This window comes from Micropterus salmoides, unplaced genomic scaffold, assembly GCF_014851395.1.
Source record: "Micropterus salmoides isolate LMB-PRFRI ecotype aquatic unplaced genomic scaffold, ASM1485139v1 Ms_hic_scaffold_9, whole genome shotgun sequence".
Taxonomy (NCBI): domain Eukaryota; kingdom Metazoa; phylum Chordata; class Actinopteri; order Centrarchiformes; family Centrarchidae; genus Micropterus; species Micropterus salmoides.
Window position 1 is genome coordinate 27257351 of NW_024044681.1, and position 139291 is coordinate 27396641.

Here is a 139291-nt window from a genome sequence, read left to right on the forward strand (position 1 = left end):
AGTTAAATATCTATAATTTATCTGCAGAAACTCAAAGCGTGCACTAACATATCTCTCAGAGACATATCATTTCTCAGTGTTGAATAATAAATGTTAAAGCACAACATTGTACTCTGCTGTCTGTGTTGTATATGTATTCTATACAGATTGAAAGTAAAGAAGTACATTTACTCAAGTACAATATTTAAGTTAATTTAAGGTACTTTACTTGAGTATTTCCATGTTCTTCATCTTTATACATTGACTGCACTGTATTTTGCACTGTACTCCTCTTTACTGATTTGACAGTTATAGTTACGTTGCAGATACAAAACATATGAAGAACTCTATAGCTTTAGCTATAGCTATAACTATAGCTTTAACTTCCCAAAAAAGTCGATCAAATGAGCTCCACATTGAACATCTACAACAGTAAAAGACTACTCAAACATTAATGTATTAGTAAAGTATTACAACCCAAAAAATAAATCACACACAAGGGAGATTGTCTGCATTACAAGTACTTCAACTTTTGATACTTAAATACATTTTTCTGATAATACTTACGAACTTTTAGCTAAGTAGCATTTTTGAATGCAGGACTGTTACTTATAATCGATTTTCACATTGTGGTAGAAGTGTAGTGGGAGTAGTGGGTGGACTTCTTTATGTGTAAAATGTGACTGGGATACAGTTATTTAACACTAACATCCTGATAAAAATAAAAACAGCAATACATAGTAATTATCACTTATATGTTGAACACAGCACAATCGAAATCACCGTTTGCATAATAATTTATTCACGTATTTTTTCACATACTATATATTATTATTGCTGCAGTTTTGGAGCCTTTCGGGTATTCACTTTCAACATTCCCATAGTGGGATTCTATGTTCATATCTCTTTATATTTTTCATCTTCATGCATGCTAGTATTACATTTCACAGAGCAGGATGCAAATAAATAAAACAGTCTCTTTTTAAGTTACATGTCATAATCTATCCATTCTATTAATGCTTCAGTAACATGCCTTTTTCACAGTCCATAGGGGAGAAAACACTTTCCGGAAAATATAGTCTCCATTAGAGGGTGAAGGCTTAACAAAGAGCACATTAATAATACATATTATTAAAGCTGGCAATCTATGATTAATCTTCAGCACCACCCAAACCAATGTTACCCTGTCCAAGTGAAGCTCATCTATACCGCATAGGGAAAAGGCTAAGTGTATTACATTTCATCTATGTACAGTAACTTTGGAATATGGCACCAGATCTGCTTGTGAAAGCTTGAGGTTACACCTTAAAATATTTCTGACTACAATACTTTTTCCTGTTTATTTAAAAAAAAAATCTTTATATAACTAGATTCAGCCCCTTAGACAGCGATCACACTTTAGAAGCCCAAGTGGAAACACTAGCACATGTTCCTTGACAGTTTTCAGTGGCTTCTGAGAGTAAACAGCATGCCTTGTAGGCATTGGGAGCATTGTGGTGCGTAGCACAGTGTTGGAAAGTAAATCTAACTCTAATGTTCTATGCACCATGTGTCTCACTTTGAACAAAAGCAATGTCAGTCTGTAGTCTGACTGGCACCTAATGCAACAAAAAAACATAAAGAACAGTGACAATTTTTAGGAAAATGCCTGGACAACAAGTACTGTGTTCCAGTTTATGCTGATAATTTTAGTACATGTTTCTTACAAAAGGTACGTGTTTGTCCACTGAGTGACTTTATTCAAAGATTATGGACAATGAGAAATAACATTATCTTTCTCTCAGTAGCTCAGATTAGCTTAGCATTAAATTTTCTGACTGAAGTCTGAGATTGGCTTTTTTTCCCCATACACATGCGTATGCATGCACACGCTTAAGCTCTTGCATATGCGCATAATTAGAAAATAAGGGGATTATTTCTGACTTACAGCAAAGGCAAATAATGAAGAACTTCAGATAATTCAACCTCAGACTATCTTTACAGTATTTTAATATTAGTAATTGCTCAGTTTCGTCTGTTGGGTTCTTTGAAGGCACCTAGTGTCACCTAGGCAGAGCAGAACTCTCCATCATGTAAGTTTTAGGTGTAAGCATTGTTACAGCAACAAAGCTGCCTTGATAGGAAGGTGATTCTTGTCTCTTGAAGTGTCAAAGATTCTACTTTGTGAATTGATGCTTCATCGTGACTACACAGAGTTTTTCTGTGCTCCTGAATAATAATGCAGTGGTGAGTTTTGTGCCCTAGTGATCGGGGGTCCTGGGCCAGGGAAAAGCTCTTCTCCAAAATCTAAGAGGTCCTCAAGCCCCGGGGCAGAGAAGCCTCTGTCAGACGTAAGCTGACTCACTAGACTGGGTCCTGCCCAGGTTTGGGGTCTGGGACAGGTGTGAAACATCCTTCTTGCGTACTTCACAGATGGACTTCCTTCGGGCCTGCACCCCTTGCATGGCCGTCTTTATCTTCCTCCAGCCGAGGTGGTTGAGCTCAGCCAGGTTGAGCAGCACACATATGCCACTTACTGCAAACATAAAGACCAGAAACACGGTCTTTTCTGTGGGACGTGACACGTAACACTCCACCTCCTTCACACATGGGTAGCGATCACACTCAAACATCCCTGGCACATTAAAGCCGTACAGAAAGTACTGGCCAGCCAAGAATCCGATCTCCAGCGCGTTGCGGAACACCACCTGGATGACATAGAAACGGGAGATGCCTTCCTGTCGTCGCACTTTGGAACTCTTGTGTGTTTGAGGGAATCCCCGGGGTCCGTTAGGGATCTCCTTGACCTCCAGGCAGTCATGATCCTCCTTACTGCTGTCAGGGTGCACCAGGATGCCGTTGATGTTGCGCGAGTGAAGCTTGCGAGCATGATGGTCATGATGGCGACTGTGGTGACCGTGACCATGGTGGTCCATGTAAGGATGCAGGAGAGAGTAGCTTCGGTCACGTGCTTTAGCAGACTGGTGAACAGAATATGTGATGAAGCACAGGCTGGGCGTGCACACCAAGATGATCTGAAAGACCCAGTAGCGGATGTGCGAGATGGGGAAGGCCTTGTCATAACAAGCCTGGTTGCAGCCGGGCTGCATGGTGTTACAAATGAACATGATTTGCTCATCTTCATATACCTTCTCCCCCACTATGCCTACTATCAGGATACGGAAAATCACCACCACTGTCAGCAGGATCCTGCAGAGAGACAGAAGGAGAAGGAAAGGGCAGGAATGGGAGGGGGTGAAAGGGAGACAGACAAAGCCAGTTAATGAGGATCAAATGCACAGAGTTTCAGGAAACATCTGAGTATGATTCTAACTGTTTAGAAGTCTTGGTTCAACATAATTTAACTGGTGATTGGATGCTGATTTATGTGTTCACCTGTACCCTAAAATCATTTCAGAGCAATAGAAAGAAAACAGTTTTCAAGCAAGATCCCTTGTCAGACCTAACTATGTGCCTGTGTGTGTGTGTTTGTGTGCACACACATGGGTATGTGCTTGCACATGTCATAACTCAGCTGCTGTGACAAACAACACCGTTGGATGGTGGAGTTGCGCTCTAGATAGCATGAACACATGAGCTCACTAATCATAAGAGACTAAAACAGATGATTTCACATCTTCACTGCTGAGCTGAAACGGAACAGCGCGCATATCAGTGTGTGTGACTGTACTTAAATGCTTAAACAATGCTATCCAATGATATAAGTGTGGTAAAATATATAAGATAATAAGATAATGTTAATATTAATTCCTGCTTTTCATTGTATTCCATCATAAATGTTGCTTCATTAAACTGCTGTACAAATAACCTCAGCGTTAGGTACCATATTACGGGTCAGCCAGCTTCCCAGTTGAGGTGAATTTTTAGGGGGGTGTCTGTTTAAAGAGCTCAGATATCCTCAAATCTGGTAAAATGAAAGAAGCTCCTGTTGCAAGGTTCATGTGAGTGCTGATTATTAGCAACTTAGTGCTGAACCACACAGGTGACATGTTTAAAAACTGCGGGGACCTCACATAGAGCATCATTAGTGCACAGCTGCAGTTAGAGAGAGCGATCTAGAGAGCGGTGTGGCTGCTTTTCAAGGTTTCTGTGAGACTGGATTGCTGTACTGTTATCATCTGGTGTCGATCCAGCATGGGCACTGCGGAGGAGGACTGGGGCTTTAAGGCTGCACTGTCAGCCCTTTTTAATGAGCGAGGAAAGTCTGCACATCATGGGGCTCCCTGGTGCCACAATGCAGTGGATGTGCATGCTCCCTGCGTGGAGGAGCCAATTACTTAAAACACACTTGTTTCCAGGCACAAGGGGGCCACCCAGGGCAACTAAAGAGACAGAGATAGATGGGAGCTGGCCCCAGGTGTGTTGGAACAACTGGAGTAAATGGCAGTATGACAATAGCGTGTAAGGTTATATGATTTCTGATTATTTTCAATATGCACATGAAAAGATGTTCTTTGTTCAATAGTGTGTCTTTTAATGAGGACTCAAAATGCCCACACACGCCTTCCATGGCAAGTCACCATAGCAACCAGCAAATCAGCGAAAGGTGAAGATCTGGACACGATCACAGGGAGAGAAGAAGGGTGTCGACACCGAGATATGGAGGAAAATATATCTTACAATTGTGGGAAACAATGTGAAAAAGTTGTGTGTCCTTGAATGAAAAAAGAAATGTCTTTGATCAAGGAGACAGCTCGTGAGAGCAGAGTGGAAGACAGGTGAAGGTAAGTGGTACAGCGTAAAATAGATTTCAAATAGAACAGAGTGCCGCTGCAGGACTGTTCCTGCTCCACCTGCGAGTGCATGCCTGTGTGTTTTTTTTTATTGTGAGAAAGACACGAGGACACAGAGACAAAGAGGGAGAGTCAGCCATGTGTATGACTTGTGCAAAATGGCAAACATGTCGGGCTGTCAGTGCTCGGAGCAGCTGTAGGCGCATACGCTACACTGACTTTCAGTATGTTCAGAAATACAGAGCAAAGCCTCTCCCCACCTCTGGTCTTCCAGAAGCCCCCCCCCCCCCCCCCCCCAAAAAAAAAAAAACTGTTGAGGCAGTTGGCCGCCCACCTTGAGTCTAAGTTCTGCTCGAGGTTTTTTTTTTTTCTTGCTCATGGTGGGAATTGTAAATAATATTACAAAGTACAGTCTTGACTCTAATCTGAAAAGTGCAATGAGATAACTTCTGTATAATGAAATTTAATTAATAAATGCAGCTCATGTATGTATTGTGTACATTTACGTGAAGACATTCAGTCACTTTCTTTAGTGTGTGCCGGATGTATCTGCCTGGTGGTTTGACAGCAGTGGATTCGACCGAAGGGCTGATATTGATGATTCTTTGCACCACAAGGAGTCATCGGACGCACACTACTCACTGAGACAGAAATCTGTGGTCGACACTGCTCATGTATATGCAAATAGTTGTTTAAATAACATAAATATGAAACTATCTCATGTTCGGTGTCTGCAGCTCTGGGTGCTGATTTAAAACAATGTAACAGGAGAGAAAACGTCTTACATCTGCATTTACTTTCTGTTTCTATTCAAGGTCTGCTTCTTCTCATGCAAGTGATAATTACTACATTGTAACAGCAATAACTAAATGTCACTAAGTCTGCTTCTATCCACATTTCTGAAAAATGGCACAAGCTCACAGACTGGACAGCTCGTATATGTCCACAGTAACTTTCCTAGTAAAATTTCTCTCAAATGTCTTTTTTATATTTCACACCTAACAGATGGCTTGTCTTTTATTAATTAATGGTGTATGGAATCTCTGCAGAATAATTATGCATAAAACACCTCTGCATAATCAGTTTCTTTACGTCTTAATGGCAGGCTGCACAGTCAGGAGTCCAGGTTCATGTATGTATATTTCTGTCAGTTTTTGATGATTTCTTAAATTGTGGTGATATGCTTTTGGATTGCAGACTTGTCTTGTTTAGTTTCTGTGTGTTGTGCATCTTTGTGTTTTTCTCCGTGTTCTAATGAGCAACTGTTAGATTGCTCTTTAGTGTTTGTTAAACAATTTTCTATATTCCATAAATAAAACCAATCAGTCAACAGCTGACTGGGGACTGAGGATTTTTTGATATACACTACAAAGGATAAACGTATGTCCCTGTATGCGACATACAGTATCTTACAGTTTTCTCAGTGCAGCTTTGTTGCTTTATACCTTAACAGTAAGAATTTTCAAACAAAACTTTTCCTAAGTACCGTACTGCAGATATTCAGTCATTCGGTCTATACTTGTTTGTCAGGCAGTTTTATGTCATTAAAGAATTCGAAGACATTGCAAGTATTGAGTGTTGTGCTGTGTGTGGGTGTGTGTGTGTGTGTGTGTGTGTTTGTGTGTGTTTGTGTCTGCATGTGTGTGTGTACTCTACTGCTGGATAACAGGATAATCAGCACGCGGCAGATTGCTGCATTAGCAGAATGCAGCGGACGAAGGTTATCTGCAAACATCAGTGTTTTAAGCCCTGCAGAGTAAAGAGCCAATACTGTACGTTAGAGCAGATTGGGACAGGACAGCCCGGAGGCCTGAACCTGCAGAATATTCAATAACCCCCATGAATGATGAAAAAGATTTTAGAATTTTTAGTAACTCAAACCCGGGGGCAGAATATCAAAATAGGGCCGCTTGCTGAGTGGATTCAAAAAGAAAACATCCAGGCACTACACTGCATTGTCTGCCACACGGTTCCTTTAACCAAAAGTTCCTTACATGGCCAGTAAATTGTCTCCCACATCAGTCACCACTCATCACATTATTTAGCTACCCACCTCCAGGAGGACCTTCCCTTAGTTAAGACTGATCATAACATTTTTGGAGACTTTCAAAATCCGTAACACTGTACTGGCAATTAGTAAGATTTGAAAGAAATTTAATCTGTCTGTATCCCTCACATGTGAAAGTTCTTCTCCAGTTTTCACTTTCTTGTGCTGCATCACTGAAGGCTGGTATTTATATTAAGTGCACTAGGCCAACAAATCTCATAGACATTCTGACATTGATGGGAGGGACAATGCGAGGAGGAAGTAAAGATAAGGACATGACCCGTCACTGCTGTGAAACTATACAAACTCGTGTAGGCAGCTGATTGACCTGTGAGATTGTGTGTACAGTATAATGGTAGCTGCTCTTCAGCTGGTGTGTCGGCTGGACATGCAGGCTCTGTCTTTCCCAGAGGCTTTCACACACACACACACACACACACACACACACACACACATTCAGTCATACAGCAGCTGCTACCGCCAGCCTCCAGGGACAAGAATTGCCTCCAGCGCAAAAGCAGATGGATTGGGAAACACACACACACACGTACACTTTACTCTCACACATTGTGAATATCAATGACCCTTTACTGTATAAATAAAGTCAAGAGTGACAGACATATAGAGGTGTATACCTGTAAATGTAGGTGCACAGACAGTCTTCTGAAGGACTGGTTAATTTCACTAAAGAAAATATTCTTCCCGCCTGTACGCTCGCAATAATAAGCCCCACTGATTGCTGACAGCACATAATGAATAAAGACCTCACCAGGCGTAGAAATTAGGCAGCTTAATTATCATAGTGCAGACATTTCTTTCCTCCCACCCCTCATCACCTTCTCTCAAACTGTTTTAATAGTTTCAGGTCTTGCCCACGTATCAGGCAGGCGTGGATGACCGCCTGAGGCGCTGATAAGAGTCGGTGTGACGATTACATTAATAAAAGCTAAACTTGTGTGCCTTCAGCTGCAGCGGTTCATTTCCTTCTGGCCTGCTCTGAAAATACATAGATTTTTTTTATTGGAGTGTAAAACTTAAAGGATTTATAAATAGACCTTTCTGATGTATGACATCAAAAATCATAAATGGTATTTATTTCTGGAAATTTCCATTGTGCCACAACACAGTCCACATGTGCAGAAATTTAATTATCTCACTTGCTGATTCACAAACTCTGAAGTAATGGCTCCCAGCTGTTTTTCAGGAAAAAAGGACGGAACAAAGAAAGATATTTGGGGTGCACTCTACAGGTAACTGCCTCACTTCATGAGGCTGAGATGGGCTTTAACACGATTTGGGTTATATTAATACTGTAAGATTAAAATATCAGAAATAGCTTATGCTAAAATCTTCTTTTACTTTTTTTTCTAAGGCAAAACACAACTTTTCTATTAACTCATTGCACAGTCTAACCATGCATGGCGATGATGCAGTGTATACCAGATGCAGCATTCCTCCATCCCATTTGTCTTTATGCCATCTGAAATTACCCTTTCATCTAAAAATGATCCCTTCATCTCAAGTCTAGCTAAGGGAGGCAAACATTATGCAGAAGTATTTCTCTCTAAAATACCTTGAAAGTTAAAATCCATCAAATGAATGGATCAGCATTTTCCTAACCAGCACATTTTGCTGATTGCATCAATATGCGATTTTCAGAATATTCCATAAATCACATTGCGGCTATTTGGAGCACTGACAGGTTCTACATGATCAACACAAATATAAAAATAAAAGCAGAGGATGGTTTTAATTCAGCGTTAAATACAAAGTATCCAACAAAATGTACATGTTCAGAAAGATTCTTCATAGACACAATGTGCCATATAATTATCTGTTAAATCTGAAATTATCACCTTTGGATGAAAAACAAATCTTCAGGTTTGAACAAATATGTTTCCCCGCATGCAGCCCTTAAAAAAAAGTGCCAGGTGGACGTATTACTCCTCAGTCATAATGGTCACTGACTTGGCTGACTAGGCATTGCAAATAGCTTGTGTATAACAGAGTCAAAGACGAAAGACTCGAAGATGTAGAAAGAAATCTGACCTGATGTGAACATAAAAAGTTTATCTTTGCTTTTGTCCTGAATGACTCTTCTCACAAAATCATCAAAATGCGTTGTGTTTCCAACATGCCAACTGTCAATTAAGATACTTTTTAAATTATTCTGAAACTACTGAATAAGCAGTGATTAAAGAAAGATGTCACTTTCTGTCTCTGGTCTCTGGCAGGTTGTGTTCGGATACATATAAAAATCTGAAAATATAGGTGATTTCACACTATCTGTTTTATTAAATTAGATTATTTCTACTGAAAATAAGAAAAAAGTAATTAATGTAAACAATTAATGAAGTACACCTTTGCTACAGAATCCATGGCAACCATAATGTCACATTTCAGTGTTTTCATTTCACAACTGAAAAGTACCATTTACCAGCAGTTCAGTTGCACAATTTTTCAGACAATATTAATGCTCTGAAGAATGTTTATCTTCACTTTTACATAATGACATTTTAACTAAACGTAGTATACTGGTGGAAGCACACCTTACTGTTAAAAAGTGTCCGTAAAGGTCACTTAATTCAAAAGTTTCTGTGCAAAATGTCTGTGCTGTTATAGTGGAGACCCTACTTGAGGTCAGTAAAAAGAACCTTTCTGTATACAAAAACAGAAAGGTCTTCTCTGTGGGTTCGTCACTACAAGGTAACTCCTTTAATGTTGATTTCTGCACATGGGTGTCATTCACACTGGGGACGCTGGGCACATGTCCCCACCACTTTTTGAAATAGCTGATTTTGTCCTCATCACTTTTTAAAAGTATAATTTGTTAAAAATGTTCTGAAAAATAGCTTGCAACGATAAATGTTAACTAACAAATGAAAATGCTATGAGAATTTGCACAATAAGAAAACAATGCAATTAAAACATAGAATAAACAAATGTGCATTGTCCAAAAAAGTAACTTAAGCTAAAAAGAAAACAAGCTAGAGATTTCTGCATTATATTCCATTATATATTTAGATTTTGAATTGTCTTCTCCCACCTGGATTGTTTTCCCCTTTAAATAAATAAATGCATTTCCATAAATTGCTGCACAAAAAGTCTCCAGAATATAGGGAATTATGTGATTAATGCTCAAAATTTTCTGATCCCCAATCATATATTCCAGCACTGAATATTTCTTCAAAATAATGTTAAAATTTCTTCTCGTCTTGCTCTCGTGACCACAATATCTTCACGTGTCGTGAGTTAAGTGTAATGTCACACCCCCAATCTGAGCCATTATCTCCCCACCGTTTTTCAACACAAAGTGACGCCGTTGTTTCTGCAGCTTTAAAACGTATTATTTTTACTACATGACCTACAGTTGCTGTCATCAGGTTTAAGGTGTGTTGTTGCTGTCATAACATCCAGGGATTCATCCTGATTTTTTTCTTCTTCTCTTCAGCAACTTACATTGATACACCCTATGTACTAGCTTACTGTAGTCATGTACTATCATTATCAAGATAACTCAATGTAAGTTGTCAGGGAAAATAGTCAAATAGATGTGTTGAATCATTTCTTTATGTAACATGGCCACGGAGAGTTACTCTCCCAAACTCAGCATTTCCTCTCCTTAAGTACAGAACAAGTACAAAGCAAACAACAGCCAGCATGGTAGATGAAGGATAAACAAATGGTATAAGTATAAGCATACACTCAAAAACTCTTCCTGAGCTAAGAAAGGAAATGCAAATGTATGTGGCATCAGATGTTTCTCTGTCTTTTGATTGATCTATGTTAAAAGACCTACACGCCAGCAGACGTTTATTGTAAATCAGACAACCTTTTGCTTAGGAATAAAAACCCTGTGACCAATACTAATTTCTCACAAGTTAATTACAGTGAAATCCTAAAAATCAGCAACTGTATTTCTCACAAAGTCAAAATGCACTCTGAACATTAACAAATGCTATGGCATTTTACAATATGTTTTCATATCCACTTTTATTTAGTCTTAATTAAATAAAAGTCTATATTAGTCAGTGCATTTGAATCTCCGATACAGGGATTGGTGTTCATTGGACTAGATTAATTATTTTTCCAGTGCAACAAACCCAAGGATAATCAAAATCTTTGACTATATTATATCTTAACCACTTAATAAGTCCAAATGCAGACTGGTTAAAGATAAGATAAGTGAACCTAATTAAGGAATTCAAACGCGTGTGAAAATCCCTGAAATAAAGAACATTTAGGCTGTGTATAAGGAAACATTACCCACCCAGTGAAGCTCATACACACATTATCAATGTGCTGCTAAAATGAATAATAGCCTGCACTGCATTAAAGCTGAGCTCAGCTTTACTGGCAGAATCCCCTGTCGAACAGTATAATCAATAGCATTCAACATCAGGGATTGCTGCACAAATAAATTAATGACAGAAAAATTGTTTAATTTGAAAGACAGTCCCAGTCCTCACCACAGGATGATGGATTACCCACCCTGTCAAACACTGAAATATTGCTTCCATTGTTTTGCTTTGCAATACAATCTTTCCAGACAGTATAGATTTCATCCAGGAAGCTGATTATTAATGATACATGAAAAACACTCTGCTTCACTATTAGACAGGATCATGCCCTCAATTAAATCAGAACATTCCTACGTCTCAAATTATTTTGGGAAAAGTAGGATGCCCCTCTCAAAGTAAGGTATCTCCTTCTGCTGGATATCTTGACCTATTTAGGCGTGAAGAGTGGAGAGAGAACACAAATATGTGCACCAAACTTTAGGGCAAAGAGGCAGATGTCTGTATTTTGCTTTTAGAGACTTCAAACAAGGATGTAGATATTTTTGGTTTCATCAAACCTTTCAAAACTGTCCATTCAGGGGTTTTTTTACCATTTAAACAGAGCTACAGAGCAACAAGTTATTTTATGCACCACTTTGTCCTTTACATTAAAAGGCTGGTCTCCCCATACATTTTTAATGAATGACTTGACATAAGATGCAACTTGCAACAAGGGATTATTATTAAGATTTCATGAAGTATCTATAATGTTGAAGCGGGTAGTGATAGATGTTAAATAATAAATAGTTTATCTCTCTTACACAGGAAAAACCTAATGGATATAGAAATTGAATTGTAGCGTACATAGATTAAACATGAACAAAGGGCTTTTCTGCATTGGTGTGTTTGGATAGATGGTCAACACTGATAGTAATTTCTCTCAGGATGGCATCGTCCCATCTTTTACAAGTGCTACAATATCCAGATGAATGTGAAATTAAGAACACAAAGGTGTATTTTTAGAAATCCTCATCAATGCAGAGGACGCATATTGAGTTTATGTGTGTGTGCAGACTGTTTCCTCAGCAGCAGGGTCAGTCAACAGCTCCAGAGGAAGGAGCTCCGACACAGATTCTCAGCGCTGAACCTCTGCAGAGGGAAAACTTCTCTTCCTTCCTCTGTCTCTTACTTCCCCCTCTTCTGTACCCTTTTTGCTCTGCCTCTATGGCTCACATCCTCTCCTCTCAATCTTTCCACCCGGCAACCTTTATTATTTTATCTTCCTTAGATCACTCTAGTCCTCCATTATCTGTGCCTCTTTTTTTCGCTCTACTTGTCTTTGGCACTGACCTCACTACAGCATTGCAGTATAAGGAAAGATTCATCAACACACTTCCTTTCTTTCTTTATACCTGCAAGGTGTATAACTCAAACCCTGGGGCTTCATCCTCTCATGGTAGAACACATCTTTTTTTTACAAGACACACAGACACACACACCTGTGGTCTGCAAAACATCTGAGCACCACATGTGAGAGAAAAAAAAGTAGTATGTCATTTTTAATATACCGTAAATATACATTTTATTGCCCTTAAGTAGACGTATGCATCACAGAGTGGTGTTTAAATGTGACAGATTGTTATATACAGTATTTAGGGCAGGCAGGGAAGTTAAAATGAAAATGTACGTAATTTTATCTAAAGAAAATAAACGTGACAGCTCACATGGGAAAACCGACTGTCTATCTGGTCTGGCCTAGCAAATACACATACATGGGATGGCCCTCGATGCAAGACAAATACACTCCACAGTCAATTGTTTACAGTGTTGTGTGGACAAATTTCTGTTTTTGGCAGATCTGCAAAGTATACAAGCAGTTGTCTGTCCCGCTGAATTAAACATGTCTTATTTGCATAGGAATATATAATATCAAGGTGTTTAAATGTTGGTTTGATAAGCAAGAATAATAATAGGGATGAAAGAAATGTAAATTAAAAACTAATGTACCATTTTTTATTGTAGAAACAAGAGGTGGCTGTTTGTAAGCAATTTTATAGTAAAGTGCTACGCCAGACATAAGAAAAAATCTCTGTCTGACGGTTTGATTTTAGTTGCAAGCCTGTTGACATTCTTACACATTACAGAATATATACAGTATATATTTATATATATATTAATACATATATGTGTGTTAATTAATTATGTGTACAACATTTTGGGACATCTGCAAACATTATCAAGGCTGCTGGTGTTATATATTACACAAATACACCAGTGTATCATCAGCATATTAATGTAAACTTTCAAAATTTCCTTTGGTGACAAAAATCATGTATGTAGAAGTCTATAGAAAGTATGGCAATTTGTAGCTGCTGTGTAGCAATATGTTTCCCTGAATGTCATTCAACACACAGTCTCTGCAAAGAAATATTTGAAGAAAAATTTGCAAGCCCAAAAACCTTTTTACAGTTACATTTTTATAAAATGCACTAAGTACATCTATAGTCCTGGTTGTGTCATCACCTGTTAGCAAGTCACCTCTGCCCATCAAGATCAAAATTTCAGTGGATTTCCTTAATTAATACACTGAGTGAGATACACTGAGGCCATGCTGAACTGTCATTTAATGCTGAAAGCCTCAGAATTGTTATGACTGTCAAACAGTATATTTGGTTTGGGTGAGAGAATGGGGTTAATGCAGCCTTGACAATGGTTTATTTTACTATGTAATCATGATTACAGTCATTGGTTATCCATGCACACACTTCACATTGCCCAGTTAGAAGTCAGGCATATGGAAATCACAATACACAACATTAATATTTGAATGGGTCATAATATGCAAGCCACCTGTGGTTAGTCAGAGGCACAGAAGCAACACTCAATTGTCTGTCTCTTTCAAAGACCATAATTAAGCTAACCTATGCCACTGCGTAGAGTTGGTCTGTTTCTATTTTTAACACTATTATGTATGCCTAGGCTAATTATCTATACTATGCCAGGGCATAGGTTAGCTTAAAACCTACAATTAAGAAACAGCTTAATTGTAGCTGGATTAGACAGTCTAGACACCCAACAATGCTATCTGACAGTGTCTCATGGTGGTACTACATCGCTCACGTTGCAAGAGAGAGGGTTGATACTGAAACAGATGACTGACATGCAACCGTGTTCCAAAGTTTTGATGCAGGGGAGACTTCAGCCATGGGGAGACATCACTGTTCTGTTCTTTGGAACTGCATCCTTTGAACTGCAAGCGCTCACATGCAAACTCTTTTAAAGAAACTACACACAGGCTGAACATCCTACATTTGATGCCATCTAGCGGTTGCTGCATGCTCCGGCCACACCCTGTGAAGTGCAGGACTTCACAATGCACAACAGTGCAACGCTATATTACAGTTGGTTGTGTTCACAAGTGCAACAGACTACACCTGACCACACCCAACTGTGGGTGTTGGGTGTGGTCAGTGGTGCAACAGACTTGAACCTTTCAACCCGTAGAGGTCAGTGCAACAATTTTGACTCCATATGTTATGTGGAGTTGCTCATTAACAATCTAGGAGGCATCTTTACAGCACAAAACTGTGCCAGTGGTGAACAATTCTCCAACTTGCTGGTACATTCAAAAACATCATTCTGATAATTTAAGTGTCATTAAGTTTCTGACCATGCAGACACATGCTTTGGATTAGGAATCAAGTCGTTATCTTTAGTAGTTTTTGTGTCATTTCTAAGATTGCCTAAGAATGTCTAATGTCTAAAATGCCTGTCTACAACTTGAAAAGCCAAGATCCAGACCACCACTTAATAATAAACTGCTACATCCTAACCCAAAGTCTCTCTGTCCACCAAACTGCATAAGAATTCTACAGTACATTTTTTTAAATTTCCTGCAAACAAGCTAGCTAACAGGGACAACATTAAATTCGGCTTGAGAGGGTTAAAAAGGAATTTCAGGGATCTACAACCTAAATACTCACAAAATCCTTAACAAGGTGATTCCAAAGACAATGTTTCTTGGCTGGCATAGCATAGACAAGCACAGTAGAAGGCGGGAACCTCATTGAAAAGCAGCTAATGTTACAGCTAATGCCCTAGGGTCAACTAGACAGCCTTGTAGGACAAACACAGTCTGAGGGAAGTCAAAACACATAGGGATCATTTACAGAGCATTTCACTGTATTCGGCACAGTAGCACATAGCTGATGTCCTGTGAGATCACACAAACTACTCACTGTACGAGGGAATTTCTTTACTAGTTCATATTATCATTTAACTGTCAAATGGTATGTCATTTTGGAAGTGTTTACACAGCGGGTAGTTAATCTAGTAGATTCTATCACATAAAGAACAAAAACTGGTGCACATAGGACTATTCTAAATTGAGTCAGAGAAAGCACTGCTCATTGTACTAAATGTATTTTAGGTATTCATCAAAGACTTTTCAATGTTCAACCAATGAAGTGCATGATCAACAAATAACTCAAATTAGAGGAAGAGGAAGCCATTACATCATCAGAGTATTCGTTATGACTTTTGAAAGAGGTAGCAGACAAATTGAGAGTTGCTTCTGTGCCTCTGAAAAACTGTAGGTGGCTTACAATTATTGAATCATCCAAAGATTCATTTTCAGCATTCTTTGCACCCTATGCTCACAGGGCATTACTGATTCAACTGCCAGGACTAGATTTTAAAGCTGCATTAAGTAATTTTTGACCACTAGGGGGCGGAAAGACTCCAGAACAAGTTCACAACAGTTAGCAATTAGCTTATGAAGTTGTTATGGCTAACATGTTAGCAAACAGTTGCCTACTTACATATCCAGCAGAAACAGAGCAACACGGACATCCCTTTGGTCTCCTTTTTCTGGCCACCTGTTGAATGTAATTCCAATATTCACTGGCATTTAGCCCTTCTTTGGTCGTCCCGCTCAAGAGAAAAATCTCTTTTTGGTTTACTAAATGTTGAAGTTTCTTCACCAGTTACTTCGGCTGTTTGCCATTTTGCACTGGGCAGTTAGCATACAATTAGCTTGTTTTAGCTTCTGTGTCGGTAGCAGCTGCCCACGGTGATACACAAGCCAACATTGTTTTCGTTCTGTCACTCCGGAAACCAACACAATGAGCTGAAAATGGCTGAAAGCTGTGTAGAGCTTCAAAGTGAGATGTTGATTCTCAGTGGTACTGGCAATACTACCAATCCCATAAGTAGGAGGGAGTCATATGATTAAATGGTACAACATATTGCTTAATGCATCTTTAAATCAAGTCAACATGCTCTACTATATGCAGGTTCTCCATTGTTTCAGATCCCTGATCAAAAGAAGTTTTGGTATAATGCGGCTCACATCATCTCTGTCGCTGATGCAGTTACAATGTGGCTGATTTTTAAGGATAAAGCTACAATGCACCGTCTAGTCAGTGAGATAAGACCCAATTTTCTCTCCTTTAACTTGCACACAGAGCAAGACACATATACCCACACACACTCACAAAATCACAAAAGAGTTAGGCCATACCCTTGTTGCAGACAACCTGAGGTCTGGGTTAATGAGCACAGCAGTGCAGTCAAATTCTTATGCTTTGCGACTTTGTTTTTGCTCAAAGGCAATTTTAGATTCATAGATTTCTACATCCAGATTTCATAGGCTAAACCACTTTGATTCTTCACTTTTCCAAATGAGCATCCCAGCGTGACATTTGGATTGTGTTTAATAGGTGGAAAATTCCACTTTTGCATTTAATTAATCACACAGAGATGATGTGGAGCCCATTTTTCACGTAGATTTTACAGCATGTCTCCATGGCATGTCTCCACTGCTAATCAAACTAAAAGCTCATCTGTTCAACCCTCCACCACGAACCATTCTCACGCAAAATATAATAAATTATCTAATCAGACTTTCACTCTGATGCAAATACGCTTTTGCAGATAATAACAAAGTGAATGAACTTGTTATTCTTTCATATTCTGTCTCAAGTTCACACAGAGTTCAGAGCCATTTACTCCCCCTTTGATTCTACCTTCCACACCTGCTCGCTCACCATCCTTTCATCTTCTGCACCTCTGCTTTCCTCTCACTCCCACTCCCCTTTCCTCCTATGGTCTGTGGCCAACAGCATCAAACATAATCTATCAATAGCTGGGCTGTTAGGTAGTATCAACACAGGAATCTCTCTGAATTAACCATAATGCCCAGTAAAACCTCCTATTGATTATGTGCAATTAGTTTATCCCTTAACGAATGACGACTGTGGAGGATAAGGGTGAGGAGAGCAGGGAGGAGGGCCGGACGGGGGAGGCAGTGATGACTGTGGGGGACTGTAGAACAGAGAAGAGCACTGGGACAAGCCTGAGGAGGGGGTTTCTGTAGGGATGCCATCAGCTGATACATACAGAATAACATACTGTCTACTGAACATGAAAACACCCAGCTCATCAGTATAAACAAAACCACAGATGCGAAACCAGAAAATAAAACCTTTACTCACAAAATCGATTGGTGTCTTACCTTCCAATCATGGTAGAGTGCTGCTGGACAGCCGCCTCCAGCAGCCTCTCCAAAATGGTCCATTCCCCCATGGTGATGGAAAAGTGGCAGAGCTGTCAGAAGAAACTGGACTGGGGTGGGGGCTCCTTCTTCTTCTTCTTCTTCTTCCTCTTCTTCTTCTTCTTCTTCTTCCCAGGACCAGCCTGCGCTCTTGTGGAACGCTTGTGCGCTCAGGTGAACACCCAACCCCCGTCCCGCACCAGCTCCCTTTTGACCTCTACTCGTTGACCTGGCCGCTCGGCAGTGCGTCTTTGACTGTGTGTATGAGAGTGAGTGTCTTCTCCTGGGCCCGTCCCGTTGTGCTTCTCCTCCTCTGGTGGAGGAGAGGTGCTGAGCTGATTGCCTCCCCCTCCTCTCTCGCTCAGCCTCTTCCCTTCTCCCCCTCCCTTGCACGGTGATGCTTGTCCTCCCCCTGCCGCACCACTCTGTTCTGCGCTACAGCATACCTTATGCTATAGCTCACTGCATGACAGCCATGATCACCCACTCTTTTCCATTTGCCTCTCTCCGTCCTCTTGCTCTTTTCTCCTCTTCCTCCTCTGTCCCTGCCTTCGTCCTCCACCCTACCCCCAGGGCATTCCTTGTACTTTACCTGCACTGCCTGCCATCAGTGCTGCTCTGTGCTCGTCCTTGCATTGTATAGGATATTTGCCTTTGCTGCACCCTTGCTACTCTAACCTAAACACACACTGCATACAGCTGATCCTCCACGGCTCACCTCAGCAAACAGCACTGTAAACACACACACACACTCGATGACAGCTCCGAATCCCACTCTCCCACTTCCTACTGAGGACTGCAGATCCACACCAGCACACAAAGCTGCTGCCTGCTGAATGTCATTTTATGACTGGAGGAATGGTCGCTCCCACAGCTCCGAGCGCTACAAGGACCCATAAAAACCTGCACACACACACACACACACACACACTCAGAGCTGCACACGCAAATACGCTGCCACCCAGCCCTTCAGTAATAAATCAGCTGCCTTGCTGCATCCAGGGAGGCTCAACCAAGGCAATGCGCTGCAGACCTGCTGTCCTGTGTTGTCCCCCTGGCTAATTTCAGCACAGTCCAATGCCCAGAGTCATGTCTGCCGCAGAGAGCGGGGATGAAAATCTGTCCTGTGAAGCCTATTTCTGGGTTCCATCATCTTGCATCCCTCTCTCCCCCTCCTCCCGCTCTCCTTCAGCCTCCACTCTCTTCCTCCTTCCCCTCCTTTGCTCACGCTTGTGTGCAGATCTCAGTCTTGCCAACTACCTCTATCTCAGTGTTCGGTCCCCATCTCCTCTTTGTGCTCTCCCTCTCCGTCTCTGTGTCTCTTTCTCGCTCATGGAATCGCTCTATCTCAGTCACACTCTGCGAGCATGCAACACCCCCCCCCGCCCATCCTCCTTCTCCTCTCATAGATCTGCCCTCTCTCCTCCCTCTCCCTCCTTCCCTCCCTCCGTACTCTGATAAATGTGCTTGGATTGCTACCCTGATACACTGCTTCACTTATGCTTGCAAGAATGCCTCCCACCGCACTGCTGTGTCTGTTCCTGCCTGATGTTGCACAGAAAAGAGGGATTCGAGATCTAACCGTGCCTTTTGCCCTGTCTTCACTGCAATCCTTTGTTTGAGTCGGGAAGCTCTGCTGTGTTTCCCATACTCCTCAAATGCTCTCTTCTTTTCTTTTCACACACTCTGTCACATCATCCAGCCCGTTTTTCCACGAGGAGGATTAAAGGAGAATTGTAGCTCTGCTCCACCCAATCCCCCCATCTACCTCCTCCTTTTCTTACTATCTTAACAATCTAACAACACACCTATTTCACCCTGACCCAACCTTCATGTCCTTTCTGCATTTCCTCTCATCTTTTCTTTCTGTTCCTCATTTGGTCCATTTCCCCACCCTCCCCCATTATAGACCCCATGATCTCTCTCCCTCTCCGGAGAGATGAGCACCGTATTGTACTTTGCTTTGACATTGAAAGCTGTATTCATTAGATTTATATTAAGGTGGTGTGGAAATGGGATGGTCTCCCTCCATTACACACAGTGATAAAGACTGGTGTATGTCGTGTAATTAATGCACTCACACACCTGTACAGTAGACAAATACATGCGTGTATCTTCGTCTAAGAGGCAAGAAAAGAAAGGATACATAACATAAGAGCTAAGAAAGAACAACAAGTTGTTTTTTTCCCCCAAGATGTGAGTCATAGCAACGTTTTCCCATTTAGAAGACTGAGTCAAGTTTTGCAGAAGTAAATGATGCAGTGGCATGACACGAGACCAAACCAGAATGAAGTCATGGCTTGAGGTGACAAGTCCAATTCATTTGTGTTGTGCTTCTCTTTAATTACGCTTCTTTGATTTTGGATGACATGCTTTTTGTTGCAGAATAAGGTGCATGCCTTCAGGGAGCTTTGGAAAATGTTATACCACTTTAACATCCTCAGATCCTGTGCCGATGTATTTCTGAAAACAAATAGCAGTGATGTGAGCTCATTTACAATCACAGCCCTTACATAACAACCTCTACAGTGCATAAGTAATCGATCTATCTTGTTGTGTACTATGTGGATACACACATGCAGCCCTTTGTGCGTGTGTGTGAGAGAGAGAAAGACTGAGTGGAGGGAGACAGAGAGCGAAAGAGGATTTTGCCAGCTCAGCATCTTTAGCGGGGTCTTTTCCTTACCAAGGACATATGGTGTAGGAGTGCTGTTGAGGAGAGCAAGGAGGGGAGGTGGACGGTGGAGTGTGATGGCTCTAGTTTGGCGAGGCTTGGGTCGCACACAGAGCAGCTGAAGATCTGGCATCAGCCGGTCGGCGCTCCGAGAGGAGAGTTCAGAGCTGGATGGCTGCAAGAGAGAGGCGCAGGTGTGTCTTCAGTGACCTAGAACAGCCAGTTCAAGCATGCATAACACACATACTGTACTCACACACTTGTAATGCATCATCAGACATACTTACATCAATAATTACACAATGCAATTCATATTAGTGCAATAGTTTGGGTCCCACTGTAATGTATAGGGAAAAGCCAAACGCTCTTTCACAGCTCATGCGTGATCTCATAAGGACGCCTATGCAAACATACCCTATATATGTCACTTTGTACTGCACATATCTGATAGGGATAATCAGTATTTAAGCCCATATAACGTTAATAAGAATTATATAAGAGTGAAATTATCTTCACGAGGGGCACTTGCAAGACCCCAGCTTTATTCCTACTACAATTCACAAACATATTATTGTGGATTATTTCTGTCTTGAGTTGAAGAAACATCAATAGTGAAACAAACATAGGAGACAAATATACAAAATATTGTGCAAGTATGCAAAATATTAGGAAAGCCATAGGCCCTGTAATCTCACACAATCCATATGTCTCCTTTCTGACATCTTAAAAACTATATTTTGAGGCAGATTTATCAGGTGAAACAAACAGACAATCAAACCGCTTGATCAGATTAGCATGTCAAGAAGACAGCAAGTGTTTTTGATGTGTTTTGATTTATTTTTTTCTGCTTGAATCTGAAGATGTTTTGAAACATTTGTTGATGTGTTGCAATAGAATAAGACATTTGAAACTCTTTGGGTTGTAGGTGATTGCTATTAAATGTCTTAATGGTTGATGTTACTGATGTTTATGTTCCAGTCTTCATTTTATAGAACATGTTTCAAGGTTGATTGATTTTTCTGAGACACAGTTTAGATGAATACGATTAACTGTGTTCACAAAGACAATTATGCCAGTTGGCTTGATGTTGAAAGGTTGTCAGCAAAGCCTTGCATTGATATAGTGGATGTAAGACTGTACATTTGCACATTGCAGTGATGTCTCTGAACAAAAAGAGATGTGTTTCGACACCAACAAGGTGACTTAATATTGTCATGTAAAAACTTAAGCATTTCTGTCTAATATTATACAGGGGTTATAGTATTACACAAACATAAACACATGGCATGGTATTGCTGAATCAGAATTCCTCTGAATCTTTGATAAGAGGAAGATAGAAAGATAAGCTAAAAGCTCAAGCCTCTGGTCCTCTCAATTTAGGCTGAGATGTTTAGCCCCTTATGTCATGTCTATGTTCCTTTGTATGTTGTGTGTGTATGTTTATATGTTGGTATTGTGTCGTCTGTGTGCTTTATGTATACTTGTATGCTTTTGTTTTTACTTTTATGCGGAATGGAGTTGTCTCTGTACTTTCCCTCTAGTCTCTGTAAAACTAGTTCTTTGCCTTTTCTTCCTATCCTGGGACATGTTCCCATGTCTTAGGCACATTGTGTATTTGCAAAAGGATGATGGTAAAGTTGTGTTTTGTATGGTTTTCATGAATTAAATATAGAAAAAAAAATGTATCGCAAAAAGTATTACACATTATTAGTAGTACGCTATAGGGAATACAAGCTTCCAGTAGCGGTGAGGTGAGAACTCCACCTTGAGGACATACAATGATTCAACAAGCTTCGATCACAGGCTTCTTCTTTTGGTTTTGCCTGTAGCTTTCTGTTTGTACACTAAACGTCCGGCTGATGAAATTAAGGTGCTATATCATTCAACCCGTGTTTATTCATGTTATAGTCTGCAGTGCGTTGCTGTAATACAGGGCTACATGTTTTGTTTTTTTTAATCATGATGTGTTAATTCTCCAACAGTAGAGGGCAGCATAACAGTATGGCCAAACAACGTCAACTTCTTGGATGAAGAAGAAGAGTAGCCCAGAGAGGCTAGCTGGTCCAGACATGTCAGAGAACTGACAGTAATGCTAACTTGGCCGCAGTAGTTAGCGAGTTATCAAAAAGTCTCTGGAAGCTTAAAGGAGTGAATAAAGGGCACCACACCTCACCAAGTGGCCTGCGTAGAGGGTTGACAAACCGGTAAAACATTACGGATCCTGGACCTTTGATACCTGACAACAGCTTGGTAGCTAGCATTAGCTGGCTAGCTGTGGAGCTCCCGAAAAGTAACGTCAGGGTTTGTTTGAGACAGTCATGTCGGCGGCCGGAGACTTCGGGAACCCTTTAAGGAAATTTAAATTGGTCTTTCTCGGGGAACAGAGTGGTGAGTGAAGTCTGACGTTAAAAATTGGTGCGTTGTAGGATCTGAATTGTGTCTCTGGGGGAGATGATAACAGTAGTTTGATCGGGTGACTAACGTTGGCCAGTTAGCTAGCTAACAGTAGCTGCGTAACGTTAAACTTAGCCAAGTGGTTGCATTGCGACACCGTACCGTGTTACTCACTGCTTGTCCACGCTGGCAATTGTGTAAGTGCAATTCATTTTCTCCCTGTTAACAATCGTGTATCTGTTTTCATAGGTAAATCTGTGGGGGCGTTCATTATAGAGTCTGAAAGAGTCACGTTACAGTTTCCACACCTGTGTGTGTTTAGCATGCCAACACAAAGCGCACAGTGTGAGCTGAATTTTGGGCTTTGTATAAAATGTAAATGCACATATCCAACGTTTTCTCTCCCAATGCCGAGTCCTCAAATTTAGGTATTGGTTGGTACTAAGTGAGTACTAATATGATACTAATACTTTTTAAAACAGAGTTTAAAATTGGTGGACGCCACTGCAACAAACTCATTGGATTATTTTTATGCATGCCTGCCGAGAATTCCCTGCACCCCGCGGGAAATAACACTTATTTATGCTGAGTAAAAGAGGTGGATGCAAATCTCGGCAGGTAGCCTACATCATCTGTTTTGCCGAACTTCAGACATTTATTTGTGCACATTGATGAAAAGCAGTCATCACCACATCTTTTTGCTGAATCTCAAGTAATGCTACTTCTAAGTGTATTAAAATATTAACGACTCTAAACCTTCATAAAATATATGGGCCTACATCGAATCAATTATCACCATTGATGAACCCCATAAAGGATATTATACTGTTTAAAAGCAGTATTTGGAGGTGCATGCAATTCTCGGCAGTAATGCAAAATTCGACATAACACCTGGTACTGCTGTGGTCCTAAAAGCATTTAGCTGCCTGCTATGACTCAGTGAATGGATATACTATATAACTGTTGCACAATCTGCTTAATGAGCTCAGTATCAGCACAGATGCTGATCTGATTGGTGCATTGGTAGTTTTGGAAAAAGGATATGGTAGTGTAGAAAAGGTGCCAATTTCTCCTTTGCCAGTAATTATTTTGTGCAGGCATTGTGCCCTGTAATTTGACTCTCCACTCCCATCAAGATAAGACAGACAGACTTTGTGTTTGTCACACAGTCTGTGATCAGTTGTGGGTCCTTGTAAAATTGTTACCAGCAGCTTTGATGCACAGTGTAAATGATCACGTAACTGAGTCTAACTAAAACGGAGAATCAAAATGAATACGCTCTCCGTCCACAGAAGCGTTTCCGCTGCGTTTTGGAGTTGATCTCCCTCTACATTAAAACGACTGAAACGCACAGCTAGGACCCATTCAGGTGCACTGGGCATGCGCGTTCCAGTGTAAACACGAAGCAGATGGTCTATTCCATAGTTACAGAAGATCTGGCGAAAGAATAAATAAATACAGACTAAGCATCAGACCAGTTTTTTTTTTTTTGTTGTTGTTGCATGGATCAATAACGAGCTGGGACTGTTACTGAATGTAACACGGGAGTGTGGCGGCAGAAAACAGACTGGGAGTTGTTGCAAAGTAAACGGCGACATGCACAGTACAAGTGTAGGCAGATGAGTGTTATTGTACGGTACACAATATTTAAAACAAAATATATGATGTCAAAAACCCGGTCAGCAGCATTGTGTTTCTGCTTTGCAAGACCCAATCAGAGAGCTGAGTGTAAGCGGCTGCGTCATCGTTTCTAAAGTCCAGTTCAGTTTTGGCCCGTCTTCACTAAAACGCCCTCGGCAGCGTTTCCAAACTTCTCCGTTTTAGGTCTTCCTTTTCATCGTTGTAGTCTGGACGGGAGGTGCAAACGTAGCAAAAAATCTCCGTTTTAATCCGAAGACGCAGTAGTGTGGATGGGGCCTTAGGAGCACTGTCTGGGTCTTTGAAGCAGCCTACAAGTGGCTCTCTCTGTAGTGATGTGCTAAAAGTTCTGTTTTACAAGTTAACATCAGCAAAGTTGAATGATATGAGTCATTTTACAGTTTCTGTTTTCAGTAAATGTGGAAGAGTGTGGTAAATCAAAAGTTTTTTAGCGTAGATATGGAGCACCAGAAATCCTCAAAGTTGGTCAGTTATTAGAAGGGAAATAAATGGGGAGCCTGGTTCCCAGCCTTACTTGTCTCTCAACATTCCTCAACCTTCCAACTTCACCTCAAATACTTGTGCACCACACCCTTTAATGGACAATAACTTTCAGAGGGGTGCAGGAGTTGCATGACTTCAGTCCATTATAAGGGTTCGTCATCTGTGGCTCATGTTCTGTACAGCACTTTGATGCTGGCACTTAATTTTGCTTCCTATATGTTTTCTTATCTTCTTACTCCATATATCTTTCTATGCTTTTATGTTATATGCTAATATTTCTTATTGCCAGCAAAGTTACACATCAGGCAGACCTATATAAGAGTAAATGATGGTAGAAGAGAAGGTCACACAGGCTACTTTGGATTTGAATAAATTTACACATTGCTTTATGATGTGACGCAATGGCAGTTGTGCGGCTATTATCGGTCAGGGGTTGTATTTAGCTTACAATATTGTTTATGTTTGAAACTGAAATGAGAACGTATTAGTTGATTAACTGGTTAGTCAATCAACAGAAAATTAATTAGTTGTTTATCACTGCAGCAGCCACTGTTTCCAGTCTTTCAAATGTCAGAATGCTGCTTTTAATGTTTTATATCATTATAAACTGAGTAGTTTTGGGTTTTGGTCTGATAAATAAAGCAACGTGAAGACGTCCCCTTGGGTTCTGATGAATTGTAAAGGGCATTTTTAACTATTTTCCAACATTTTATAGATTAACTTATAGATCAGTCAGGGGAAAAAATATATAGAAAAGAATCAGTAGATTATCAATTATTAAAATAATCGTTACTCGCAGCTCTGCTTGTGATAGACATTGTCATTTTGAATAAGAACTGATTAACGTACAAACTGAAATGAATCAGTACTTTATTGTTTGTTTGTTTTTCAGTGGGAAAGACTTCGCTGATCACCAGGTTCATGTATGACAGCTTCGACAACACTTACCAAGTGAGACAAACCCTACGTCATTTAATCACCTTTAATAATTAATGTTCATATTATTCTAAAATCAAATGAATAAAGAATATGGTTATGCATATTTAACTGCTTATTACCCATTTTCAGGCCACAATAGGAATAGATTTCCTGTCGAAAACCATGTATCTTGAAGACAGAACAGTAAGTTTTATTCTTTGTTTGGTTTTTATTTTCAGTCCTTGATTGTTGGTTGTCTTTGTCCAGCTTGGGGTAATTCTCTTAGTGACTGTAAGGATTTGGTGCAAATAATATCAAGGGGCACTCAGATACTGACTGCTGACATAACTTTTTCTTTTTCTTAAAGAATTAAGTTGTTCTCTCTAACAAGCGCACACAGCATTTGCGCTGCCTTTCAAGTGTGTGCGCTAGATGCCGTGCCCCCTGGACCGTCCTTCCTTCCTTTCTTTGTTTGTTTCCCCCCTCAAAACAAGTTTTCTTCCTCTCTCTCCTACCCCTCCATTTATTATCTTCATTCCTGTTTTGAAATTAAACACCTTACTTGATCAAGGGAGGAAGGTTGATGACAAGTGAAGGGTGATTATTTATTTCTCCAGGCCCAGAAGGCTTGCTCTCTCTGTTGGTCATTCACTGCCTGCATGCACTACGCTCTCTCTGTCTTTTCTCATTCGTCTGAATTTATTTAGTTTTCTTTCAATTTTTTGTCGCCATAACTTACCTCATTTCTGACCTTGGTTTTATCTTGTTTTATTTATTTTTTTATCTCTTCTGGGATTTGTTTTTCCCTCCTCCTTTTCTTTTTTTTTTTTTATTCCTCCTCCCGTCCCCTTCCCTTGTCTGTCCTGCAGATCAGGTTGCAGTTGTGGGATACAGCAGGGCAAGAGCGGTTTCGTAGCCTTATCCCGAGTTACATCAGAGACTCTGCTGCTGCCGTTGTAGTGTATGACATTACAAGTAGGTGGATTACCTGGGCACACAGATGTTCTTATAAAACACTGTCTGTTATTTAAATTCGGGATGCACCGAAATGAAAATTCTTGACCGACGCTGAAACTGAATATAATGAAGAAATTTGTCGAAAACCGAACACTGAACAAGTACATTCACATTTTCCATTTATTTTGCCTTTTTTTTTACCATTGCATAAATTAAATAGTCAAAATGTGCTGCTTTTTACTCAGTTTTCCCCACAGGATTTGGAGAGATTGTGGTGGGGGGGTCCAAGGCCCAAGAGGGTCCAGTAAAGTATCACATGTGTCCATTTACTTTTAACGTGCACATGTAATATGTTTTATACTTTCTGTGAATATAATTCAATTATTCTTATTTCCATGCTGTATAGACACCTTGTTTTGAAAACCGGACGTTGTCACATGCATATCCTCACGCTAAATTCATCAAGTCCAACCCAGTTTGATAAATAATGTTGTATGTTGTTCTCGTATCGTGTAACATGAAGACTTTATAGCCTCTCTTCAGGTGGGACTCTCATACATAATACGTCTTTGTAAAGAGAGAAAATGACAAGATAAAGTCGCTAACCTGCCTGTCAGCTCGCTCTGGGCCGTTACAGTGGATTTACCATAAAGGCCTGAATACATGTGTGCTCCAAATTTAGGTGCGGCTAGCTTAATCGCCTTCTCAGAAACAAGTGACAGAAACACTCAAAGTGGGTCAGACCGTTTGGTGCCTTTTCTAAGAAGTCAGTCATAGATGGTGTGGATGTGCTAGGAGACAATTTTGCAGAACAGCGTATGCGAACAGCGATTTTTGTCTTTCTCGGACACTTAAAATTAGGGCTGCACGATATTGGAAAAAACTAACATTGCAGTATTTTTCTTTTCTGCAATATATATCGCAATATGACATAAAAACAGGAAGTTTCACCAGATTACATCAGTTGCTCTATTTGTAAATAATTGAGCATCCTAAAGGAATTGATCAACTGATCGAGAATAATATTGGGATTGCTAGTTCACTGTGCATGCAGAGCCTGCTCGTCACTCACTAGTTACAAACTGTGTATCCAAGAACTATTAAATCGGAGTAAATGATGTTACATCTGACAAACTTGAAATGAGAACTGTCCAAGTTTTCCTTTTGTATCAAGCAGCAAAAAAGTTGAGGTGGTTGAGTTGATATTGCACTGTTCTACGATGTGACTGTTGCGTAAGAGCACATTGTGATGATGATGCTCCGGCAACATATTGTGAGGCCCTACTTAAAATGCTTCCACTCTGCCGACATGTCAACATAGTTGTTCGGTAAGGATTTATTCCGTCTTTCGACGCATTAGGCCGAACACCGCAAGTGCTTTGTTTGCTATTTTCGGCCTATTAATTTTGGTGGCTGAACATTTGGTGCATCCCTAATTTAAATTTGAATACAGCAAATACTATTTATTGCATAATTTCTTTTTCATTTTAAAAATCTGTTATTTCCATATGTAAACATCAGACTTGGTCAGGATGTGTACAAATTGTAGTTCTGCCTCCTTACTGTCGTCCTGTCACAAACCTGTCCGTTTTCACAGCCGAGGCTTTTCATGTCCTGAATACTGATGCTCTGCTCCCTGTTTCTCTCTTGACTCTCTTTCAGACGTCAACTCTTTCCAGCAAACCACAAAATGGATTGACGATGTGAGAACAGAGAGAGGAAGTGATGTCATTATCATGTTGGTGGGAAATAAGACAGACCTTGCGGACAAAAGGTAATCTGTTCCTCCCTCTTCCTGTGTGGGTGGGCTCCCTCCATTAGGAGCATACTAATGAAGTCATTGATTGATTGCTGCTGGCCTGTCAATACGGAGTTCCGCTGCCCGTTCTGGGGCGGCATTTGATCAGAGCAGTTTACACTGCCCTTTGTATATGTCTAAGCTGTGATTGACTTTGACCCTCTTTGTTTCAGCCTGTCTTATTTGAAGATATTGATTATTTAATTTTTAACAGATCTAGCTAATAAATTGATAGTTGTCAACTGTGATGTTTGATAATATTTAATCTGTCAATGTGTACTTTATCCACCTGCTTAATGAAGTAAGTTGTGCATTGTCTTTGGCTGTACATCTCTTAACCCCCCGCCCCGTTGTCTACCGCAGGCAAGTATCTATTGAGGAGGGCGAGCGGAAAGCCAAAGAACTAAATGTAATGTTTATTGAGACTAGTGCGAAAGCAGGCTACAACGTAAAGCAGGTAAGACTGTGTGTGAGTCGTGCTCTGTAGCCCTGCTGTGGATGCTGCCGCCTGGGCTCCACCAAAGGTCTCCTGCCAAAATCAGAGTTTAGAGGTGTGGGGGAGTTGGATTTTAAGATCTTAAAGAGTCATTCTTGATTCATTTAGACCTTCTAAAATAGGCAACTTGTACATTTACCAGCTTTAAACCAGCCATTGTTAATTTTCTGTCCAAATTTAAAGCCTTCTGTCCCTGTTGTGGAGCTCAGCTAACACAATGAGCAGTGTGAAGGTCTACTAGACGTCTATCTGGTCTCGAGCAAAGGTGGCAGTAGCAGCAGGAAGGGGCACGGCTTGTTTATCCACTCCAACATAATCACAGTCTGTATTTTTCCTCCCTTGTCTTCTTGTCCGTGTATGTGGCGATGTGTGTTGCGCGTGGTGGCTCATCACAGACAGATAACCACAGAAGAGGGAGAACAGAGAGCGAAAGAGATGAATGTTCTGTTTATTGAAACAAGTGCAAAGACAGGCTACAATGTCAAACAGGTAGAGCGTGTGCACCTTTTGTGTGTGTGTCCATAGTGCTCATGCTCTCTTGTGACTGGCTTCTACTTCACACACGCATGCGTGCATAAAGGTGTGCTTTTAAACACTGGCTTCCTCTGGTCGAAAGTGAGGAGTGTGGATTTGTTTTTCAAGCTCTGTCCCACCTGCTAGAAGTAATGATTTGTATTGGCCATCCCTTGATCAAACAACACTAGAGGTGGGTCAGGGTTTGCAAACCAGTACTCTCCACTCCATTAACTAGCACAGTGACGGTGTTTTTGTTGCTAAATCTGCATGTGTACCAAGTCTACTTCTGTGTGATGCTGTTTAGTGGGGGGGTTGGGCATGTTGAGCTTCATAAATTCAACACTGTCCCTTTTTTAAAATTCATTTGAATCAATCAATAGCTTAAAATCACCATTTTATCAATGTAAATCTCAGTAAGGCAAAGTTACACCCTCCTTCCAAGCCACCTCTGCAGTGCAGAAATACGGTCTTGCAGCTCACACATGCTGCTCAAGTTTCGAATCAAATTAGGAAAAGCTCTGGTGGGTGTCTTCCTCTGTGCGAGCTTCAAGTGAACCTTATGTTAAATCATGTTAAGGGACTATACACGGCACGCCATCTTGATTTCATCTTGTGTGTCATACATATATATTTCCTTGTCTGACAGAATGCATCTGGTTCTCTTTCCCTGCAGCTTTTCCGTCGCGTGGCAGCCGCCCTGCCTGGCATGGATACCACACAGGACAAGAGTAGAGAGGACAGTATCCTTTTGTATACATGTCAGTGTTTGTGCCTGACATGACTCTTCTCTTATTGCGTGTCATATGGATATTCTACACCAGGACGAAAATGTAGTTGAGCACTGTGACAGCTAGCTATTTAACCCATGTGTCTCTATAGATTTGTTATACCAGTGATGGCTCATAATGTGCTCCAATTTACTGACTATTTTACTGCGTATAATCTTAAAGAAATACTCTTATTCGTGACTACTGATTTGGATTGAAATAATGGTTACAATCATGGTTAAAACATTTCAAAACATCCATAGAAACTTCTCAAACAGCTCCTGCTACATAAGCCACTTCTCACTGTTGGTTCAATTGTTCAGTTTGTACATGTATTTAATACTGTGAAGAGTTTTGTACTAATGAGACTATCCCTTTAAAATATGATGTTTCTCAACAGAATTTCTTTTGAAATGCAGTTTGGAGGATTTGACATATAACTGAGCTCTCACAATGGCTGTTTGGTTTATATAAAACTGGATTAAATTTGGAAACCCCTGTCACGTCCTGCAGTAGAAAAAAAAAAAGTGAAACAATTTTCTACACATGTACAGCAACGTTATCTCTGATAACTTAAGTTGACGAGTTTGTTAAGTTCAAACAACCTCTCATGTTCATTTCAGACTTGAATTTTTCCCGTTCTGTGACTTTCCTTAACTCCTAAACTCTTCAGTGATTGACATAAAGCTGGAGAAGCCACCAGAGCAACCCGTCAATGACGGAGGCTGTTCCTGCTAATGCCAGCCTATTTCACTGCTAAATATTTCTCTTACTGGGTTTTTCCGTATCTGTATCTCACTGCACCTGTCTCTGTTCCCCAGCCTGAAAGAGAACACTAAATCCGTTATCCTCGCCATTGTGGAACCCCTACTCTGTCATCTGGATGCTCTGAAAGTAATATTTGCACTCTTAACACACATACGTTGAAATGGTATTTACAGCTGTTTTTGTGATTTCAAACAGACAAAGATGGCAGCAGGACACTAATAAGTCATATTGCTGTAGTTTGTGTCTAAAAGATGAGTTTTTGAACCAAATTGAATGAAAGAAAATGTGTGTTTACAAGACAAAATCAAGGTATGTGTATAGGAGTGACAATATTCTTTAAAAAATGTTAAACATTGCTTTAAGTTTCATAAGAACAATGTGGATGTTTTATGCATTCGTCAGTTAACATGACGTGTGTTGTTGCAATTGACTGGCAAGGATTCATTCATGAGTTGTGTAAACAACAAACTGTTCTTTTTTACAACTGATTGGAAATAATGTATGGAAACGGTTTGCAAAGTTGCAAATCAGCGGGGACATCTCAATGTCGACACGTTTGCCGTTGGAACCGTGAACCTAGTTTAAACTGAGTGTGCGCTTTGTGGTGCCTCTACCAGCAGAGTCAGCTCTCCCAACATGTACCAGCGTGATATGACGAGCCGACACACAGTCACACACACCAGAGCGTCTCAGACTAACACACGACACATACTACAAGAGCAACACTACTGCTGCACACTTCCACCCACCCACATTACCGTCCTTCCTCTCTTCCCACACTTGTTCCTTGAGACGCGTTATTTTTACCTTGGATTCCATTTTCTATTACCTTTTTATTTAGATCTATCTTTAATTTTTTTTTTTTTTTTCCTGAAGACTACAGCAGTCATAGATTAAAACTTATTTCTTTGATGATAGTCTTTGAGGAGGATTTTCTCATATTAAGAGTCATAATCATAAAACCCACCATAAACCAGATATGGAGACATATGCCTTTTGGCGTTTAATTATAGAGGGCTTCCTTGACTTTTGGGTTTATCTAGTTAAGTTTGGTATGATGTTTTATAAACACGCAATACTTTGTTTTCTTTTGCTTGTTTTTATTTTTTGGCATTGATTTTTTGTTAGTGATTATTCTACATGTGTATTTAATCCACAATGACTTCTTGTAATATTTATTTCTATTGGATTCATCTTTTTTTTATGGCTGTTAATATCTTCACTTTTTGGTATGAGTCCTCGCTAATAAAATATGCATCCATCTGGACCACCTTTAACAGAATCAGTAGAGTGTCTGCTGTTCACTCTGTCACCTTTTTAAATGGCAATTTGATCAAACTGATAAAACCATGCAATGTTTGTGTGTGCTTATTGAGGAGAGTCTGACTTGTATAGCATAGTAGTCCTTAACGTTTCTGTCTGGAATGGTTTTAAATGAAAGAATAAAAATACACTTGTCACTGCTTCTGGAAGTCATCAATGTCTCATTGACAGCTGTAAGAGTTGAATTCAGTTATCTGCATGCTATTTTTCATAATTCCGTTTAACAGAACAACACTACCAGCAACTATTATCTACACATTAACTAACATTAATCAGCCTAGTAATCTGTCCTGCTGGTGCTGTATGATAGACCTGGACTAATAGGCTTATTTCACTGCAGATATTTACACCAGGCATACCTGCATAGTGTCCAGCTATTATTTATGCTTAAATGGAGTCTGGAGTGGCACATGTGACTATGGGAAGTTGTTTTATTGGGAGTGATAGTAGGGCATTCATAGCCACCTGTGTGCACTTGTAGCAAGGCGGGACTGAAGTGGGCAACTGTCCCAGGTCCAGATTTGCTGCATGTCACATTAACATGTTATGTAATGTTATTAGTTGCCCTTTTTAATAGGAATTATTATCAACATTAAGGTACAATACATTATAAGTTGGGTTCTGCATGATTATCAAAATTGTCAAAAATATTTGTTATTTTTCTGGTTTGTATTTAGCTTAGAGGGTGCATAATCTTAAACAAAATGGAATTGTGCATGCTCAAATGACATGGAAGTAGCCTAAAAAATGCGCAGAGGGCAGGAGGTGTGTGTGTGTGGACCCCACAGCAGGTATCATAAATGCGGCAATGACCATTGGTAGTCACTCAAAAAGGAAAATGCACACGTACAGCAATCAAAAAAACGTTATTTGAATAGCACCTTTCGTAAAGGTTAGTGCAATCCAGAGGTCATTGCAGGTGTGCGGGTCCCGTCCATGCTGGATCCGTGCACGATTGGTTCAGCTATTTTTGCAAGTCCCGCGAGAGTCCACAAAGCAGCTGTTACCCTGGAGACCAAGCTAAACAAGCGCTGCTCTGTGTTTCACAAAGCTTTGTTACTTAAAAAAGACTTTACAGGCAGATACACTGCAGCTTTCTTTGATTTTTATTTTATTTTAATCACTTAACTATAAATTCATAATGGGTAGCGATTACTACGAGACCCTGGAAATAAACAGAAATGCAACAGACGCAGATATAAAAAAGGCGTAAGCTAAACTACCATTAACTGACACTCACACACGTTTTATATCTGGCATAATGTGATTATTGTTATTTTCCCTCTTTTATCTAGATATCGACGTCTTGCATTGAAGTTTCACCCGAGCAGCAACAGAGAAACTGGCAGTACGGAGAGATTCAGTCAGCTGGGTGAAGCCTACGATGTTCTGAGCGACCGTAAGTTGCAACAACAGGGAGGCTGACATTTGTTTTACCTTGAAAGCTGGATTAGTATTAGGCTACTACAGCCAATCATTAGGCTACTATAGGCCCATGTTATAATAATGGGATCAGTCCTCACAGGGGCGCATGATACTCAACAAGGTTACATACAACTAAAGTAGAAGAGACACAGTCGAAATAATACCAATCATCAAATTAAATACATGTGGGAATAATCATACAGTTCTTATATTTTATTTTCAGCTTGTTTATCTCTAATGGCAAAAACGGACTTTTCTGCTCTTATATGTCTGTAGATGAACTCATTTTTAAGCATTAGGCTACTAAACGTTATATTTAAGAAGGCTATGACATGTTTGTACTACTGACAATTGAGAGGAAACTATTACTAAATAATGGCAATTAACAAGTGATAAACACTATCTGACCAAAATCTTGATAATAAAAGCACATTAAACACATTTTATTTAAAATCATCATCTGCTTGTATTCATAAAATGATCCACCTTTTACCAAAATACCCGTATTTGACCCTTTTCAGTATTATCAGTAACATACATGGAGACTGGCAGTGTGTATCTGTAACAATATATCTATGTTCTTTGTGACAGCTCGAAAAAAGGCAACCTATGACAAGTTTGGCCAGGAGGGTCTGAAATGTGGTATCCCAGCTGAGCTTGGCAGCAGTGGGGCTTGGTCATCAAAATATGTGTACCATGGGAATCCGGACAAAACATTCAGACAGTTTTTTGGAGGCAACAACCCGTTTGCAGGTGAGAAAAACAGACCAAACAGCAATTGTGCTTATTCAAATTTCATACTAATTGGGCTACATTAACTATATATTTTTTTTTTGCTAGACTTCTATACAAATGATATACCACTTCAGTTAGGTGGCCTGCAGCCAGGAGTGGTGAAGACACAAGATCCTCACATAGAGAGAGACCTTAATTTGTCCCTGGATGATCTCTTCCACGGATGCACAAAAAAGATTAAGATATCTCGCAGGGTAAAAGCAACCGACTTTTCTCATCCCACAGCTTTGGAGCGCTTTAATCATTCAATTATCCATAAGATTAGACTGAGAAGTCCTCATGGACACTCGTGTCTCCTAGATCTAGATCTAACAAAACAATCACAACAAGGTCCAAACAGACACACTGAATGAAATATATTTTTTCATTTTTACATTCATGTCTTATGCAACAGGTTATGAATGAGGACGGATACACATCCAGTATCAAAGACAAGATCCTGACTGTAGACGTGAAGCCTGGGTGGAAAGAAGGCACAAAAATAACTTTCCCAAAAGAGGGAGATCAGGTAAGAGAATAATGGTCACTAATAACTCACCCTGTCTGATGTCTGTGTAACGACTGGAGAGTGAACTCATCAGTTGGTACAATTTTTATCCCTTTAACCCCAAAGATCAAAGTTATCCATCCATCGTCAACCGCTTATCCTGTGTACAGGGTCGCAGGGTGCTGGAGCCTATCCCAGCTGACATTGGGCGAAAGGCGGGGTACACTCTGGACAGTTCGCCAGTCCATCGCAGGGCCACACATAGACAGACAACCACTCACACTCACATTCACACCTAAGGGCAATTTTAGAGACACCAGTTAACCTAGCCTGCATGTCTTTGGATGGTGGGAGGAAGCCAGAGCACCCGGAGAGAACCCATGCGGACAGGGGAAGAACATGCAAACTCCACACAGAAAGGCCGGGAAACCAGGGCCTTCTTGCTGTGAGGCGACAGTGCTAACCACCGCACCACTGCGCCGCCCAGATCAAAGTTGATGACTTTATTTAGTTTGAACAATGACTACAGGTCCTTAACCCAGTGCCACTGAAAATGAAAATTCTCAGTCATCCTGGTCAAAGTTATGACAACATACAACAAGTGCCCAAGTTCAAGAGAATGAGCATAAACACTTAAAGCGTGTGAATATCCAAATTGGACCTTTGTGAAAACAACTGCAAGTTCCAGGAAGAACAGGAACAAAATGGATGAAAAGGAAAAGAAGACTAAATGAAACAACATCGTGATTTCATACATGTCCAAAGTATCAGAGAAACTCAGGAGGATCTTTAACAAACAACACATCCCTGTGTTAATCCAAGAACACAAGACAGATACTGGTCCACAAGAAAAGCAATCTAGTGTATGCTGTCCAAAGCAGGGAGGAATGGACATACCTGTAAATTGGGGAAACTAAACAACTACACAAACGCATGGCTCAACACAGAAGGACTCCTCAGGTCTAGTTTCAGCAGTTTACCTACATCTGAAGGACAATGGACACTCTTTCAACGACAACAATGTACATATTTTGGACGGGGAGGACAGATGGTTCGTAAGAGGCGTGAAAGAGGCTGTTTACACCAGAATAGAAAGAACATCACAACAGAGCAGGAGGGCTATGGCACTACCTATTCCCCACCTACAATGCTGTCCTTTTCATCTCTTCCCAGGAGACTCACGTTTGGTCTCATGTGACAGTGCCAACGTCGTTCAGACTTGGCCTCACGTGACTCCACCGATAGAGGAGAGGCAAAACGTATTCAGGTTTCTTCAAACACATCCAGTTGCCCTTGGTTTTAACCTTCTTTGGATGAAAATTGTAAAGGGGATTTGATCTGATGTTGTTGTATTTGTTCTTCTACTGACCAAATACTGCATCAGAAAGATATGATTCATAATGGTTTCCCCAGATTGGTGAAGGTTAGGATAAATTGTTTAAATTGAGATTAGGATGAGTTATTTTGGTTCAAAACAAGGTATGACTTTGGTCATAGTCTCCACTGTTCCCTCATTTCATTGCCAATGTGAGTGTTATGGTGGTCTGAGTTTTAGCTTGTGGAACTGCTCTTAGTGTGCTATAAGTTTTAGAGGGAAGTATGTACGATTTTGTATGAGAAGCACAAAATATATAATGTGTTATTGTCTTCATTATTGTCTTTACATAATGATTCTACAAGTGATATTGTAAATTATGTGTTATGTTGGTATGTTTTTGATGTGATATTTATGAAATTGGAAGCTTGCTCAAGCTGTTCACCTTAGAATGCAGCACTTGACAGTTTTGATAGAGATTATTGAACGTAGTGGTTTAATATGGACGGGTTGTGAAGAATATTTTTGGGAAAGTGCATTTAATCATTCAATTGTGAATTGTTATACTTTCCACTGGATCTGCTGCATGGCCACCAGCAGGTGGCATCAACAGATCTCTTTCAAGGTGGTCACACATGCTTATAAATAAAACACAGTAACACGGGACATAATCGTTCATCATCACCTTTACCTCTTTGTTTGATGTGATTTGGTCAGTTTTGGTCAAAAACAAAGTATATGCACAAAAGTTATTACTTTAACAAGCTTTGCATAGTTAGTTAACAATGTATTACTTTTAGGGAAAGAACCTGACTACACGGTACTCACCCTGCTGTATTTTATCTTTAGGGACCAAGCAGCATCCCTGCAGATATTGTGTTCATAGTGCAACAGAAGAGTCATCCTCTGTTCATAAGGCAACATAATGACCTGATTTACAAGGCCCAAGTCTCTCTGGAGATGGTGAGTCATGTTTAAAGAACCAGAATAATAGGTTTTCTTTTTGTTAAAGTAGAATAAACACTTAACCTTTCCAACAGGCCTTGACCGGGTTCTCTGTGGATGTGGAGACACTAGATGGCAGGCTACTCACTATTCCCATCAATGACATTGTGCAGTAAGTGTTGCCCTATACTGGGGCCAAAGTGGAATACTAAATAACATTCATGTATAATACTGTATTTTGTATATATTATAAAGCATTAAGACCCTAACAGGGAGAGACTATCACATAAAATCAAGTACTTTATAATAACTTTACACTGAAACAGGCTAATTTCTAAAGTGATATGTTTTGGGTTTCACCTGAATCAACTACCATTTTACTGTCTCTGATTTGTTTGTCATGACACATCAGCCCTGCGTACAAAAAAGTGGTGACTGGAGAGGGAATGCCGCTGTCCCAGGATCCTTCCCAGAGAGGAAACCTCATCATTACCTTTGACATCAAGTTTCCCGAGACGCTTTCCGCTGAGAGGAAGCAACTGATCAAACAAGCTCTGGCCTTTAAATATTGATCACATTTTAATACATGTCTTGCTATCCTATGACTAATGATTACTGCGGTTACATTTCTGTCATGAGAGAGAGCGGTACCAACACAATTTGTATATCTTTACTTCGAGTTGAAATATCCACAAGGGGGACAGAAGGTAAAAAAACACTGTGTTACAGCATCAGCCTTCTGACAGACAACAATGGTTAAGGTGTAGTTGTGTAGTTGTGATTTGCTGTCATCATGGCCCGTTTCAGCTGCTCATATGTTACAAACATCACCACATTCCAGGAGCCCAGGCGTAAGAAAGATGGCATGAACCTCAAGAGAAAAAACATAAAAAACATGTTTGATTGCAATTCAGTCATGTACAGCCATTCACATTACTCTCCTCCCCCGGGTCTATAAATGTTTGATTTGTATCGTTATCAATCCATTCAAAATTGCCTGTGCAGTCAATGCTTACCCCTTATAAAAGGCAAGGGGGCCCTCTTTGGTCATCATGGCAGAGGCACAATTGAGGACACTGCTGTATTTGCCAAGAGCAGCGTTCATATATCTTGTCTTGACCACATCAACTGGAGAGGCAATCACTGTTGTGCATAACCCGGCACCAAAGGCTGATACAAAGTGGCAGGGCAGATTATCTGTGGAGTTAAAGCTGAAAGTTACTGATCCAAAGGAGAAAAACACCTACATTGTGCCTCTGAATGTCATGTAACATTGCAGCCATGTTTTTACCTGTCAGGGGAGTGGACTTCACAAGTGTATCCTTGATGAAATCATATGTCACCAGTTCTGTGCAGTTAACAATTGCATTTCGCGCAATGTTCGGAGCTGTACCTGCATGACAGAGTAAAGTAAAAGTAAAAAAAAAAAAAACAATCATAAGAAATCAAAGGGTATTTTTTGCTACTAAATAATCCTCTCAAGCTACCTTTCCACAGACCACGAATGCCTTCTTCCTTAGCAATGGACTTGTAAGCATCAACGGTGCTACAGTATCGTCTGGCATGCCCATGACACCTGATCTGTGCCTGGAAGCGGACTTTCACCACATCTGTAGGCTGAGCAAACGCAACCGCCATGGCACCAGTGGTACTTCCTGCAAGCAGCCGACTGCCAATACCAACATCTGACCCAGAGAGGAGGAAGATGTCAGGCCTGATTGGTGCAGGACTCCCTGAACTAGATAAATAATTATAATGCATTCATAGATACTCACGATCAGAGCCTTTAGTGTAGAACTGTTTTACAGAGTCATACAGACCAATGCGGACAGAGGCAAAGCTCATCTGTCTCTGTAGTCCTGCCACCAGTCCATTGTAAAGGCTCCTGGGCCCCTCTGTACGCACCATGGTGGTGATGGTGCCAAACACTCCACGATACTTCACTGCAGGCTCTCTCCCTGTAGTTGCTGAAGCTCTGGCCTCTCCTTGGATCTGTCCAGGACAAAAGGCAAAGATAGGTGAAGATAAGAAAGCATGGGGGACTTCAGGTTCTTCTGGTTTATATGCACTTAGTAACGTATAAAATAATGGACACTATATATTCTTTAAGTTTATCAATAACTATACTTTACATACAGTGGGTGCCCATGCAATGTCATAATATGATGTGATGATGGGAGGTTAACTTTAATATTTACATAGCACATGTTTACCTGCAGCCGCACTTTGGCTGTGTCCAGGGGAAAGGTGAGCAGGTCAGCGATACAGGCTGCAGTTCCTGCTCCTATAAACTTCACAGCTGCTGATGGAGGCACGTCTGCGGGTCCAAATCCAACCATTTTCCAGAATTATTTTGATCAATGTAAGTATTGATGGGTGCCTAGTTAATGTGGACAGGACACAAAGCTCCTCGAAAATCTGAAAAAGATAGACCCCAAAACACATTCCATCTAAAAATTCATGTATTTTATGTAGAATTGCTTCCAGCTGATGGGTGGCTCATTTAACATCCCCATTGAGCAACAGAGACGTAGTAAAGTCGAGGCTTTAGTGATGCTAAATAGATGGCAGCTGTTCAGTGCATTATTTGCACACAAAGACAGGGCTCACAACAGCTAAAATGCCCTGCAAATTCAAATAACACATTTCTCATCACTTTTTTAAGTCTGAAAGATGATTAATTCTTACCTTTAATGGTGCAGTTTAGGACAGAAAGATCAGATATCAAGATTCTCTAAAGGTATCCCTCTGGCTGAATTTTGTCCCAGCTATAAATTGATTTCCTTGTTTTTCCATAGAAGACTTTTCAGAAGTGATGAGCCTTAAAATCATACTCCAAATCCTGGAAAAACAGAGATATGGTCAAAAACAAAAGCAGTGGAACAGTGTTTACAATAATATAAATATACCAAGGGTTCATTGTACCGTGATTTGATTTTCTGAGTTAAAATGCCTGGTAAAAAGCCTCTCCAGGTAACAATACCCTAATGAATCAGTGAATGGTCAGGATGCAGTAGTGTGGGAAAGAGAGCCACCTCCTTAAATACTGCCATGACATTGCATCATGGGATGTGTTGCTGGTGGGGCCCCACCCCCACTACATCCATACGGGCTGCCTGCTGGTTAAATGGAAAGACTAGAAACCTGTTTATGTCACAAACAGCCTGTATGTGTCTAATTTGTGTAAACACACTTTTTGGAACATGTTTTCTCTCTTGTCTTCTTCACTTCATGATCAAGCTTCCTCTCAAGTGTGTCTTCAGACCAACAACCACATCACAACTAACACTTAAACCCACAGTTGTGATTGATTAGACTGGCTCAATAGATTGAGACTGAAAATAAAAATGTTGCATTGCAATCTGCTAAAACCCGTTATCTGTTAGAAAGTCTGTACATAACGTTATAGTGCAGAGAGCACAGACTTCAGGAGTAAATGCTGAGTCATGCTGAGAATACAAGAACACATAGTACATTGCCCACCAAATTAGATCCGTATGTTCAGCCCCTTTACAATGTGAAGAAACTCAGCATTGTGTTTAGTTAATAAAGTGGTTTTATTGTAGTATTGTAGTTAAAGGATGGTGAAGTGGTAGAACAGGTAGACTAGATGGATTTTATTGTCCCCAAAGAAGCCATGGGGTATCAAGGGTGTATAATTTAGTGACATATTCCTACCAACATCCAGCGACTACTGAATTGTCCCTAGAAATTATTTTGATCAAAACAAGTAAATATAAAGACTGTTGTCCATCAGCGTCTAGTCAATGTATTCGATATACAAACTGTTAGCAGGTCTTGTTCTCTCCAATTTGTTTTTGTATTTTCACAGATTATGTCGTCCCCTGCTTTCAGGACCCCATTTAGTAAAATGTTCAGGTGAGTGAATGTTTGTGAGTCGATTCTTTCGCTTGTGAACACCAACACAGACAACACAGATTGAGTCTGGTAACTTCCATAGATATGTTCTGAACATACCTACCATGATCATTAAATTATACGATGTGAAGTAAAACCTGTTTAATTACATACAGAATACTGCCCCACTGAAATCCCAAGATGCTCCACTTTCTGTAAACAGCTTCCGTTTTATCAAGCAACTAAATTATTGCTCCCCTTCAGTCAGATTATGATCCCTTTTTCCTATTTAATAATACTATTTAAACTGTATTGCAGAGTTGGTTGGTGTAACCCAACTAACAAAGGTGCAGCAAATTTCATAATAGATAAAGAATATAAATAAACAATCATTTATTGATTTTGGCATTGTCACTGTGCACAACATTTTGATGACTTATTGACCAGCAATAAATCATCCTATTTACAATAAGCAGCACATTGATTTAACCTATAAACCCCTGACAACATGCACAAACACTTGTAAACAATCCACAATACAGAAAGCAACATAGAAATGGTCAGTGTTTAGGTCTGTGTTGCCAGACTCCATTGCGTTTGTGGAAAACCTATCCTAAATAACAAATAAAATTAGGTCATAACATTATTCACAGCATCTCACCGTTCATTCTTGTAAACATGAAAATCTATCTTCAAAGACACATATCAAGGTTCTAGTATATTTGTCAACAAGAGATAAAAACATGAATAAGCATTTTAGTGACAGAGGCCATTAAAATGCATAAAATGTTTCTTTATATTTGAATGCTTAAATCATTCTGGTATTGCAACAAATCCCTCAGAGTCACGGTTCATTTAAGAAGTCCAAGAGCTACAGTTCGCTGACATGAGTCTTTATGATGTGAGCTCTTACAATGCATGTTGGTAATGCGTCCGACCATTTGAGCTCTCTTCTTATACAGCCCAGGTCCTTTTCCAACTATCAGTCACTGTGAGGATTAGGCAGTTTTGCGTGTGCAGTCCTGTCTGAAGAAACAGCCTGACAAGCGATGAGCTCAAAATGGCGACTCCCAGTACTGTTGTGCCCTGGTCATGCCTCTTTTAATTTGTTCATATGTCACAAACATCACGATGTTCCAGGATCCCAGACGCAGGAAAGAAGGCATGAATCTAAAGGAGACGACGAAGAAAATAAAAATAAACAAGTGTCCCAAACATGTTACGTTATTGCTGTTTGGTTCACTCTTATGTAAGTGTGTTTACCCTTTATAGAAGGCTGTGGGTCCTTCTTGTCTCAGCATGGTGAGAGTACAGTTGATAGCGCTGCTGTACTGGCCAGTCCCTGAATTCATGAACCTTGTTTTGACAACATCCACAGGAGAAGCCACTACTGTTGTGCAGAAGCCTGCACCAAAGGCAGCAGTGAAGTGGCACGGCAGGTTGTCTGTAGGAGAACAGAAGCAAAGTCACACACTTCCATAATATTTGATATTTTGTATTTAGAATTTGCATGTAGAAGAAGTCACTTAGTCACTAGTTATTTGCTTTTTTTACCACCTCACCTGTCATTAGGTTATACTTAAGGATGAGTTCTTTGATCATGTCATAGGTCACCAGCTCTGCACAGTTTACAATAGCATTACGGGTGATGTTGGGCATACAACCTAGACAAAAGGACAGGATGGTTACTTCAAAGCCAGGGGTTTATCATGAAAAGATATATATACATTTTTTTAAAAACAGGAGCAAAAATGACAAGCACCTTTCCAAAGCCCCCGCATTCCCTCATCTCGGGCAATCGTCTTGTAGGCGTCCAGGGTGCTGTTATATCTCCTCCCACCATCAGCCAGTCGTACCTGGGCTTGGAAACGCACCTTCACCACATCTGTTGGTTGTGCAAAAGCCACAGCCATGGCTCCTGTGGTACAGCCTGCCATGAGCCGAGTAACAATCCCAGCACCTGTGCAGCATGTGCACATTAGTCACAATTGGACAGAAGCAACCGTGTTCGTAAAACAAGATGCTGAATTTGTGAAACTCACTCTCTGTGCCTCGAGTGTAGAATTGCTTCATGGAGTCATAAAGACCGATTCGGACAGAGGCGAAGCTCATCTGCCTCTGGAGTCCTGCTACTAGTCCATTGTAAAGACTCCTAGGCCCCTCTGTGCGCACCATAGTGGTGATGGTGCCAAACACTCCCCGATACTTTATGGCTCTGGCCTCTTCATGTTTCAGAGACTCTCCCTGAATCTGAGCAACAGGATGACATACAAGGATTGTAAGCAGCAGCTTAAGAAAAGTTTTGAAAAGAGATATTTAGAACAGAAGAGATCGCTCTTAAACATTGTCTCTAACCTGTAGTCTGACTTTGGCTGTATCCAATGGAAAGGTGAGCAGGTCAGCAATGCAGGCTGCGGTTCCTGCTCCAAAGAACTTTACTGCCGCAGAGGGCACCAAGTCGTTGGGTTTCATGCCGACCATTTCTACGCCTGAGTTAATGACAGAAATGGAAAAAACTGTTCTCAGTGCTATCTGCCCAGGACCTCTGTTTATCACACCACAAACAAGCCCATAAAAATCATTACTCAGCTCAGCTCAGCAGACACACAGAATATAACTGTTCACATTTTGATGACATTTAATAATTTTCATTTGCTCTGATTATACTAGTAATACTGAGTGTACTAACATTTGAAGTGTTCATGCTAAACATTGTTTATATACCTGTAAGCGAGGGTAAAAAAAATAAAGCTTCAAGTTTTCTCAGGAAGTACACTGGTCTGAAGTGGAAGTGGTTCTGTTGTGGAAAAGCCTTGGGCCATAAACTCTGTCTGAAGGGAGCCAGCCAGCATACCACCTCTCACTGAGAAAACAAGCAAACCATTTACTTGAGATCCAAGGAGAATTTGTATTATTGGTTTCATGCATTTAATTAATAGTTTTATCATTATGATAACAGTGATATATTGTGCTTTAGCTCAGATCATGCAATGTTGTCTTCATGTGAAAGTTTACCTAAATTGTTTTCCAGGAAAGTTATAGTCCAGCACAGAAGAAATAATGTACAATCCTTTAGGCAGTAAGTCCCTTTAGCATCCTCCTCTCACACTGTGTGCTTTCTACTGAAGAAGCTCCTGAATTTATAGGCACCTTTAGCATGTGACAGTGATGCAGCAAGTTGTACACACCTGCTATTTGTATCTCATGTTTACCAGAGTCCCTGAGACACAGTTGGACATTCGAGTACTTGTTGATCTGCTCCTAACAGTGTTATTATGGTAGCCTGGTGCGGACTCTATGAGCATTTGTAGTGATACTGAATATTTTCATGTTTTTTCACAGCTAATTTCACAGTGAAACGTACTTCTGAAATATAATAGACTATATAGTAGACTATATTTATTTCTAGTTTTAAATCCAGAGCTAGGCGTTTACTTAAAATTTCAACTTTAACACGTGGGAATACCAGCTCATATTACTACACTGACATCGAGGAGCATTCCTCATGTTTCTATTGGTTGCTATATGTAGCCAATCAGACAGAGAGGCCTGTCTCAATTCCATAAATGTTTTCATGGGGCATTTGCATGTCTAGCCAGAGTTCTATGGTGGATAACATTTACACTGCATACTTATCCATCATCCCTCCTCCCTGCAAGTAATAAAGTTGAAAAATGTTCCAGGCAAAGGAACGGCCATGCTTCTCAGCCAATCCATACAATGAACGAGGAGGGGTGGATGCACATAGCATGTGTATGCAATTTGCATGCACCCAAAGAAAGGACTGGATGCTGGATGGAAAGTGTTAGAGAGGGGAGACACTTTGTTGGTAGAGTGTTGGAGTCCTGTGCCCGCGTGCCTTTACACATGTGACTTTCAATATAAGCTCCAGGCTATGGCCCCTGCAAGCTTATGTCAAGTCATGGTTTACTATGCAAAACTGTCGCTACATATCTAATGTTTCGCCTGATATCTAGTGTAAGAAGCTCAGCAGTCTCTACTTTAATAATGTATAGATATTATTCAGTACAGTTAAAAATCATGTTTCCCCTTAAGTCAAAGTAAACCCCTTGGGCTGTTTTTGTAAACAAAGCTGAAGAAAGGCCCTGCCTCTGCAAATGACCTTTGACACATTTTCCACTATTTACATTATTTCCAACTATTAAAGGGACCATAAACGTCGAAGGTGACTGAGGACCTCATGTGGGCTGATGAAGGGCATTTATAGGCATAGTGTGCACATTCTGTCTTTTTATATTTACTAATTTACTTTTTTAAGTAGTTTCTCTTTCAGTAATTATAATTGTTGAGCTTTATTGTTATTATTATTGATAGTAGTAGTAGTAGTTGTAGGCCTATTGATTAAAGTATGTTATTTTTTAAATCAACCGTACAACAGAAATTACATTTTGATACTTTGGTGATATACAAAGAAAATGTAATTGCACTGTGTCCACAGTGCACATGTGTTTGGACAAAGAGATTAAAGGCAATAATCCATTTCAAAAGTAATTCAGCTGGATTTTAAAGGTTAGATTCAGGCATTTTCTTTTTTTTCTTTTCCTTATTTCATCTAATTAGCAAAGCAAAGATGGGCAATGGTTAAACCTTAAACTTAATGCCATAAAGAACAGCTCAGAAGACCACCTGCTTTCTTTCCCTGGTGCTAAAAACAGGTCCCTGAGAAGAGAACACTGTGTGAATAACCTTTGAACAGAGTCAGACCAGTAAACACCTTGCTGGTCCGGCTTCAACCAGACTGTAGTGACCTACCCTACAGACTATGAAATTGAAACTGAGCAGGCAGACTGCCGTCACCACTGAGCTCTCCCGCACTTTGAATACCATGAACCTTAAATCAGTGCTGTGAAACAGCTAATCTCCATTACACTATAAATAAAGTCAGCCGCTGCTACGTCACTTAAAGGTTAGTGGAGCACACAAGTATGGGCCACCATGTCTTCATTCATAGATCCATTTACATGTAAATGTCTGTCTTAACTTTATTTTTATTCATTCTTAGGTAAGTGATGGAAGGAAACAACACTGTAGTGGCTCTGAGGGTCAAAACACAACATTTCACAAAACAATACTTCTGAAAACACAAAGACATTTAAAGATAACAATGTTTATTCAGGCTATGTGTTAAGGTGGTTTGGTGGTAGATTGGATCACCTAGAGGGACTCTTAAACTCTTAGCAGCTTTTTCGCTATCAGGGAACAGATGACAATCTCGACATGGGTTAAAGTTAACAATAATGGTCAGCTAAACTATTTTAAAAGTCTTCATGCAGCAAAAACTGTAAGACCAAAACACTGCACATAAATTGACACTCATTGACCTCAAGGTAGCGCTGTAACAATCAAGATTGCGTTTTCGCACAACGGCTTGGCCATTTTTTTCCCAAGTTTCTCAAAATCCTATTTTTGACATCTTGTCCAAAACAGCTGGGCCAAAACTTAGTCAGGATCATCTGAAAACTTTACTGATCTTGAGTTGTTAAAGTTATTTTGATATGTCAATCTCTTTCAATTATGCAAGCCAATCATTTTTTTAAAATAGTAACAAATGTAGTCACGTGAAACATGTGTTTGCTGAAGGTCATAAGCTACAGTAAGTCAAATGTTTCTGAAAGTAAATTTATATACCTCAATAGAGCATCAGCAAATGGGGATGACAACTAAATAAATGCATCCAAATGGATCTGCTTGAACTCTACCAATCATTTCCGCTTTCATCTATAGGCCTACTCTTTATGAGATCTTTCCCCTCTCATCCAAAGGGCTTCTTCATTTCTGATTGACTGGTAGGGAATCCCAGCCATTTAACCTCTGTAGGTTTGTTATCAATGTGAAGGATACAATTTGGTTCATTAGTGCTCCTCGCTGTCGTAACGAAAGGCGTTATGATCGTTGGAGTCATGTGAAGCTAAGACTGAAAGACCGTCGTTGGCATTGTCACATGAGGCCATATGTGAGGGTTCAATCTCCTGGGAAGAGATAAAAAGACAGCATTCAAAGTGGGGGATAAGAGGCGTAGCCTCCTTCTGTTGTGATGGTCTTTCTATTCTGGTGTAAATGGCCTCTTTCATGCCTCTTTCGAAATATTCATTGCAGCATTGGACAGCATGTTTTTCTTGTGTTTGGTGTGCGGTCTTTAGGATGGACCAGTATCTGTCTTTTCTGTTCTTGGGTTTAAAAACACAGGGATGTGGTGTTTGTTGAAAATCCTCCAGAGTTTCTCTGATACTGCAGCGATACTCCAGACACATATGGAATCACAGTGTTGTGGCATTTTCTTTTCCTTATCACCTGTATTATAGGTGTTCTACCTGGATCTTGTAGCTGTTTTCACAAAAGTCCAGTTTGGGGATCCATAAGCCATAAATGCCTCCTAAACTGGCTGATATCTCGTGTGAACTTGATGTTACTGAGTTGATGTGTTCTGTGGAGGCTTGCACTTCATGGGTTTTAATTCTGACCCATGTGTCATCCACATATATCTACCAATAATGGCTCTGTGCTGTTCCTCTGAAAGAGTTCACGGCTCATCTTTCTACTTCTTCCATACAGATGTTGGCCATAACAGGGGATACTGGTGAGCCAATGGCACAACCATACTTCTGTCTGTAGAATTCCCATCAAACTGCTTCCAGACTAACAATCAAGATGGTAGGAATCAGAGTCTGATACACATCCACTCTGTCAGAGTAGGATTTTTATAGGCTAAGGCTACAGTTGGTTGAGGACATAAATGTGCCCATAACATTAGGGTGCATCAAGAAATATGCAGCCTGTTGTTAAACACACAAAAGTCAGTGAATATAATACCAAAATATATAATAAAACTTACATCTACACCATTATAAACGATCGTAAAAAGCATTTGCCTGAAAGAAGGACAATATTGGGATAACTTCATATGAATAGAAATTAATTAATTAATTAAAAAGATACGTCACCAAAATTTCATACAGGCGTCCCTCTCTAACTTCAAAAAGCTATTGAAAACTCATCTCTTCCGAGAACACTTTCTCTTATAACATCTCTGACCCCTAACCTCTAACCATTGATAGATGTATATAAGAAGCTACACTTGCACTTCCTGTGCTCTTCTTTGTATATCCCCTTACAATTCTCTTGTATTGATTGCACTTTTTTGTTAACTCTTACTTCTTTCCTTAGGTATTTACCCCATTGATGCCATACGTGCTATTACTAGTAGCTCTTACAAGTATTTATTGCTGCCATTACTAGTATGTATTGTCAGTTGTAGATCTGCTGCTGTATTAATGCTCTGTTGATGCTTGTATGTTGTTCGTCACGGCAAGTCGCTTTTGGAAAAAAGTAAATGCAAATGTAGAACTCAGGGAACAAATATCAAATATATAATTGGGTCTGACTGATAACCACCATGGTGAAAGACAAAGTGTCTTCAAGCATGTTCCATAAAATGTTCAGAGATCACACATGGTGTGCCTTCTGAATGTGGTCCATGAGGTACAGGCCACATGTTCCACATACAAATGCCTTGTGCACTCTGTTGGCTACAGCTGGAACGCCCATCTGCTCAGACGGTTCGATAGAAAAGACTCTGTAACGAATGGGTGGATTTGAGCTAATATATTTTCATAAGAATCTATTTGTTTCTAAAGTATAGCTTCGTAACAACATCAGAATTTATTGTTAAATTAAGAGGACATTTAAGGCTTAAAGAAGGGATGGTTTTGCTAGAATACCATTATCCAACACACTTCAAGTCATGTAACATGACAGCTTCCCTATTTTCTATTGTTTAACTATTGTATTTGAGAAACTATGTTTAGTCACCTTCACCTCTTCCTGTCCTCTCTTGTGCCTCTTACAATCAAATTAGTGAGTCTGCAACTGTAGACGATCAGCTGTCATACTCTTTATGTAAGTGCATTTTTCTAGTCTCTCAAATGTCTCCCATTGTCTCAGATTACAGGACTGAAAGTGATCACAACCACACTGTATCGCCTGCAGATTTCTCTCATAATAATCAGTCACTATAAATATTTATATTATTGGATATTTCTCAAGAGATCACCAGCAGCAAACACACTTTTCTAATCTTTATAATTATATTTATTTTGTCCACATATTAAGGAGCTGTTTCAAGGTTTCGTGCAACACATTCTCACTCCCAACTCGTCACATATGGACACTTGGTCAAGACTCCTTGGTGTCGCCTTGGTGTTCTTCAATGGTTCAGAGTACATAATGAATAAACAGAACTTCATGTGTGAAAAAGGTGGACTGTCCCTTTTTAAGTGGATTCTCTTAGTGATATGAGTAAAGAGTGCACTGCTGCCACCTTGTGTTCAAGAATATTGTAAGCTAGAGCAGTGGTTCTCAAATTTTTTCACACCCCTAGACCGACACAAATTAGACCACAGACCCCCATTTGATAAGATTTTGTCCCAGGGTACCCCATCTGATGGGATTTTTGCTTCTGGATGTTTTATTACAGAAACTGTATGAAACCTTTTGACCAAAATGATGAATTATCATTTTAGAATTAACAATGTGTGTGACCTGTGAAAAGCTTGAATTTAAGAAGACAGGGCACCTAGCCATCATGTAGGCCTAAATAATTAAAATCATTAATCAGACATAATCATGTAGAAAATTCCCATACTCCAGATTTAAACTCCAAAATGACATGTCCTGATATGGTTTTGAAACTGCCATGACAGAAAATGAATCACTGTTGAAACTAGTGTAAAGAAAATGTTACCATGTATCTGTAGCGATCTGTAGTCAGTGGGCGGCAGTAAGTCTCTAAAAGGCCCATGCTATAACCTACAAGAAAACAAGACCAAAGAAGAAGAGACCGACCTAAAAATAATCACAGCTGCAGCAGCAGAAGAAGAAGAGCGAGCGCTAGCTAACGTTAGCTGAAATTTACCCAATGTCTGGATAGCTTCTGTGCAGGTGTCGAAGAAAATCATATGCTGGGAAAGAGAGGAGAGGTCACATACAACAGTTCCCGAGAAAGACTGTCCCCTCTTTGGACACCATGGAGAAACAGTTGCATTTAAACCTGTTATCCTCCAGACCTCCCATGGCTGGTGGTTATCAATCCGGTGGCTCCAAAATGAAAATGGGGTGAGTTAATTAGCTAACGTTAGCATCTTCATAGCATGCTGTCAGCTCTGCCGGATGCCTAACATTTTATAATATAGTCCATCATCACATAGGTTGCTGTCTGTTCTTTCTGACTCGTATCTTTACAATTTGTTAAATGAAAGGACAGCTGAAGTGATCGTGGCAGCGAGTTATGCTAACTTAGCTGTTGCTACCGGAGTTAGCGGATGTATGTGTAACGTTATGTATGTACAAGTTTGATCTTGCTTTAAATAACCTCAATATTATAATACATACTCCGTTTTATCTGACAGTAACGTTATCCATTGAGCAACACTGGTCCAGATTTGTCTGGGTAAGAGTGAGTATTCATGGCACAGCAAAACCACTGTCTGGAGATATTAATCTTAAAATCAGATTGAGTTGTCTCCAAAGATAAGTTTGATTTTATAGTGAACAGGTTCACCTTGACTTTCCGTTTACACAGCCTGTACAGTGAGGTCGTGATTCGTTTCTGACTTGCATGTTTACATAATCACGGTATAACGGTTGAACAAACAACTTTATGTTTTTGGTAGAGATGTACGCATGCCAGTGTGTTTATTTTGGGGTTGAATGAAACAATAGCGAGCTCTCTTCAACCCTTAAAAAGTCCTCAATCTCTGGTTTCTGGTCAGTTAAATAGCCAGCAGCCTGTGCATTAGAAAAACTCAGCTTGTATGTGTACAGACGTGTGTCGACTGTTTTTAGTTTTATATAAAGCCATCATGATTTAAACTGTGAAGTTGTGGTATGCGGATTGATCTTGTTGAAAAAAAGAGATTTTCAGAATTTATTGCTTGCATTACACTTGAATATCCCTGTTTTGTCATAATCTTTAACTCATATGGGCAGTTTTTCTACTTCAGTGTTGCAGTATTTGGCCTCCCCACAGAAACGCATCCCATTGCATGATAAGTTTTAATAATCTTGCTGCATTATGGGACTGGTTTACATTTTGCTTGTCCTTTTTTGTTGTTGTTTTTTTTTTTTATACACAGACCTGGACGGAAGAGAGATTTCTCCCCGCTGCCCTGGAGTCAATACTTTGAGACGATGGAAGATGTTGAGGTGGAAAATGAAAATGGAAAAGATATATCCTTGACTGCTGCTTCTGTTTGTCAGGACAAAATTCAGCATGAATTATTGAAACTTTGTTGTGGCAATCACCCAGTGTGTTGAAATTCAACTAGGTCATTTCAGATTTAGCTACTTCTTTGTGCCAATGTACTATCTAACTTCACTGTGGTATGGTTTCGTTTGAAAATTGTTCATACAAGTTATGTTTATTCTCTTTTGAGCAGCATCGGCTTACTTTGTAACTCTTGCACAACTCTGGTATGTATTTCCTTGACTACCCTGAACATTTTCAGAATTTACTGCAGTGGTTCCCATGGTCCTGTGCTGCTCCTGCTCCATGGAGGAGGTCACTCTGCTCTCTCATGGGCAGTGTTCACTGTGAGCACAATAACTTTTACAAAAAGCTCTGTAATCTCTTAACTCTAAGTCTTAGTGTTTAATATTTATGAATATAGTCTCTTTATTTCCACAAATTTCCTGTACACTATTTGATTTAAATGGTTTCCGTGTGTCTTTACAGGGCGTTATATACAGCAGGATCAACTGCAGGGTGGTGGCTATGGACCTTCGATCTCACGGTAAATGTAGTTAGTCACAGGACATAAAACTAGACATATTTTATTTATTATTGAGATGTCAGTTTGGTTAGGTAATAGTATCAGCCCCTTTTTGAATAATGCTTTGCTAAAATATATGCACATATTGACCCATCCTATGATTCTGTGTCATCCAAGGAATAAATTTACTACAGTGTAGTCAAAATGGGAAATGTATGATAGCTGTTGATTGAAAGTATGTTGATCACTGCTTCCAAATACTTTCTTCTTATCATTTGCTTTCTGTAATAATACAATATATATCCTTAACATTCATTCTGTTTTTTAAGAAGATTCTATTTTTTCTTAATACTGCAATTATATACAGTAGGAGTATGAAATGAAACAGCTGTCACTAAATATTAAAACTTTTAATTTATTTTACTCTTCAAATTGCAGCTCCAGTACCCCAAATTATAAAGAAGTGAAATCGCTGTACCAAAGTAGTTTTATCACATCCCTACCCGCCTGTGACTAAAAGCCAAATCACCACACGTTGTATGACCAGGAGACAACTCCCACTACATAATTTGGCATTTCATTCTCTGTATGTTCACGACTTGGATGGAACAAAGTGTGAAATTTGCTTCTCTCTTATCACCTGCAGGCGACACCAAAGTGAAAAATCCTGATGATCTTTCTGCAGACACGATGGCCAAGTAAGTGTGCGCAGTTAAGACAGACGCTGGATTTTGTGAGAACAATATACTTTACACAGTTCAGCCTTGTATCACAGAAAAATTAGGGAAACTGCAGACTTGTAGGACAGTAAATAGTTAAAGGAGTATTGAGTGAGGCACACAGTCAGCTTTGATTTCTACAGCTACCCTTTGCTTGCTTGATGCTTTGGTGCATCCCTAAATGAAGTTGCTTCTACAGCTCAAATCAGTAGGGAGAAAGTGGTCTGGGAGTTTGGTGGATTCTTTTGGCTGTTGACATTTGGATTAATGACCCAATTCATTGTTAAATACACTCTGTCTTGAGGTTTCTGTTGAGACATTGTCCTTGCCTTTTCTGTCAAAAGGGATATTGGCAAAGTGGTGGAGGTGCTCTATGGAGAGAATCCTCCTCCAATCATGATTATTGGACACAGCATGGGTGGGGCCATTGCAGTTCACACAGCCACTGCCAATCATGTACCATCCCTGCTTGGCCTCTGTGTCATTGATGTTGTAGAAGGTGAGTGCTTGTGTTTTCTCAAATAGGATCATCTTAGATATTTTAAAATTTTCAGTGAATTTATATAATAAATATTCTTAATGTAATCAAATTAATGATGAGCTCAGCGTAGTATTACTGGGTTTATTAATGAAGAATACCTTTTGGTAATCACATTCAGGTACAGCAATGGATGCTTTGAACAGTATGCAGAATTTCCTCAGAAGTCGCCCAAAGACGTTTAAATCTCTGGAAAACGCCATTGAGTGGAGGTAAACATAAAATATTAGTGTTACTGCTACATCTTGGAAGTATGATGTATTTCATGTATAAACACTGCCTATGCACAAAAAGGTTACGTACCCTGGTTTTCACACACACGTGGGATATGTAAAAAGGAACGTGACGTGAGAATGTACGGACCGTGGCGCAAACTTTTGTCTGGCTATTTCAGTAAACTTCAAAGTGCCAAAACTCACCAAATGTTTCAAAATAGCGTTTCTACTCCTGTTACTGTCGATGAGGTAGTCAATCAAAAACGTAACTATGTCTGTTAATACACAATAAAAGGGACGGAGCCACGGACACTTACGGTCAGTTGTGAACCGCCAGCCTAAAGCCAGGATAATGTCAGGTGGCAGGATTTTGGCAAGGTGTGAAGCCTACTCTGTATGATTGCTGTAAACCTATAAAAACTGTGTGATACTCGTGCATAATGCTGCATGGCTGCGCAATGGCAGTGCAGAGGAAAACGCGAGTGTAAGGATTAGAGAGTGTCCATGAAGATTTCCTGGCCCATGATGATGACGACTGGCTAATACTTCAATTTAGATTCTTTAAAATCGTGCTCTTGGGTCTGTGCGCTGAACTGGGTCCAGCATTTGACAGACCAACCTGGCGGAACCGTGTAAGTAGGCTATACCCACTGTTTCTGGCAGTCGGCTGTTAGCAGTGGGAGCCAACAGGTGTGTGTGTGATGGGATCAACAATATATAGTGTTTAACTTTCTACCATCAAATAGCATTAAAGAATTGAGCATCAGTATTTTTCGGTCAGTATTCTTTATTTCAGCCAGTATTACTCTCTGAGCCGGCTGCACTGACTGCCAATGTAACACCAACACCATTCCGTCATTTTGCATTTGTTGCTGATCAAAGAGTTCAAACCATCAAATTAATATTTCTCCTTTCCTCCACTTCAGGGATCAGCACCTCGATCTCACAATCAGTGTAGTTTCTCTTTTTCAGGTGTTTTACAGCAGGATCGGCTGTTATTTGTACCTTAGGAGGTGACGCTGGTGTATTTATGGTCATTGGCATAGTAATTTATGGGAGGAGCCAAGGCGGGGTATGTGGCTCGTGCATGTGCGCGCAGTTTCACGTTGACTGGGATGTATAAAAGAAAAGTACGCAGGACCTGACGTACGCCTGGTTTTATACATGTGGATATTTCTGTGCGTACGTACTTTTCAAATTCTGTGAGTACGCCATCTTTCAGTATGAAAGCTGCGCAGTCTTTTATACACGAGGCCCCAGGACTCTACCCAGAGCTGGCTGCCCAGCCAAACTGAGCGATCTGGGGGAGAAGGGTCTTAGTCAGGGTGGTGACCAAGAACACAATGGTCACTCTGACAGAGCTCCAGCGTGTCTCTGTGGAGAGAGGAAGCCACTCCTCAGTAGAAGACACAAAGATTGAACTCTTTGGCCTGAATGGCAAGCATCATGTGTGGAGGAAACCAGGCACCGCTCATCACCTGGTAAATACCATCCCTACATCCCTGGTGGTGATCATGCTGTAGGGATGTTTTTCAGCAGCAGGAACTGGAAGAGTTTTCAGGATGGAGGGAAAGATGAATCCAGCATTTTGGAACGCGGCTGTAACGTAACAAAATGTGGGAAAAGTGAAGCACTGTGAATACTTCCTGGATGCACTGTATAAGGATGCAGTTTTAATGGCCTCCAAGTTTGTGTTTTCAAACTTAAATGGCATTTAACAATAATGTTTGTACACGACTGTCGTAAGCTTTTGTTTTGCTTTCAGTGTGAAGAGCGGCCAGATCCGAAACGTAGAGTCGGCACGAGTGTCAATGGGAGGCCAGGTGAAGAAGTATGTCTCCTCTGTTTTATATCTGTACATTGAGTCCTGTGTGGTTTTGCACTGTATGTTAAGTTGCTCTGACATTCACAGATGTGAGGAATCCACAAGCAGTCCAGGTGTGCCTCATAGCATTGGTGAAGGTATAATAGAAGAGGATGAAGAAGTGGAAGAAGAATCCAACAAGAAAAGGATGAAGGAAGACGATCAAGAGGTCCTGTCTTTTTTACACTGTTGTCTTTTTGTAACATGTATGTGTTTTGTGAGAGGTGGAAAAGTACCTAAAAAAAATTTCTTTCATACAGGTAAAAAAGGAAAGCATCTTCACCTGGCGAGTGGACCTGTCAAAGACAGAAAAATACTGGGAGGGCTGGTTCAGAGGCCTGTCTGCCCTTTTTCTCACCTGCTCTGTGCCAAAACTGCTTCTGCTCGCAGGTTAGAGCTCACAGTTTCTCACAGTGAACTTATTTTTTATTATTACTTTTTTCAAATATGTATCTGGACAGGCAGTTTTGATGGAATTTCTGGGCAGTCCGACTTGTTTGGATGAATACAAATGATGCAGGGTTTTTCCCAAGCTGTTTTGCCATTAACTGCACAATTTCACCCGTGACTTAATCCATTGTACAGGAGTGGACAGGCTTGACAAAGATCTTACTATTGGACAGATGCAAGGTAAGGAGCACAAATTGAGATTTTATGTTGCCATTTACTGTAAAAGACACAGACCCTAAACATCCATAACCTTTGTCCACAGGGAAATTTCAGATGCAGGTTCTCCCTCAGTGTGGTCATGCTGTCCATGAGGACGCACCTGAAAAGGTAAGTGGTGGTACCTGAACGTACACTGTGGGCTGTATGTATTGTGCTATGACATCATCCCGATTACCATATGATACTTGTTGAAATGCTAAAGCAAGAGGAGCTATTTTTTATTTACTTTGTCCTGTGTTATCTGTTGCTAGGTAGCAGATGCTTTAGCAACATTTATGGTCCGGCACAAATTCACTGAGTTTAAGGAAGGATTCCTGTGGTAAGTGAACCTAAGTTTGTCTAAATCATACAGGATTTCCAAGTAGCTTATTAATTATACGTATCATCATAATAGTTTTTACGTATAATTATTAGTTGAACAAAGAGATAATTCATTGTCCATTCAAAGGACATTACAATTAAATTATACCACCTTTTTTGTTTAAGAAAAAAAACTAAGGCAATAATTTGTCAGTCTGATTTTGTGAAATAATTGCTTAATGATCTTTCCACAGCTAATTTCCAGTTTTCAGATAGCAGCCATAGAACAAATGTTTCAAGATTCATCCACATCCTCGTACAATTTAACAGCAAATTAAAGAAAATATAACACATTATTATTATTATTATTATGATGCTTTTGTTATGTAGATACTTTGCCTTCCAGTTTTGCCTTATTTTTATTTAAGCACTTGCATTTGATCGTATTTTTCCTTTTACTTTCTTTTTTTTTTTTTTTTTTTTTTTTTTTTGTAATTTTTGAAATGTAAAGCTCTCTTGGTTTAATGTTTTAATTTGAGTGATTGCGTCATTGTTAATATGTGTTTGTAATGTTTGAATTCAAATGGTGATTAAAGATGGATGCTGTAAAAAGAAATGTCACCCATGCTTGTATATGTGTATTAAAAGGACATCATGATCATTTGAAATGTGGTAGTTTATTCAACATGACAACATGTAGCAAGATAAATGTAGTTTTGTAGTGACAAATGTGTGGTGAAATCAAATGAATATGTGTTCTTGTTTTCTAGTCCTTCTACTCTCATAATTGTAAATACTAAAGCATACATTGTCACTCCCAAAATCACACTGGACATTAGAAATGTTTTAATGCACTGAGACAGCAGGATGTTTGTTTCCGAGGTAGAAGATGCAGCCCGGCTTACACACACTTGCTGCTGTTTAGAAGGCAGCATATTTTTTTGCTAACAAGTTGCTTGTTCTTTGAAGAGAAGTAGCCACAGCCAAAGTTTGTTTAAGGCAACCCCACTTAATGGTGTAGGTGTTTTACATGTCCAGTCAACATTTATACTCCTCTTCATTGAAGAAATGACTACAGAGGCTGCTTTTTGTTCTGCATCACTGACTCAGGCTTGGAGGTCATAAACAATTTGCCAGATTAAGGAAAAGCTCTCTCACGCTAGAAGCAAACTGATTTTTGCTATTGCACTACTTTTTTAGAATTCTATACCAAGGCATAGTGTGTGTTGCCAGGGTTTGATTGTGTCTCTAAAAAATATCAAATCAATATTTAATCTACTGCCCTAATCTCATTCATATTACATCTGATGATTAAATTTGTATTAGTAGCCTAATTTTGATAAAAAATAAGCAAAAAACTAAAATGGTGGTGTGAAAGAAAATCTTCCAAGAAAGATTACAGAATCGACAATGTGATGAATTAAATTCTTTATAAGTGCTGCACAGAGAGAAGAACATAAATGGTGTTCTCTCCCGACACTCTTGCCTTAAATGCCCTCAAGTGAACAAAGAGAAAAATGGTGACCCCCCTGAGAATGTTAATTCAGTCGGGTATTTAAAGACAGTCCTAGGCTTTTCCTGAGATCACAAGTCATGTTAGTGTATTCCACAATAAGTGCTGATGTTTCGGAGCTGCCCCCCTGGTTTTAACCTTCTGTCGGAAAATAGTGACCCTTTGATCATTACGACACGTTGATCTTTTTGTCACTAAGGTGACTGTTAACATACTTTTAAAAAAAATATTTTCCACAGTGTTCAAACTGGTGGAGACCAATACTTTTATAATTATTCTTCATGAAATGAAGCAGTGTTGACAACCAATGTTCACCCCTCTGCTGTATGACCCTTATCAGTTTTTACATTCTCATATATGAACAATTGAAGAAAATTATATTTTGTATGTGTTATATGTTATGTTTATATGTTATTCCCAGAATTCTAGCTGTAGACAGCTTTCAAACAACGTTAGCCACATGCAGTTGTTTAAAGCATTTATTTTCAAGCACCCTGAATAAGGGGAAACAAGACCAGTTGGAAATGGAAAACAAAGTTGTGGTTTTATAAACTTTAAGATGAAGGTGACATGTTTTTCTTCATGTGCTGGATTTACTCCAGGGAATTAAATAAAAGGTTTCAATTGTGCCTCCGTGGACCAACATACAGAAATGGATTACAATGATGTGCAATATAAATGTTTGAATTATTAATGACTGTTCTCCAAATATTTACAGGCACTGAGGTCATTATGAGATGTGCAATGCTGACATGCTGTATAGTCCGTATAAAGTATAAACAGAATTTCTTTGGTTGCATCATTTTGGCCAAACATATAGCCTGTAGGGTAGACCACGGATGGCTGTAACATTTTTGACATTTCTGCCTGCATCTCAGAGCTCTTTTAACATAATAAAACAATTTAACAAAATGCGCACCAACTGAATATTAGTGTGTGCTTGTTTGTCTTGCACCATCATTGTGGTTTTAGACAGAGCACCCCTGGAGAGCAGGCCTCACGGGCTCACAGAGAAGACTACTAAAATATAAGAAAACATAAATACAGCTAAACATTTTGTTGGAGTAGGTTGTAACATTTTCATATTTGTTACAACTAACCCTAGTCAAGTCTCAAGTCTCTCGTGGTTATAATAAATGTTGTATCACCTGCTGCTTTCAATCCAGGCTGCTTATAAAAGGAATTCTGTAACTGTAACCTGTTTTTCACTTACAGAGCACAACCATGTAATCAGCACCGCAACAACTAATGACTGCTAAACTACTATAAACTGTGCTACCTAAATTTTCTTGCAACAAACTGAAACATATCTGCTTTACTAAACTGTTGTCCATCTGTCACTCACTCAACTCTAGCTGACCCTCATAAATAAAGTGACGTTATGATGAAAAGACACATTTTAAAAGCATGATGTGAAGTGTGAATCTGCATGTAAAGAGTTTGTCTTTTCAGCCAGTAGATGTCACTTTTGGTTTGTAACTACTTCAACAGCACACACTGTGGCTATAACTCTCACAGTGTGTACTTTTACTCTTATATATGAGAGCATATGGCATCTGAGGAAACTTGTGTGAGGTTACAAAAACTAGGCATGCTCAGTATCTTGTGATATCACTGATGAAATTCCTGTCCCCTCCTCTTTCTCACAGTCCAGATGGACACTTGTGTAGGAAAAAGGGTTGAGACAGAAAACGGAGAGAGAGACCAATTTATGTGGGTAAACAGGGAGGGAGGTGCAGACCCGCAGAATAAAAGAAGCGTCTGAGCAGGAGGTGGACTAATTTAACCGATCTTTACTCCGCCACAATCCTGAATCCCTCTCAATACCTCTCTGGCCTTCATGAAAGAGCACTTGAGGGGTTGAAAAACATTCCAGAGAGAAAAAGTACCTGGTGACAGAGAGCAGCTTTAGTTTAGAGCGAGAGCAGAAGGGAAAGGTTGTTATCAAGATCACAAAATCCTTCACATACTCAAGAAAATGGAGTCTGTTGCGTTTAATAATGGCCACAGGTTACATGTAACTCTTTCCACTGTGTTGTACTGTGCTCACAGGCCCGAAGAATTTTTCAGACAAAAGTATTTAAGCAATGTCTATTGTGTACTTTGTGGGCTATACATGAAAGTAAAACAACAACTCTCCCAGAGAGTGACGACATTGACAAAACCAACTTTTTTACCAGTCTGTGGAGACTTTGCACTGTGGATTGGTATAGAATACCAAGATTGCATAAACAATAAAATATCCATAGAGGGGATTGTTTGTTTGTACCTAACATTATAATTCATCCCTGTACAATAACACCATAACCTAAGACACACACCTTATTGTTTTAATGTACTGCACTTGTGTTTCTGTTATTTTGTCCTCAATTCAATTCAATTCAATTCAATTTTATTTATATAGCGCCAAATCACAACAACAGTTATCTCACAGTGCTTTTCATAAAAGAGCAGGTCTAGACCGTACTCTGTGATGATATTTACAGAAGCCCAACAGTTCCCACCAAGAGCAAGCACTAGGCGACAGAGGCAAGGAAAAACTTCCTTTTAAGAGGCAGAAACCTCGAGCAGAACCATGGCTCAGGGTGGGCGGCCATCTGCCTCGACCGGTTGGGGTGAGAGAGAGAGAGAGAGAGGGTGAGAGAGAGAGAGAGACCCCTAAATACATTAGCTTAAAACCCCTAGTCCTTACAAAACATTTGACTTTGTTTGTTGATTTGGCAAGGCTTGGAAATATCTGTGAGACATTAGAAAGAAATGGAAGTTCAATTTCAAAAATAAGCTGCTCATGAAAGAAAAAGGACATATGAAACAAAGGAATGACATAATGGTGGGGTTCATCATCGGCTAATTGATGTCTAATGGAAAAGTCTACTGATCCACAAGGAGGGGTTGTGGAAAAGTCAGGGGGAAACTTTATAATATCTAAATTCTAATATGGCTGTGATTTTAGAAAAAGCCCCTAAATTGAATTATACAGTCTTTTAGTCTGCACGTCTCCCTCATCAGAAATTGTTTGTCACTGCAACATATAGCTTTCATGTTGATGCACGGCGCTCAAGGCAAAATATTCTCACTGAACAATAGGAATATTAAAAGCACTCATTTCACCCGCTTCGAGATAGAAAAAACATGCTCGCATGCACACAAACGTTTGCATGATAGAGTTGCAGATGAATAGGGTGGTTTGAGAGTATAATTGTATCCCTTGTGGCTCTCCAGAGGACAGCACTGAGACTCAAATTAAAGCTCTGACCTGGTTAGCTTTCTGTCAGCAGAGGGTGGTGCTGCCCCCCACATTTACTTTGCATAGATTAACTTGTTGAATACTATGTGGGCGTGTTACACACTCACACAGCTATGACTGACCACCAAGAGCAAGTTAAAATGAAAATTCTCAACAGTGTCACTTCAAAAATTCAGTTTGGTATCACCAATTAGAGTGTTAGTCTATAGAGAAAATTAGACCATATAGTCATTTTTAGACATTTACAACAAAACACTATAGACCATATTTGTGACATAATCTAGTGATAGCACAGCACATTCGAAATATCTACAATCTTGAACACCACATAAACATTATTAGACCCCATGGGTATGTCGTGAGGGTCTTTAGGGACCCCTACCAGGATGAATAGTATTTTTTACTGCAGACATTTTAGCTTTTCTTAGCATGGCTCAGGTGGCTCAGTTCAAAGTGCCCCAGGAGCCCATACAAGTAAACCCTCAATGTACCCTCAGGGCCCGGGAACTGGCACAACTAAACGGTACATGTCAAAATGTCTGTCCTGTAAAAAAAAAAAAAAAGGTAAGGTGACATAAGCAGTCATGCCATTAATGTTTGTTGCTGTAGTGCCACCTGTAGGCAAAATGCTATAAAATGTTAAAAGATTACTCAGAGTTGATGAGGGCATATTTTATTTTAATATGTTTGTGTTGCATAATGCGGTCAAGCAGGAATTATGGCTATTTGTTTATGTTTTTACCATTAGCTTATTTGGAGAATTGGGCTATATGGAAATACCAAAAGCAACATCTGCTAAAAATCCAACATTCAAAAAATTCAAAATGGCGAGAAATAGGCTAGTGATGGTCTGACCTTGCTAGTCTCTGGATTGAACCATATATGGTTGGACCAAGCAGTAAAGGAAACAAAGTTTCTTTCTCTAAAAAGTTCAAGAGAAATGAGAAAACATTGCTTTTGTTCACATGGTGGTGGCCTCATTTGCACTAATCAGTTATTGATTAACTGGCCTAATGTTCCGCCAAATTACTGTATATTGAAATATATATAAAAAAATTTAAAAAACCCTGCTGACTGACAGACAAAGAAACATACACTTACATATTGGAAACAGTGTTTTTGGACAGCGCGATAAAAACATCTAGATGTATTTTCCGTGAGTATAACCGTCACAGACAGGAAAGAATAAAGTGATTTTGATGAATCAATGTATGTGGGGTTATCAACAGAGATGACGTAATGTGTATACTAATGGACCATTCCTCCAGAGGGGATGTTCCTGTCAGATATCGGCAAATGACCGTTTCCTTCCACTGTCAGGTGAGCTCCCGGTGTCCCCGCTCCGTGCAGTGTAGATGGTACAGTCCACATGCAGTTCGGAGTTGTTGCTGAGGAGGTTCCACTGTTCAGCACATACCGTTAAATTGGCATGCAGCCTACGCTTGGGTCCTGTAGCAGGAGACTGCGCTGCTTTTGAAAATGTTGCCGTCTTCTCACCGGAGTAACCTCGGACAGCAGGGCAGGGTTGCATTATTTTACCTTATGTGCGGTATTACAGGTGAGTCCGGGATTTTGTGTGGCAGTTTTATTTGTTCTACTAACACAGAAGTTTTTTGAAAGAGCCGACCGTCTCGCGCATCATGCAGAAATCCTAACGAGCGAACCGGCAAAAACTAACCTGCACACCGTGCGCTTTAAGTGCGGATTATTTGAAGTTTAGCAAGTGTCGCAGGTGTCATTTAAACACCAAAGGAAACTTGGATACAAGTTCACTTCAACGCTTTGGAGTGCCAGCTAGCCAGCGCCACCACCGCGGATCACTGTGCGACTCGAGGCTGCCATAGAGACAGTCCATAGACACCGCGAGGAGCACAGGCTGTGATGTTCAGTTTAATATACCGTCACCCAACATATACTTGGGTCATTGTACATTCAGTGGCAGCCATATTAGCTTTAGACACATTTTCTATCAAAGTAACATGGTGCTATGTTGTGTGTCACGCAAGCTGCTTTTTGCAAAATGTTGAGAAACTTGTATTTGTATCATCAGAGAAGACAATGCTAAATGCCAGCATCTTTCTAGTCGGGATGAGGGTCAGCCACTATGTGCCTGCAGTGGAGCCTGAGCTCATTATGATTTAATCAAGGGGTGGGCAATTTACTAACTCCACCCTAAAACTGCTAACTTTGTGCCCAGTGCTGTAGTATTGCTAAACTCTATAAGAAAGGATACTACAGTTTAGCTCCAAAATCCTTCTCATAACTACTCTCAAGTTAGCACATTATGTGTTTTAGAGAAACCAGTGAATGCATGGCTACAAATGGTGCCATGCCAGACAGTTTATCTATCCCCCAAGCTGTTTCTCTCTCCTACATTATTTCCCATGCATTATCTGAAGGTAGGAGAAAGCACCCCTAATACATTGACTGAAGATGTTTCAGTGTAATAAGTTAAATGCAACACCACCACAGACTGCCTCCACTGTAGAGCTGAGTCAACTCTCACTAAATTTCATTTAAATAAAGTTAGTGTTTGTTGCAGGGCTGTGCTATTAGATTGTATTACAATGCAACAGGGTTTCTGTTTTTCTTGTCACTCACTTTATCCGATTGACAGTTTTTTAAATCAACAATAGCAGTTATTTTAGCCATAAAACAGATATGGTTGTAAAATGTACGACAGTAATGGCCATACCGTAGACATCTTTTTTTCTAATTCACTGGCTCTATCCGTTGCCCAGTGTCTAATAAGTGCTTATATTGCTCATGCCATCATGTGTGTCTACCCACTGTTTTATGTTTTATGTATGGGCCTCTCTTGCACACTACTGGACAGAGAAGAAAAGCTCTATGCTACTGTACTAGACAGATCCTTAACTCTCGACTTGAGACTCAAGGAAAGTGACCCAGAGACCCTCTTTCACATTATTAATGTAGTGTAAAGACTGCAACTGGATGATACCCTCTTGTTCTGTCATGTTATTAGCGGGATCCCAAAGTCCATTGCTAAACACACCGTTTTCTTCCTTCGGGGAGTACAGGTTGAGGAACAGACAGGTGCCCATTTGTCTAGCTTTAGAGTAAGTCTGCTGTACATTTCAATGAAGGGGTTGACCTTGTGCCTTTTTTTGAATGCAAAATAGATACACACCCTCACAGCTAATAATGTCTAGGCCTTAAAGTGGAACAAGATTTAATGTTTCCACAGGGGTAGAAGAAAAGGGCTCCAATTAAACCATGTGCATACCCAAACATAAACAATTAGCTAGGGCAGGCTCAAAATGTGGTGCTATCAAGCGGGAACCTCAAGGTTTAAAAAGGGAGGCAAATGCGGAAGTCTCTTAAATCTGCAACGGCCAGCAGGCAACTCCTCTGGTTGCAAAAAGAAGTCCGGTTCCACTAAAAATAATTACTTCTCACCTGATTTATTACCTCAGTAAACACTTTCATAATGAGTTTATTGTTTCAATTGCTAGTTTCATGTCTCCTTTAATACAGCATGATGTTTATTTACTAAATTATGTACCATAATGTAACAATTTAGAGGAAAATAGACGATAAAGCAGAGTATGCTTCAGGGCAGGACTACTCTGTAATTGACAAGTTGCTACCATGGCGAACTGACCACCAGGCTAGAGGGACTCGTCCACCACGGCACTGTGTAAATTTAACCAGCGCTGAAAAAGCTTATTAGAAGCTGGCTGTTCATTTTCTCCGCTGAGTAAATTTAGTTTTAAGACTTGTTCACTAGACAAAATTATCATCCCGGTTAAAATAAACGTGATTTACAGATGCACCTAGCTAAGCAAGCTGGCTAGCTCCACACAGAGCAGTTTGCTCCACAGTCTTGTCCAAACATGGTCACGTCTGGTGCCGCTGGTTGTAAAAAATCAACATGGTGGCGCCGTAACGGCCAAACTCAAGGCTTCTAAATGGCAGTCCACAAAGCAATGGGTGACGTCACGATGACTGCGTCCACTTCTTATACAGTTTGTGGATACTGTTGGTAAATTTGGCTGTATGTGTGATCCGTTCACATTACATGGTGATGAAATCCGATGGTAATATCAAAAATGATGCAGGTTTAAGGCCTAACAAACATGCGCTCCCTTTAACTTTTACAGTTTTAATTTATATTTTTGGTGTTTTGAAGTTTGAACAACTGCCATTTGGATTGTATCAGGTACTTCCCCTACTTCTTTAATGGCTTCCTTTTTACAAGTTGATTTGGGAAATTTCATGACACTACACGACAACATACAGCTGATCTTGTCCATTTCATGTAGTAGAAATGATTAGTGCTCCTACACTTTTGCATGACTGCCCTCTCCAGTCAGCTAGAAATGTGTATTGTGTCACCCCTGTGCATATGTGCCTTTGTGCAGCTCTATTAAGCTAGTCATAAAATGTGTTTGTTCAAAAAAGTTGATTTGAGGGTCTGACACACCACACTGTCAAACGACCATTAAATCCTTCTCTGTCCTGCTCTGCACAGCTGGCTCTGCCACTTCCACCCTTACACCATCAGCACACACATTACAAGACACGCTGCCCTCTGGCAAGGCGCACATATTAATACACTTGCTGCCACATAAGTGGTGCATGGGAAGGTAATATTGACTAAAGTGAGAACAAGCAGCAGAGTGTCCCCAGGGAGCAATGTGTCCTTGATGCCGGGATATCTATAATCTGTTTTCGTGTGTGTGTGTGTGTGTGTGTGTGTGTGTGTGTGTGTGAGTGAATGAGACACATTGTGTTGCTTTTGCAAACCAAACTGAAAGTGTGTACAGTACCTGCTCTCTTTGACGAGAACTTAAAGCAGTTTCTTTTCTTTGTCTGTGCAGCACAAGAAGAAGAGAGAAAACATTCTTATTGCTATGTCAAGATAGGCTGCATTTAAGATCAGACAGACTTTGCCCTTATTCTCATCACTTTTTTATTGTGAGTTGGAGAAAACGAGGGCACGCTTATGTAAGGTTGTCGTCATGTCACCAATAAAAATTTAATACAGTCGCTATACCTCTTTCATTACATATTCAGTGCAGGGAAAATGCTGCTGTTTTCTGCTCTTACTCTGCTGTTATTCTTGCTGTCAAGTCTTATCATTATCACTGACAAATACAGTAAGCAGAAGCTCACTTACAGTATATTGTACAGTAGTATCGGGATTCAGGTGACATTTCACATATTTTAAACAAACCGCTTAATTTCTTGTTTATTAAGTAGAAGGGTAAATACTATATCATGCTTTCATTCAGAAAGTTTGATTCCCCTACTGTGTCCCTGTTTCCACTTGGGTGGTCCTAACACATTTTTTGAAGGAGTGGCAGTTAAGTAACTTGCCATGGGGCATTTGTGGTGACATGCACATGAAGTACCAGTTTATTTAAATGTGTTCTCAGCTCTCTGCCTCCTGAATTGATCACTTGATTTAATCAGCTGTATTCTGTTTGGGGTGATTTTAACTTCAGCAACTGAACAATTGCAAACATTAGCTTGGGGCTATATTCAGAACAGCTTCTTTCCTCCATCACATGAGTTGTGATCTGTGTGTAGAGTGGTATGTGGGCTATGTGAGTATTCTTCTGGTGGGTCATTCAAACAGTCCATCCCCTCTGTCTAGGTTTTGTATTTTTTTTTGGTTCTCAAAACTATAAATGGCTGAACGCCACTGAGTCCTGACCTGATATGTTAGCTCTTTTATGTTGTGCTGTGTGTTCAAGAAGGGGGTGCTCTGATCTGTTGGTAAAAAACAAAATTATATCTTTCCTAAAGTACTCAACTAACTAAAACACAGAGTTACTTTTGGGAAAAACAACATTTTCTTCACAATACCGTCTAGTACAGGGCAATCCATCCAGAATATGCTTCACAGTATCTCTGGTGGCCTTACTCTCTGGTGTATTGTATATTACATATTATAAGCTAACAGTATGCTAGTGGAATAGAATACACAATCACACTTTTGATAATTTAAAGCAAAGCCAGATTGATCCAGCTACCACATGCTGTAGCCTCGGCTTAGTTTAGTTTGACAGAGGGACTCCAATGGCAGCTAGCACAGCTCTGCAAAAAACATCAATGATGAACTAACATGTAAGTAAAAGTTTAAAATCAGAAATTATGAAGTTAAAAACTTCTTTTTAACAATTCAGGTTTCTTACTCAAATAATTTTAATTAATATAATAATAGAGTATTTCCTTCTCAAGTCAATCCATTAGCTGAGAGTACTATATTGGATTCACCAGTAGAAATGAACGTGATTACTGCTTAGCAAGCTTGATTTGTCTTATTTATTAAGTTAGCCAAATCCAGCGGGTATCATCCAAAGTTCTTTTTGGTATGAAACTCTGTCTCTGTGCCCATTCTTTACAAAAAAGACTGCAACTGGATGATACCCTCTTGATCTGGCTAACTTGGGCAGATAAAGCCTAATATTAGCTTCTGCTGTTAGTTTCAATATAGTTTGTAATTAGGGGTGTGACGAGATTTCTTGCCATGAGATCTTGCAATAATAAAATGTGGTTTTATTTTATTTCTCATCAAGGTGAAAAGCTGTCTCATGACATCAGCATGCCAGAGTCTTGAGGGTGAAATTAGTATAGAAGATTCCCACGCCACTTTAATGTAGCATTTCAAAATGCACCTGCATTATTCTGCATTTTTGACTCAATCGGATAAATGACTATTATATACTATCATATATTTTGTCATTGTAGATTTCTTAAAAATACTGTTAAACATTGTCTCGTTCTCATGAACCCAATATTGTGTATCGTATCGTCTTGTAAGCTAAGTGTGTCGTTACACTCCTATTTGTAATATATTTTTGCACAGAATGAACACTGGATTTTGTCCCATTACTTCCATTGAAAATGCATTGGGAGGAGATCTCCTATTGGTCAGTATGAGCAGGAATATGATTACAGCAAGCAAAAACTAATGTACATATAGGGACCTGATTATTGTTTTTACAGAGACTTGGGGGGGAAAAATGTGAATGCAGAGTAACCATATGGGTTGAATAAACTTAGAGTAAAGTTCATTATTTTGGCAGATTTACAGAACTGCGTATGTATAGCATAATGTGTTTTGTGTGTGTGTGTGTATTAGTGTGAAACCAATGCATAGCCCTAAATAGCACATCAATTCAGGAATAGTTCTTCTACAGCAACCACAGCTGAACATCTCATCACTGTTGCACTGATATCTGCTGCCTTTTCTCTGTATGAGCAATACGATGACTCATTATACCTACTCTATCAGCATTTCATATCACTGGTCTTATATTTTAGATATTTATTTAAAGCCCCATCTTGTATATAAAAAAAGTTGAATAGATTGCGGTGTCAATAGTTAGATTTTACAAGTGGATTAATATTTACTATATGATTATAATTTACAATATTTATTCCCCAGTTTAAGAAATTAGTCACACCAGTCTGGATTTTTGTGTCATTATCTGCAAGCTCTAATGACTAACCATTTAATTAACCTCTGAACCTATAACATGAAAAGTGACAACTAGAAGTACTGTCAAATAATTGCAGTGTTCACTCTTCATTCTAAACAGAACATTTGTACTTTGTATTTTAGGGGTGGGGATGGGATTCTACAGAACTAATATTTGAGGACATTGCATTTTAGAGAGAGACTGGCCAGAGATGGAGCTGTTTTTGGCAAAACAACAATAGAATATTTGGAGTCAGTTGCCAGGCAGCGCAGCAGGTTTTGATTTATGGAGTCTTCCTGCTGGCAGCTTGTTGCAATTAGTGATCTGGTTGACGGCTTTGGCAGTCTAGTGGTATTATATTGTTTTTTCTAAATCAGTAACGTAATTCCTCAGTTTTTTGTTTACTGGAGTCCTGGGGATACATTTCCTCGCACTTGTGTTTCAGACGTGACTTTGCTCTCGCCTCTCCTCACTCCCAGCCTTCTTTTTCTTCTTTCAGCGATGATGTCATCGTCGTGTTAGCATTTCTCTTCCCCTCTCTTTTCCTTTTTTTCCCCCTGCCGGTCTCAGTCTGTTCTCTTGACATCCCTTTTGACTTCCCTCAACCCGATGTTGAGCGCTCTCTTTTTTTGAGACATGCCACATTTCTGACAAGTGCAGGTGACAGAGTCCATGGGTTAGTTATATTTGTACAAAGGACATACAGTCAGCTTGCTTTTAATTCCCGGATTCAGGTCAGGAGGAGGAAAGCTATAGAGACAAAACAAATTCATCAGTGGAACACTCATCACACAGTCAGCTGTGTATTATTTGTTGAAAAGCCCAGCGCCTGCTGTGGTGGTATCAAGCCTTCATTCCAGTCTGATACCCACAGATGTCAGTTGGTACTGACAACTTGTAGAGATATAAAATTGTTTTAATGACTGACGTCACAGGTAACACAGAAATACTCTTCACTCGCAGACGCTATCATGATGTTCTTGATTTATCGCTCAGTATTAGATTGATGACTTGTCCGCTCTGATAATCCTGCCTGACATGCTTTTAATTGAAAATGTCACCTGTGCCAGTGAGAGTAAAGCAGTGTGTTTCTTTTCTGCCAGAAGAGTAAATTTGCCACCATATCAATTAGGGCCGCAACAAAACAATGTTTTTCATCATAGATTAATCTGTCAAGTAATTTTGCATTAATCGATTGATGGTTAACTCTATGAAATGTCAAAAAGTCAGACACACCTTCTGGGAGCCCAAAGTGTCATGCTTAAATATCCGATCAATCCAGAATAAACAAATACTGAAAAGCAGCAAATCTTAACATTTAAGAAGCTTGACCTGGGAGGGATGGGAATCGTTAATTTTAATTGATATTGATACCATTTTCAAGACTGCTTAATCATCCCAGTCTTTATTGATATCACCATCAATACTTTTCTGGACTACTGAAATCGCAGTGAAACTGTTAGTTGGTTGCCCTGACGTTGCGTTCCCCCGTTAACATGAAATTAACTTGAAACATAAATTGCATTTCGCTACCTCCTTATCTTTGGTTTACGTTAAATGTAGCCAAGCCTTTGACCACTTTGCACATTCAGCCATTTTAGCAGGCAACCGATTGACCAAATGAGAAATAAGGTGAACGAGGGCATGAGGCTGTTCAATTCTTCTTCTTTGTTAATTTAACGGCAGTTTGGAGGCAATTCAATTAAATTCAAAAACTTTATCAGACAATTGATGTATGTTGGTGCACCAGTGATTTTGATTTAAATGACATGACTCTTGTCTCTCGAGACATAACGTTACATTATAGGACCCGCTAGTCTCGTTGCCCGTATCGGGCCAGGTCGTGATCCCCATTCCTATCTAAAACTATTCAGTCGAACAATTAGTCGATTCATCTGTTAGTTGATCGACAGAAAATAATCTGCAACAATTTAGATATTTTTCATTTCATTTTTATCAAAATAACATTTTTATCATCAAAATTAATGGCAATTCATTATCAATTGACCAATTTTCAGCTCTACTATCCATACAAGGTGGAATTTACTGACAGTGAATTTATTGACTTGTGTCAATTAAAAGTATTGGTTTTGGTTTTGAAACCATTTGGAAGTATAAAATAGTGTTCCTTCATTGCTCAGTTGTTTAATTAAAGACTAGCAATTATCTAGATTCTCTGTGGGTCTCAGGAGGTCTGAATGATGTTAGTAAGATTCAATAGTAAATTCTTTTTACCAGCAGTGGATTTCTCATTTTGTAATCTGCGGAAGTACAAATTAACAATTAGAGCACTAATTAGGCTAAAAGGATTATACTTCAAAATAAGTGGGCATATTGAATTTTAAAGATGTTTTAACAATCAAAGGTATAGTGTAATTGCTGTTCATTTCTAGCTGTTTTGGTTAGTGGTGTTAGAATAATCTAAACCTGTGTGCAAATGAACATCTCTCTCTTTTGGCAGGTGTGTGGGGCAGTCAGGTGGTGGTGCCTCAGAGGGTGAACGCTGTGCTGGGGAAGAATGTGACATTAGAGTGCAGAGTGGAGGTGGGCACAAACCTTACTCTTACTCAGAGTTGCTGGGAGCGCCGTCTGCCTTCAGGCTCTGTCACAGTGGCTGTCTACAACCCACTGTTGGGCATCTCCATCCCCCCAGAATATATCCGTCGCTTGTATTTTCGCTCACCCTCCTCTCATGATGCCACCATCATACTGGAAAACGTGGGCTTTTCTGATGTTGGGATCTATACCTGTAAGGTTGCTACATTTCCTCTGGGAAATACTCAAGCCTCCACTACTGTCAATGTACTCGGTAAGTATTTACATGCATATTTGTTCTCCTATGGGATATGTTCCTAGAAAATAATTGTCGGTAAAGGAAATAATTGTTAGTTGCATTTTTAGCTTGTTGGGGCTGGACAACATGGTTGAAATCAATATCACCGTGTTGTAAAAAGATTATATTGATATATATCAAGATATGACTTATGTATGCAAATAATCAATTTGTTGTTTAGTGCAATGAACTTGCTCCACCGGTATTCATTACATCAGACAAAACTGATGTAATGAATACCGGTTACTAATTTTCCAAGTTTTTCTATGCTACATGTTTGGACTTATTCGTTTAGACAACTGAATTTTGTTCAAGGCTAAATCAATATCATCATGATAAAATTTCAATGAAAGTTCATAAAAAGCAATATTGAATTGTTGGCCAGCCCGAAATATGGCTTGACCTCCTCAGCCATGCCAGTGTGATATTTAAGTCCATATATCAAAGGACCTGTGAGAAATGGCAGGTGTTTTGAATTTTGCTGAAGTGGATTTCCTTTTTTTATTTCTTTTGGATCACACTTTGATCACAGGCATGACTAGAGCTGCTAATAACTGGTTGTTTGGGTTGTAGTGGAATGTATTGATTAAAAAAATGTAATGGCAATGTTTGTAACCCAGTAAAATAATCTCAGATGGGTTTTGAAATTCAAATTTCTCCTTTTTGTTATCTTTGCTCACTCTCTGAATCACAGTGGAGCCGAAGGTCTACGTGTCTGCAGGCTCAAGTGCCCTGATCGACGGTGGCAATGATACCGTGGTGGCTACCTGTATTGCTGAGCGGGCCCGGCCCCCTGCTGAGGTGTCCTGGGAGTCCAACCTTTTTGGCCAGTCAGAAGTGCAGCTATTTGACGAAGTCAACGGCACTACCAGCACACAAGTGAGCTACCTCTGGCAGCCCACACGTCACGTCCAGGGCCACACGCTCACCTGTGTTGTGCGCCACCCGGCTCTGCAGAGTGACTTCAGGATCCCCTACCAACTCAATGTGCAGTGTGGGTGCCTTATGAGTGGCTATTTGGGGTAACATATTAACAGCTGAAAGAGAGCCATATAGCAGATACATTGATTAATATTGATTCTTGTCCTGCTGTAAGACTTTTATTGGGTATTTTAAAGAATCACTAGCAAAAAATGTATTGAAAATAAGTTGCAAAGTCTATTAGACTAATCAGGCCGGAATAAACTGGGCAGCCTACAGTGGGTAGATTAAAGGGTGCAGTTGAGTCTACACTATAAAATGGGGTCCAAGAGAAGGCTCCCTGCGGTCAACTGAAGCAGGACAAACGTAGCAGCTATATTTCTGCTCCCCTCCTTTACTTTACTTGAACATTTAAACGCTGTATTTAGCAGAAAGTACAGGCCGACAATCTAAAAAGTAAAGGTGATTTGATTTCCTACTGCAGTCAGTTGATTATGCTTGGCCTTGTCAGTTTTGATGTTGGATTTATTTGAAACACTTTAACAATGATTCAATTTTGAAAACACCTGAATTGACAGAGATGAAATCAAGGACAAGGTCTTTACAGGGATTAATTATGATTTAAGAATGGCTGTCCTTGTGGTGTTGTCTTAGACTTTTCGTGTGTGTGTGTGTGTGTGTGTGTGTGTAAACGTGTTTTCTGTTAGTAAGAACCCCGTAGATATTGGGGAATACACATCTGTACTTTGTGGTGCACAAATATATCTCTTTGCACAAGCTGCAAATGGACTGGTGAAAGGAGTAAAATTACCTCCCTGAAAATATTTTATTTTAAGTTTGATAGATGCATTTAACTTTGGTCTGACTTACTGTGTATGCTTAATCGGTATGTGGAATAGTGATTTGGTTTATAATTATGAAATCCATTAGAACATGTGAGTAGTGAATGTTTGCTTCCCTGCACACTGTACTATGTTCTTGATTTGACCAAACACCTTAGTACATATTTGGAAGGACACAGGCTCATGTCTCTAGTCCATGACCGACCTCAGACTCCATATAATGCTGTACACAAACTACGCACACGGTCATCTTGCATGTGTTTGCTGATGTAAAGCTCTGAGAGTCTTTGCCAGAACTGTCAATAACAGAACAGAAATATTTTTAGAATATGAAAATTGACCTTGGTATTCCAGGTTTCTGCTCAAAGCTTGTTTGTTAGGTTTCTGGAAAATTCTGTAGTGATATCTCAATCATTTTGTCTTTTGTCCCCTCTCTTTGTAGTTGCTCCTGATATCTCAGTTGTGGGCTACGATGGAGACTGGTACGTGGGTCGGGAAAATGTTCAAATGACGTGCAAAGCCAATGCAAACCCACCGGCTCATCACTTCAGATGGATAAGGTGTGTGTATGACATTTTTCTTTTCTTTAAAAATGACCCAATAGGCCAAAAGCTGTAAACACAGTGGGATTTGCTCCCAGCAGGGTCTGAAATTAACATTTTACACTGCCACTGTAGCAGACTAGTTTGGTTTGTCTGCTAATCTGAAATTTCATCTGCCACTTGCATGTGCTAAATGAAGGAATAATATTCAGGTCAGTTAGGCATAATTTAATGTAAATAACGTCATTCACTGTTCAATATATATTTACACAAAAACGTTACACAGAGCACTTCTGTCTTTCCGTACATGACAATCACTCCACCTTATTTAAAAATCATAAACAACAAGGTATTTTAAAGTTACCACAGACAACAAGAAACACAAAGTTCACAAGAACTTCAAAACAGTCTTTCTTACAGTCACTGCTTAATACAAAACCCATAGTTCAACCACCAGTGAATGAGTCCTTACCTCAATTAAAATCTCCACAAGAGTCCATCTCGCAACAAAAACATCCTCCGTGATCCTAGCAAGTAAAAAAGTAAATAAAAGTGAGACGTCTTGCTTCTAATAGACAAGCTTAGTGATTGTCCAACAACACTGGAGTTACCGTAGTCCGGCCGGTGCGCTGCTGGTAAGCTAACCGGCTGTGACTCAGGATGCACTGTACATTTTCCACTGGTATACGTTTTACAGAGAATTACAAAACCGTAATAATGAGCCTTTAAAATATACATTTTATAAAGGGCACAAAGCGAGCAGCCTGCGGTAATGATTCTAAATGTGTCGAAACAACCAGCAAGGAGATATTTTGTAAATTAATTTCAACACCGTATAACATCACACAAGTATGATTGAGATGTGCGTGGTACGGGACTTCCATGTTACATGAGAAAAGGTCTGTGTTGCAACAATCCCCTGATACTTTCGTCCCAGAATGGCCCCAACTCAGATCCCGAATGAAGTTTGAGGTTGTTGATTTCTTTTCAGCGACTGATCAGTGAAAACTTGACAAGAAGAATCTTGTCAAGTTTTTGTCGAATATTTGCGGGCAGCCCTACTAATTTCAGACCCTGGCTCCCAAGAATATTTAAACGGCCCAGTACCAAGTAGTATAGAAACCTCTCCAGTCAAACGAGTACTTCGATCCTTTTTGTAGCCAGATCAGGGGAAAAATGACTATTTGTATGGTTTTGCTCGCCAAATACCACCTCCTTTCTTTCTTGCTTATGTGCCCGCACAGCATTTGTAAGTCTCAGCATTGGCTGCGGTCTCACGTATGTTCATCACTATTATAAGTTTATCACCACAAGCTTGGCTTTCAGTTTGTTTCATCTTCTGATATCCTTTAACACTACTTTGTAATTTTTTTTGCAATTCACGTCACTTGTCACCAATCATCAGTGCTTTTGATCATTTCAATTCAACATTTTTATGGCGCAGCATCACATCAGCTGAATTCACTCACGGAGCCTCCAGGTGCTTATATCAGATGTAGTCTGATTGGCTGGATGTGCAGTTCCTTTGCTAGTTTCTTTAGAGTCTTTAGTGTAGTTTCACTACTTGTTTAAGCTGATTCCTTACTCATTTTCTACTTCTTACTTCACGACTCACCACTAAAGGAAAACCCATGGAGATCTTTCAATTCAGTCTTTTAAGATTTATTGGTCCAACGTTAACAAAAAGTCCGTCATTGGCTTTCAACAAACGTATCAAAAAACTGATCTGATCTGATACAAGTTCCAATTTTTATATAAGTTATTTCAAACAATAAAGAAAAGAAAATAGATCACATTGCTTGTCCATAACAACAATAAAAATAATACCAGCCAACTGCTATGGCTTCAACAGGTGACATTTTAGGCAAGGTATCAAACAAAGTACTCTATTGGTATCAGTATCACTTTAAAGATACGTGTTTATACTGGTACTGGTATAATAAAATTTGAAATGGTACCCAGTCCTACAGCTCAGTAAACCCAAAACACAGTTTTTATAGACTAGCAAAGGCTAAATTAAACCGATTTACTTTTTTAAATGTCTCCAATTATCTTTTACTCATCCAAGACTTTCAGGTCACTGTAGGTATGTCTTTGTGTGTCTAAATGTTTGCATCTCTTGTGCATCATAGATTGGACAGTGAAATGCCAGAAGGGGTGGAAATAATGAACAGCACTTTGCTCTTCCTGCGTCCTCTCCAGCGGAATGACTCTGGAGTTTACAGGTGTGAGGTTGCCAATGACATCAACCTTCGCAGTCGGGATGTGCGCATTCTCATACAAGGTGAGCGGAGAATACACACCGGAACACAGCTGACTCCTAATGCCCGCTCTTCCCTTAGGAAGCACTGTGCGTGCACTCACGTCATACAGGGTATCAGTGCCGGTGACATTGTCCTTCAAGCTGAAATGTGACACTGTATCACTCTCGCCCATTCTGTACATACTGACAGTCTATCAAGCCGTTGCCCGTGGTACAGTGTGTTGGCACTGATAATATTTTGACCCTGAGATGTAGTCTTAATTGCATGTTGATTAGCCTTGATTAACATTTGGTCTCCAGATGTTTAGAAGGGGAGTTTGTGGGTCAAACAGCTGCAAATATTTAAGGCCTCTTTAGACCACAGTGCACTGCTTCTGCTCTGTCCTCTTGGCTTGTCTATCTTTTGTGTATGATGAGCATGTTCCTCTGGTTTCACAAAATCTGTCCTGTCTGTGGAAGCGCTCTTCCTGAATGAAGTTCTGATTATGATGTGATTTTTTTTTTTTCTTTAACATCTCTCCCGCTTCCTTTCTGTGTTTCTTTTATTCCTGCATGTGCCATGCAGTAAGAGGCAAAAGCCTGCAGTCTGACTGTGAGATGATGTCCCAGATTCATAAAACATTAACTATTTCTTTTCAACTCCTATTTATTATTTATCATCCATATTTAATTTTCCTTTGAGAGAACCTGTGCAGTGTTGTGTACCCGTGTGTGTGTGTGTGTGTGTGTGTGTGTTGTGGTTGTACTCACACGTCAGTTCACTGCCCTTGCATGAAGTTGTATGAGTCAGATAGTTGGAAACTGCAAACCTACGGGTTTATGTTTGTCATCTCCCACATGTGAATCTTTTCCTCACATCTGGCCTGGCACTGAGGTTAAAGTGGCAGAGTAATTTTTGAGCACCATTAAAGCTTTTAAACTCTTTCCATTACTCCTTCTGAGTATGTTTTTTCTGTTTTGTGGGCATGTTAAGGTTGTTCTAATGTTTGTGAGCAAATCTTTAGTAAAATAGTGGAAACGCACCATAACTTCATTAAATCACCTCACTAAGTCACACATTTGCTAGGTTCCTGTTGTAGTTGCACCCAAATCCATTCACTCAAGTTCTTTAATGTTTTTATTACTTGTGTACTATATATGCAGTTCAGTAGTCTTCAATTTCTTTAGTAGCCTTTTAGTTTGTTCTTGCTTAACCTTATAATTTACAGAGATATACCTATGTCTTCAAGTGTGTTCATGCCAAATAAAGAAAACTGACAATTGCATAGTGTTAAATAAAAGTAAAATACCTGAAACTGTACTCAAATAAGCTTACCGACCAACACCATAAAGGATTTGTAAAGATGTCTCACATCTTAATTCTTAAATTATTGAAGTGATAACATGGTCTGCTTTGAGAGAAGAATACATTTTGGTTAAAGATTAAAAATGCTAGTGAATACTTGTTTTTAAACTATTTCAAATCTGTAATTACCAGTTTTATTTTCAGGGGGAATATTCAACACTACTGTCTTGTAGTGATAATTTTAAAAAACCTTGCCAGGAATTTGGTGCTCTTTCGTTTAAATGCACTGCTCAGACCCTGCTTGTAAGAAAACTTTCTCATTTGGCAGTCATCTAATATGTCATACCAAATCTTAGAAACTTTATGTCTTTCTTACAATCACTGTTTAATAGTAGAATAGTTGTTTAATAACTGCACACACACGCTCTGAGGAATTGGAAATGCAGACATGAGGCTGCTGTGAACATGTAGTTTAGTATGTGTGGTAGTTTAGTTGATGTTTTCAGGGCTTTCCACAAGAATAAGCAGTAGACAGTGGGGGGAAAGTACCCAGCTAGGGGTGTCCTGGGGCACAAGATAATTAATACGTGGTGTATATGGGAAATGCAGTGCTTTCTTTTCTTAATGCTTACTGCGCAATCATCAAGTGGCCACCACCGGTGTTTTCCAAAGTAGCTCATCTAATGAGGATGTCCCCCGTCTGTGCAATTCTTAATGTATTTTGTCATAAATTATTTAGCTAATATTTGTCAAGGCAACGCTCCACTCTCTTCTCAGCAGGACACAACCTCTCAGCTGAGTGCGCACACACATTGATATAAAGCATGTGGGGGCAGGACTGATAGAGAATGATAGGCACTTTGCTCTATCACCACGCTTGCAATGTTTTGAAACGTAGGCTAGCAGTTGTAAAATGTACACACATAGCGAATAACATCTTGTTCAATCAAAACAATTTTAGTAGGATCAAAAATATTTATAGTAAAAAAAAGTAGCGGGATGGACTTGAAATGAGTATTCTGCTGTTTGACCGCCAGCTGGCGCTTATGGAAAGCTCTGTTTTCGTCAACCCTATCTCTACTTAGTAAAATGCTGATGTAGTTGGCATTGACATTCTCTCTGCTTCTGTCTGTTCATCTCTCCTTTCCACCCTCTACTCCCCCCTCTTACCCTCCTTCCCTCCATTAGATCCTCCCACCATGCCTTCCACCATTACTGCTCCTGTCCTAACTGGCTCTGCCTCCTCTACCTTAGTGGATGATAAGGGGCATGTCCTAATCAGCTCCCCCACACTTGAAGCCCTACCTGAGAGTAATCTTGGTTCCATAGTGGGTGGGGCTGTGGGCGGGGCCTTGTTCCTCCTGCTGCTGCTGTGTCTGGTTGGCGTGTGTTACCTACGGAAACAGCAGACCTTCCACGGGAACTACTACACCAAGCAGTACCTGGGCGCTAATGACCTCCAGAAAGCCCCCACGCAGCACGAGCTCCACCCTACCAAAGCTGGCAGCAGCTCCCACCATCAGGACCACGACCGTGAGGAGTGGGGCGACCGCCAGCTCAAACATGAGCGCGACCGTCGTCACCATAGCAACTACAACGGAGAGGAGTATCCCTCTAATGGCTACACTAGGGCGATGAGGGAGAGCAGTCACCACAGCCATCAGCAGAATCAGCACTGTGAACACACACAGTATTCTAGTCCACGGCAGGCCAGATGTGCCAGATACCCTCATTCACCTAAACTGCAGGGAAACGGCGCCCCCTACCTGTCGGATGAATGCTACGATAGCGGGCCTGAGGGTGACTATGTCTCTCATACAGACGGGTCTGTCATCTCACGTAGGGAGTGGTATGTTTGACAAGCTTCCTCGTCCTGCAGGGGCAGAAATACGACAGAAACCAGAGGGTTTAAATTATTAAATTAGTTAACAACACATTATTTCTCTTGTGTACACACATGCACACTTCTATTAATCTCAATTCTATAGTTCCCTTGTTTTTGTTCAAGTGTCCTGGTCGGTGCTTGAGATATAATGTTCCTGTTCTTGATATGGACAGACTGTGGACTGCATAGCCGCTTTGACAGTCAACATCTACATGCCTGCAGAAGTCGGGCATGTCACTAGTTTGTTTATGTAGAGACTAACGAAAGATTATGGTGTATGTTCTGTCTCTGCCTTACTACATGGACTGCAACTTTATTTAGCATTACTAATTTCTTTCAGTTGAATGGAAGCCCTGGGGGCTTACGGACCACACATAGTTGTTGTAGAAGAACTTACTTCTTTGTTGTTGTTTTTTTGTTTTCTACAAAATCAGCCTTCTCAGGCTATGTGACACTCATTTTCTATGTGTAGATCATGATTGGCTAATATTCAAGAATGGTACAGAACCTGTGACTGGAAGTACATCCATGAAATTCAGATGGTCACAGGTCCTTTTTCCAAACCTCAGTAGAACACAGCAGAGGCATATAATTTAAAAACAAAAAAGAATTTGTCTTGGTGACAAATCAGAATTCCTTCATGACTGATGACCTCTCCGTAACATATTGCACTGCCTTTTGCAAAACTTTATAATGGACGACCACATCATTTGTTTTCTACTAAAATGTCTACTCTTTATGTAACTTTTACCATGATGGGACACTTGTGAGCTTGAGGACTTGACCCCTGATGTCCTAGCAGTGTCCTTTAAAACTGATGGCCTAGAGTGGGAACCTTAAGAGCATTTCTACTGTATGTCCTCCGCTCATCTTTTATCCCCAGGAGGGAGAGGTGGAGAGAGGGCATGCAGGGAGGCCTGCATGAACGAGCAATGGTCCACTGTAACAACAGACTGGGTTTATTGAACAGCCGAGCCTTGATATGCAAATGTGCTACAGAATAATGCAAGTTTAAAAAAACTGGAATAATGTTCATTCTGTTTAACCTTTTTTATAATTTGTCAGCCTTTTTTGATTTGGAGTTTCAGGGTAGTTGTTCTCTTTTGTTAGCCACAAACACATTCTTCTGTCGTCTGCCAGATGATAATTTGCACTCTGGCAACAAACCAGGGCTCTCAGAAGTTCAAGAGTGCTATCAGCAGGGGCATTGTTTAAAGCAGGCTACAGTATGGCAGCCACCGTATTCTGGCCTCCTAGTCACAAAGTATTTTGTTACACAAAGAAGTCATTCATGAGTGCAGCCAGTACACCCTACCACAAATATCCAATGGACTGGATTTCACTACTCTGAGTAATCTGTCGAAACAAGACATGACTGTCACTTACAATCTGATGCATTAATAGGCTTATTGTCGCTTATGCACGTGTGCAACTGCACACTCTAATCATGTTCACCAGTTCTTTTCAAATTAAGCATTTATTATTACTAACACAGTAAAATATATGATATATAGACAAATCGGGCCTTTTGGGGTGGATGTCCTGTCACCTGTGGTTATCAAAACCTCAGTTGCACTGATCATTAAATCTCTCACTCATAATTACTTTCAGTAGCCATAAAGTAATACACCCTGTTTTATTTTCTCTGAAAAGGGTTTCAGGCTGGATTTACTATTAAATCATTTGTAACCAGCCACCTTTAATTGCTAATTGTTGCAGGACATACCAAGTACTGTGATTGTGTTTAGGAGGAAGTGTTTTACATGTCAGTGTAATTTGGGTTATGGAGCCCCATTGTAGTTCTGGTGTCAAACTTAGATAAATCTTATTATAGATTTAAAGATACATTTCTGTTATTGTATGTGATCAGATACACACACACACACACACACACACACACACACACACACACACACACACACACACACACACACACACACACACACACACACACACAATCTAAAGTATTTCAGCACATGCACGGATTTACCAGGAGGAGATCCAACAGTTTCTTTCATGTACACTAGTGTTTGTGAATACATGCTGACTTTTAGTAGTATGGTCACCTATACGATATTTGCTGCCAAATGCCAAATATTTGTTTAACTTGTATGTATAAATATAATGATGACAGTGTGTCACATAAGTATTGCCGTCTAGCTGACAACTGATTATAAGCTTATATACATGATTAACGTATCACTGTTGTATACAAGGCCTTGTAGCCTGAAATAGAAGTGAAAAGATGCTTTAGGCCACTTTAATATTACAGTAACAGTCGTCAAAATGGGAAATAGTTATGTTATGAAGTCACACTAATTCTTTGCATTTGATAATGTGCCACTGTAACTTGCAGAGAATATGATCCATATACTACAATTCATGTTTCAACTGTTGTTTCAACCGCTGTGCAGTCCACTAGGACTACTTTATCTCCATAAACAGAAGCTGTCCATTCCAATAACTACCTAAAGTGTCAGTGCTCTCCAGTTACATTAACATAATTCCCTACTTACCACTAGTGGTGTACATAAAGCTTTTAGTGTAATATGGCCAGGTTTTGAGATTTCCATCTCTGAGATCTGTGTTTCTTTGTAATTTGGGTCAACTGAGACTTTACTGGGAGTGTCCAAAATGAAGTGTACAGTTGGCAATTTGTGAACTACAATACCACATTTAGATTGTTAAATTAAAAGTATGGTTTTTAGGAGTGGCCGCACTGCTGACGCCTATTCATTCTGTCTTTCTGGTCACTTTCACATAAAAACAGGAAGCGCAGCAGCTTAATCCCCTTCTTGTGTTTGCTTCTATGCACTAAGACGGAAATTCTACTAATCAATATACTGTTTTTGCTTGACTCGTCAGTTTGCAGCCCTAGACCTGGATTAATGAAGATCTTTTGTACGGTGACATTTTGTATAGAGATCAACTATTAATATCTTTACCTTGAGAAATGTCCTTCACTTTGGGTTGAGAAGTACAACTAGTGCCTTAGATACCTAGAAGAAGTGTGTTTTCTTATTGTTTACTTATGGATTAAGAACCTGCTTTTTTTTTCTCTGTGTGATTTATTTGCTGCCTTTTTTGTTTAGATTTTCACTGCATACATGTGTCTTAGGAGGACTCCATAGTGCCATATTCACTTTTCTGCCCTTGTCACAATGACGGTTAATGACGCAGTATATTTGTGACCCTAGAGGCATTAAAACACACACAAAAAGACAAAGCTTGAATGAACTTTGATGTAAAGTGAGTTAAATCATCTCTACTTCACAGGTATCTGTCAGGGGTTTTTGGTTTCTGTAGAATCACTGTTGTTCAAAGGAGAATTACCTTCAGTCAATGAAAAGCACCTTGTGCTCATGTTTGTTTTTTGTATATACAGAAGAAAATGTAAGTTTCTGGAAGGAAAAAAAATATTTATGTCTGACGACAGTGCAGTATTATTTTGTCAATCTTTTTGAGATACTTTAGTTCAATAAAGCACCTTAGCACCTGTGAGCTATTTTCTCTGGATGTTTTTAAGCTTGCCATTACTCAGACTGCTCAGTCTCAGCCTCTTTGTGCTTCTATAAATGACATCATCTCTAGCTCCCTAACATAATGCCGCACGCACACCCCCTCCCAAGCTGTACAAGCGCACATGTGGGACGCCGCACATGATGTAATTCAGAATCATGTTTCCTCACTTCACTTTCTTTATTATGCTTTAGTATCCAAGAATGTTGTAATACTGAGCTGCCCCCTTCCACCGGTATTTCTGTGGTCACAGGGAGATCCAGCACCTCCTCTGCTCCCACTGTGCCCTCTTCACCAGTCCTAGTTTGCTTTGTTTCAGGACAGAAAAGCCCTTGCTCTCCCCTGCAGCTTGGCTCCTTTGTGAATCCCCCCCACCCCCTTGTGTCTTTCTCCCACTGTCTACCAGCTGGTAAAATTAAACGCTGAGTGTTTATGTCTGGCCCAAAGTCCCCACTCTCCAGCCCATTGACTGTCCCCATGGCAACAAGCTCATCTGGAGCTGCTGATGGGGACTGTCTTCCTACAAGCTCTACCTGGCCACAGAAAGCAGAGGGAGAGGGATGCGGGGGGCTGCGTGGAAGGCAGAGCAGAAAGAGAGAATTAGCTGGAATTGAAAAGGGCCCATTACACCCCGCTGCACTACAGAGAGCTCCTCCGGCTATAAGGACAAATCACGCTGACGTGACCTTGACACTGTTTAGCTTGGACTCTAGGTCCTCAAGACACAATTCCCCTGAAAGTCTTTATTTCAGCTGATCTCTCTTCTGTCGATCTTATCATGGTCACAGCAGCCGTTGTCATTCTGACCTTGAAACAGGGCTCGCTCACTCACACAAGTAAACCGTGGAGCTTAGGAAAAGTGAAGCAGCTCAGTGGTAGTAGTAGTAATGATGTCAGCCAACATCGATGCTTGAATAAGTTTGAGACGCTTGTGTAGAAGATCAGTGGGTTTGCTATTTGCCTGCGACACAATAGTTTCCAAGGATACTTTACACAACAAACAAAAGGAGTGAGGATGCAGCACTGACGCCTGTGTAAGAGAGAGACTTTGATATTAGCTCCCCAGCAGAGGTAGGATCTAGATTGTCACCATCATTGACCTGAAAATATTGAAATAGATGTCAGAGAAAAGACACCTACCGCTCTAACCTCCCTCCCCCCTCTGCTGTTACACCAGCATCTGCTCCCTGCGGGGTTTGTTGTCTCTGCAATAGCATGACCCTTGACCCTGCTATTAAGGTTTTAGGAGGGGGGGTTGCCATCACTCTTGCCCTCACTTCTCTGCGTGCCACTAAGGTCTGCTGTGTTTAATTCATGATGACCTCGCAGAGCATCAGCATGCACTTTTCCTGGCTTCACAGTGATGTGTGTGTGATAAAGTGCTGAAGTAGGAGAGACAGAAAGAGCCTTGCACTGGAGCCAGATCCCAGTTTGGGGACAGTTGATCCACCACTAAGGCCACTAATCCAACCCCCTCCAGAAGGGACGCTACTTGAACCAATTAAATGTTTAAATGGGAGGAAAACATCAAAACAAAACATTTGTCCAAAATGACCTTGAATCATATTTAATAAACCCATCCACTTATAGTCCTATATGAATAAACCTGCTTAATGCCTTGTGGGTTTAAAGCAGGTTTTATTCATTGTCACATTATGAATGTATGAAAATGTCTGTCATCGGGCATTAGAGCAGGCAGTCTGATGAGCTGCATTTTTAAAGGCATTTTGATCAACTGAAGAGGCTCTTGTCATAGTTCAGCAGCCATCAAAGTCAATCGAACTGTTATCAACTGTTGGAGCACAGCATGAAGGGAGACGAGGGGGGAAGGGGAGAACAAGGAGGAAGAAGTGGCTTTCAGGGGTGAGCTCCCAGTTTGTTCAATCTGCATCATAATTGAACTGTTATTTAGGATTCTCATCTCAGCACATTATTGATTTTTTTACCACCCACCCCCACCTCAACAGCTAAATCAGCTGGAATGGACCATTATACTTTTTTTCCAGCCCTGTCACCTTTTGTCCTCCAGTTCCTTCAGTGTCCTACAATCACAGTTGTACACATTATTGCTGATTGGCCAAAGCTTGCCATTCTGTGAGTTTAATACATCTTAATCACAATTAATCCTAATCCCCTCAGTGGAAAACATGGAGCATAAGCAGGCATATGGTCAAACAAAGCTAATTTCAACAGACTTTACAACAGTAAAACACACAAAAGACAGAAGAAGGATAATGTAGGGACATGGATGGGTGGAGGGAGGTGAAGATGTAAAGTGAATGATTTGTGAGTAATAGTTTAAAGATGCACGACCTCCAACTGAACCAAGTTAAACTGCAGCCACTCTACCTCTATTAGGCTACACATAATAGTTAGCTGAGCATACATATTATCCAGTACATTTGCAAAGCAAAATTTAAAAAAAATAAAAATAGATTTTTTAACTAGCAGTAGGTTTTAATGTTTTAAAATGGGACTCGCTCATTTAAAAAAATATATGCTTATTCACTTTCTTCAAGCAGCTAGCCTATCTCTGTCCAAAGTAAACAAAATACCCCTTCCAGCACCTCTAAAGCTCACTAATTAGTATTATGTCATATCTTGTTTAGACATTGTCCAATCATTTTTATACACGTAACACGTTATTAGTGTGCTGGACTGTTTCTTGTTTTCATTTTTCTCTTAGTTGTCAACTATGTCAGCTGTTTATTGCTGCTGTTCGGCTGGTTGTCTTTGACTATTATTATTATTATTATTATTATTTTTATTGTTTGTTTTTGTTTGTGTTTGTTTGTTGTTGTTTTTCTCCTCCCCAAGCCCCCCTCTCTGTTCTATTGCAGGTTTCCTTGCTTTCTGCAACTGGTGTTTCCCACAGCTTTTCCCTGTTGTCCCCACCTTCCATCCCCCTTCTCTTGCAGGTCTTGTCCTTTCTCTGTGCTGTCTGTTTGTGCCCCCTATCCCCGTGTCTGCCCCCCTGTCCGGCCCGGTGACAAATAAATACATAATTAAATAAATATTAAAACAGACAAAGGAGTATATTAATACTCTCTTGTTAAAGTAAAATCTGTCTGGCACAATATGGTATCCAGCTCTATACCAGGCTGCTGGGCAGGACAGGTTTAAAAAAAATATATATATAAAACACGTTATCAAAACAGTTATGACCTGCAGATGTGTATTCATGTCAATAGAGTGCATTTTTAACACTGGAGCCAGCGACAGGCAATGAATGTTAGTTTTTCTTTTTTATAGCCAATGTTTTATTGTGTGTGTGCATCTTTGAAATTGTACCACTATGATATAATTTTTAATATATATGATAAAAGAATATGCCACTTTTGCAGATTTTTGTACACAGTCTTAATATTAATTTTTTCCAGGCACTTGCTAATCAGACAAGGTTGTTTATTTGTCGTGAGCTGTTCTATTAATAACCAATAGTTACATTTACAAAAATTCTACCCGTGTCAATAGTTCAAATATTGGTTTCTTTTTGTTTGGCATCTGCATCCCACTTTCTCTTTCCAGAGTAACAAGGAAGATGGAAGACACATGATAACACTTAGAGCAGTTTGTACAGAACAAACTGCATCATTTAACAAAACTTTTACTATGTTGCAGGTTTAAACCCTCAAACATGCACACACCCAACTACCCACAGCTACAAAATTAACAAAGCATCAACTGTAACATTCTTTGCCTGCTAAATAGTGCAAGTGACAAAACTGTTGAAGTTTGTCCTTTCCTTGCCTGCAGCTGGTGGCATTTATCCTGTCAGCTGCAGACCTAACCTGATGTTGTTACTCTTGTTGCCTCTAGGGGGGCGAGGCTGAACTGGAACTGTGGGTCTGAAACTGGTTGCACTGTGGTTCTATCAAATGGATTATACTAGCCTGTTTAAAGTGCTTCACATCAGTGACACTGTGTCCTTGTTAAACAAACATCACGTTTTAATGCAGCGTTGAATTAACACCTCTGACTGTTCAAAGACTAATGATTATGAGCTTCACCTCGTGTACAGCAGGCCTTTGACCCCCCTATACTTCCCCATGTTGATGATAGTGTGTTTGTGGTATGCTGAATGTGTCTCTCTACTCTGTCTCAGACCAGTCTCAAGTGGAGAGGTCAAACTCTATTGCCGTAGCCGGAGCTGTGATGGGCGCCGTCCTCGCTCTCTTCCTTATTGCTGTCTTCATCATCGTGATCCTCACCGCTCGCAAGGCACCCCCACCAGCCTTCACTGATAAAGTGTAAGTCTGAGGAATAATTCATGTTGCAGAACACGCTCATCTGGTTAATTAATGACATGATACCTTGTGAGGTTGACTGAAGCTGGTGGGTTCAGGGAGTTGCTCCTTACTCCTGCAGAGAGTGCTGCAGCGGTGCACGCCCTGGAGCAGGGAGGCTGCAAGACAAGGTTGAGGGGTGGCAGATAATTGCTGTATCTTGGCAGCAAGCCCTTGTCCTATTTTGTTCCGTCTGTTCCTTTACTGCATCAACACTCATATTAATGTTAAAGCAAAGAAGAATAACTTGGAGGTTAAATTATATACAGCAGGACTTGGTGATTGACACTAAATGCTTTGCATGCGAGCGCATGTATTTGAGTACGTGACGTGTATTTCTCACATTGTGGGGACTGATGTTCATTTTGGGGACAAAACAACAGTCTTGGTCACTTGTTGTGTCCAACAGCTTTGTGAGGACCAAAAATCTGGACCCCTCAAGTGTAAAGGGTGTTTTGAGGGTCAAGACATGGTTAGTTTTAGTTTTGGGGTTAGGTTAGGGTTAGGGGCTAGGGAATGCATTATGTCAATGAGGGGTCCCCATGAAGACACAAGGGTGTGTGTGTGTGTGTGTGTGTGTGTGTGTGTGTGTGCGCGTGTGCGTGTGTGTGGCCTTTGTTTTGTATGTCTGTTGTCTATATGCTGAATAACTGTGACAGATGGTAAATTACAGGACCGAACACAATCTTTTATGTGTTCTGGTGCACATGGATGCAACTGTGTGAGTTTGTTTTAATAAGTTATACTAATAAAGTTTGATAAAGTTGTATTACTGTACTACGATCAATCTACTACTGTTCCCATGCAAATCATTATTATAAACCCCTGGACCATATCAGCAAGGTTGCAGGTCAATCCCCTCATCCATCCATTGTGTCAGTGAGCATGCTCACTCTGGGGAAACACGTTACATACATTAAGCATGTCTCAAGGAAGCCAGCTAACTGCTGAATAAATGTTATTTCTGTAACATTTCACTCAGGGTGCTTAATCCTCACAAAATACAATTTGCATGTCAATTGCAAATTAATAAATGATGTATGAAAAACCAACTGAAATTGATTGGCTATACAAGTTGCAGCTTATAAGGGGGAAGTACAAAGCAAACAGTTGATGATCAGCTATAGTATTCTTGTTTCTGAAACCTCATATTTTCTCTCACTGACTTAAATAAAAGCACTCACTCAGCTCTTGAATAAAGAAATTTGTTTCTTCAAAAAAACATGGTCCTATGAAGTGAGTGGGGAAAAAACTTAAGACTTTAGATGTATGGGTGTGGCCCCTGCATCACTACACTGACACTATAGGACGGTGTATCTAGCCATGTATTGGACTGTGGTCAGTGCCACGACAAACTTAGCATCTTAAGTGTGACCGTGGCTGAAAGTCCCAGTGGGATGTCGGGAGGGGGGGGGGGCAGGTGGACGCAGCCCTCATCCCTCTCCTTCATCACACACAGATGTGAGTGTAGGACAGTGTGTCACTGAGAGCACTAACGTGAATCTCTCACCGCTTCTCATCTCAAGTATGAGAGAGAAGAGCTGCATCAAGTGATGTACAGTGTTAGAAAATCAATGTCTGTTAAGGCTAATCGTCAGTTTCTAGGTTTCAGTTCAGTAGTGGAGGGGGATTTCAATAAATGAGAAAACGATTCTGACTTAAGCGTTTCGCTGTGGTTTAGAGGAACAGTGAAGGATGTTAGAGCAGCTGTCAAATCTTCCAATTTACTATTATGTTTGAAAGTCCATCACCTGAATAACCATGTTGTCAAACATCCTAAACCCTGCTGAGGCCATTAATATCAGCGGCTCCCAGTGCTTAAAGGGATCCTGGAAGGATTTTGTATTGTACTTCCATATAGTTGGTAGACTTGGCAAGAGACAGATTTTTAAAATAATGGTCAAAATCCATCTAGTAGAGGCTGAAATATCCTGACTTCCATTCCCTAGAGTGGGTCAAGCTGCAAAAAATACTGGATCCTGCATTTCCCACAATGCAACTCGATAGCATTTTCTTCTTGATCTTCCCTGCTTGGAAACTGCCCACGTCTTTAAAACTCCACAGCTCCAGTTTGTTTCACAGGTTTTCTGTTCCGAGATAACCCAGATGACATCACTATGACATCATCAGGGTTGTTTTCTCGGAGAAAGCAGTACTTCCTTTAAGCGGCCCCTCTCTAAATTGTGGCCAGTAATTACATTTTCACCCAGCAGCATCATTGATCTAATAGTTTTATACTGCTTCTTGCTGGTGTTTGGTCGTTCTGGAAAACTAAAATCTCTCTGCTATTTCTTTTTCTTTTTGTCTCTAAAGAATTGACCTTCCTCCGACACACAAGCCACCTCCTCCCTACTGCGGGAGAGCACCGGCTGTTCCTCTGGGTGTCCACGCATCACAAGCTGCCTGGCTCTGTCAGGTAAACCCCACTCCTTTTTCATAACCACTTTAATATCCTGTCAGTGCATCTAGGTGTATCTGAATCATCACATACTTATCACTACACCTAAAAGGCTAACACTTTGTTAGCTAATAATGAGTCACAACAGGAACCAGACATCCTAGATACTGCCTAATGGCTGTACTCGTGTAATATGTAGAATATTTTTCCTGTTTCTTCTCACACTTGATGTGACCTTCTGATGCGCTGACATGAAAAATCACACAAGAAGATAAAACTACTTTGTGCTATGTGCCATGAAAGAGCAGCAGCTGGATGTGAATGATGCCACACTATCTTAATCTCTTGATTTTTAACCTGCAGACTCGCAGGGCAGAGCGCAGGAACAAGCTGACTGACAGGCAGCACCCACCCACTACAAGCCCAGAGCCACCGGGAACACTAAGCCTCACCCAGCAGCTGTCCCGGCTGGAGTGGGTGTCTCATCAGACCGGGACAGACCGGGTGTACATCAACCACCGCGAACACTATGTGTGACAGACATCTTGAACACAGTCCACCAAGCACCTGGCAGTCATTCACTGTGAGAATACATGCTTCACTTGATTCTTGATTCACTGAGCTTTCAATCCAGAAAGGAAACAGCTGGCAGCATTAAAGGGCAATGCCTCTCTTTGCAAGCAGTTTTCACCCGTTTTCGTTACCTTTTACTTCATATTGTTAATGTTATTTGCCTTAAAGGAGTAGTTCAACATTATGTCCGTCAAACGTTTTTGCTCCCAGTTTCCATTCCTTATGCTAAGCTAAGCTAACTGTCTGCTGGTTCTAGCTTCATATTTTCCATACAAACATGGCTCGTTCTTATCCATTTAACTTCCGGCAAGAAAGTGCATTTCCCAAAATGTCAAACTATTCCTTTGATTGATTGTCTTTTGTCTTTTTTTTTGTTATTTCTGTTTTGCAGATATCCTGCATGTGTCAGTATTTAGTATTTGATATGACTTAGGATACAAAGATGATGCTTTAGAAATCACATGACCAAGAGAGAAAAACGTACATTTTCTGCCCCCTAATCAGCTTGTGCACTGTGGTGTTCATCCAAACAGTATTGTACTTTTTCCCCTGTCAGAGAGGGTCCCACAAACCATAAATCTGAGACTCTATTCTCAGGCGTATCACTAGACCAAACCTTGTCAGATCTGAACCACTTAGGTCCACTGAGACCAAATGTACTAACTGCAACACAGACCATGAAGGGATTCATTAAGGTGTTTCTGTCCCAGTTCTGTGATACAATGCTTCTTGGCAGCAGAAACTGTAGAGTTGTACATGTGTAAATGTGGCCTCTGTGCCAGTGTAATTATGTATAGTCGTAACCTCCTACTAATCACTAAACAGTAATCTGACACATTACTGATGTCAGCACTTTTTATATATACTGTAGAAAAATGCTGTTGTTATGTGTAAAGTGGGCGAAATACGCACTGTTTGTTGAAGTGGTAGCCTATACATACTTTATACGTACTTTATACTGTAGAATATACATTGTCTGACGTTTAGCATGATGATATAGAGAACTAACTGTTTTATGTGCCATACTGACATTTTTGAGGTATTCCCTCTAAATATATAGAAGGTGTATGCTGTAGAGTTTGTAGAGTGTACAGAATAAGAAATAAGTCTTAGAGGTGGAAGCTGTGAGTCACCACATGTGGAAACAAGAGAAGAATTCCTTGAAGATTTTATAGAGAGTTTGAATTGATGTTTGGCGTGTTGTTTGAGGAAAATTCATCTCAAGGTCACATTCACATTGCATCCACTGTGATTCTCACAACAGAGAGAAAAGCTGTTTTTTATTACCAGGAAGATTTTGTGCAAATTACGTAGTGTTTGTACTTGAGGAGCTGAAGCCCGCATTGTATTGACACCACCACTGATGGTTAAAATGTTTGTCAGCAGGATTCATTTACGTATGTCGTCAGATCAGTCAGTGCTCTGGGTTTCTCCATCCTCTCTGAAGGGTTTAACTGACACTTTCCAAGAGCAGCACCTAGTGGTCAAATATTTCAGTGCAGCCACTGGTGGTGAGTGTATTGCATAGACGTATTACCATCACTGAATATATATATAGAAAGTATGACCACTTGGCTCTGTCCATGAAAACATCACTGTATTTCATTAAAACTTGGTAATGTCTAGATTTGCCTAAGTGAGAATTATGTTCAGGGGTTTTGCTATATCTTTTTTTTATAAAATTAAAATCTTAAAAATCATTGGCTAGTTGATTGTCTGTCACACTGGATTGCAGTTATAATGGGAAGCATGACTTTCAGCTGGCAAGTCAGAAATCACTCTTAAGAGAACTCTAACTGGTTAAGTGTTAATTATGACAAAATTGTAAATCATAATTGAAGATAAAAAACACAATGCTTACTTGTCCAGCCATCAAACAAGCATGAATATACAGACTGGGTCCTATATGGCACCTCAATGGCATTTTACCATGTTATCTTGTTTCTTTAAAATGAGCCGTTCCTGTTTATTGTTTGTTGGCTGGGTTGCCCGTACTGTATTGCACAATAGAAGAGTAATAGGCCTTTTTCACAGAGGATATTTAGACTAGTGACGTAGGAAAAGCAGACATGTAATAATAAAATGAATGATTGCTGGATTCAGTTTAGCTGCTTCAGTTTCAGGGTCCTGGTGTTGTGCATGATGGCTCACTGTCACACTGTCATGGCGTACTGGGACTTACTAATGTTGTTAGTGACACATGCTTTTCCTACTATGACAAGTCTAAATGCCTTCTGTGAAAAAAAGACTTTCACGTCTTAACTAATTAGTTAATACAGATAACACAAGTAACGTGACAAAGTGATTAAGATTTGCTTTGGGGGTGCAGAGTGCCAAGCAAACTCACCTTCATTTTTAGTAAATAATATTTTATTGCGGAGCAACATAACAATAGGAAACAACAATAAAAAATTATAAATACCTATAGAAATATCTGAAACAAAAGATAAAAGTGACCATAACAGAAAAAGCAAAGCACAATGAAGGTTAAGCCCTGTCATGCCTCACTTTAAGCATTTGTCTTGGGATGATGATTAAAGTTTTATTTTGGTGCACATTTTACAGTTGTATTACGTGACATACAACTAGAAAAAAACATCACAAAGATGCCAATTCCACATCAACAGTAAAAAAAATGGGTAGTAAAAAGGATATTGTTTTTGAGTGATATGGGTACATCTTTAAAATGTTAGTTCAACCAAAAAGATATAGATTATCACTTCTAATGCAGTAGTACTAATTCAGGTAGTTTTAGTTTTATTTGTCCAGGTCTCTTCTGCCACCTCAGCACAGTGGAGGATTTTTTATGTGTTGCTCACAGGTTTGAAACATTACATTAAAATTCAACAGCAACCCCTCTTTCCAGAAACTGTTAAATCTGGATAATCTATAGACATTGCTGTTCACAGGGACTACTTTGTAACAAAGAAATAGTCCTTGTGAAAACAGGTGGTGGAGTGTTTTCATGGACAAATTAAACAAAACTATCTGCAGATCTAAATACCACTAGAGGTTAATTGAGACAATCTTTTGCTTGTTGACCATTTTATTTTTTCATTGCATACATAAACTACTGAAGCCCTTATTGACTGACCTAAAAGCTGCTTCAACCAATATATGCAATTCAAAGTAGTAAAGTAAATAATTTCAGGTCATTAAGACATGTTAGTTTGATTACAGCTGCGTTTTAAATTCTGAAACACCGAACACTAGAGGTCACCAACATTAATCTGACATGCTAACAGTTGCTCGCTGGTAAAACAGCTGCATTGAAATAGCTGCTTACAGTTTACTGGCTCAGGTTTGGCAGCTAAAACTATACAGTTGTCATAGTAAAGGAATAGTTCACCCATAATTGAGAGTCTATTCATGCCCATGTTAGTTATAGCATTGGAAAAGTTTCAACTTTTTTGCCCCCCAAGCCCATGTTGGTACACACCCAACCCTAGTCTATTTATGTTGGTCTTTCAGCTGATGCCACAGTTTGTGGGAGTGACATTTTATCAACAGGAGTGTGTGGGGGCTGAATTCAGGCCAAGTTTGAATGTTCACATAACCCACAGAAAGCAAATGCAAATCTCCTGTTGCTTTTTTACACCTTGGCTATGTGATGAAAAAAAAGAAGCTGTGTTATATTTCAGTGAAATGAAATATAACACTGGCCTCATTTTGCTTCATGAGGTGTTTTGTGTAATTTTATGGTGATGTCATGGATATCTTTGGAAACAATCACATTCTTGTGTAGTTTGGTTGATTTGGAAAATGTTGACATGGAGACATCCTCGCTGGAACTATTCAATCGTTATATTGTGGACTGACAAAAATATCAAAGTGAGTCAAATGTAAGTTTCATCATGTTATAGGAGTGATTTTACCTTCAGGATAATAACTTTTCCATGAAATAGTCTTAAGTGTGGAATTTAATGGCCTCCTAAAGTGGATATTTTTGTATTTGGCACTGACCTCTACCTCCTGGTCAAACTGCCCCTCAAGCACTTTTCTCTTCACAAGCTGTCAGCGGCATGTTGTGATGTTGCTTCATTTGTTGGTGTGTATTTTTGAAGTGAGACATGGCCTCGCAAGATGAGTCCATCAACCCATTTTTGTGTCTCAATCTTTTATTTAAGGAACAGGCTTTTTGTCTAATCTGATCAATATTTTTCAAATGGTATAAAAGCTGTAAATTAGTAGTTAGTTTTATCATCTGAAATGTTATCGTGCAACTGGTTCACACAATTATGCAACTGAAACAGGGTGTTTGTGGTCTTTCCTCATGAAAAAAGGTAGAGTTAGTAGTAGTTAGTTAGTAATAGTGTCGTTAGTTATAGTTAAGATATAAGACTAAAACCAAAGATAAAAGGTGAGAACTAATGTTGGCAAATGTTAACAACATAGTAGCATTTCTTTTTCCATTGCTCCAAAAGTGTCAAGATCAACTTGAGAAATAAGAGACAAATACATTCTGGCAAGCTTAAAGTCACTACTGTCAATTTTTTTATATTAACAATGGATTCCATAAGTGAAAGGGTTTGCTGCCTGTCTAGCACCAAATGGCAGACAAGGTTAGCAACTAGTCAGACGACATAGTGGAGCGTTTAGCATTAAGCAGCTAAAGTACAAGATATTTCCCTCAATGAGTCATTGGAAAGTAAAACATAGCGAAAATTTGTGAATATTGGACTTATATTCTTTAGGTGGACACAAACATGACTCCAAATTAAAGCTAATGTTGCTCTCTGCCAGTGGCCAAAACATTTGTTATTGCAAGTTTAAACTAACAGTTAAAATATGAGAGCATGTTTTTTTTGCACTATTAATCGATCCAAATTCATTTGGGGTCATTTCAGGACCCTCACTTTGTAAGATTTGTTTTGTTGCTACACGTTTTACCTTTAATCACTTTAACCATCCCCAGAGCAACAGGAAGTCACTGTTTGTACCTGATTAATGCAGTTAACATGAAGAGCAGAGGACAATGTTCTCATTACTTCTCATATAAGTCTCATAAAAGTTGTAAGCAGTTGCTGCTCAAAAAGCTTTTGCTAATACCTAGGTTACTTAGGTAAGTTAACAAGTGCAAATCCATTAATGTTAATTAATGACGGGTGATGTTCATGTCAGTTTTATTCTATCCAGCTAACAATGAATGATGCTAAATAATGAAAGCAGCAATAATGCTTCACTGCTTAGTTATGAATAATTATGCAGCTCAACAGGAACACAGTGCTCACTAGTTGTGTAAAAATAGACCTGTTATCAAAAAAAATACAGTGATAGTTCTCTCCTTGCTTGGAGTAGATGACTGTGTGAACTGGTTATATTAAACGCTGCACACAGAAAGCATCTCAGTAAATAAAATTCTTTTCATAAACCCCTCCCTCTCCTGGAGTGAATGGCAGCTTTGTTTCAGCTGTCAGTATCAGTTAAATCGTGCTCCCATAAACAAACATTATGATGGAGAAATGGAGATGAGCTGCCCCTATAACGGCCCCACAGAGGATGTACCATTCCAACATTTTCCAAATCCCAAATTATGGGTGCTTTTAATGTGCGACCAACAAGTTACTTGGATTTGGCTTTCTGTTTGGGGGCAGCTGCAGGTGCAGGTTTTGGGGCAGCTTCAGGGGCAGAAGAAGGTCTCACTGAATCATACAGACTGAGGCACCTGCAACAAAACAAGACACAATGTAAAAGGAAAAAAAAGAACAAAAAGAGCACATAAAAAGAAAATGTTATAAGGAGCAGGTTACTTACAGGTTTTTGATTCTCTTTACAAAAGCATTGACAGCTCTAACCATCCTCCTTGTCCGCACCTATCACCAAAATGACAGGTATGTCAGTCCACTCAAAGCATTTCTGCATTTAACTTTTATTTTTCTGGCATCATAGATGGTTTTACTTACTAAATATGATTTAGTTTTTTCTAACAAAAGAGACTCTGTATTTCCTATGCTGAAGTTCATGAACAAATTTCATACTCATAGTTAAGTTTTATTATTACTAGTTTATATCTATATCTACTAGTTTATCTTTTCTAATGCTTGAGTTGAGGGTGTTGCTGTTTGATGATGTTGTCAAAAAGTTCAGTGGAAAAAAAGTGAAACTCTCACCTGCTGCTTTTTGTACAACAGAGGAATGGAGAAAACAGCAATCACAGCTGTTAAACAAAGAAGAAATGATTTCTATTAGTGAAGTACTACTGACTACTGTACAGGTTTATTTTAATAAAACAACTATTTCATCAAAACACTTTCTTTAAAGCAACATGTCTCTGTCTGAATGGGAACTTTTACCTAAACATGACAAGACCTTAATCATAGAGGTGGCACATCAGAAAACGCTCGTCAGTCATTTTTGGAGGAAGGCAGTGACAACCTATTTTATTGTTTTGTTATGGAAACACAGTCAGAGGAAATCTATTAGGAACTTGTGTAAGTGTGAGGAGTAAACATGCACTCACCAGTTATCACCAGAGTCAGTCCGTTGGTTAGGACACCAACGTAGGTCAGCAGATACAGGAGCACAACAAACTGAGAGAAAGAGCACAGCAAATTAATTGTTAAGTTGACAAATGAATTAAGAAATGCATCCCTGTAATGTGAAGCTGTTGATTGTACTGTCAATCTCACTGAGAATCAACACCCCTAATATGCAGCTTTTAGCAGGTCATTGCTTTGATTTGTTTGTCCACACCAAACAAAACATTTGAGTTGATTTAAAACAGTGGGAAACTGCTCATAGCTACATGCCCTTACAAGATTACAATACACTACCTGCCCAATGATGTTGATGTGTTATGCATTGCTGTCAGCACACTGTGTTTTTTAATACTTGAGTTTCGTGACTCGAGCTGTTACTGTATTATATCTGTCATTATTTTATCATCACTCTCAGACCTTAATGGAGTCGACCACACTTTCGATGAAAAGCAGGCGTTTGATCTCTGTGACGGCAAACGCAATCAGCAGCACCACCTCCTCTACCAGCATCACTGTCTCCTTATCTGTCAGAGTACTGTCATAATCCAGATATGACCTGGCAACAGAGACACAAAAGAGCTGTGTCAATCTACCACATTTAAATGCTGAAGTAATACAAAACAACTAAAGCCGTACATTTAGCCACAAGTGCATAGTGATTGACAGTTTCAACCCATTCAGAGCACTGCAGCAGCATTCAGTGTGGGCTTGAAGTTGTAAAAACAGACCAACGCTGTCTACTGTAAGTCAACGCTGACGGACTCACTGGAATGGGTGGACCCCAGGGTTCCAGCGCAGCAGCTCCAGTAGTTTATAGTAGAGACGGATGGAGAAGGTGACACACATTGCACCCAGACAGATGTGGGCAAGCACAGTGATGACACTGAGCTGGAACAGACTGGCCAGACTGATCACCAGCCCTGTGAAAAGCACACCGGTCTTCCTAATGTTCCGCCAATACACCAGGTCCACAACTGCACAAGAAGTTGCAAGTTAGCAACAGAAAATGAGCACTTAAATAGATGATAGAAGGGTGAAGAGAGGTTAACTAAATTGCGGTGGAGATGCCTAATTATAACAAAAGCACCGTCATCTGACGCACTTTGGATTGTAAAGCACCTGAGACCAACGAAAACAGACATAAGGAATTCATTCAGATGACTCAGATCATTTTCTGTTTTCCTCTGTTTTATTAGATACAAACCTGCTGGTGATGACACACATTACTCCCTCTGTAACAGAGCAGTTTTAGCAATATGAGAGGCAAATGGACTGTAAGTTATTTAAAAACATATATTTTGAGATTTGAGTTTGGAATGGTCATATATATATGAGTAAGTAAGTATGAGCAAGTAAAAAGCTACCTACATGACATGTTGTCTATAAAAAACAACCTTTTCTATTTGAAAATATATGCAATGAGAAAAGTTTGACATAGGATTGCAAAGAAAAATGATAGGAACAAAGCTCACTGTACATTATGGAGAGGAATTTAAATTAAAACATGCAACAACATTTTAATAAGGTAAATTTCCAGATGAATAATAAATAAAGGAATAACTGTGCTATGAGTCACGGTATGATATTAGGTATTCAACCCTCAAAACTTTAAATGAGTCTCCCAACTCCAGTGTTAATCTCAAGGTAATTATCTGATTAAAACAAACACTCTGGAATCTTACACCTAAACATACACAGACACAGACACAGACACACACACACACACGACACAACTTTAATTTCAAAGGATAATCTACATGCAATAGACTAAAACTGCAAACATATAAGAGAACATATTTCAGATTTTCTTATTCAATAGCAAATTTGGACATGATGCTGGTGACACTCATACTTATGCTGTTATACCTATGAAGTCATTTCCCAAGAGTGGCATAACCTAACTCTAATTCTTAACCTAATAGCAAAAGTATAATATAATAATAACCTAACTCTAAAACACGTATCAATCATCTTTTTTTATGGGACAAGCTGGACCTTTAAGAATAAAACAAACAACAACATTCAATCAGCAAGAGGGTCTCATTTAGTCCCATTGAGTCCCATTCTGTCCACCTGTCCACCAAATGAAAGACATGCTGCTCTCAGTATTTGACTGGTCATCCTGTCTGTAGTCACACCTGCCCAGCAGAGGGGGAAAACTTAATTTTCTCTTCCTCCTCCACCTGACAGCTGGACGCTCTGTCTGCTCTGATTCACTTTACTGAAAGCTGTCACCATTTAATTCCTTACGTTTGGTGGCCATTTCAGCGCTGATCCTGCTTGCTCTCCTCTCTTCCCTGCGCTTCCACTGTTGGCTTGCACCCCAGGCTTTTTTTGGCCTCCCCAGCTCTGTCAGCAATATAAGGCCTGGCTGGCCTAATTTTATCCTGTATTGGATACCCCCTGTTTGGATTCACACACACTCACACACACACATACACACACTCAAATTGGAAACCTGAGACATCTGCATGTACTTGTCCCTCAGAGACTCCCATGGTACCTCAGCCAGTTGGTGGCTGACCTGCAGATGCAGAGGCCTTCACATGTAGCCACGTCAGTGAGAAACAGCTTCTAATGTAAAATTCATCACCAATCAGGAACAGAGCCACCGCTAGTAAGTCTCCTCCAGCTGTATACTGCAGCATTCATGACAAACTAATGAAATTATAATGGAGCCTGAATCATAAGCAGAAACATACCCTAATAGAAAAATGATTGAGGTGCTTCACTCATAACATTTTAAATGCATACCAGAAAGACCTCAAACTCATCTGTCCAACTGCACATTTTAAGCTGTGAATAAAGATGTTATCTTTAGCTTATTTTGACATAACACTTCTTGCAGGTATAGGAATGCACCATGTCCAAATATCACACAAACCCAGGGGTTTGTTTCCATTGTGTGTACCTCTGTGCCAAGCTGCTTTAAGACCATATTGATGAGTGAGTTTGATTTAACATTTAAAACATTTAAATTTCTCCATCCATTGCTACCAGTTTAAAGTGGCAGGACTGGCAGAGTGTCCACCCCTTGAATCAAAGTACGTGGAGAATTACAGAGAGGAGCCATGTGAGCCTGCCTGACTACACAGCTTTAATCAGTTATTAGGGGAATAGTGCCAAATGAAACAGCTGTAAGTCATGTTGCGGTGACACGCGTAATCATGCAAAACCGAAATTGCATTTCTGCTTGTTAAAAATAAAACCAAAATTATATTAACAGCTAATGCAGCAATCTTTGCCCCTTCATCTTTAATGAATTGTCCAATTTTCTTGTCTGTATAAGGATTGAAAACATACAAAAAAACATACAAACATATGAATAATAAAAGTTTTTTCTTTGGAGTTTAGGAGTTTAAACAAAAGTACGGGTCATTTAACACCTGGGATCAAAAACCAAATCTGGCCTTTAACTTATTTTGCTTTTATTGCCACATTAAATACAAGGAAAAAAACAAATTCAAGTGCGAAGATTTAAAAACTGTTTAATCCGAAGTTTTCATGTTTTCCTAAATAATATCAGTCACAAAACATAAATGATAAAATAATACAAACATGATAATAACATTCAAATCCAAGTTAAGCACACAGGATGTCAAATAGATGCAAAAACAGTTCAACCCTGAGTCCAATCTAACTTATAACTAAAGAATGAATGCAGCTCTGATTTCAGTTTCAGTTTTAATTGGTGTGTCATCAGTCATGAATCCCTGCAGAGGTACAGTACATGCGCTCTCACCATGTGTAATGAATAAGAGTGAAATATCAGTTTAAAGGGATCATATCTGTGCATGATGAAAATAAGACTTATTTCCCGTGTCTCTTCTTCATCAGACACACGCTGTGTGCTAAATGGCCGACAGTACTGTAATCCACAGCCTATAATCCCAACTGATCAAAGGTTGAGATTACCACAGATGTGGGAGGGGCAGAGCTGCAGATAGGAGGACAGTGAGGTAGGGTGAGCTCAGACATGACAGTGGCGATGCAAGCTGGGCAGGGATTGGTGCACACAAATAGCCAGCCAATCACGGTGGAGGCAGGGGAAAATAACAAGACAAGGGGAGAGCTGGTGAAGGAGGGAAGAGCACTGTAAAGCGAGGGAGAAGGTGAAATCACAGCCGCACAGAGGAGAGACTAAACAAGGAGGAGAGGAAGGATGAGTGGAGGAGAAAGCGCTGATCACTGAGGTCTCCGGGGAGGAGAGAGGAGAGGAAGGAGATGAGCAGGGAGAGGGGGGTGAGCAGCTAGCACTGAGAACATCCATCAGCTCAGGCAGCCATGCTCTGAGCTTCAGAGCATCAGGCCCAGCTCAGCCCTGCGTCCCAGCCACAAACAACAGGGCAGGGATAAAAGCAGATTCTCCTCACATCAGCTGTGCACAAGAGCCATGAGGACAGCCAGGAAAGGCAGCGTGGAGATGCCTGCATTTATGCGGCAGCTGGTGAAAGAGACAGAGAAGCGGGTCAGCTCTTTCTTCAAGGCGGGCCGTGGAGGAGCAGCAGTGGGAGAGCCGCCAGGGGTTGGGGAGAAGGAGGAGGCCATCCCCAGCCCCTACCTGGACAGGCCAGTCCTGGACAAGTTAGCAGAGGAGGGCTGCGCCCGCTGGGGCCTCACCTATGCCCTGGGAAGTATGCAGGGCTGGAGGGCCAACATGGAGGATTTCCACAACTGTGTACCACAGCTGGGTGGAGACCTGGCCGACTGGAGCTTCTTTGCTGTGTTCGATGGTCATGCAGGCAGCACGGTGGCACAGTACTGCTCCCAGCACCTTCTGGGTCACATCCTGGCCACAGGTGACAATATGTAACTGAAAATGCAACGAAATGATGATACAATATTTAATCAAACCTGTTGAAAACCTGTGTTATCTTTTTCAGGGAATAGACTTTAGTGATTTATTGTAGTGATGCTCGTGGTGTTTATATGTGATATTCTGATCTTGAAATAGTTTTTAACAGGAGAAAAGGCTCTTCTTACAGAGAGAGAGAGATGCTTTCCCCTGTTATTAAACATACATCATGGCGGATCATTTTTCATTGTATTGTGCAAATATCTGTCCTGTTCATGTAATGATGTATTTTTTTATAGGATGCTGGATTCAGCACTGTATTCACATTGTATCTGATTATGCATACAGGTGGAATGGGACCAGAGGACGACCCTGAAAAGGTGAGAGGAGCCATCATCGAGGGCTTCCTGCAAACAGACAAGCACCTGCTCTCTGTGGCACGCCGAGAAGGCTGGGAGAGGGGTGGTACCACTGTGGTGGCCACTCTTATCTCACCATATTACATCTACTTTGCCAACTGTGGTGACTCCAGGGCCATGCTGTGCCGGTCTGGCCAGGTTTGCTTCTCCACCGAGGACCACAAACCTTACAGCCCTCTGGAGAAAGAGCGTATTGAGAGTGCAGGCGGCTCTGTGACCATCCAACGAATCAACGGTTCCCTGGCAGTGTCCCGTGCTCTGGGGGACTTCAGCTACAAGGGGGCAGAGAACCGGACGCCCACCCAGCAGATGGTGTCACCAGAGCCAGAGGTGTGTGTTGTGGAGCGCTCACCGGCAGATGAGTTCCTGGTGCTCGCCTGCGACGGGGTGTGGGACACCATCAGCAATGAGGAGCTGTGCGCCTTCATCCACAACCGGCTGCGTGTTTGCACTGACCTGAGGGATGTCTGCACTCAAGTCATTGACCTCTGTCTCTATAAGGTCAGAACCTGCTGCTTAAAACCAGTGTGCATGTTGTTTTAATCCCTCTTAACTACAAAGTGATCCAGCACCTTATGCATTTCTGCATGTTCAGCAGTTTGAATTGCAAAACATTTTAACGGATTATAAACACACAACACAATTTCAGTGTAACAGTGTTACATAATTTTGAATGGGTTGTGGATTTTATGTAATAACATAATCCCTTACACTGTGGCTGTGTTGAGTTGATTTGGCTTAATCTGAAGGCTGCTGGTGTCATTCCACTTTTTAAAGAGCTCAACTTTATGAAGGTTACTATTCTATTTATTGTTACTTTCACTCAACTAATTCTTTTTTGTTGATTTTCTTATATCAAACTTTTTTATCCAACAACTTTGATTAGATAGATGGATTAGAGAGGAACATCTTGTGTTTGATACATCAATTAAAGTATCTTGCTGTTTAAATAGTGTGGAGTTCCACTGGGAAATGTGCTGGATCCTCTCATTTTTCTTGTGTATGAAAATAACTTCTTGGTCTTTTTATTTCTTTCTACATACTGTATGCAAATATATGTATTTGTAAATATGAGTTTGTTTGGTGAAGATTTATGTAACATTGTGGTTTCACGTTGCCATTTGGTTTCTATATGCACATGGTTGCAGGCACTGCCATGAAAGTTTAAAGTTGGTGTAATCTGTGCAAAGCAACACTGAAATATTTTCAACTTTTAAGGTGATATGGCAAACGTGTTAGCAGTTGCTTATTTACTCATCCAACAGATAAGGAGCTCTCCTACAACTCCTGAGAAAAATGTCTGGCTGTGTAGCTAGATGTTCCACTTTCTTCACTAGCTTGGTGCTGACTGTCTGTCAGCCATTTGGTGCTGGACAGCAGTAAAACAAAACAGTGAGCCGGAAGAGGCTACAATGCTCAGTGTAGGTGAGGTTAGTCAGGTGATAATTCTCTGTGGGTTTATCACTATCACTATCTTTCACATAGCTCTCATGCGATCCATTGTTAATATAAAAATATTAAATAAAATAATATAAAATAAAAATATAGAAATTTGCTGTAATAGCACACATTTAGAGACTGACAAAGCAGCTGTGACCTCTGCTGAAGTTTGGTTCAGTCTCATTTAGACTGTGGCTGCATTTTATAATAGTATGACAGACAGCCTTAAAAATAGACTGAAGAGGTGTCAGAACAGGTTAGATGGGATTTTTCTGGGTTTCTACGAGGACTCATTTCAGCCACTCTCACTCTGAGTGTCAGACGGTTGAAGGTCAATGTTCAAGAACACAGAATTGCTCATCATACCGTCCTTATATGTAAAATGTTTTTTCAGACCAAAGAGGGTAAAATAATTATTCCACTACACATCCAGCTCCACTCATAGATAGCTGCTACATTTAAGGGTGTTTAGTGAAGGATATTAGAATGAGGGAATTAGCTTGTCAAGAACAATTCATTGTGTGATGTACACATAATTTAATTTCTTCATTAACAAGCGAAACACATCCCCTCATCACACCCATCCCCTATTTAAAACCAGGGTTCACAGAACCTCAAGGCAATTAATAAAACACATTAGGATTATTGTCTAACTTGTCTTTTCTTTAGAGTCAAAGAAACACATGTTTGGCCATTATGTCTATCAGTTTCACTCTGTTATGTAACAGAGCTTCAGCTCGAATCTGCACAGTGACCTCAAAATGTCACAGCTTCTTCCACAGTTCATTAACATTTTCCTGCTCCACTGCGTCTGTGTGACACCGGTGCCCAAACATTGAGGTGAAAATGGTCTATTTATAAAACTGTTCACCCAGTATTTCCCGTTTGTTATGTTGACATTTGTGAGGTCAGCCATCATTATTCACCTCTGCTTACGCCACTTCGCTCCACAGGGCAGCTTGGACAACATCAGCATCATCCTGTTGTGCTTCCCTGGAGCCCCCCAGCTGTCAGCAGAGGCATTACATCAAGAGGCCGAGTTGGAGGACCTGCTGGAATCCAAAGTAGCAGGTGTGTGTGTGTGTACAGATAATACACAAGGGACGCTATAGGCAATGTAGTGTCATATTAGGGATTTGGAGACTTTATTCATCATGATTTAATGTTTAATGTCCTGACACTTTTCTGTTTCCTTGAGGTGTATGGTTTGCAGTTGAATTGCACTGAGATGAATCTCTTCTGTACTTGCCCTGGTTCATGAGGGCAACAGTTTAGTCTAATACAAAAACAATCATTACCTTCCTTTTAACAGTTCTCCATTGTATTCTTTTAAAGGCTATGATGTGCTATATTTTCATGCTGTAAACAAATCCCATGAAAAGACCAAAAAAAACAATGAATTGATCCTACTGGCAATAACAAGTAGCCAAAGTCTGAAAAAATCTTATTCCTCCATGCCAAAGTGCTCCATTACTGTCCGAAACTATTAAAACACAGTAAAGCAGTGTAATTTATTTTGAGTCAATCCCACACACAGTGTATTGTCAGTAAACATTCACCACTGCTCCAAATGTGTATTAATCCACAGCTAAAACTAGTCCCCAACAAATGCAGTATTTAACCTATTTTTTAAAATGAAACTATATTTATGTGTATCACATTTTTAAAGATGTACATCTTCTCGAAGAACCGATGGGCTTGGGGCTGTAATTACTGAGAAATGGACTAACACACTGTTGGTTTTGGTCTTTTCATGGTTGACAGTTTGTTTACAATATAGTCACAAAATTAGAGAACAACCGGAGGCTTATTCTTTAAGCTGCGTGTAAGCCAGAAACTTTCCAAATGTGCTTATTTGTTTTTCCTTTAATATCTGACAGAGATTTATGCGGAGCTGTGTGCCAGAGGGGAGGAACCTGATCTGCTGTCTGTCCTCACAGTCCTCGCATCCACTGTCATCCCTGGATTACCACCAGGTGGAGGCATACAGAGCAAGTAAGAGACACAAAATGTGTGTGTGTGTGTGTGTGTGTGCGTGTGTGTGTGCGTGCGTGTGTGTGTGTGTGTGTGTGTGTGTGCGTGTGTGTGTGTGTGCGTGTGTGTGTGTGTGTGTGTGTGCGCGCGCATCTATACCCTGTATTGGGAAATTACACCTTGTTACTTCTGTGTTACAGAAGGAACTGCATTATTTCTGCTTACTATCAACAAAGAGAGACACACAAGCCCACACTGCCAAATGTGAGTACAAACGACATATCTGCCCCATTTTAACGATTAGAAGACATGTTATTTTCTTCAATATGCACTGTATTTTCACCATTATTTTCTCAATTGCCTGTCTGTACAGGGCCTGGGGGGCTCCTGAGAAGCCTGTTTGGATTTTTATCTCAAAGGATCCATGGATCCAAGTGTGCAGTTTGACAAAAAGGCAGCTGATGAACAGACAAGGACGTTTGTTTACATCATGCCAGCAAGCAGAATAACAAATACAATGCAAAAATAGATCTAATAATGCCTGATATGGTTTATATTTATACAAGAAGTTCGTTTTGTAAAACTTACTCAGAGAAACCAATCCAGCAACAAACCTCTGCCTCATATTCAGTGAACAGAAGATACATATGTTTATTTCAAATGACAGTGAATAGCAGCCAACTGTGAAATTGTACATTGGATCAAATAAGGAATGTGAGTATATGTAGGGTTTTATTTTAAAGATGATATTTTAAGAAGTGATATAATAAAAGAATAATTTTAAGGAAAATGTGTTGACTGAAACATTGTCAGTGCTGGCCAAAAGCTAGAGTGCAGCTAACATATATCCATTTGTTTCAACATCTTTTCCCCTCATGGTCGAAAGTGGCAGGCAAATAAACACTGATCAAATATTTCATCTACTAATTTAATCTCAACACATACACACATTTAGTCAAGAAAAAAAATCACACATAATCTAAACTCTTCTTGAATAGCCGTTTTTGTTTATTTTAAACTTGCAGACTAAGATCTACATAGAAGTAATGTTTGGAAAATGTGTAATTTGTTAAAATAATTTGATATATTATTATCAAAAGAGCTATCCAGCATGTTGCAATTTGATTGTAACCAAAATCTCAAATTAAAAGTATCAAAGAATTTTGCCAAATACCCTAAAATCTATATTTTCTGACCAATAAATATATATGTTATATAAGTTCTACATGTGCGCATTTTTCATCTAGTAAGCATAATCTATATATTAACCATGTTTCGAAACACATTCTTTGATACAATGTATGTGAAATGTGTTTTTTTCCCCCGTAAGTTGGTTGATATGTACTGTGCTGCCTTATCCATCTTTTTTATAGAGTTGATAAAATAAACAGCATCAGAACGGGTAATTTTCAGGATGGGTCATTTTATCTGCATCATACCGCATTGTTATATTATTTTGGTGAGATATTTTCTGTGTATAGACGTTACATGTCAGGATTGTTTTAAACCTAAATAAAGAATATTTGACTGACACAACTTGTCGTATTTTTATCCACAATAATTCACTGAAGAACTATTTTTCACAGCGTTTTGAAAACAGTCGAGCGTGACCCCTACAAGAAAATGAATGATTTTTTTTTTCTGGTCAGATCTCTAAGGTATGGAGGAAGCTTTTCACATCATCTAAAGCACTGATGAAAACCTGACGCATAGATGATACAGAATGGCACATAATTAATTAAAATGGGTTTTCTTGCATAGTAAAGGATCTCCTCAAGCTAGACAAGGAGAGCCTGAATCCTACTCACCGCTCTGTTTATGTGATCCTGCGACTATCTGTACAGCACTTACTGACATAAGGACGTCCTCTACAGGCCACGTTTGATTAAAAGTGCTCTATTGAAAAAACTGTATCGCCGCGCTCTTTCGTGATTACTATGAATTTAAATGATATGCGTTGCTGAAACAAGTTGGGCAATTGTGAGCAATCAACTAATTAAAATATATCTGTAGTAGGCTTAAGAAGCTCTGTTTAAATCACAGTTCAAATATTTTATAGATGCAGCTAGTTGACTGTCTACAAGAGCTGACTGTAGACATTGTGTTTATGTCACTAATACTCACTACCACCTCACATACAACCATATTTATTGAGGAGCTCAGGGGACATGTGCGGCACTCTTAAATCAACAGTCCCCTGTGAGTGCTCCTTCACTGCTTCTTTCATCTGATTGCTTTTGTATGAGCCAATCACTTCAGGACATCATACCCCTCTTCACAGTTGAATTCTTTAAATTGTATTTTTGCTCTCTTTCTCTACACAGAACAAAATGTTTTCAGTTATTTGATGTCCAGAATCCATGCTGGAGGTCTGCTACTATCTGCATAGACTTCTACTGAAATTGCTCAGAGAGGTGCTGAACAGGTGCTAATTGGAAGAAAAATTTATTCTATTCTTACAATTTGGTTTTAACATACTGAGAGGACAAGTTATTTACTTTCTTGAAAACACTCAATAAGGAAATAGGTTGGATTAAGGCTGCAGTATAAAGAACCTAAAGCAATGGACGCAAGAATAACATCTTAATGGTGTTACCTATCCACACTGGTTTCCTGTAGGCGATTATTCATAATGGCTAAGGCCCCCACACCACCAGAGAATCCATTTTGATGGCAGTAGCTCTGTCGTGGGCCCTGATGAGCTGTTTCGCTCAGCTGCTTCTGCAGCAGTGCCAGAGACACCTTATTGGACACCATGAACTCATTGACAGAGATCATCTCTCCTGACAGACGACGGCCCACATACACGCTGTCAGCCACTGCGCCTGCATCTGTCTCGCTGTCACACACTGTCTCCACCGAGCCCTCCGTGTAGCGGTGTCTTCCTGCAGGGCAGTGGGAGGAGATGGGCTGCACGGTGTTGCGTTTCAAGCGTTTTTGCCTGAGGTGTGCGGGCAGGCGCCTCTGGTTATGATTTTTGTTCTGGAGGCAAGGGCAGCAGAGCCACTGGCAGCCAGGTGTAGAGCAGGAACAGGAATGATGCCGCCCTGAGCAAACCAGCTTACCCACGATCCAGGTGAGAGTTTGCTTGATGACAATAGATATGACATTGAAAAGGGAGTAGATACAACACACCCCCATTAAGATGATAAGGCAGTTCCCGAGCCGGTAGGCCTCCTGAGACTCATACTGCTGCTTCTGACTGCTCACCAGGTCCCCAAATCCGATGGTGCTGAAGGCCACAAAACAGAAGTAGAGGGAGTCCACGTAGCTCCAGTTCTCCATGGAGCTGTACAGAGTGGAAGCACTACACGCAATCACAACCGATGCCACACCCAATATTAGCATCACGTAATAGACTGACGGTTTCCAACCCTCCAGGCTGTCCTCCTCGCCGGATGACTCCTCCCTGCTCGACACCACCCCGACTCCAGCACACCTCAGCCGACGCTCATGACACCAGCGCATGATATAAGCTAACATTGTGATGATCCTCTCCAGGAAGAGGTTAAAGAAGAGGATGGTGGCAGCACAGCCAATGAGACCATAGAAGATTAAGAAGATTTTTCCAGCTATGGTCGCTGGTGTGGTCATGCCAAAGCCTGGAGAGTGGAAACAAAAAATCAAAGCTTTAAAGGTCATAGTTGATCAACAGTGACATTTGGGAGTTGGTATCTCATTAGGACCATCTAAGAACTTTTAAATTAGCATCTCTGAAAAACGAAAAAAAGCTTCAAAACTCACCAATAGTTGAGACCACTGTGCCAACAAAGTAGAAAGCTCCAGAAAAGTCCCAGCGGGGCCTCAACGTGTCCACTCTGATCCCAGCTCCGTTTGCTTCCTCGTACTGCCGCAGCAGAGTGTGCAGGGCACCCAGGTTTACTCTATATCGCCGGGTGAAGTTATCCAGCTGTTGTTTCCAGAGGTGGCGGGCGTGCAGCTCAAAGGGGTGCTCCAGGGCTGAGAAGATGGCCGCCCCGCACAGTAGGTAGAGCAGGATGAGGCCAGCCAGCAGGCAGAAACGGGCATTGTCTTCATTCACGGGCGCCCTGGGGCAGCAGCAGCCACCAGCAGCCCTCCTCTGAGCCATGAGCACAGCAGCAGCACAGATATGCCACTGCAACAACATGCACTGCCTCAGCCAGTCACACACTCACAGTATGTGTTGCATGCATTCCCTGCCACGCAACATACACGCATTGGTACTGTATAAAGCACTTTTGGTTTACATACACAGCAAAGCATGCATCTCTAAAATGGTACAGGTTTGGAAAACATCTCTTGAAGGAGGAAACTATGGGCTGCTTTGATCATTTAGGAGAATAATTATGCATCTGAAGAAAATTTAGCCTGTAGGAAAACAAAAAGATATATATTAGTAGTATGTTTACTACAATGTAAATATTTTTATTATTTTATTTAGCATTAATGTGATTTTCAGCTTAACACAAAGTGATTTCAACCACAAAAACCGGACTGAAAACATGCTTTGGTTAAATCCCATATATCCAAATATCATAAAGATGTTCATGATAAGACAACACTAAATTCAGTGCCACTTTCTGATATGTAATTCATACACACATCAAATAGTCAAAGTTTATAGTAAAAAGAAACCACACAGTACCTGGTCTCGTCGACAGCTGTGTCCGTTCCCTGAGCGCTGCTGGTCTGCTGTGCTCGTTCCATGGATCGGTTGAACACTGATCAGCAAGTGGAAGCCTCTTGAGGTTTTTTTGTGTAAACTGAAGGGCTGTCTGATGTTTCATCTGTCACACACTGACATCATCATCCCCTGCCCACCCCCTCCATCTTCGAGCAACCATCTCTTCATTTTAAAAAGCTCTAGTCCTATTTTCCAAGCCTTCATCGCACCTCAACTTAACTTCGCCTTAAAGCACTACAAGTGACAAAAGGTTTGCTTTGAATTAATTGCTCCTTTAATCGGTTACAATCTGCCAAGCCCGGAGCAAGGTGTTTCAAGTCCTGACTGAAGTGTAGCATAAACCTTGATTCTCCTCTGCCACGCTAATGTTTAGCTGTTGCCCGATTTATTATTACTATTAGAGAAGCATAATGTGACCAGAAGCTCACCAGTTTTAACAGGACAAATTTAAGTGGGGTGAAATATAAGAGCAGAACCTGCCGCTGTATATCTTTACCGTTGAGCAAGGCACTCAACTCAAAAATGCTCCAGTGAGGTTTGTTCAGTAGCCATCAGATCAGACTGTGGTTGTGCTGTGCAGCTTCCAACCCCTCTCAGAGGGCTTTTTGTTGTTGCTGCAGACTGTGTGGGAGGATTTGTTGAGCATGACTTTCAGTTTCTCTGTCTGTTCATCCCTTTAATCTCGTCTGGTGCTGCACGTAAGGGCAGGGGTTCCCTCTGCCTGCCGTCTGATGGCTGAATGACAGGAGTGGACAGGTGTGGAAGACAGAGTGCACATCTGCCTTCATCTCACCAGTCAGCCCTGTATCAGATGCTGAACTTTAGAGTCTGTTTAATATTCTGATCTGTTCAGGTTTTACAGTACTGCATACCCAACACTTTTACTTGATAGTTTAATGACTGTTGATGTATGTGAGTATGTACCGATATCTGCATGAATCCAACGCATGACTTTCTCAACAGAATTGATTTGCAATAGATTTAACAATTTAAATTACTTTCTAAAAGGCTTAATGTAGCACACAACAAATCTATATATATGATCCAGGATTTAAATATGACATTCGCACAAAATTAACAAACCATTCACCTTTCAAGTACTCCCAACTAACCGTAATATGCAGTTTACTAAAACATTTTCTTAATTCTTTATTATGTTTATTGATTTATTGGTTTATTTAGAGACAGTGCATGTCAATAAGCAGCGCTGTTAATGTGCGATTAAGCCAATTTGCTAATTTTCATCTCAAGTCAATCTGCTATTTGTCAAGCTGATAGATTCATTTTGACTGATCAGTTGTAACATATGAAGGCAAAAAAGCGAAATTCTGCTTGATGCTGATGTTTTCATTGATCCAGAACAGCAGAAACATCAAGTGCCATCTACCTTGGTGCCTCAGAAAAGGATATTAACAGCTGGTTTTCAAGAGGTCACCGTGACCAACAGCACTATGCGCAAAGGTCTAATCTCAATGGACTACAACAAACACCCTATCTAATACTGGTCTCAACTACACTACATTATGTATAGTTGGCGTAAACATTTAAATGAAATTGCAACAACTTTGCATTTTAATTTTCACACACTCAAATGGTTCTATGACCATATAAATGAACATTTTAAAATGTTAGACATTTAATTTTCTCAAGTCATGGAAAATATTTAAATGTAAATTGAAATTATAATAGTGAGGCATTCAAATTCAGAAAATAAGTCCAATTTTTTGCATCATACTCTTAGCACCATTTTAATGGCAGTGTGACGTTTAAACTACCAAAAATCTCAAGCCAGAGGGGGCAGCCATATCTTTGGCTTTTAATTGCTGTGTGTTTCCTGAAAATAATGAGCAGCTCATCTCAAGACAGTCGGGTCGGTTAGTGTTACTGTCAGTGCGGTACAGGTCTATTCAGTAGTCAAAATTCACAAGGCTCGGGTTGCTCTGCACCCCATAAATCACCGTTGACCTTTTGACCAATGTTGTCGTCCTAATTTATTGACAACGATCTGTTCTTATTACAAAATACGAACAATCTGTTCATATTTTGTACATTGTATTTTTGTACAATCTGTTCATAAATACGAACAATCTGTTCGTATTTACTTGATAACCCCTTTTGCAAAAACGTTTTGTTATTGTAATCAATCGCATCTTCCATTTTTTTTTTTACAGCCTCATACAGTTTTTCCCCCCAATAGAGTTCATTCCCACAATTTTGACAACACAACCATTTCAGAAGCCAGTGCTTTTGCAGTCATTCACCACTTATGAGTGGTGAAGGATGGACTGAGAGTATATGCATAGCGTGGCATTCAAGTCTGTGGCAGCATGTTGCCCAGTATATCAATGAGGTTGTCCAGACCCCACAGGTAGCCATCTTCTCGATTGCCCTCTACCCAGGGAGTACGGTGGTCCACGGTGAGGTGCGGCGGCAAGGCAACTGTCTTTCCAAAGTCAATCATCCAGACTCCTGTTCTGCCTGTCCAGTCGTGTACAAACAGTAAGGAACTGCCCACAACCTGCAGGGATGCAGTTGTTATAAAAAAGTTCCACCACTGGTCAAATGATACTATTGTTGTTCATCATCAGCCTAAGCCTGCTAACACAAACAATGCCAACAGAAAATGGGCACAATAGATTTCTAATACAGCTCTCTTCGTTCTTTCCTTGACATTTCCAAAATCCTGCTCAAAACATCTACCTCGTGTGTCCTGAAGAAGTCTGACGCCTCCAAGACCTGCCGCAATTGTTTCAGTCGTCTCAGATAGCCGCACTGAAGGGAAAGACAAAAGGTTTACAGGAAAGAAAAATAAATCTACAAGTAAATGAAAGTCAGCGAAGGTCACACTCACCGCAATGTGTGTATTGGACTCAACAAAGTTGTTAAGTGCTTCCATCACCTGCTCTCTGCTTTTGGTCCTTTTGAAGTTTGTGTGACATTCTTCGTTTGCCTTCTACAGGGGAAGCGTACAGATTACAGCATTATATTGCAAAAATTTTCAGCCATTAGACTATGAAAATTACAACAGTTTGTTAGGTCCACTGTAATTTTTCTTTTTTTTGTTTTTTTACAGAGCGGGGGTGGGGGGTAACTTAGCATTAACTAAATAGTGTTTTCTTTTGTTTTACTCGTTATTAATACAAGACAAGAGTCAGTGCAGACATAAGAAAAGAGGTGAAGGTTTCAGACAGTTAGGCAGATACGAGGGAAAGCAACAGGCCAATTGAAAGCATGTGTCACATCTTAGCCAGTTTTTATGCTTCTGAACAGAAGAAAGTATCTGATAATACTGGTTGGTGAATGAAGCTTCGATAACACAAGCACGTTAAGTTTTTTTTCTAGTAAATGTATACTATAATCTTAAGTTTTTTTCTCTGGAAGTTAGGCCCCATTCCCCCGGCTCTGTTTCTTTATCTTTCTTAGTTTTTTACCTACAATGCCCGTAATACGCCATTGTAGAAAATAGCTTTATGGCTGCAAAAACAAACTGTAGAGCTTACCTTGAATCCTTCAATACGGAAGCCCAGAGTTGTTGTGGAGCTCAGCGACTCTCTCCACTGCATGTACCTGGTTTTCAACACTGCCTGCTGGGCTTGTTCCTGGACTGTTGGGGCCTCTGGGTCCACAGCCACCATCTTCTCATACATGTCGTTACGAGGCTGGGGCCGTTCTCGGGCCAACAGCAGCTCCTCCTCACGGTATGTGCTGTGAAGGACAGTTCTGGCTGTCTTTATTGTGAGCATATTAATTCTAGTACAGGTGTATTATAACTGTAAAAAAACAACACTTCAATGAAAACCATATTACTTTAACATAAGATCAAAAATTATCATTTAAATGTTAAAGATGCTCATTTGTTAAGTATTTTACATGAAAAGAATGTTTTCTGTCTGACAGCTTCAACTTAGTAGTTTAGTTTAGTTAGTTGTTTTATATGTGTTGTATTTCAGCCTCTAAACAGTTATGAATGAGTAACTGGGTTATTTAAACAACTTAAAACAACTGCTGATTTTATTACTAAATTATTGTTTCATTGATGTAGTTTTTGATATTCAGGATAAATCAAAAACTATAAGGCCTTTTTGAGAATTAGTGCTCCACTGTATGTCTCCTCCTTCAAATCTGCCTTAAAGAAAACTCACTGAACTGCTCTCAGTGGCAAAAATTGTCCCGTTAAAACTTACCGACTGCCCATCTTGCAGTCCATGATGCAGGCAGGTGTGTTGAAATGGGTCAGCAAGTTATCCATCATGTTGTAATCCTGCTCGTCCTGCTGCACCACACCGTGGTAGGCTGGAACAAAGGGCCTCAAAGCGTCCTCCATCAGCCTAAGGTAGCATTGCTGCTCCTCCTCACAAAACCTCTTCAGCAGCGTACCATAATCCCCAACACGAAAGCTCCCTGTGAAGACAAGCAAGGAAAAGACGACTCAGAGGAAAGGACCGACAAGATTTAAACAGATTTATTCCATTACGTACATTGTGGTGGTTTTTTTTACCAGAATTAGATCTGCTGAGGAGCAAAATGAAAGACAAGCAAGACCAGATAAACAAACCTGCGTGTCCGACCACTTGCAGCCACTGCTGAGGTTTCTTGGGCGTCATAGCAAGGAGAGATGAAGTCCCACAACTTTTGTGTTTCTTCCATGCAGAGTTCTGCATCGGAAGACCAAACAGTCAGTCAGTCATTGTGTAGCACACATACACTCCACGTCACACTCCTCTGTGTTGTTTTACGTCTTTATGGCCCGGCAGCAAGGACCTCAGACTTCAGACTCGGTCACTGGGCTTTTTGCCAAATGGGTGAACAACGTCTCCGTGGAAACAGCCCTTCCCAAGACTGAGTGAAGACAAGCAGACAACAGGGTCGGCTCTGATCTTACGCAACAGATTTATCAAACATTTACAGGAAGAACTTGTTTTCTACTGAAAACTGCCATTAGCCACACAGTAACACTGGAAGGTTGAACACACATTCGTGGACAATGTCAACATGAAAGTTGGTTCAAAGTTTTGAACTTATGTTAAAGAATGTAGTGCTGACACAGTAATTTAAATTAATTGTTTGATTGAGGGAAAATGATACATATACTGTAACATGTAAGAAATACCATTAAACTTTTGATATAGTTAAAAATAGTTCAATGATAGCTTGAAGAGAGGCTTGTTCTGTCTGTCTGTTCATCAGATCATTATAAATTAGATATACTAATCTAGCAGTACCGATTCAAATTAACTACAGTTTTTGTATCGTTGTACTGGCTGCAGATCACAGGAAGAAGAAATATTTAAGTTGATCATAATCATGCGAGATGTACGTTTGCCTTTTCATTTGCAGTGGTGAGGCGTTACTACTGCATCATTTTAAAGGCATTTCTACTTTACTTAGATACTACTTTATACTTGTACTCAACTACATTCTGCTTTTAAATGTCTTAATGGTCTTGCCCCACCCTACATCTCTGAACTGCTACACCCCTATAGACCCACCCGTTCTCTCAGGTCAGCCGATCAACTGCTCCTAAGTGTGCCCAAAACAAAGCGCAAGCTAAAAGGGGTCTGTGCTTTTGCTGTAGCAGCTCCTAAACTGTGGAATGATCTACCTCTGCATATTAGACAGGCATCTTCACTGTCTGTTTTTAAGTCTCTTCTTAAAACCCACCTCTTTTCCCTGGCCTTTGATAAGTGAAACTGACATTTCTTGTTTTGGTTGTATTGATTTTATTGTATGGTTGTTATTGTTTTTGTTTTATGCGTCATGTGAGCTTTGTATTTAGTGTCTTTTATGTTTTCATTTATTGTTTTACTGTACAACACTTTGTGTCCACTTTGGATTTGTGAAGTGCTCTAATATAATAAATATTGATTTATTTGATTGATTGAGGAAACATTGTACTTGGACGGTGGTGCGGTGGTTAGCACTGGCGCCTCACAGCTGTGGAGTTTGCATGTTCTCCCCGTGTCTGCGTGGGTTCTCACCGGGTGCTCCGGATTGGTTCCTCCCACCATCCAAAGACATGCAGGCTAGGTTAATTGTGTGAGCGTGAGTGGTTGTTTGTCTGTGTGGCCCTGCGATGGACTGGCGACCTGTCCAGGGTGTACCCCGCCTTGCGCCCAATGTCAGCTGGGATTGGCTCCAGCCCCCCCGCGTACACAGGATAAGCGGTTGACAATGGATGGATGGTATTACAAGTAAGTCTCAAGTCTTAGCACTGTATGGTTCCAAGTCAAGACCGAGAACTCTTAAGTCAAGTGTCAAGTGCTAAACTTTGAGTTTCGAGTCCTAAACAAGTCATAATGTGCTCTATACCAAAATTTAATTCCAAATCATATAAAATACTTTATTGAATAAAGCATTTACCTGTACAGAAAAATGGCAGAGGGGCAGTTTCACACAAGTGTCATATAATTTCAAGAATTAAATGATGTGTTTATGCCCTGCACACAAAATTTATATTTGGGCTTGGGGAGGGTCTCAAGTCAAAAGGTCAAGAGTCATTGGTGTTAAAGTCAAAGTCGAGTTGCAAGTCTTTTTTGATTTTGTTAGGTGGGGTCTAAAGTCATAATATTTGTCATGTGACTCGAAAATGTTATAATAATCAGCACTTGTACTTGTGAGGTGTTCAGAACATTTTGCATTTTTCTGCAGCAATATTATAAGAGATGGTATTTTGATATGAGCCAAATTTTGAATGCAGTACGTTTAATTAAAATGGAGCATTTACATTGTTATATTGCTACTTTTACCTACGTAAAGGATCAGATAGGCTACTTCTACCACCTTTCAGCAACCTCATCTTAGACCTCGTTGAATGTAATGTCCGCTCACTGCCTGTGGAGGGCGGCGATTCTCCTCAGAGGCGCCGAGCCTCCGTCAAATTTGGGCAGAGGAAGAGGCAGCACAGTCAAAGCAAAGGGAAGAAGAAGAATTTAACGGTTCCCGGTTGTTGAACCGCCCCAGTCTCCACGGTGCCGGTGGCTTACACATTGTTTTGGACTGTATGGTCCCACCAATCAAGCGGCTAGCAGTTACTTCACCTAGCTGACGCACCGCGATGTGTTGACACCTTAACTTACCTCAGTACAGATCATTACTGCAACCAAAGGTAACGTCAATGTGTTTTTTTTGGGGGGGGGTTTATTCGCACGGTGGATAACGTTATGTTCACTTACAGATAGCTTTGTTAGCAAGCTGCGAGTCAAGTAAACTACCAACACAACTCAAGTTAAACTAACGATGATGTCCATGCTAGCTACCCTTAGCTAACGTTGGTCAGTTGATGTTAACTCTCTCTAGCGGATCTCTTGACAGAGAAGTAGAAAATATCGTCAATTTTCTTCCACAATCCCGAAATTAACACTCTCATAGTACCGACCCTTTTAAACTTAACGCGAACTAGCTAAAGAGGCAGACCCCGCCGTGTTTTCTGTAACGTGCACTGTTACAGTGAGAGATGAGGATAACAGATTTCATGTTTCACTACGCACGGGAGAAAGTGAAGTCGGGCGTGAAATCTAACCGCGTTGTAACGCAGCAAAAAAAGGAGACATTATTAATAACTCACCTCGTAAAACATGACTGTAGACATTTGCTGAGTCCCCGACATATCATATGAGCCACCAACCAGAACTTTTTTCCCAATAAAAATGATGACACCTAGTGAAATGGACTCTACCGGCTTGCTACTGCCCCTTGCGGTGTGTTTTGATGGAGACAGACTGTGCGACTCTGTGAGGGAAAGCAAGGTAGGGAATAAGAGAGAGAGCCAGAGTAACAACATGGATGATTTAAAAATAATAACTAGCTCACCTCTGAGAAACAGTAGCTAACAGATATCTCTCTTTTTCTATAGTGGCAGTACCCCCTTGTTTTATGTATGGATCTCATCTTTAATGTTAAAGTGAATGCAAATCTGCACACATATAAAACACTTTCCAAAAACGACCTTGTAAGTAGAAAAAATGCACATGAGATACTATTACTTTACTGATATTGTACCTTTTGGGTTGTCATATATTATGTCGTATTTTGGGACATATGAAATTCTCAAAACCGGGGCACGTATCATTTACTGAATGGCTTTTTACAGTTGTCGTCTTGATTCAGATTTCCCTTGTTAACCTTATAATAATTATATTTCTCATCTGCAGACCCAGAGTGATGGAGGAGGGCTCTGAGGTGATGGAGGATATTGTATTTCGAGGAGTGGAGTTTTCTGTGAAGATAGAGGTGGATAAGGGTTTACTGATAGTCGAAATCTCCGACTCAGTGACAGCGGATCAGTGGAGGGGGGACTTTGACCCAGCATGTAAGTAGCATACATTTACCATAGATTAAAGCCATCACAGGCACAAATAGTCTCACTCACATTATTTATTTATTTATTTACTTATTAATTTTTCTTTAGATATTGAGGACCTCACACGGAAAACTGGCAACTTCAAGCAGTTCCCCATTTTCTGTAGCATGTTGGAATCAGCTGTTAGAAAGGTATGTTTGAAGGTGCGCCCAGATAGAAGGGAAAAAAATGTAGAGGTGGCCAAACGCATACAAAGTCAATAGAATGATGTGAACAGACAGAGATTTACTCGAGGCTGTGTGAGCTAAGCGAGACTCACTCATTCGAGTTCAATGTTTCCACTTGAGCGAAAAATGTAGTTATCCCGAGCTGTCTTATTCCTTCACTCCTTTTCATTAATGCACAGGAACAGAGGCCAAAAGGGGAGGGCCTGGAGGAAAATATGAGAAACTATCGGGGGACATTTAGAAACCGGTCACGCAATTCTAAGTGCTGTTTCACCAAACTTGTGGCTAAAACACAATACACGGACCACAAAAACAGTCAGATGTGTGCAAAAAAAGTTTGATTGTCAGAAAAGAAAAACACATAATTGTTATTATTTTCTGTGTATTTAAACCACAAATACAAATGAAATGGTAAAAACATTTTTATTGCTGCACATTTAAGGGTCAGCTGAAAAAGCAACGCAGGAGGCCACCATCATAAAAGCATTTAGGCCTATAATATTTTATAAGGTTTTTTTTTCTCAAGTTGATAGCCATGAAGTTTATTCTATTTCTGATGCTCATAGTTAACTTGAGCTCCTTCTGCAGACGACTGATTCTGTTACACTTGACCTCTTGACCTATGCTGACCTGGAGCTGCTGCGGAACAGAAAAGCAGGAGTGGTTAGTCGTCCTCGCGGCCATCAGCAGTCATCTGCTCTCACTGCCAAAAGATATCTAATCCTCATATACACTGTGGAGTTTGACAGGTTTGTGTTTGCATGGTCACACATTATAAACGCCACAGATTTTGCTTCTCAGTATTGTAGTTATGTCTGTGTTAATGACTGTTTAATTATTTTGTATTTATAGGATACACTACCCTTTACCCTTGCCCTATGTGGGTAAGCCCGACCCGGCTGCCCTGCAGAAGGAAGTCAGAGCTCTGAGGGCTGAGCTCAGCGCCGTTGCATCTCATGGAGTTAACAAGGCTGCCGAACTAGAAATGCAGCGGCTACGAGCAGAGTAGGTTGCTTTTCATCTCCATCACCGTGACCAATATGAAGCGATGTGGGACTGTTTTTGACGTCTCCTACTGTTTTCAAGGCTCGCTCTGGTGAGAGAAGAGAAGGAGGCCATGTCTAAGGTTCTGGAGCGACTCCAGATCAGCGGAAGTGGGACCACGTCCAGACGAGAGGACTGGAAGGGCCAAGATGTGGTGAGGACGCTGGAGGAGCAGCTTGTCAAGGAGAGGGCCAAAAGTCAACGCTCATCGAGCAAGAGAGGCCAGGAGCAGCGACTCCTATTGGAGCAGGTGGAGCCCTTCGTCTTCTGCAAAAAGATTATGTTGTTTCCTTTGTTGCCCATCTGGTGTTAACACATTTTCCCCTGTCCTGGTTAGTTGGAGGAGCTGAGAGCGTCAGAGTGCGCTCTCCGTGTTCGTGTCAAGAGTCTCACCAACGAACTGGCGTTACTACGGAGAGGGTTAGACAATCTAAGCGTGTACTATATCTTTACTTTCTCTCCCTCTCTTTCATTCATTAATTTACAATATGGAGTAAATATCTGAATTCCGAGCTTGACTTGACGCACATATACCCTCTTTGTGTGTCTGCAGCAGAGTGACTCCCGTGTCCAGTCACATCAGTTCTCGAGTTGATGGGGAAATCTATCGCTCTCTGTCCCGCGAGAGGAGGTCGGCATACAGGACAGTCAGGGCTCGCTCTGGGTCCAGAGAACGGATGGAGGACAGAGGGCGAAGGTCAGAGGAAAGAGGGAGAAGAGCGGACTCCTCAGGACCACGTGCTCGCATACCCAGGCCGTCACCTTCTCCCACTGGTACTGTCTCTGCTCATGATGTGGCTTTAGTTCAGCCTGTTATTTCTAATCCAAGGCTGAATCTAATTTTCCCGCTTCCCTTTTTGTGAATTTGTGTTACGTACTAATTCAAATTCCTAACTATAATGTGTTCTCACCAACTATCTTACAGGGTCACGGGTGCCACGCTTTGACCCAACAGCTTACATCCAGGACAGACAGCGCAGGCAGAAAGAGGCAGATCTCAAAAAGTTGGTGCCATTATTTTTCCTTCAACAGTACATCAGCATTTGGTGTTTTAGCTGTGCAGAACAATAGTTTTCACCCTGTTTTTTTTTGTTTTGTGTGTGTGTGTGTCCAGACAGAGGAAGGTTCGGAGGGACATGCTAACATCACCAGTTGTCCCTGAGAGAGGGCGTTCACGTTCCAGAGAGGCCTATGCTCAGATGGCCCGGTCCGGCAGCAGAGGCAGGAGTTTATCTATGGAGCGGAAAGGGAGCAAGAACTCGTCTGAAAGCTCATTAGTGGATATGGAGGAAATGACCAAAGCTCTGTTCAGGTGATGGGCTTACCCTGGATAGGTTTTGTGAAGTCTCCATTGTTTTAGTTCGTTCTTTAAATGTTGTTTTCTTTCTGTGCTTACAGGGGAAGAAAACCGACTTACAATGGGCCCAGTGTGGTGAGTGACATGGTAATTAATGCAACTCTGGTCCCTGTTTATTGCTGCTCTGTTGTATATATTTAAAAAGATAAGGTTGGGGCTATTCTATGTTTTTCTTACTGTCAACATATCCAATGAAAAGACCAAAAACGAGCAATGTTAGTTTGGCTCTCAATACTGTCCACCATCCCGACTCTATCTGTGGATCACAGCTTTAACCTCTTTTGTCTGAAGATTTACATCTTCTGAAGGACAAAGGGGGTTAAGGAACAAAACAGGTTGAAAATACTTTTATATTTATATTATTTTTTTAAAGCCTGAGTATTTTCCAAAATCAGGTCAGCAAAAGTTATGAAATTAAGGAGTAAATGTTGCCTTTGTGGGGGACTATTTTCAGCTGTGGATTAATACACGTTTGATACAGTGTGGCTCGTTGATGTGTTTTTTTAATTTTTTATTTAACAACAGCGGAGCTGTATGGCAAAGAAGAATACTACTATACACCAGGCTTCAGCTATACAGTCAGGACTTGTTAGTAAGATCAATTCAGATCACTGCTGGTTTTGGTCATTTCATGGGATTTGTTGAAAATATAAAAATCGCCAGGCTTATCTTTTAATGTGCAATTTATCGTTTTGTAGTCTAGAGGAAGCCTTTTGACGAGGAAGCCATTATGCAGTACTCCCACACAAAGAATGAAGGACAAAGGTGATTTATCAGTGTTTTTACATTTTTCATGCAATAAAATAATTTTAATGGGGAGGGTGCTAGCCACCACACACACACACAACTTATCATTTTACATCTTCAACCCCAGAGAGCTCCATAGATACAGGTGCAGAGCTCTCAGAGATTGACGCCAGGCTGCAGGCACTTCAGGAATACATGAGGGACCTGGATACAGGACACTAACATCCGCTGCACAACCCGCTGCTCAAACCACACATGGATATGTTACTTGACAGCTGCACAGCTTGGAGCTCAGGCCATCAGGATTTGTGTAGTCTTTTTATTTTTTTTACTGTGCACAGACAGAGGAACATGTTAAGCTCCAAACATGAGTGATGGGTTTACCATGTGTTCATGTAAGAGACTGAAACTCCTCCTTAAGGGTCAAACCTCTAGGACTTCAGGAAAACTACAGCCATCACTGTGAACGTCGACTACGTTATGTGGACTGAAGGTTTTTTATTCATTTTTTTTATTTTTATTAATTACTTTTTTAATATACTAAGTTTTTATAATAACTTAAAAGATGACTGTATCTTGAATGCAGTGTTATCCTTTCTTTTTTGTAGACCTCAACTAAACTACTTACATGGCTCCATGAATGAGTCTGTGAATAACTTATTTTCATCCTTTACTCACTGTTTAACTCTTTCCCCCTTTTTTTTTTTTAGTAAAACACATTTTATCATTGAGAATTGTAAAGTGGTTTGTAATCTTAAGAGTGCAACATATGTGTTCTTTTGTTGAGTTCTCTCGCTGTGAGTGTGCATCTGCTCTACCTTTCTAAACACATTTAAGTCAATGGGTGTGAAAGTAATTGTGTGATAGTAGAACATGTTAACCATGTGATGGACTATTGTCTCTTCCGCCCAGTGCATGCTGGGATACATTCCAGCTCCTGTACCCTGAAAGGCAATACGCAAGACTGACTGCATACATGTGATTCCAGCCAAAGTCTGCATCTTCAGTCAGTACTGTGTGTTCTCTTTCCTGCTTGAACTGAACTAAACGTTCCCAGTGCATTTAAGCATTATAGTTGATATAATTATATGACCTTTTAACTAGTCGATCCACAAAATGCATTCAAATGTGGTATTTCCTACTGTTTGAACCTAAGAGGACCTTAATTTCACTTTGAGGTTATGTCCCATACTCCAGCATAAAGAATATTAATTGTGGATACTTGTGTAAGGGAACAATACTCATCAAATAGAAATAGTTTTGGACAGACTATGGATATTTGTATTACTGTGTGTAGAGACACTTGACACCTTTTGTTTGATAGTGAAACTGCCAAATTTTGTATGAACTGTATGTGTACAAAGACTGTCACTCTTTTTTCCCAAATGTATTTTATAAAAAATTTAATTTATAAGAAATGTATCCTCTTTGTAAAGACTTATTTTCCCCACAAACATAACGATCCTTTGAGGGCCTGTGCAGTTTAGTGCACACTACTTTCCGATGCTCTAATGTCAGTTGAAGTGGAGCCTGAAGGGTTTCCACCACTGCAGCTGGCTTGCTTTCATTAATTAACAAATAAACTTCTGGGCAGGGAGCCTTCGTCTCAGGGGAACAACTCTGCGTCTGAACAGCTTGCACTGTTGAACACCTTATGTTTATGTCATGAAGAAAGATGCAGCACACATTCACTGACACTGTAGCAAGCTGCACATATTCACAAAATGTGCATACAATTTCAGAGGGTGACATTCTTGAAAAGACGAGAAATAAATTTCCTTTGCAAAACATTAGAAATTCATTGTCTTTCACTGCATAATACCTACAGGACTCCATCACAAGACAAAACATATTCCTAACGGACTTTTTTTATAAGCGTTTGTTTTATTATTTAAAGTGCCGAAAGTGTTACAAAACAAAACTGGCAGTGCATCTGATCATTGCTATAATGGATCCTAAGGCTGGTTCTGATGCTATGGGAGCCCAGTGCACTATTTCCATACTGGTAAAACATACATTCAATTCACTTGTAGAGCATATAAAATAAGGTTTCTCTGTGATGAAGAACAAAGGCATTTGTTTCTTTTCTCACTAAAACGTGAATTTGTTGTTCAAGTTTGTCCGGGCGTGTTCACAGCCGTCACGGTCATCTGCATCCCTTGATTTCTTCGAGTGTTCAGTATGGCCTGGATGCTGAGTGTGAGCTGTAGAGGGATTTAAATTAAAACATGATAAATGTCTATTTGCACATATATGTACAAACATACACACTCACATGTGTAAAAATGACTTACTGATTGTTGCTGAGCAAGAACGTCTCGATAAAAGGCCCGTCTACGTTCCTGCTCCCTCTCATCACACAGTCTCCAAATCTCAGCTTTGATCTTAACCTCAGCCTCAGGCAGCTGAGGATACTGCTGCCGCTGTAACATAAATAAATTAAAGCTTACACACACCAGGTACAAATGAATACTCTGAACAACTGCAACACAAGGTTCCTGCAATGCATTTTATTAACTACACACAATATAACTGATGTGGGATTGATGGAGTCTTGTGCTAATATTTGGATGTGTGACAAGCTAATTTGTGAGACAGGTTTGGTTGCTGATCTATATTCGGGAAAATCAAACTAAAAAGGACTTTAAATGTTACAGAGATGCTACACATAACCTCTACACATAATTCTCTACTTGGACCTCACTGAATTTGTCAGTTATAGGTTTCCATCTCTGCTGGTAGAGTACCATTGTACCGTAGGAGACTTTGTGATTTAATATTATATTAGACCATTGTGCGCTGCATTGCTTTATGGTAATATTTAATTTTCACATAATATTTAGCATTAATGTATCTTAATTTGTCTGTTAATTTTTTGTGGAATTGATATTTCCATATGAAATCACATATACTAAGACTAAGATTTCATGCGTATTAGGGCCGCTTATAAAGATTACTTTCTACACTTTTTCTGATGAACCTGCAACTCCCACACACTGTCTAGCTTGCAAAAATAAATGTATAAACTGGCAATGTTTCAGTACTAGACCTTCATCAGGAAAAGTTAGACAGTGTGCAGGAGTTTCTTTGCAACTTTTGACCTACTCGTGCCCCTCTGACGTACCCGTCTCACGATATAGATGTGCAATGTAATTATCTGTTCTGATTATTGATTAACCTGTCAATATTTCTCTGTTAGTTGATTTGTCTATAAAACAGGGGAAATTGCATATTACAAATTCATAAAGGTGATGTCATCAAATTGCTTGTTCGGCCGAACCAACACTCACTTATATTATACGTATATTTACAAATAAGACAAAGAAAAGCAGCAAATCCTAACAACTGAAAAGCTGGAACTGAGAAATATTTGACATTTTTCCAACAATTAATTGATTATCCAAATTATTATTTTAACAGTGAATGGATAAAAGCCTACATATAGCTAGAAATTACCGCCTAAGCCTAGGGCCCTTTGATGCAATATAGTTTTTAAAAAGAAACATCCATTCATGATTGTGAACATACTGCATATTTAAAAAAAACATACTGTTTTACTTTAAAAAATTTACATTTTAAATACTTAATGAGACATTCAGGTCACTCACCACTCGCAGCAAGTAGTCCTCGCTAGTGTGAGACCTCATCCTCTGCAGCGACAGGAAGGCCACAGACACATTTCCTCTGCTCCTGTTAAGCAATTCCTGCAAAGACATTATGTAATACGTTATAAAACACAAATATCACCAGCAGCAGTTCTAAGAAAAGAGTTTCAGAAAATTATATTTATTCATACCAGTAGCTGTTCATTGGTCTTCATATCCAAGGTGTCCTGGGTTGAGCTAACTGGTAGGTTGGCCGTGTTTGACTGAGGACAAAATACAAAGGCATTTACATAAGTAAGCACATTGAATTATAATGTAAAACACAGTGCATGAAGACTAGGACATGCAGTTGAGACAGTGCTCATTAAATCTTTGCTTTGTAGTGTTCAGCTCCTTACCTCGGCCTCGTACTCGGCCCAGGCAGCTTTGCGTTCTGCCTCACTGAGCTCCTCTTCTTGTTTATGGTCCAGCAGCGATTCATGCTCGTGGAAAGACACTATCTGGTCTTTACATGTTTGTAACAGCTGTGCCAGGACTGTATCCTAGGAACCACAAACAAAAAGTCATTCGATATTGCAAATTATTTGCACAATTGTTTTCACACAGCTGTGTTTTATATTTTCGTGTCATCAAAGCAGAAACGTGAAAATAAAGATGGTGACGTCACCTTCGGCAAAACCGAGGTGGTTCTTCTGCTTTTCTTAGAGTTTGGGTCGTCCAGCAGGTCTGGCTCAAATGTGTAAAGTTCAGTCAGTTCAAAAAGGGTGAAGTGCCTCTCAATCTGTTGCTGATCTACCACTCGATAGGACAAAGACTGCTTGGTCACCTGACGATCATAGATCTTCTCCTCCATGGTGCCCTGGAGATGAAGATGTACACAATAATAAACAGGACAGAAAGGTTTATGTATAGGTTTATATTTATATATAAATATATTGCAAAAATGTGTGATCATAAATTGAAATTTGATTCAGAATTTAATTTAAAAAAGAGCCTCTCAGAAGTCATGTATCACTCTTAAACCTTCAGTCTTTTTCATCTTTATGGCAGTGCTTTCTAGCCTTGTGACACCTTAAAATGAAGCCATGTGACCTCTCACCACAGGTTACATGTGTCTATGAGTTGTGAGCAGCTGCAAAGAGTGATCATCCCTAGATCATTAGGATATTTTTACTGACAACAAAAAAATATCCAGTGTTTCTCAAGAAAAAAAAAAAAAGCAAAGACTCTGGGGAAAAGTCAGAACAAAATCAACATCAATGTATGTAGCTGAAGAAAATCTTTGCTCATTTTCCATTAATCAATAAATCACCTTACGAACGAAATTTAACTGACTTAAGGTACGTAGTGCAGCTCAAGAAGACTTACATTTTGTCCCAAAAAACACACAACGCTACTGTTAAGTCCTTTTAATCTGTTACTTTCAAAAAATACATAACAGCAGTATTAATATTAAAATTTATATATTTATATATAACTAAACTAAAAACTTTAAACTTAAATAAATGAGCAACTATTTCAGGCACTGTTTAGCCAGTGCATTACAAACTGTATAGACAGATTATCTCTCTTGAAACTGCAACGCACATCAGCTTGTGTGACTGTTTTAATAAAACATTGATTAAGACTGGAGAGCGTTGCCACGAGTTTATGCGTTTTACACGGAATATTGGGCCGATATTGTTAAATAGTAACATCAGTTAATTATCACAATGAACATATTTCTCTTCACATTTATAAAACATCCACATTTATCAAGGTAGATTATGATTATACAACACAAGGTTGTACAACAAAATTGAAGTTTGTAGTCCCTTAATGCTACACACAGAACTGACCAGATGATTAAATGTATATTAGACTGTTAAAATATAAAATACATAAAACAATATATACAGTTATTTATATACACATACATACACGTATACACCCATTTTATTTTGAATTTGCGTCTGCGAGAATGTCAACAGCAGCACCAAGATAGTGATGATAATATGTTTTTCATCTTCGCATAAAAACTCTGTCATTTAGGAAACAGAGTCAAAGTCATCCAAATTGACCGTTTGTGCACCAAGCATCAACGATGTAAAGACTTAAGAGTTACTGTAAATGAAGACCAGTGAACTTACCTGAGCCAAGAAGCGGTACACGAACACTTGTTTGAACTGACCAAAGCGGTACACCCTGTATATGCTCTGTACGTCATATGAGGGATTCCATGAGGCGTCAAAAATAATGACCCTGTTGGCAGCGACGAGGTTGATGCCAAGTGAGCCTGCTCTCGTTGAGATGAGAAACAATCTGCCGCTAAAATAAAGATCAATAAAATACAATCAGAAACTATGTCATGCCACTGTCACACATTCTGCCTTATATTAATCCAGTGTAATTAATATGGAAAGATTGATCATCTGTACCGAAAATTGTCAGTATTATTGAACAGATCTGCCCATTTCTTCCTTAACGTAGCACTGGTGGAACCATCAAGCCGATAGTAATCAATGTTTTTAATCCAGCTGCCCACTGTGAGAACAACAAAGTACAAAAAAGTAAATTAGCATCAAGGAAGATGTTTCCCTTACATCATATGTTCTTTGCCATACACAGAATACCTTTGAATAATGATGGGTCTCTGGCTTGGTGAGAAGCCACAAGGAAGTCCTCAATGAGGTCTAATGTGATCAAGGACTGACTGAACACAAGCCTAAAAGAGCAAATGGATGGATTTGGTTAGCTGACGGACCACTTCTGTGTGTCTGTGTTTAAAATTTTCAGAATTATCAGAAAATACACATACACTTTCTCGTTCAGGTCTTCAGCCATTCTGAGGATCTCAAATAAGAGCACCATCTTCCCTGAGTGCTCCAGGATTTTAGCGTCTTTTTCTGACAGCAGATTCCTGAACCAGCCCTCATCTTGACTCTGAGGCCTTGAGCTGATGGTTGCCGTCTCTCCTACACAAAATATAACACAAACTATATTAGTGTTCAAGCTACAGGGCTGGAGTATCAGTGACACATGAAGCTTAAATACCTTCTACTGCTGGAGCGCCGTTGGACACATCAACAATGCCCGCTGCCCTGCCGTCATCGTTATTCCCTTCGTTCTCTCTCAGACCACTACATCAGGCAAAAAAGTGTATAAAGGTATACATATACACATTATATATATATATATATATATATATATATATATATATATATATACATATACACACACACACACACACACACACACACACATATACATATATATAGTGTTTTTAGTGTTTTTATCCTTAACCTTTCCTCTCCTATACTTCTTATGTTAGTCTGTCCACATTTACTAGGGTTTAGGTCAGAGCTGTGAGACTGTTTTGGTGTTTTCCCCCTCTTGTTGTTCCTCTCCTCTCCTGGAATGTTCATTCAAGGCCGGGAGAGGATCTCTGTTCCCCAAAACATAGAAACCTAGATTGTGTAAATGATGATGCATCCATTTGCTCGGGGCCAGACGCCCGATGCCGCCCTAGGCAGCAGGTCTCTGTACTTCTCTGTTATTCTCTTTTGTTAAATAAATTCTTTAAAGACGACGGTTGGTTGTAACTCAGTTCTTTGCTCAACCCCTCACCAGGAATATAATTTCTGCGACAGTTACTTGTTTTAAAGGCATTGCTTTGTCTGCCACTAATCCACACAATATCTTATTTTTGGAACGTTTTGCACATTTATCACTCTAGAATTACAGGAATATCTGACTTTACATTGGTGTAGGTGCTTCAATGCATCCTGTTCCCTGTTACTAACTGACTAACTAGTCTGATAGCCAATAGATGTGCAGCTTTAACGAGAAACAAATAAAGTGAAACTGATGTGTTAGGGTGCATTTTCCATGGCAACGGCAGTGCGTGTAGACGCAGCGACCAGTAGCTCCCTTAATTTATGCTATATTTTTGCTTTTATTCTCCTTTTTTACGGAAACTCTTAATTCTCCACGCTGGTGAAGAATGCTCAGAAATGACTGTATTTCTTGAGGAAGTTTAAGAAGGCCAAATTCTCATGCCAAGTTCTTTTCAGCTTTTACAGAGGCACTGACTGGAAACATCACAAAATGGCATGGGCACGGCTAGGACCGGAGGGCTCTGTTGCGGGTGATTAAAACAGCTCAGAAGATCATTGGTACCCATATCCCGAGCATCAGTGATAACAGTGAGATGAGGTGCCTGTGCAGAGCCCAAAGGATACTAAAGGACAGTATCCACCCAGCCACAGCCTGTTCACCCTGCTGCCTTCAGGGAAGAGATATAGAAGTTTCTGCTGCCACACCACCAGACTGCAGAGCAGCTTTCTCTCCAAGCTATCAGACTCAAACTCTAATTCATACTCAGCACTGCTCCATTGATGTTTATTTCTGTTTACCATTTTTCATAATTGATTCTTTATTAATGTATATTGTCTACTATGTGGCAGAAGGGAGTTACACACTCAATTTTACTCTATAACTTGTTATATTGTAACAATAAACCTACCTACCTAAGGTTGAGTGTGATTATGAATGCAGTAGGTATTACCTCTCAACCACAATGGTTTCTTCATTTCTCAGCAGAGCTGCCGCTTTAACTTGTTTCTTCTTTTCAAAATGTCCCTGTAATTAAAGTTAAATTAAATGCTTTAGGTCATGTCAGACTAATTAGGTGTCAAGGTGATTTCTTTTTTTGTACCTTGTTCTCCTTGCTGATGTAGTTGAGCTGAAGGCACCAGGGATGAGTCCAAATTCGGCCGAGCACCTGAAAGTCCTTGAACAGGTTTGCTCCAGTCCTCGTCTTTGCTCTGTTGGGCATGGAACCAACACCTGGAGAAACAAACGTATTAACTTCAGATCATCGATCATCTGTGAACCCCCTGACTTTCTAAAAAAGTAAAGGTACAACACCATTACTGATTTTTACTTCCTTTTCACATTGGCTGATGATGATCATATCTCAGCCTCTGATGATTTAGTGTGTTGGATTAGTTACGTTATGACTAAATGTCACGCATCTTAAGTTATTGACAGTCCACTATCGTTATCTATGAATAAACTGTAAAATGGGAAAATCTGAGATCATAAATGACAATTTAAAACAAATCATTTGAAAAAATCTCAAAGTGTTACAAGTTAAAGTCATAAAGCAAAGTAAAAACATGAACATTAAGAACGCAGGATTCAGTGAAATCTATTTGCATCTGTTTCTATGTTCTTCTATGATTACTACATTTCTTTTCTTTTTCTTATAGAAAACACGTGAGGACAGGTTCTTACCAGTGAAATGGTCAAGGTAGTAGCGGTACAGCTGATACTGAAGTGGGGAAATCCTCACTGCCAGCACATACTCATGTTTGGAAGGCAGAAACTGAGTCAGCTCTGAGTAATCTCTCCTCTAAGAAAACGACAAAACAGGGTTGTGAGAGCTAAGACCAAACTGTATTATGTACAAACAGCCTGCAACTGATAGTGTTTTCTTTTACCTGCACACAACCAGCCAACATTGCATAAAGTACATGCGCTCGCTTCTTCATTATCCGGACGTCTTTTGGTGTGGAGTCAGCACACTGGCCGTTCTGTATCGGGTTGATAAAACGGTTTCGAAACTCGCCCAGTGAGCCCAGAAGATTCTTCTTGATGAAATTGACCATGCAGTGATCTGTGGGAACAAACTATGGTGTATCAATGTGATCCCTTAAAATGAAATATCTTTCATATCTGCCTACACTTAATGTAGTAATTTGGTCTAAAAGGCCAATTTGTTTTAGTACTGCAGTTTAGGGTCATCAGTGATGTCAGTAAAAAAAAAGTGATATATTTCAAGGAGCCGTGTTAATACTTTATTTACTGTATGTCTATACGCACACATATACACACATAATGAAACCTAAAGAAACATAGCCAATCACTGTCAAACTCATCCACCAAAAGCATGTACTCTGGCCTCAGGTTACCATAGTGTAGGCTGCCATGTTTCGGCACACAAACAATTGATCTGAGCATCTCTCGGCCTGTTTTCCAAAATGTGTCTAAAAGATAAAATGGTAAAACCTAAATGTTCCATTTTTGTGCTTTTTATACATTGTTATGACTTTAGAAAACAAAATCATCAACAGCCCCTTTAAAAGGCACCAACACTACAGTAAAACAGCCAAGGATATATGAGGAAAGGTAGTAGGGCAGCACAATATATTGTTTCAGCATCGTCATCGCAATGTGTGCATGTGCAATTGTCATACAAGTCAATTAAACTCAAGCACCTACATTTTTCTGCTGCTCGATACAAAAGGATTTTACATTATATTTTTGTTCAAAATGTGTTTACTGCATTAATGCTCAAAAAAGGATAGTTTGCACTCAAAAATATCTTCAGGCTAAAAAGGAATTTTTCAGCTTGTTTAGTTTTTATGCATTTTTTACCCTACAAAATAACCCCAAAAATTCGAGGATGTTTAATCCTTTTCAAAGGTGAAGATTCCTGTATTTTTTCATATCACAATTTATATCGCAGCAAAGAAAAATATTGTCAGTTTTTTCGCATATTGTGCATTAATAATGGGGCTCAGTGTGTTGTGAAAGATGACGGACTCACTGCACATTACCACACATCCTGTTTAAAGTGGGTTGACTTCAACAATTCACTTTGTTGTCATTCGTTCATTCATAATAGAAAAGCATCTCAATTCTCATCACTCCGTGGTTGGATAATATTCTACGTCACTTCAAGCAAAGTGTGACCTCAAGGCACTATTTAATAGGACGTAGTGTCGCAAACTTACACTCTTCCAGGTTGTTTTGTAGTGGTGTGCCAGTTAGCACCACTCTTCTTCGGGTCTTGATGGCATTCATAGCTTTGGAGATATTGGATGCGTCATTGCGCAGGATGTGCCCTTCGTCACAAACCACAAAGTCTGGACCTGAAAGAAGACAAACAGGAGAGAAAACAGATCAAAACAGTTCCCAAGAGCAAAGCAACGACACATAACATTTTAACTATATCTTGCCATTACAAAGTTCCTGTACCTGGATCCACCAGAATGCTCTTCAGCTCTTTCTTCTGCTCCTCATCACTGATTTTCCGGGCTAGCGACAGGATGCGGTACATCTCATACCCCATTATCATAACACCTCCATCTCTCTGCCACCTCTGCAGAGCTCTGAATCGTTCTGATTGCTTTATTGTCGCCAGTTCTGTAACCTGTAACATATGTGTGTGTGTTTGAACAACAACCACTTATTTACATAAGTTTGTATACATTAAGCAAAGAGGGAAACATAAAGCATCTGAAGCACAGTATTTTGCCCATTTGTGATTTAACACATTAGAATTGCTTTGCATACTTGAACTTTATCTTTTCTCATGCTGTCTTGCCATTTCTTGAACTCGTTGACCCAGTTGAGGATAGTATTAAGTGGACACACGACGAGGGCTGTTCTGAATTTCAGGTTCTCTGATAGCAGCACCGTGTGGAGGAAAGTTACCACCTATAAAATAAAACAGCTATGAATATTAAAGTCAAAGCAAACACAAATATTGGAGGTGGACATGTGTATGTCTTCACCTGCAGAGTCTTTCCCAGGCCCATGCAGTGTGCCAGTATACAGCCTGATCCAGGAGAAGAGTTGGCCTTTTTCACAGACTCACAACAACTGTCCCAGATAAACTGAACACCTGTTGGAGAACACAGTACGTAGGTTTTGTGTGAACACAAACCGGTTCTCAATTTTTGGATTGATCAGTAACCGACGGGTCATCATTTCCAACTGCTCTCTGAGATATTTGTGTATTGAGACTTGCTGTAAACTCCAAATGTATTACTCATGCAACCAAGAACTGTATTAACTAATGCTGTTGGTGTCAACATGCCTGTATTGTGCATACTAGCAAAGCAATGTCCTCCTCGGCGTAAGTGAAAAGAGTGCACAAACTAACCGTCCACCTGGTGAGGCTTCAGCTTTGTCACCAGGTTCCTGTGCACCTGAACGAGAGGCTCCTTGGTCTCCTCGTCCTGATCCAGGACCAGCTTGGTGGTGATTGGACACTGAACTTGAGACTGCTCATCCGGTATCACAATAATCTGGAAAACAATGCCGCACAGACAGCATTTTGTCTGTTTGCTCATCCCCTTAGGAAACCCCAAAACGCTACACGCTACAGTTGAACGATATTGAACAAAATATCTAATGGCGATTATTTGGACTGATATTTTTTTATATGATTTGCGACAGTGGAGGGTAAGATCATTATTCTCGTATTCAATGAAAAACATATTTAAATGATTATAGTGTGATTTTTGGAGGGTTCTGTACCATACAAATGTGTTTTATTAAGTCTCTATAATATGACGTGTAAGCCATGACACATTTTAACAGACATTCTGCCTTTAACAAATAATGCACCTCCTCAGATTGAAAAATTCCAATGGGCCATTGTGATTTTGGTAAGATTTCGATTAATTGTGTTCTGTGCGGTCATTTAACAACAGGGATTGAGCTACTGCAAACATTCATTGATCAACCACACAGTGAAGTTTAATGGGCAGTTTTACCTGCTGTGTATGCATTACCTCTCTCCTGTCCTCCATCTGTTGTTCCCTATCTGCCAACCGTTTGCACCTCTCCTCCTCCTCCCTGAGGGCTTCCTGGGTCTCAGCACGGAGATTCACATCTTCAATGATTTTGCGGATCTTTTTGCGTCCTTTGGGGGTGCCTTTACTGGCACTCATCTCCTCGTCTGCATCCTCTTTATCGCTCTGCTCAAATACAGACAGATTCAGCAAGCAACATGACCATTAGACACAGGTGCCTACTGCCTTCTCTTCTCACCTGGGAGTTAAAGTTTAAGGATAAGGTATAATGGGTGAGCAGATACAGATAAGAATAGTAAGCTACCTTCTCACTGCTGGAGTCAGATAGCCAAATGCAGGGCACTTGTTTCTTCTTTTCGTAACTACGGGGTGCCTCCTTCACTTTAGTGGAGCTAAAAAGAGAACATCATCAGAAATTAAAATGAACTACATGTAAATAGTAAGTACTGGTACTGCAGTGAAGCTATACAGTATTTCAGAAGTAAATATAGCACTACATGCTTTGTTGAGAGTTTAGATTTGCCAGTGTGAAAGACATTAACGTGTTGGCTTCAGACAGTTTACCATGAATTTAAATATTCAGTGTACAAATGTTTTTGTAAATGAAACCTTTAATCGATCGTCATTTAATCGGTAATGCTCTTGGCTTCTATAACAGGAACAGGCACAGAACTTGCTCAGTGTCAGTTGCAGCAAGGGTGGACAAAATATCATGAACACCTGGACAGTCTAAATCACTCTGAGTCGTTAGTCCAGCAATAAATGCTATTCCATAATGTAATTTGAATCAGATTTAAACCTTTCTCTGATGGTCTCGACAAAAATGTACATTGCATGAAAAAAAGGTTATAAGCTGTGCAAAGTTGTTTTATTGAAAGCTATTTGTATTTTATTGCATTACTATATATTATCCAGGTGTTCATGATATTGGGTGCAGTTCTCAGTAGATCCAGTAAAGCCAGGGTAGATTGATTTATTTTTATTTTTTTAATAGAATTTTATATTTATAATATAGGTATAACACACATTGAAATTTAAAATCAGAACAAAGACATGATATCTATTTTGTTTTTGAAGTTATCAATAACAGTTGAAAGGAACAAACCTTTTGAGTATGTCTTGAGTGGACTCCTCCTCTGACTGACTCAGCTCCTCGCTCATCCCACCTTCTTCCAGCTCTGACTCGTTACAGTCACCATCACTTTCACTATCAGCTTGACAGAAATCAAATTCAGACAATCGAGATAAGTAGGTACTCCCTATTCAGACGTACTTGTTTCTAATGTTAGAGGTGTCCTTACAGCTCACGTGTTTGCTTCCGGCTCTTTGCTTGCTCTCCTGCCTTCCTGCTTCACTCTCTGCCACGGCCTTGTCACCTGATGTTCCCTCGTCTAAGGTTAGTTTGTGGCGGAGAAGATGGTGCCTTGAGCTGGGCCCATTAGACGTGGAGCCAGATGATTCTGAAGCCAAGTCTTCCCCTGCGGCAGAGATATAGTCTGTCATTGTTGTATCCCTTCCTTAACCCAAAAAAGTAACAGGACAACTGGGTAACTTTCTACTCATAACTTCCGTTGCCACTGGAGAATGCTTGTGCTTATAAAAAGATGCACAAGAGAAAAGCTAAAAATGTGTTACTTTGGAGAAAAAACAAAAAGACTTACCCTTTTCATCTGTTCCATTATTCTCATTGCCTTGTTTTTCCTCCCTGTCACCCTCCGACTCAGAGTCATCCTCCTGCGTGTCCTCCTCTGAAGAGATATCGTCGCCCGAGGAGTAGTTGGCTTTGATTTGGGCCAATAGCATTTTCTTAGCGATTCTTTCAAAAGTAGAAAAGAAGGAAAAGGGACCTGAAGTTCATTTCATGATCAGCAACATTGTCTTCAGCGGGATATTGTTGTAATTGTTATAAATGTTGGACTTCAATATTTAAGAGATCATTCTTTAAGCGCTGGTTAGGAGCAAATAGTCATTCAGCTGTTGGCCTTAAAAAGAAACTAATTATAATTCTGCTCACATCTCTTTAGTGAGTCACTTGTCAGTCCACACTATGTGCCAATAGAAAGCCCTGCTAGTCAAGTCACAGACCAATTAAAGCAAACTGCCACAACACTGTAAGACACACATTTAAAACAATAGCAATAAAAATGAGACAGAGGTGTTTTAAGGGTAACAATTTATTACATCAAACATTCACAGAAAAACAAAGACATATTCTAGTATATTTCCCTTTGGGGAGTGGGAGGAGGGTACTTTCCTTTTTTCCCTACAATGCGTTTTGCTTGCACAAGTCTGACAGACATCTGTCAATTGTTTTCCAAGTGAAAATAAAAATGACATTGATCTCTAGTTCATCCAAAAAGTGAGAACTGACTGGAAGGCAACATACTCCTCTGGTACTACCAGCCAGTTAAGGGGGAGGAATGACAAACAGCAATTACTAACAAAGTCTGTACATAAATATTTACTCAGAATGAATTTTTTCAGCTGATTTTAATCCCTTTATACTGCAGTTGAATATAAACCTGGTTTCAAAATGGGTAATCTAAGACAGTTCATACCACCATTGTTTTATAAAAAAAATGTATGGTTTTAATACCATATTGTGTTTTGACCAAGTATGCACGATTAGTTGCGCTCTTCAACCCATTTTACATCCACCTGTTACACACACATATCCCAACAAGGGAATGACCTGTAATTACCCATGATACCCGCTTACATGGGACATGTATGTGTCTCGAGTTCGTCTACTCTCGGGTCAACTGTCTGGCCAGCGTCAACCCTTTCTCACCAAGCAACCTGCATTGCGCGCACAAGTTTGACGACGATCTCAAAGTGGGTAGTCAATGCAGGTCACTGGACACAGAATCACTGCCATCTTCACTGATATTAAATCACCAACGTCCATTGAGAGTTTATTGTAAAATACGTTTTACAGTAGAGCAATGCCAGATGACAACAGCAGTAACAGGCCAGAGCCTTGGAACTCATTTGACACGTTTCGACGGGGGGAAAAGGACGAAACAGAAGAAGTAGAAAAACACTGATGAAAGTTAACATACTGCCACACATGGCATCATTGCCATTGGTAATCACATGCTGTGTGGATTTTAATAGAATATCAGAGTACTTTTCATGTTTTAGCCCAACTACAAACACTGTAAACTTTACATTTCTGCTGACCATTCTTTAATTAAGATAAAGTTTTGCTATCACTACAGCTGAACACAGACGTAAAAAAAAAAAAACACGACTAGGTACCGATAGGAGGCTACAATATCCCAGATTTAAGTGATTGTTGCCTAACAGCATCACATTCACTGCTGTGCTGTCAGAAAATCCGACCTGGAAAAAACATGAGAAACAAACATGGGTGTCATTAAAGGCACAAAGGGAATTTGGTCGCTTCTTGCATTACAATGGTTGTTGTTTCACAGCCCACTCTCAATTCTCAGATATACAACCTTCTCATTGACATTTGGAAGCACTGACCTGAAAGGCTTTTGAACGAATTGTTTTAACCTGCATTAATTCAGAAAAATGCAACAGCAGGTTCTCACCTGTCAAGGAGGGTTTAAGCCTCTTAAAATAGGTTTTAAATCAGCTGTAAAAGCTACAGTATGCTTTAAAAAATGGTCAGCAGTAATGTATACTCTGTGCATAGAAAGTGGGGTAAAACATACAAAAACACTGGTATCGTTCTGATGAACACTGTTGACAGTGAGGACTGTAAATGATTTGGATTATCCAGGAGATTGAAAATAAAAGTTCAAATGTCAATCCCAAGTGCTTTGAGCTTGGACGCATTATAAAAACTGGCTGAGATGACCACCCCCACACACACGGCAAGAAATCAATATGTTGATGCAGCTTTTCATGACTTTTTATAGAGAGAGTCATTTCTGAATGCATGTGACAGTAGATTTCATTCACTGCTTTGCAGCTGCATATTTTTTTAACATTCTAGGGAAAAGTCTTTCTGGGTCAGAGTACGTCACATGACCTCCAATTACAACGCCAAAATCTCTGCACAAAACCTACACTGTTCTTCAGGGCTTGGCCTTAGCAGCGATAACAACACTGCATTCACCTCTGCTGGACCGGGGTGGTGTCACAAATCTCAGACAGATAACTCAAAACCTCAGCAGATAAAACTGAGACTGCATGCATGGATGGCTAGATACAAAAAAAAGGTGCAGTAGTGGAAAAACATGTCTTTGTAATTTGAGTGAGCAAACCCTTAAGGCAGCGCCAACAGAGAAAAAAAAGTGTAAAAGTTCTTTGGTAGGGGACACAAATCCTGAATAAGACTTCTCAGTCCTCTAATCACTACTTTAGCATATTGCATACTTGCACTAGTACATGTTCCCAAACTCCTAATGTCAGTGCTACATAAATCCGCAAAGGGAATAGTGGCAGTAATAAAATAATATCAATAAATATCACTGATTGAAGAAAAGCTGAATGACAACTCCACCCATCATAACCCAAATGCTTACAGTGGGATCATAATTGAGAATATTTGGGGAAATGTGGGTCTTGTGTTTATAGCTTAAGACTCTTGAAATAGTCAGTGAAGCCAGTAATACACTGAATGTGTAAGATGCATACACGTTCACATGCGGTGACATAATTTAAATGGTACAAGGCATCCAGTAAGTGTCAATCTGCTGTAAAGCCCGCTCTGAACTACATTAGGTGTGACGGTCAGTGGCCCAGCTGAATCTGTTTATTTGTAGTTTCTGGAACTACAGTAGTAAACGTTTTTGAAAAGGCGATATTCTCGACTCCAGAGCTAGTAGCTTGTTTGTGAAGTAGCATCAAAAGAAGACAGACTACAAACCAGGTTATAGTTACAATAAAATGTATTCTTCATCATGGCAGCCACACGCAAATAACAAAGCCTTGATGTTGATGCATTAAAAAAATAAAATAAAATAATAAAACACCACAAAGCACCATTTAACAATCGAATAGCAATGTCAATTGCCATGCACCAAAAATCTACTGCAAATGGCTGTTAACATTGGTGTCTACCATGATTCGCATACTATAAAGCAATTGTGAATGGTGCTTGGGGTGAGTTTTTAGAGTGATTATTACCAGAAACAAATGCTAGGTTTACAAATGACTAAATGTTTTTGTCAGTTGGACAGTAAGAATAACCGTCTAACAAATCCTGAGATTTACAGATGTTCATGATACTATCATTGTCGTCTTTTTAATAACAAAGTAAGAACTCAGAATCTAAAATAATGCATCAACAGTGGCATCAAATACAAGTGAATGTGAAGTGAATTGTGTGGCCAGAATTAACAGGGGCTGCAACAGGAAGCACCATCAAACTTTTGTGCCAAACTCAAAAGCTGAATAATATAAAGCTAAATTGCATTTACAGAGCCAGGTACATCATTTCAGATAATTTACCAAACAATCATTTTGCCATCTTCATCTTACTAATATGAAATTGTCACCACGAAAGGTTAAGTTTAGAGCAGAAGATCAAAAGAATGATTGTCAAGGTGAAGCATAAAAGTTGTATTCATGCTTACAGTTTTGCAAGCCTTGCCTACCACAAGTGACCACAAAACATTGCTCGGCATAAAAAATAATTTATAGAGATTTAAAAAAGGTATTCAGACTTTTATTTTTTTTTTTGAGATGCAAGTATGTGTAAACAAATCTGCCAGGCATGTTTCAAACTTTATATTTCACCTATAAATAACAATATTCAATTTACTCCAGTTAACAATGCTGCTCAATGGAGGACAACAGGTTGTTGTGCATTCTGTAATAACACAGAAAAAGTACACTGAAGTTCAAAACAT

At 40.0% G+C, this 139291-nt stretch overlaps 13 protein-coding genes across 22 annotated transcripts in view; 6 read left to right on the forward strand and 7 right to left on the reverse strand.

Annotated features, from left to right (window-relative positions):
- Window positions 1–254: 254 nt before the first annotated feature.
- LOC119895370 (gap junction delta-2 protein-like) lies at window positions 255–18938 on the reverse strand. 2 transcript variants are annotated; one of them, XM_038708453.1, is made up of 3 exons: window positions 17554–18938; window positions 15860–15916; window positions 255–3168 (listed from the first exon to the last, which is right to left on the reverse strand). In XM_038708453.1, the coding sequence occupies exons 1-3, from the start codon at window positions 17622–17624 to the stop codon at window positions 2304–2306; spliced, it is 993 nt and encodes a 330-aa protein (XP_038564381.1). In that variant the 5' UTR covers window positions 17625–18938; the 3' UTR covers window positions 255–2303. The 2 variants fall into 2 exon arrangements, with proteins under 2 accessions (XP_038564381.1, XP_038564382.1); XM_038708454.1 differs by lacking the exon at window positions 15860–15916.
- A 3360-nt stretch (window positions 18939–22298) lies between these two features.
- On the forward strand, window positions 22299–32486 carry LOC119895125 (ras-related protein Rab-6A). Of its 2 annotated transcripts, none has more exons than XM_038707998.1 (8): window positions 22299–22654; window positions 25695–25753; window positions 25871–25924; window positions 26590–26695; window positions 28340–28451; window positions 29367–29460; window positions 30161–30227; window positions 30928–32486. In XM_038707998.1, exons 1-8 carry the CDS (start codon window positions 22585–22587, stop codon window positions 30990–30992), a joined length of 627 nt encoding a protein of 208 aa, XP_038563926.1. In that variant the 5' UTR covers window positions 22299–22584; the 3' UTR covers window positions 30993–32486. The 2 variants fall into 2 exon arrangements, with proteins under 2 accessions (XP_038563926.1, XP_038563925.1); XM_038707997.1 differs by lacking the exon at window positions 29367–29460 and adding an exon at window positions 28839–28932 and having other exon boundaries at window positions 22300–22654.
- Window positions 32487–33354: 868 nt separating this feature from the next.
- Window positions 33355–38744, forward strand: dnajb13 (DnaJ heat shock protein family (Hsp40) member B13). Its single transcript, XM_038707995.1, has 8 exons — window positions 33355–33554; window positions 33641–33744; window positions 34362–34523; window positions 34611–34759; window positions 34960–35073; window positions 37217–37330; window positions 37408–37484; window positions 37725–38744. Exons 1-8 carry the CDS (start codon window positions 33487–33489, stop codon window positions 37882–37884), a joined length of 948 nt encoding a protein of 315 aa, XP_038563923.1. The 5' UTR covers window positions 33355–33486; the 3' UTR covers window positions 37885–38744.
- On the reverse strand, window positions 37967–40360 carry ucp2 (uncoupling protein 2). The gene is made up of 8 exons (XM_038707996.1): window positions 40238–40360; window positions 40001–40154; window positions 39526–39730; window positions 39088–39304; window positions 38800–38997; window positions 38604–38705; window positions 38329–38509; window positions 37967–38183 (listed from the first exon to the last, which is right to left on the reverse strand). Exons 3-8 carry the CDS (start codon window positions 39649–39651, stop codon window positions 38069–38071), a joined length of 939 nt encoding a protein of 312 aa, XP_038563924.1. The 5' UTR covers window positions 39652–39730; window positions 40001–40154; window positions 40238–40360; the 3' UTR covers window positions 37967–38068.
- Window positions 40361–41546: 1186 nt separating this feature from the next.
- LOC119894751 (mitochondrial uncoupling protein 2-like) lies at window positions 41547–44294 on the reverse strand. The gene is made up of 8 exons (XM_038707417.1): window positions 44186–44294; window positions 43895–44033; window positions 43526–43659; window positions 43213–43420; window positions 42933–43130; window positions 42733–42834; window positions 42434–42614; window positions 41547–42340 (listed from the first exon to the last, which is right to left on the reverse strand). The coding sequence occupies exons 3-8, from the start codon at window positions 43649–43651 to the stop codon at window positions 42226–42228; spliced, it is 930 nt and encodes a 309-aa protein (XP_038563345.1). The 5' UTR covers window positions 43652–43659; window positions 43895–44033; window positions 44186–44294; the 3' UTR covers window positions 41547–42225.
- A 5743-nt stretch (window positions 44295–50037) lies between these two features.
- ppme1 (protein phosphatase methylesterase 1) lies at window positions 50038–56930 on the forward strand. Its single transcript, XM_038709195.1, has 14 exons — window positions 50038–50302; window positions 51322–51415; window positions 51686–51778; window positions 51921–51978; window positions 52604–52655; window positions 53021–53175; window positions 53336–53426; window positions 55195–55260; window positions 55342–55462; window positions 55554–55683; window positions 55879–55923; window positions 56006–56070; window positions 56214–56281; window positions 56517–56930. Exons 1-14 carry the CDS (start codon window positions 50214–50216, stop codon window positions 56518–56520), a joined length of 1131 nt encoding a protein of 376 aa, XP_038565123.1. The 5' UTR covers window positions 50038–50213; the 3' UTR covers window positions 56521–56930.
- A 5478-nt stretch (window positions 56931–62408) lies between these two features.
- Window positions 62409–91523, forward strand: nectin3b (nectin cell adhesion molecule 3b). Of its 2 annotated transcripts, XM_038709025.1 has the most exons (8): window positions 62409–62580; window positions 70938–71285; window positions 72004–72303; window positions 73515–73632; window positions 75747–75898; window positions 86672–86816; window positions 89166–89268; window positions 89614–91523. In XM_038709025.1, the coding sequence occupies exons 1-8, from the start codon at window positions 62502–62504 to the stop codon at window positions 89785–89787; spliced, it is 1419 nt and encodes a 472-aa protein (XP_038564953.1). In that variant the 5' UTR covers window positions 62409–62501; the 3' UTR covers window positions 89788–91523. The 2 variants fall into 2 exon arrangements, with proteins under 2 accessions (XP_038564953.1, XP_038564952.1); XM_038709024.1 differs by lacking the exons at window positions 86672–86816; window positions 89166–89268; window positions 89614–91523 and adding an exon at window positions 78351–82548 and having other exon boundaries at window positions 62420–62580.
- A 3813-nt stretch (window positions 91524–95336) lies between these two features.
- Window positions 95337–98625, reverse strand: rtn2b (reticulon 2b). The gene is made up of 7 exons (XM_038707522.1): window positions 98553–98625; window positions 97069–97276; window positions 96720–96858; window positions 96284–96353; window positions 95934–95980; window positions 95578–95636; window positions 95337–95488 (listed from the first exon to the last, which is right to left on the reverse strand). The coding sequence occupies exons 1-7, from the start codon at window positions 98563–98565 to the stop codon at window positions 95386–95388; spliced, it is 639 nt and encodes a 212-aa protein (XP_038563450.1). The 5' UTR covers window positions 98566–98625; the 3' UTR covers window positions 95337–95385.
- Window positions 98626–100373: 1748 nt separating this feature from the next.
- Window positions 100374–106462, forward strand: ppm1nb (protein phosphatase, Mg2+/Mn2+ dependent, 1Nb (putative)). Its single transcript, XM_038709155.1, has 6 exons — window positions 100374–101101; window positions 101446–102017; window positions 103910–104027; window positions 104837–104951; window positions 105131–105194; window positions 105304–106462. Exons 1-6 carry the CDS (start codon window positions 100696–100698, stop codon window positions 105319–105321), a joined length of 1293 nt encoding a protein of 430 aa, XP_038565083.1. The 5' UTR covers window positions 100374–100695; the 3' UTR covers window positions 105322–106462.
- A 284-nt stretch (window positions 106463–106746) lies between these two features.
- LOC119895813 (potassium channel subfamily K member 13) lies at window positions 106747–109332 on the reverse strand. Its single transcript, XM_038709154.1, has 2 exons — window positions 108675–109332; window positions 106747–108532 (listed from the first exon to the last, which is right to left on the reverse strand). The coding sequence occupies exons 1-2, from the start codon at window positions 109057–109059 to the stop codon at window positions 107523–107525; spliced, it is 1395 nt and encodes a 464-aa protein (XP_038565082.1). The 5' UTR covers window positions 109060–109332; the 3' UTR covers window positions 106747–107522.
- Window positions 109333–110922: 1590 nt separating this feature from the next.
- Window positions 110923–117298, reverse strand: itpkca (inositol-trisphosphate 3-kinase Ca). Its single transcript, XM_038709156.1, has 7 exons — window positions 117161–117298; window positions 114152–114251; window positions 113781–113997; window positions 113097–113301; window positions 112448–112549; window positions 112297–112368; window positions 110923–112114 (listed from the first exon to the last, which is right to left on the reverse strand). The coding sequence occupies exons 1-7, from the start codon at window positions 117200–117202 to the stop codon at window positions 111908–111910; spliced, it is 945 nt and encodes a 314-aa protein (XP_038565084.1). The 5' UTR covers window positions 117203–117298; the 3' UTR covers window positions 110923–111907.
- ccdc61 (coiled-coil domain containing 61) lies at window positions 115866–122692 on the forward strand. Of its 6 annotated transcripts, none has more exons than XM_038709147.1 (13): window positions 115870–116701; window positions 117747–117904; window positions 118004–118086; window positions 118711–118871; window positions 118975–119127; window positions 119209–119416; window positions 119504–119604; window positions 119720–119940; window positions 120092–120170; window positions 120281–120478; window positions 120565–120610; window positions 121222–121288; window positions 121398–122692. In XM_038709147.1, the coding sequence occupies exons 2-13, from the start codon at window positions 117757–117759 to the stop codon at window positions 121490–121492; spliced, it is 1560 nt and encodes a 519-aa protein (XP_038565075.1). In that variant the 5' UTR covers window positions 115870–116701; window positions 117747–117756; the 3' UTR covers window positions 121493–122692. The 6 variants fall into 6 exon arrangements, with proteins under 6 accessions (XP_038565081.1, XP_038565075.1, XP_038565078.1 ...); XM_038709150.1 differs by having other exon boundaries at window positions 115871–116701; window positions 119504–119586; window positions 119723–119940; XM_038709148.1 differs by having other exon boundaries at window positions 115872–116701; window positions 120565–120598.
- Window positions 122693–122908: 216 nt separating this feature from the next.
- LOC119895810 (transcriptional regulator ATRX-like) overlaps window positions 122909–139291 on the reverse strand; it is a 30617-nt gene continuing 14234 nt past the window's right edge. For both annotated transcript variants that reach the window (XM_038709145.1, XM_038709146.1), the window contains exons 11-35: window positions 135125–135279; window positions 134765–134941; window positions 134569–134677; window positions 133768–133855; window positions 133443–133628; window positions 132809–132953; window positions 132438–132547; window positions 132217–132360; window positions 131899–132073; window positions 131655–131792; window positions 130359–130534; window positions 130153–130270; window positions 129572–129702; window positions 129422–129495; window positions 127909–127994; window positions 127673–127829; window positions 127488–127579; window positions 127293–127398; window positions 127005–127182; window positions 125543–125734; window positions 125274–125417; window positions 125067–125138; window positions 124879–124974; window positions 123565–123693; window positions 122909–123474 (exon numbers count right to left, since the gene is read on the reverse strand). In XM_038709145.1, coding sequence (XP_038565073.1) covers window positions 123382–123474; window positions 123565–123693; window positions 124879–124974; window positions 125067–125138; window positions 125274–125417; window positions 125543–125734; window positions 127005–127182; window positions 127293–127398; window positions 127488–127579; window positions 127673–127829; window positions 127909–127994; window positions 129422–129495; window positions 129572–129702; window positions 130153–130270; window positions 130359–130534; window positions 131655–131792; window positions 131899–132073; window positions 132217–132360; window positions 132438–132547; window positions 132809–132953; window positions 133443–133628; window positions 133768–133855; window positions 134569–134677; window positions 134765–134941; window positions 135125–135279 — 3271 coding nt within the window. In that variant the 3' untranslated portion in view covers window positions 122909–123381. The remainder of the gene's footprint in view (window positions 123475–123564; window positions 123694–124878; window positions 124975–125066; window positions 125139–125273; window positions 125418–125542; window positions 125735–127004; window positions 127183–127292; window positions 127399–127487; window positions 127580–127672; window positions 127830–127908; window positions 127995–129421; window positions 129496–129571; window positions 129703–130152; window positions 130271–130358; window positions 130535–131654; window positions 131793–131898; window positions 132074–132216; window positions 132361–132437; window positions 132548–132808; window positions 132954–133442; window positions 133629–133767; window positions 133856–134568; window positions 134678–134764; window positions 134942–135124; window positions 135280–139291) is intronic.

Bases quoted from the DNA above. Each gene is read 5' to 3' on its own strand.
- LOC119895370 (XM_038708453.1), bottom strand. From the start codon at position 17,624: ATGGGGGAATGGACCATTTTGGAGAGGCTGCTGGAGGCGGCTGTCCAG. The intron at 15,917-17,553 runs GTAAGACACCAA...TACATTCAACAG, and splicing joins CACTCTACCATGATTGGAAG to GTGGCCAGAAAAAGGAGACC. The intron at 3,169-15,859 runs GTAAGTAGGCAA...GTCTCTCTGCAG, and splicing joins GCTCTGTTTCTGCTGGATAT to GATCCTGCTGACAGTGGTGG.
- LOC119895125 (XM_038707998.1), top strand. From the start codon at position 22,585: ATGTCGGCGGCCGGAGACTTCGGGAACCCTTTAAGGAAATTTAAATTG. The intron at 26,696-28,339 runs GTAGGTGGATTA...ACTCTCTTTCAG, and splicing joins TGTAGTGTATGACATTACAA to ACGTCAACTCTTTCCAGCAA. The intron at 30,228-30,927 runs GTATCCTTTTGT...TAAACTCTTCAG, and splicing joins GGACAAGAGTAGAGAGGACA to TGATTGACATAAAGCTGGAG.
- dnajb13 (XM_038707995.1), top strand. From the start codon at position 33,487: ATGGGTAGCGATTACTACGAGACCCTGGAAATAAACAGAAATGCAACA. The intron at 33,745-34,361 runs GTAAGTTGCAAC...TCTTTGTGACAG, and splicing joins CTACGATGTTCTGAGCGACC to CTCGAAAAAAGGCAACCTAT. The intron at 34,524-34,610 runs GTGAGAAAAACA...TTTTTTTGCTAG, and splicing joins AGGCAACAACCCGTTTGCAG to ACTTCTATACAAATGATATA.
- ucp2 (XM_038707996.1), bottom strand. From the start codon at position 39,651: ATGGTTGGATTTGGACCCGCAGACGTGCCTCCATCAGCAGCTGTGAAG. The intron at 38,998-39,087 runs GTGAGTATCTAT...TCTCTGGGTCAG, and splicing joins CTACACTAAAGGCTCTGATC to ATGTTGGTATTGGCAGTCGG. The intron at 38,706-38,799 runs GTAGCTTGAGAG...TCTGTCATGCAG, and splicing joins CATTCGTGGTCTGTGGAAAG to GTACAGCTCCGAACATTGCG.
- LOC119894751 (XM_038707417.1), bottom strand. From the start codon at position 43,651: ATGGTCGGCATGAAACCCAACGACTTGGTGCCCTCTGCGGCAGTAAAG. The intron at 42,835-42,932 runs GTGCTTGTCATT...CCTTTTGTCTAG, and splicing joins AATGCGGGGGCTTTGGAAAG to GTTGTATGCCCAACATCACC. The intron at 42,341-42,433 runs GTAAACACACTT...CGTCTCCTTTAG, and splicing joins CCCACAGCCTTCTATAAAGG to ATTCATGCCTTCTTTCCTGC.
- ppme1 (XM_038709195.1), top strand. From the start codon at position 50,214: ATGGAGAAACAGTTGCATTTAAACCTGTTATCCTCCAGACCTCCCATG. The intron at 52,656-53,020 runs GTAAGTGTGCGC...TTCTGTCAAAAG, and splicing joins TCTGCAGACACGATGGCCAA to GGATATTGGCAAAGTGGTGG. The intron at 55,924-56,005 runs GTAAGGAGCACA...CTTTGTCCACAG, and splicing joins TACTATTGGACAGATGCAAG to GGAAATTTCAGATGCAGGTT.
- nectin3b (XM_038709024.1), top strand. From the start codon at position 62,502: ATGTTGCCGTCTTCTCACCGGAGTAACCTCGGACAGCAGGGCAGGGTT. The intron at 71,286-72,003 runs GTAAGTATTTAC...TCTGAATCACAG, and splicing joins CACTACTGTCAATGTACTCG to TGGAGCCGAAGGTCTACGTG. The intron at 75,899-78,350 runs GTGAGCGGAGAA...TCCCTCCATTAG, and splicing joins TGTGCGCATTCTCATACAAG to ATCCTCCCACCATGCCTTCC.
- rtn2b (XM_038707522.1), bottom strand. The intron at 95,637-95,933 runs GTGAGAGTTTCA...TTTTGGTGATAG, and splicing joins TGTTGTACAAAAAGCAGCAG to GTGCGGACAAGGAGGATGGT. The intron at 95,489-95,577 runs GTAAGTAACCTG...GTTTTGTTGCAG, and splicing joins GTAAAGAGAATCAAAAACCT to GTGCCTCAGTCTGTATGATT.
- ppm1nb (XM_038709155.1), top strand. From the start codon at position 100,696: ATGAGGACAGCCAGGAAAGGCAGCGTGGAGATGCCTGCATTTATGCGG. The intron at 101,102-101,445 runs GTGACAATATGT...TTATGCATACAG, and splicing joins GGGTCACATCCTGGCCACAG to GTGGAATGGGACCAGAGGAC. The intron at 102,018-103,909 runs GTCAGAACCTGC...TTCGCTCCACAG, and splicing joins TTGACCTCTGTCTCTATAAG to GGCAGCTTGGACAACATCAG.
- LOC119895813 (XM_038709154.1), bottom strand. From the start codon at position 109,059: ATGTTGTTGCAGTGGCATATCTGTGCTGCTGCTGTGCTCATGGCTCAG. The intron at 108,533-108,674 runs GTGAGTTTTGAA...TCCACTCTCCAG, and splicing joins CACAGTGGTCTCAACTATTG to GCTTTGGCATGACCACACCA.
- itpkca (XM_038709156.1), bottom strand. From the start codon at position 117,202: ATGTCGGGGACTCAGCAAATGTCTACAGTCATGTTTTACGAG. The intron at 113,998-114,151 runs GTTTGTTTATCT...TTGTCTTCACAG, and splicing joins GCAAGTGGTCGGACACGCAG to GGAGCTTTCGTGTTGGGGAT. The intron at 112,550-113,096 runs GTAAGCTCTACA...CTTCCCCTGTAG, and splicing joins TCCGTATTGAAGGATTCAAG to AAGGCAAACGAAGAATGTCA.
- ccdc61 (XM_038709147.1), top strand. From the start codon at position 117,757: ATGGAGGAGGGCTCTGAGGTGATGGAGGATATTGTATTTCGAGGAGTG. The intron at 118,087-118,710 runs GTATGTTTGAAG...CTCCTTCTGCAG, and splicing joins TGGAATCAGCTGTTAGAAAG to ACGACTGATTCTGTTACACT. The intron at 120,611-121,221 runs GTAATTAATGCA...ATCGTTTTGTAG, and splicing joins CCAGTGTGGTGAGTGACATG to TCTAGAGGAAGCCTTTTGAC.